Source organism: Oryctolagus cuniculus, chromosome 14 (genome assembly GCF_051225735.1).
Source record: "Oryctolagus cuniculus isolate XC-2025 breed Fujian yellow rabbit chromosome 14, ASM5122573v1, whole genome shotgun sequence".
Lineage (NCBI taxonomy): Eukaryota > Metazoa > Chordata > Mammalia > Lagomorpha > Leporidae > Oryctolagus > Oryctolagus cuniculus.
Window position 1 is genome coordinate 23,013,815 of NC_142880.1, and position 144,179 is coordinate 23,157,993.

At 38.5% G+C, this 144,179-nt stretch overlaps 1 protein-coding gene and 1 pseudogene across 3 annotated transcripts; one reads left to right on the forward strand and one right to left on the reverse strand.

Annotated features, from left to right (window-relative positions):
* Positions 1 to 39,290: 39,290 nt before the first annotated feature.
* Positions 39,291 to 85,418, forward strand: FAM174A (family with sequence similarity 174 member A). 2 transcript variants are annotated; one of them, XM_008261970.5, is made up of 3 exons: positions 39,291 to 39,849; positions 57,308 to 57,442; positions 84,879 to 85,418. In XM_008261970.5, the coding sequence occupies exons 1-3, from the start codon at positions 39,437 to 39,439 to the stop codon at positions 84,880 to 84,882; spliced, it is 552 nt and encodes a 183-aa protein (XP_008260192.3). In that variant the 5' UTR covers positions 39,291 to 39,436; the 3' UTR covers positions 84,883 to 85,418. The 2 variants fall into 2 exon arrangements, with proteins under 2 accessions (XP_008260192.3, XP_002713981.3); XM_002713935.6 differs by lacking the exon at positions 84,879 to 85,418 and having other exon boundaries at positions 57,308 to 57,446.
* A 39,067-nt stretch (positions 85,419 to 124,485) lies between these two features.
* On the reverse strand, positions 124,486 to 130,468 carry LOC127492773 (actin-related protein 3 pseudogene; annotated as a pseudogene). The gene has a single exon (XR_016220557.1). The product of XR_016220557.1 is annotated as an actin-related protein 3 pseudogene (transcript).
* Positions 130,469 to 144,179: the final 13,711 nt, after the last annotated feature.

Below are 144,179 nucleotides of genomic sequence, written 5' to 3' on the forward strand. Positions count from 1 at the left end.
TTTTGTAGACCACATTTATCATACTGTTTGCTTCAAAGCACATTCTTAAATTGCAGTTGCAGGAACAAGGTGAAAACTCACTGGGAGTAAATTAGTTTTAAATATGTCATTTGTTATAAATAAAAAAGGAAGGGGGAATTGTATGAAATTCTTTAAGACTGTTGCTGGAGGAATGGGAAAATATGTGTTGAATACAGGCTATGCAGCAGGTAAACTTTGTATGGTTTCACAATAAATTAAGAAGTTGAAGTGACTCCCAATTGGTAGCAGGAGACACTGGCATTCAAAGTTTAGATAACTCATCCAAAGAACTAATCAGGAGGTACATGTGGAATTACAGAACGCACTGAAGCATTCATATGCCTCTAAAATACAAACACAGGCTCTGCACTCCAAAAAAAGGCCTCCTCAGAAAAATTGTAACTTGCGTATTTGTTTCTTTATTCCAGCCAATTTCTGGAGGGCATATACTTTTATAAGGAAGGCAACAAAAGCTACGTTATGAAACGAAAACACAAAATTAATGAAATTTATAGAGTTACATAAAAATGCACATAGTTTGTGATTGTCTCTAATAACTATATTTAAATAATGCAGTCCCTATATAGCCAAAAAAATAGTACTAGAATGTGAATGTAAAAGCTGGGTAACAAAATGGCATGCATCTGCATTCATTTCAGGAATACTAAAAGTGAAAGAGAAATACCACATTTAATCCATTCTAAAATGCTGACTATCAATACATTTGCACTCAGGCCCATTTCCCTTTTCCCCTGCACTGTTGACCTGGCATACAAATTTCTTTGGGTTCTTGCTGAACTACCTTCCTCAACCTTCCAACCAGATACTGTGGAAGGGGAGGTAAGAAGTAAGAGATCTTTCTCCTCCTCCTGGGACTGTAGAAGGCATCTCTAGCAGTGACATCTCTCCTATCACTCTACGTCAAGCCCGCCTCTCCAACTCTACTGCCTAAACTCTACATAATTCCAGTGTCTGCCGGGCAGCCGGGCTCATATGCACAGGTAACTATGTCTCATTCCTTTCTCTTTTCATCCTCAAAGTAGGAACAGTTTCACTAAGTAGCTAAGCTCTGGGTTGTCTTGCCTACCTCTATTTGCCTTTTTAAGTTCTTTAACAGTTTTCTAAGTGATTCTGCATTTCTTTATTGCTATTAAATTTCCTTGTATCAGTTCTATTTCCAGACTAGAAATTAACTGTTGTACATCTTTTCTGACATCCTAATATCTATGAGTAAGGATTGATATTATCAGTTTTATCAATAAGGTAACATAACTGACTCATCATTGCCTATGCATAGACATCAAAAATGTCATAATATGTATCATATGTAGCTGGATTTTTCTTAGAGAAGATGGTAGAACATTCTTTTAAGAAACACTGTTCTTTTGTTGCAGCAGATATTAAGGGGGAGAAATGTACACTGACTACTCTTCGACAAAAAAAAATTATCTAAGTCAATATCTCATGCACTAGCAATTTTGGAATATCTTAATCAATTTTATTGGTATATATTTTCCTTTTTCATATATTTCTAAGTGTGACATGTGATAAAAATATTTGTACAAACATGTTTAAAAAGCTTTTCAAGACATAAAAATTATTACATGTGGAATGTAAGTATTATATCATAGTTTAGACAATATATTTTTGTTTCTATCTTATGACTCATAAAATAATGGGCCATATTAACATCGATGGCATTTTAAACTGGTTGAAATATAATATATGTGAATGACAAACACTAGGGAGAATTATTTCCAAGTTGGAGATGTGGATTTGTGTGACTTTGTACTTCTTTTAAAAGTTTACTTCCTTACCACTTTTTAATTAAATCATCAAAACATGTTTATAATAATGAAAGGCTGTCTTTTAAAAGAAATGAAACATTAAATCAAATCATGTATACATAATGACTAAAGATAACTATGGCAGAGATAGGAGGTGTTCTGGATTTCTTGCTTAAGTAGAAGACTGCATTTAAACCAGCTTTGCTGATGTTTCTTCTCTGTAACTCTTTTGGATCACTAGCTACTGTGGCCCTTACAGCAACTAGTGTTTCTTTTTCTCACTAATTGATCAACCAGCAATTACTGATATTTACTTTTTGTTTAAAATACTTTGAGATAGTCTTTTATTGGATAGGTGAGTTATATTTAAATTTGAATGTTGTCCAATAGATTGATGCTGGCAAACAGATGAGCCCCAAATCTGAAGTACTCAGCTAATTACCTATAGAAATAAGAAGTTCGCTATAGGACTAGAGGAGACTACATTCAAGGACAGTAAACTCTAAATTAGAGGTGAGGATCCTAACAGCAGGTTGAGACACCCTTGGTACTATCCCTGATTGCCAGGGTGATAGGGAAGGAATAAACCAGGAAGAGGTATGTATGTAGTAATTACAAAATCCCAGCACTATCTCAGTACTTCACATATATTTACTCAATTTGTCTCTTCAACAATCTAGTACTATTATTATTTCCAATTTATACAGAGAATTGAAAGTTAGAAGACAAAGTATCTTGAGTAATGGTCAACAAATGTATTTAATTGCAGAATATAAATCTATACAATTCTTAAAGAGAAGACATCTTCTAGAAGATGGTACAATAGGGAAAAGAAATACTGTTTAGGCTAGGGGAAAACATTTAAAAAAAGTGGAGGAAGTACATTCTCAGGGGAGAATAAGAGAGAAAACTGCAGGGGGAATTCTACAGAAGGAAGAGGGGTGCTGTGGATCAGTGTGGAACGTGTGGATGCATAGCAACAAGCATGGACCCAACACAAAACCCCAGCAGCCGAGAGCCTGAGGAAGCACCAGCGCTAGAGAGCGAGGTGAGATCAGACCATTGGTGATATAGCTGGAGGGAGACCTGGCAGACCACACTGTCTTTGAGTCCGGCCTGGAGCCCTAAGGGGCACAGAGTACCTGCTAACCCAGTGGAAAAAAAAGGGGGGGGGCATGTGTGTGTCTCTCTCTCCATCCCTCTCCCCACAACAGAGGCCGGCAATCCACTGAGAGAGTGGGGCCACTTTGGACAAAAATAGCAGAATAGCAGCTGTGCCAGCTCTTGAACATGTGTCTAGCAACTGGTGGGAACAAGATACCATCTTGACAGCAGTAGCCGTTGCGGCAGCTAGGGTATGCACATGGGTAACAGGTTGGGAGAAGGAGCCATTCTTACATCAGTACCAGCTACAGAGGCTGTCGTGCACACCCAGCAATTAGTGGGGAGAAGGCACCATTGTGAAAGGGATAGAGCCTGCTCTTGTAACATCCGTGTAATTCAAGGATTTTACCAGAGGGAAAAATCTGCACTCCCCAAAGACTTTGAGTCTGGCTGGAAGGATTGACAGGGGCTGGGGACCCATGTAGTACTGTGAGATGCCCCCAATCTCTCAACTAACACAGACTCCAGGGCTCAAACCACCTAGGTCAAGCAATACAGGCAGTTGGCTCTGGGAATGTCTCTGCCTCTCTGTGGAAGAGGCAGGCCAGAGGAGAGGAGTAGATCCTGTGTGCCCCATGATTATAGAAGCCTTGTGTGCTGAGACTGGGAACTCTGCATGGGAGGGTGAAGGGTATAACTGGGTTTCTGGGCAACCACTGTGTATGGCTCCACACACTCAGAGCTTCCTGACAGTCTCGGTGGGTCATTGCAGCGAAAGATAGTCATCATTGTGAAAGAATGTGAAAGCAGAAAATCTCCTAGAAAAAATACAAAGGAAATCCAAAGGAAACAATAGGAATATTTACAGAAAAATAGCAGGGCCGAATTGTTACTTATCAATAGTAACCTTGCATGTATGTGACCTTAAATCTCCATTTAAAAAATACAGCCTGGCTGAATGGGTTTAAAAGACCCACCTATTTGCTGCCTATCTCTCTATATCTAAAATAAGATTTTTAATTCAAAAATAAACAATTAATGAATTGCAATTATATACCTGATTGAGATTTTAGGTATAAAAATTTCAAATTATGGTTCAACATACGCAAATCAATAAATGTGAAACATTACATTAACAATATGAAGAACAAAATCCATATGATTATTTTATACTATCAAATACAGAGAAAGCATTTGATAAAATACAACACCTTTCATGATGAAAACCTTAAGCAAATTGAGTATTGAAGGAACATTCCTCAACACAATCAAGGCAATTTCTGAGAGACCCACAGCTAGCATCTTACTGAATGGGGAAAAGTTGGAAGCATTCTTCTAAGATCCCAAACTAGACAACGAATGCCCACTCTTACCACTGCTACTCATTGTACTCCTAGAAGTTTTAGATGAGCCATTAGGCAAGAAAAAGAAATCAAAAGGATACAAATCGGGAAGGAAAAAGTCAAACTACCCCTATTTGCAGACGACACGATTCTATATACAGGGGATCCAAAGTACTCCACTAAGAGACTATTGAAACTCATAGAAGAGCTTGGTAAAGTAGCAGGAATATAAAGTCCTCTGTCTCTCTCTCTCTCTCACTGTCCACTCTGCCTGTCAAAAATAAAAAAAAAAAAAAAAAAAAAAAAAAAAAAAAGCCGGCGCCGTGGCTCAATAGGCTAATCCTCCACCTTGCGGCGCCGGCACACCGGGTTCTAGTCCCGGTCGGGGCGCCGGATTCTGTCCCGGTTGCCCCTCTTCCAGGCCAGCTCTCTGCTATGGCCAGGGAGTGCAGTGGAGGATGGCCCAGGTGCTTGGGCCCTGCACCCCATGGGAGACCAGGAAAAGCACCTGGATCCTGGCTCCTGCCATCGGATCAGCGCGGTGCGCCGGCTGCAGCGGCGGCCATTGGAGGGTGAACCAACGGCAAAAAGGAAGACCTTTCTCTCTGTCTCTCTCTCTCTCTCACTGTCCACTCTGCCTGTCAAAAATAAAAAAAAAAAAAAAAAAAAAAAAAAAAAAAAAAAAGGAATATAAAGTCAATACACAAAAATCAATAATCTTTCTATACACAGACAATACCATGGCTGAGATACAACTTCTAAGATCAATCCTGTTTACAATAGCTGCAAAAATTAAATATCTTGGCATAAATTGAATCAAGGAGTCAAATATCTCTACAATGAAAATGACGAAATAGTAGAGATGAAATAGAAGACACAAAAAACGGAAAAATCTTCCTTGTTCATGGGTTGGAAGAATTAATATCAAAATGTCCATATTACCAAAGCAATTTACTGACTCAACGTAATCCAAATCAAAATAACGACATTTCACTTAGCATAATATACTACCACAAAGTCATTCATGTTCCCACAAATGTCAGGATTCCCTCCTTTTTTCAGAACTAATTAGTACTCAGTCCTGTACTTTTTATTCATTTATCACTGATAGATACCTGTGAATAAGGCTACAATGAAAGTGAGAGTGCCAAGTTTTTGTTTTTTTTTTCCGGACAGGCAGAGTTAGACAGAGAGACAGAGAAAGGTCTTCCTTCCATCAGTTCCCCCCACAAATGGCTGCTAGGGCTGGCGCGCTGTGCCAATCTGAAGCCAGGAGCCAGGTACTTCCTCCTGGTCTCCCATGACAGTGCAGGGCCCAAGGACTTGGGCCATCCTCCACTGCCTTCCCGGGCCACAGCAGAGAGCTGGACTGAAAGAGGAGCAACCAGGACAGAACCCGGCACCCCAACCAGGACTAGAACCCGGGGTGCCGGCACCACAGGTGGAGGATTAGCCTAGTGAGCCAGGTCGCTGCCCACCAACGGCTTTTCAGGTGCTGATTTTATTTCTTTTGACTATATACCCAGAAGTGGAATTGTTGTATCATATGGTAGTTGTATTTCTAATTTTAGGGGATAGCTTCACTATACTGTTTTACATAATGGTTGTATCAATATATATTCCCCCCCAAAAAAACTAAGGATTGCCTGGGGCCCAGCGCTGTGGTGTAGCAGGTAAAGCCACTGCCTGCAGTGCCAGCGTCCCATATAGGCACCAGTTCAAACCCAAGCTGTTCCACTTCTGATCCAGCTCTCTGCCATGGCCTGGGAAAGCAGTAGAAGATGGCCCAAGTCCTTGGGCCCCAGAACTCACATGGAAGACCCAGAAGAAGCTCCTGGCTTCTGGCTTCGGATCAGCGCAGCTCTTACCATTGCAGCCAACTGGGGAGTGAACCAGCGGATGGAAGACCTCTCTTTTTCTCTCTGCCTCTCCTCTCTCTGTGTAACTCTGACTTTCAAATAAACAAGTAAATCTGAAAACAAACAAACAAACAAACAAACAAAAAAAAACCACGATTGCCTTTTCTCCATATTCTCACCAATACTTACTTTGGCCTTTTAAAAATTTGAGAGGCAGAGAAATATAAAGACAGACATACAAAGACAGATAATGAAGCTCCCATTCACTAGTTTTCTCCCCAGATGCCCTCAGTTGGCCAAGCTATAGCCAGGAGCCTGGAACTCAGTCCAGACTTCCCATGTGGGCAACAGGAATTTAACTCCTTGAGTCATTGCCTGCTGCCTCTCAAGGTACATGTTTGCAGGGAGCTGGAATCAGGATTGCAGTCATGATTTGAACCCAGGCATCCCAGTTGGAATATTAACTGCTAAGTCAAACACCCGCCCCTCTTTCGGCTTTTGACTTTTTTTTAGTCATACTAATAGGTTTTGTATGTCATTATTTTGACTTGCATTTCCCTGATATTAGTGATATTGAGCACCTTTGCATTTCTTGTTGGTCATTTGTATGTCTTCTTTGAAGAAATACCTATTTAAATCCTATGTCCATTTTTAAATAAATGTTTAATTTGTTTTAGTTTATTAATTTTTGCAATGAGTTGTATATGTTTCTTATACATTTTGGATATTAATCCCTTCTTAGATGGAACATATTTTTCCCTATTCCATATGATGGGAGATTTTTTCTTTGTGCAGAAGCTTTTTAGTTTGATATAGCCTCAATCGTTTATTTTGACTTCAGTTAACTGCTTTTAATGTCATATCAAAAAAAATTGCCCAATTTCATTGAAATTCTTCTTCATGTTTTCTTCTGTGATTTCAAGTCTTACACTGAGATCTCTAACCCATCTTCAGTCAACTTTTATGTGTAGTAAAAGGGTCCAATTTCATGGTTCTGAATGTGGATATTCAATATTTTCTACATCATTTATTAAAATGGTTTCCTCTTCCCTATTTTGTACTTTATGTGCCTTACTTGAATACTAGTTGACTGTTTGTGTGTGAGTTAATTTGGGGGTTTCTAGATTCCTTCCCCACTAGTCTATGTGTCTAAATATATGCCAGTACCAGACTATTTTTATGAATACAGTTTTAAATATATTTCAAAATCAGGAAGTGTGATGTCTCCGGATTTGTTCTTGGTCAAGACTGTTATAGCTTTTGGGGACTTTTTTGTGGCAATGTTTGACTTTAGGATTATTTTTGTGTTTATGCGAAAAATGTCATAGTATTTTGTATAATTATTTCAATGATTCAATAAATTGCAAGGAAATTGTAATAACATTAATTATATTCTTTTTAATGGATGCCTGCTGTATATTTCGTGTTTATTTTTTCTTTTTTTAAAGATTTTATTTATTTATTTGAGAGGTAAAATTTCAGACAGGTAGAGGGAGAGACAGAAAGATCTTCCACGCACTGGTTTACTCCCCAAATGGCTGCAATGGCCAGAATTGAACCAATCCGAAGCCAGGAGCCAGGAACATCCTCCAGGTCTCCCATGCAGGTGCAGAGGTCGAAGCATTTGGGCCATCTTCTACCGCTTTCCCAGGCCATAGCAGAGAGCTGGATTGGAAGAGGAGTAACTGGGACATGAACCAGTGTTCATATGGGATGCTGGTGCCACAGGCAGAGGTTTAGCCTACTATGCCACAGCACCAGCTCCAACATCACTAATCCTTCCAATCCATGACCACTGGGTTTTCTTCCATTTTTTTCTTGGTTTTATTATTTTTAGCATACAGATCATTTCACTCCTTGATTAAATTTATGCCTAACTTTTTTGTTGTTTTTAATATTATTAGAAAGTGATTTTTCTTTATTTTTTCAGATTATTCACTTTTCAAGTATAGAAACACAACTGATTTTGTAAATGTCTTTCTTTTAGATTATTCAGCATTTAACATTTATTTTAAACCCACAGAGAGCATGCTCCCAACTTTTGCTTCACTCCCACAATGTTTGCAATAGTGGGAGTGTGGGAGCCAGGAGCCAGGAATTCAATCCAAGTCTCCCACATGGGTGACAGAAACCTAAATTCTTGAGTAAGTATTACTGCCTCTCAGGGTCCACATTATCAGGAAGCTGGAATTATGAGGCAGAGCCAGGAGCCAAGCCCAAGTACTCTGATGTGTGTCGTGGGCTTCCTAGCCAACATACTATCCAATAGACTTAATGTTTATCTCACACAACAAACAGATCTGTATATTTTGATTTGGTATCCCACAATTTTACTGAATTTCTTTATTAGTTCTACCGGCTTTTGTTGGATGGAGGCTCTGGGGTTTTCTACATACAAGATTATGTCATCTGCAAATAGAGACAATTTTATTTCTTCTTCCAGGTGAAGATGAGTTCTCTTTTCTTTTTCTTCTAATTGCTTTGAATAGGACTTCCAAGAATATATTGAATAGAAATGTAAAAATAAATATCCTCATCATATTCCCATATTCCTATTATTAGAGGAAAGACTTTTGGGTTTTCAACATTGAATATGATGTTAGTTATGGACTTCTGATAAATGACATTGAGATACTTGCCTCTATACCTAATTTGTTCAGCATTTATCAGTAAACAATGCTGAATTTTATAAAATTGCATCTATTGAAATATCTTATAATTTTTAATTGTTTTATTCTGTTAATGTGGTATATCACATTTATTGATTTACATATGCTGAATTCGGCTTTCATCGCATGGATGAATGATGAGAAATTTTGACATCATTTATTTAGTAAGCAATTATTTCCCAAAGAAAAAGGGTTGTGTTCCAATGAAGATGGAAAGAAATTGCATAGATTATATATTATTACCTAAAAATTAGTGTAATACTTCTCGGCTTGAGACAAGAATAGTATAAAGTTTTGAGGGTCAGTAATACAGAAGCAGCTTAGTTAAGTGTTTCTGGCTTTGAGCTTCTCATGAGGCTATCGTCTTGCTTTTGGATGGATTATTGCTATGGCTTTTATGGGGCTGAACAAACTGTTTCCAAGCTTACTCATGTGGGTATTATTAAGAAGTATTAGTTTTTTGTTCAATTTGTAGGGCTTTTTCTAGACAGACTGACCTATGGGAAAGAGGAAACAAATTGAATCTCCTGTAACCTAAGTTCAGAAGTGGCATGGCACCTCTTCTGCTTTAGTTGATGGATCACATACACCAACACTCCCACAGGACACAGTAAGCATTCTGAGGCACAGGGTGGGGCACCATTACATCTGAATAACAGAACCTTTGACCTGGGATCCAAAGATTTGAGACTTTAGTAAAGATATTTGTAAAATAAGAAAAAAAAAAAAAAAAACTCTTTCCTTTGCCCTCCTGAAAAGCTGTATTAAAAACAGTGACAATATAAATGTATAAATGATTTCCTTTTTACCTGATACCTTCTAATCTTTGGGAAACATAAAGCAGTAGTGTAGTGTACTTAAGCAGTGAAGAGATGAACTTAATGTCCTCCTTAAATGGGTTCTGCTTTTGTGTATTCTCAGGTTCTTTCAGTAGTTTTCTGGAAAGATCTATTCTTAAGTTGAAGTTAATGCAGTTTACTTAATTGAAGCAGTTGAACAGAAGATCACTGTAACTACACCTTTGAGGTGCCACATTATCAATTCTTGTTGAAGCTTGCATTTATCTTCTGGGGACCTGTAAAATAATTTTGCGGCCGGCGCCGCGGCTCAGTAGGCTAATACTCTGCCTTGCGGCGCCGGCACACCAGGTTCTAGTCCTGGTAGGGCACCGGATTCTGTCCCGGTTGCCCCTCTTCCAGACCAGCTCTCTGCTGTGGCCCGGGAGTGCAGTGGAGGATGGCCCAAGTGCTTGGGCCCTGCACCCCATGGGAGATCAGGAGAAGCACCTGGCTCCTGCCTTCGGATAGGCGTGGTGCGCCCGCTGCGGCGGCCATTGGTGGGTGAACCAATGGCAAAAGGAAGACCTTTGTCTCTGTCTCTCTCTCACTGTCCACTCTGCCTGTCAAAAAATAAATAAATAAATAAATAAAAATAAAAGAAAATAATTTTGCTTTTCAAGGGCTTATGAATCCTGTTTTGATGTTTTCCCAAGAAATTTTATATATGCTTCAAGGTAGAACATCGCAGTAAATTAACTCCAAAGCTAAACGACACACTAGGCTGAGAATTCACACATTGTTTTTTTGTTTGTGTGTTTGTTTTTGTCTGTTTTATTCTACCTGAATTGGGGTAGGAGGAATTTCTTGGCTTAACTATTGTACACAGAGAAAGATTCACATAGTTAGATTTTGCTAAGTTTGCCTCCTTAAATACAATTAAAAAAAAAAACTAATATTTTTCAATGTGTTTCCATGCATAATGAACACATTATATTTTAAAATATGGTCATAATCAAGACAATTAGTGCAAACAAGATGTATAGTTAGGCTATAATGCTCAGAGCAACTACTTACATGGAATAATTGTAATTCAAACACCTGCCAGTCTCTTCTTCATTCATTTTAAGAGATATGTTCATTTTTTCCCCTTTATTGATTTTTCTCTGCTCATTAGAGATCACTTCATCTCCCTTTGAATTGTTTCTCTTACTGACCTGACACTTCTTGTAGGTGCTTCACTTCTTAATAATGGCAATTGCTGGATATTGAACAAATATTACATGACTATGGAACTGAAACTTTTCACACCATTATAGCTCAGTATTGGTAAGTGAAATTTTATACACTTCAAATTAGCTCAAAGAATGGCATTTAGAAATATTGGGCCTGGGGAATGGCAAGGGCAAAATAATAATAAAAATGTCCAAAAATGCAATTACAATTTTGGTATCTTTTAAAATTTGGGTAAAATAATTTTAGTTATCTAGAATTAAACATATTTGATGATGTCACACTCCTACACTTAATGGCTTTCTATGTTCTTTCATTGATATTTTTATAGTAGTAATGTAAAATAAACTTAATCATACACAGTAAATATTTGACCATTGAATAGACAGAAGAAAAACATTAAATTTCTTTGTATATATACATATATATATACATACATTTTAGATATATATTATATATTCATATATGAGATGTGGCACTTGATAATTTGAACTTTCTCGAAGATGGTAATATTTATTTTTTCCAAATTGCAGTTGGGAAGTGGCAGAAAACAGATTATATAGAGCATTTCATTCAGTATTGTCTAACCTATTTCTATAACCTACAGCATTTACTGACTTTTCATGTTCCTATTGGTTGCATTAATATATAATGTAGTCTACAGGTATTATACCTGTAACCAAAAATGGAAATAGATTTCTTTGCACATTTCTTTGTGAAATGTGCACATTTTGGAAAGATAGATAAACAGAGTACAGATGAGGCACAACAAATGATGAGAGAAGTTAAAAGAAAATTCAAACAATTAAAAGGAATATATTACAGCTTTTGTCATATTCATGAAGATTGCCAAAGGGATGTACCCACCTCATAACAGGACATACTAGTAGGAACTGGAAGAAATACTGAACCCACTAGTCACTTTCACTCCTTCCTGATTCCTTTGCCTGTTCCTTTTCTCCTGTTCTTATTTGCTTCCCCTCACCTCTATTCATCACTGGTATGTTTAGATTCGAATCACTGATGATGTGTCTGTCTCACAAAACAAAGTGATAGGCTTTCAGGGCAAAAGTCAACTACTCATTTCACAAGCCTCCTCATTTTCCCCTAGAGGCCCCACTTCTTGCAAATAAAAGCTCTGGTTGAATTCTTTGATTTGCAGCCAGAGTAAGATAATAGAAAGTTTCAATATCTACAGATGAATTTTTTGAGATCCTGGGGAAGCTATATGAGTAGGAATAACCATAGTAACTCCTAAGCAAATCAATATGACAATGGCATATGCAAAAATTCTACCACAGCACTACATGGAAACTTTTCAGATCACTTATACTGCAGAATAGATCTTAAAGTATTTCAGAGGTGGAAAAGTGGTTTATATGCAAAGGATGGAAGGTCAGAAAAGCATCACATTTCTCAAGACTAAGTTATAAAAATGTTTTCCAAAAATTAAAAGTTGCCACTGGGAAAATGTAAATGTGACAGAAACTATTCAAATCATGAAAGGGAACAGATGGAATAAAATGTTCACATTTTAACAAAATTCATAAATAACATAAAGAATACATAAGAGAACCACGGAGTGTGAAGTAAATCAAGATAAATGAGATTTAAAAAGTTTATATGATAAGTGAATGCTAAGACTTAAAAAATAAGTATCTTTTGGCCAGCACCACGGCTCAATAGGCTAATCCTTCACCTGCGGTGCTGGCACACCAGGTTCTAGTTCTAGAATCCGGTCGGTGCGCCGGATTCTGTCTCAGTTGCTCCTCTTCCAGTCCAGCTCTCTGCTGTGGCCCGGGAGTGCAGTGGAGGATGGCCCAGGTCCTTGGGCCCTGCACCCACATGGGAGACCAGGAGAAGCACCTGGCTCCTGGCTTCGGATCAGTGCAGTATGCTGGCCGCAGCGTGCTGGCTGCAGCAGACATTGAGGGGTGAACCAACGGAAAAGGAAGACCTTTCTGTCTCTCTCACTGTCCACTCTTCATGTCAAAAAAATATGTAACTTTTTAAATTAAGTATGTTAAAAAAGAAATGTATTCTGAAGCCAGAGTGCTGTTTAGGACATCTGCCATTCTATGAGTTTGTTGTGTATCCCGCTTCCCATGTTGGATCGTTCTCTCCTTTTTAATTCTATCAGTCAGTATTAGCAGACACTAGTCTTGTTTATGTGATCCCTTTGTGTGGTGGAATGAGAAGGCCATGGCAAGATAGCCACTGGCAACAGAGTCTGCCTGGCAACAGGCTGTGATTGGATGGTTTCAGAAACCACATGACAGCAGAGTGTGCCTGGCAACAGGCTGTGATTGGATGGCTTCAGAAACTGCCTGGCAACAGTGTGTGATTGGTTAGGACATAGACCACCCCTTAACCGGATTGGCTGCCTTGGCTATATAAGCTGTTGTAGCAACTGAAATAAACGAGTCTGTAGGCTGTTTGCCTTAGGCCTACTTTCACCTGACTCCCGGGGTCTGTGTGGTGACTCCGTGCCTCTTGCCCCCACCACGCTCCTCCTCCTCTCAGAAACAAATCCACTGCAACACTTTTGACTCTTAATTCTATCATTATGATCAATTATGAACTGAAACTGATCAATTTGACTAGTGAGATGGCATTGGTACATGCCACCTTGATGGGATTGAATTGGAATCCCCTGGCACGTTTCTAACTCTACCATTAGGGTAAGTCCGATTGAGAATGTGCCAAACTGTACGTCTCCTCCCTCTCTTATTCCCACTCTTATATTTAACAGGGATCACCTTTCAGTTAAATTTAAACACCTAAGAATAATTGTGTGTTAATTAAAGAGTTCAACCAATAGTATTAAGTAGAACAAAAAAATACTAAAAGGAATAAAGCAGTAAGTTGTTCCTTGACAATCAGGACAAGGGCTGATCAAGTCATTGCTTCTCATAGTGTCCATTTCACTTAAGCAGGTTTCCTTTTGGGTGCTTGGTTAGTTGTCACCTAACAGCACTCTGGCCTCAGAATCAGCCCTTAAGGCATTCGGATTCATCTAAAAAGCCCATGAGAGTATTTCAGGCATGGAAAGCCAAGACACTCTGGTCAAAAAAAAAAAAAAAAAAAACCAACTAAACTAAATGAAAGATCTCTGTGAGTGAGATCCCAGTGGAAAGAACGGGCCATTAAAGAAGGAGGTACCTTTCTCTGAAGGGAGGAGGAAATTTCCACTTTGACTATGACCTTGTCTAAATAAGATTGGCTCAAGAGGCTTCCGTAGCCTTGGCAGCTCATGACAAGAGCCTTTGGTGATTACTGACGCCATAAACAAGAGTGTCAATTGTTAAATCAACAACAGGAGTCATGGTGCATTTACTCCCCATCTAGTATCTCTGTCCTTAATGTGTTGTATTATGCAAATTAATGGTATAACTAGTACTCAAACAGTACTCTATACTTTGTGTTTCTGTGTGGGTGCAAACTGTTGAAATATTTACTTAGTATGTACTAAATTGATCTTCTGTATATAAAGATAATTGAAAATGAATCTTGTTGTGAATGGGATGGGAGAGGGAGCAGGAGATGAGATGGTTGTGGGTGGGAGGGAGGTTATGGGGGGAAAAAGCTACTATAATCCAAAAGTAGCATTTTGGAAATTTATATTTATTAAATAAAAGTTAAAAAAAGAATATACCAAAAGGTAAGAAAAGAAAATGTCACTCATAATCCCCATATCCAAAGATATTTTTCCAGTATATTAGGCATATAAAATACACATACCTATATCATAGTTTGAAATATTTTCACACTTTCTGTGCATGTTGTATTGTGGCCTTTTGTCACTAAACAAACCACAGAGTTTATTAAAAAAAATCCTTAATTGTTAAAAAAAGAGAAATGTAAATTCAGTTATAGGTAATTTATATTAGGATAGCTAAAATGAATGAATAAATAAATAATAGGATAACAATTAAAAGCAAACAAAAACATTGTACATTTTATACTTGATGATCTTTAAACACATGTCCCCTCTAATATAGCAGCAAAATATATGAAGAACCTTAGAAAAATTGTTTGTCAGCACCTCCCCCTAAAAAGATCAATGTTAATACACATTAACTGATTCATCTCCAAGCTCAACAGTTTAAGGAAATATTTTAAATGATACCAGGAATTTGGATTCCACCCTCAGTATTTCTGAAATTGTCACACAATGTTATGAGTACATGTTCTTTTAAAATTTATAAAGATTAGTTATAAAATTAATTATCTTTTGTCACAAAGACATGTCAACAAAATTTCCAAATAGTTATACAGGCAAAATTCCCTAACTCAGAGCAATAAAATGTAATTTAATGACTAATACAAAACAGAAAATGAGAAGATATATCCTATAGATAATTTTTCCTAAAAGAAGAAAACAAAATTTAAAAATTAGGGTGATGGTTCATGTCCCAGCTGCCCTCCCTTTTTTGCCTATTAACATTTTTATTTCATTTTTATTTTGAAATATAGATTCTTGAGAGTTGTAAAAAAATGTACAAGGGAGTATTGGGTCATTCATTACAATTGCTCCCAATGGTATAGTATAATACTAAATCCAGGAAATTGCTATCAGTACAGTTGATAGAGCTTATTCAGATTTTACCAATTTCACATGAATTTGTTTGTGTATATATAGTGTATACAGTTCAATGCAGTTTTGTCACATATAGATTTGTGTAATCAAGATGTAGGACTGTTGTACAAATAAGGGTCCTTTAAATCCAAACTTGCTTTCCTCCAACCCTAATGCCTGGCAATCTCTCTAATGCCTGGCAATCTCTCTCTCTCTCTCTCTCTCTCTCTCTCTCTCTCTCTCTCTCTCTTTCTTTTGGTCTAAGTCTAACTTCTTTGAAGTCCAAGGGAACTGCTGCATGTATTAGGGTTTACATCTTTTATTGCATATGATTTCATACTATGGGCATGCTGAAATCTAAGCATTCACTCAATGTACATTTGAGTTGTTTTAAGTTTTCATTTATCAAGGATAAATGTCCTAGAGCATTAAGTTCTGGGCTGTATATTAAATGCATGTTAAGTTATATGAAAAACTGTCGGGAATGTTTTCCAGAGGGGCTCTACAGTCATACACTACCAGCAGTGTATGAGTGATCTAAGTTCTCTGGCATCCTGACAAAAACAACTCAAAATTGTAATTTAAAAAAAATGAGAGAATTCCCATTAGCTGGCTCACTCCCCAAATGCCTATATTAGCCAAGGCTGGGCAGAGGCTGGAGCTAGGAATCAAGAATGCAATCAGGTCTCCGACATGAGTGGCAGGAAGCCAGCACTATTATGTTGCAGGGTCTGCAGTATCAGGAAGCTGGAGTCAAGAGTTGGAGCCAGGAATCAAACTCAGGTACAACATTGTGGGATATGTGTTTCCTAACCAACAACTTAGCTCCTAGGCCAAATGCTTGCCCTATTTTTGAAGCTCTGGTCTGCCTCTGCCTTCTACAGATGGCATTATTACTGCTTGTGGAATCGAAGCCACGTGAAGAAAGGTTTACTCTGACTTCCCATGTGACAATGTACATGGAAATAATCCCTGTTAGAAACATTTGATCACTATTGCAACTAAAACATCCAGGACTGGGGAGTAGTACTTTCTGTTAAGGGAGTTCATATTAGTGTTGGATAATTGATTTCTGTCCCTCTTTTGATACAGCTCTCTGCTAATGGCTTGGGAAAGCAGTGGAAGATGGTCCAAGTCCTGGGGCCCCTGTACCCATATGGGAGACCCCGAAGAAGCTCCTGCCATTGCAGCCAATTGGGGAGTGAACCAGAGGATGTAACTCTACCTTTAAAATAAATAAATAAAATCTTTAAAAATAATATGGTGCTAGAAATGTGCTTGAAATTAATACATGGAAATGTTACATGAAAGTCCTTAGAGTATCTAATCAAAGCAGTGTGCAGTAAAGTGAACTTTTAATTCTTAATATATTTAATCATGAAGAGAAGATATAGAAAATAAATAAATTATACATATGCCTTAAGAAGGTATAGGTAAAGAGAAAGAGATGACATTAAAATGAATTTTAAAAGTAAAACTACTCAAAAAGCTAATATGATTAAAGAAACTAAGAGTCATAATTCTGAAATGGTCAACAAAATAGAGAAATATCTAGTAAGCCTGATAAAAAATTAAAAAAATAAAAATAAAGCATATTAACAATTAGTAAAAATATATAGATAAAAATATTAAACATTAAAGAGATAAAATTATAAATGGAAAATACTTATTCAAGAAATGTGACAAAATAAACAGGTAGGCCTGATTTTAAAATGTGTAAAACTTGAATAAGACAAACTACATAAAATAAATGGAAAAGCTGGATAATTATTCCTATGGTTTCTTAGTCCATGTTATCTAAAATAATTAGAGCATAGATAATAAATTTCTTTCTAATTTATCTTAAAAACCCAACTGAACCCTGATATACATTGATACACATGGTACAAAAATAGAAAACTTTCATTACAAAAGTGCTGCAGATTAATATTTTTCAGGAGAATTTAGTTCTGAAATTAGCCTCTAAGTTGAAAATCTGTTTAATATTGGGAAATACATTTGGAAAACCACTTATAACAACATAATATATTGTTCTCTCTTGTCAAATCCAGTCAATCAATTACTCTTTATATTTACCAGATTACAACAGATTAAAAAATTTGGAAGTAGGCATTGGGTCTAGTAGTTAAGATGCTAGTTAGGATAACTGCATCCTATATTGGAGTGCCTGGTTTTGATTCCCAGCTCCAGTTCTTAACTCCAGCTTCCTGCTAATGTAGATCCTAGCAAACAGCAGTGATAGTTATGGCTCAAGTATGTTGGGCTCCTGACACTCACATCAGAGATCTGGATTGAGTTCCAGGTCCCGGTTTCAGCCCCACTCTTTCCTGACCTGGTGCTGTTGTGGGTATAAGGGGAGTAGACCAGCAGAAAGAAGCTTTTTGTGTGTGCCTTTCTCTCTCTTTCTCTCTCCCTCCCTCCCTCCATCCCTCTCTACCTCTCTCTATCTCTAATTCTATCTCTATCTCTATCTTTGTCATCTCTATCTCTCTATCTTGCTGACAATTAATTAATTTAATTTTTTAATAACTGACATTTAGGGACTCGATTTAAAAACATGTACATTTATAGGAAAAAAGCTATTTTAGATCTTCCACATTAAGAGAAGCTGACAGGAAATGAAGCCACCTTAATAGAGCCTTTTAATTTCCTGTGTTCTGCTCTTTTCAGAGGACACATGCATTGGGTGTAATGATAGGACAAATGACTCATGCTGGTTCACACTTTCTCTGTCTCTGTCCCTCTCCCTCATCCCTCCTCCTCCTTCTCTCTTTCTCTTGCTTCTGCCTTTTTTTCCCCTCTCTTTCTCTCACTGTTTTCATGGGGAAAATATGACATAATTTAAAAACAGATAAGCTTTCCAGTATAAAATACTCAGTGGAATATTAAGATATCTACCTCAATAAAATATTCAAATACAAATATGTCGTGGAAAGTTGGTTATTACAGAAAAGCAAAGTTAGTATAATTTTAAGAAGTAAGAAAAGGTTAATATTGCAACCATTTAGTTAAAGGAAAAAATATGTAAATATCTTTGTGATTGTTAAAAATTTTTAAGTAGAATCAATATTTGGCAAATAAATTTATTTATGATACAACCATATTCCCCAAACTAAAGGAAAACCCAACCCATGTACCATGTACTTACAAATACAACACAAGGACCCATTTCATTAATTAAGAAAAAAAAAGCAGGAAGAAGACATAGATTCCATTATCATCCCTAGACTTTGAAGTTTTAATGGAAGTCTTGATTGAATTAATACATTAATTAAAATATTGAAGTCATGAACAAATTGTCATCATTTCAAAAAGTATAGTAATTGGAAAAATACGATAAAATTTCTACTTTATGGGCCGGCACTGTGGCGTAGCAGGTAAAGCCGCCACCTGCAGTGCCAGCATCCCATATGGGCACCGGTTCCAGTCCCACCTGTTCCACTTCCAATCAAGCTCTCTGCTATGGCCTGGGAAAGCAGTAATAGATGGCCCAAGTCCTTGGGTGCCTGTACCCGTGTGGGAGACCCAGAAGAAGCTCACGGCTCCTGGCTTCAGATCAGCACAGCTCCTGCCATTGCAGTCAACTAAGGGGTGAACCGTTGGATAGAACACCTCTCTCTCTGCCTCTCCTTCTCTCTGCATAACTCTGACTTTCAAATAAATAAATAAATAAATCTTTACAAAAAAATTCTATTTTATGTTATAACAGGAAAAAATACCACTACATGTCAGAGGATATTTTATTAAATTATAGAAAGAGTATCAGTATACTAAAATAAATAGACTTATACTAAATGTGATTGAAAAAATAGAAGATATTTCCATAAATAATAGTAGCAAGAACTTTAAAACACAGAGGGATAAACAAAACAGGAATTATGTAAGATCTGAAAACAAATTTCAGACTTTTTCTAAGTTATATAAAAATTAATATAGTTTACTCTTAGATGAGAAGATTCTATATCATAAAAATATGAAAGACTCAGTAGTGAACATCAACCCAGTTCAATCAACTTGTCTGAGTAGTTTGTTTTAAGGACAACACATTTATTCTAAAGTTTATCTGGATGAGTTAATGATCAAGCGTAGTCAGAAAAAGTTTGAAAAATAGAGTATTAGGAGAAAGTTGGATTTTTTTAAAAAGATGGTAATAATGACCAAACAGACCAAAAGAAGCAAATGAAGAGTCTTATGCACACATGCAAAATTGTAAAAAAGATAGAATTTCACTTCATTAATGAATAATATTGGGATTATCCCAGATTCATATCATAACAAAAAATGAATTATCTATGAGGCTGGAATTGTGATGTAGTGGGTAAATCTACCGCCTTGTGAGACCCACATCCCATATGGGCTCTGATTTGAGTCAAGGCTGCTACCCTTCAATCCAGCTCCCTTCTAATGTGCCTGGGAAAGCAGGGGAGCGTGGCCCAGGTGTTTGGGCCCCTGCACCCACATGGGAGACCCAGAAGAAGCTCCTGGCTCCTGGTTTCGACCAGGTCCAGGCCTGGGGCCATTGTAGTCATTTGGGGAGTGAAGATCTTTCTCTTTCTCCTTCTCTCTCTCTCTCTCTCTCTCTCTCTGTATTTTCCTCTCTCGTAACTCTGCATTTCAAATAAATGATCTTTAAAAAAATGAATTATATGTAAATACTTTAATTCATTTTGCTTAAAAATAACATAAATGGCAATTAAATTTTTATGAAAAACACATAGTAAAGTATTATGTAATTTTTTAACTCATTACAGGGGGAATACTTTTCTAACCATATTATAGACATGAGTTTGTAAAAGAAAGTAGATTTGACATTAAACAAAAATTTTGTATATTAAAAAATCTTATAAATAAAATTAAAAGAAGTAATATATGAGAAAAATATTTTTAAAATATATAACACAAGATTTAATATTCAAGATATTATTAACTCCTACAAGTTCAAGATATACTAACTACTACAAGTTTAAGTGAAACAGATAATTTTATTTATTTACTTGGTTTATTTGAAAGGGAGAAAGAGAGAGAAATTTCCCATCAGCTGGTTTATTCCTCAAATGCCCACAACAGTCAGGACTGTGCCAGGCTGAAGTCTGGAACCCAGAACTCCATCCAGGCTTCCCATTTGTGTGGCAGAGGCTCAATTACTTTAGCCATTATCTGCTGCCTCCCAGGGTACATATTAGCAGGAATCTGGAATCTGGACCAGAGACAGGACTCACACACAGGCACTTGAATCTGGGCACTCTGATATGGGATGAGGGCATCCCAAGGAAACAAATGCCTACAGAAAATTTCAGAAGCAATTCTCACTGGTGGTATAAAGATGAAGGTATCAGAGTGCTATTGCTGCATTGTTTCTAATGATGATGTTGTAAACACAAATATTCATCACTCATATCAGTTATAGAAGTTTCATATTGTGTCATAGACAATGAAAAAAATCTGCTTGATTCATATCCTCTTTAACCCTCTGTATTGCTAGTGTCTTTAATCTTAGTGGGTGTGTAGTACTATATAGTTATTGTTTTAATGATTGATGACTATTGATGTTGACCATATTTTCATATGTTTACTGTCCATTTTGGATACTCTCCTTTGTTAAGAATGCTATTCATATTTGTTGCTCACATTTTTTTTCTGATTCAGTTGCCTGTCTCTATAGAGATATAAGAGGTTTCTATAAATACATTTAGATATTAATGACTGATGAACTTTCTGATACAATTCAAAATTAAAACTCTGGCAAAACCACTACAGGGCATTCACAAGGAAAAGGAGAATACAAGGCTTCAAATTTGCTCGTTTTCATTATTTCTGCTTTATTTTTCTTCAATATTTCATGTTTCTTTTTTACATTAGAAATATCTTTATTATGTTTATGTTAAATCATTGAACCAGCTTCCTTGGTAATTGTTGCTTGTGTTGCTTGCAGGGTAATCTTTCTTTCATAGTTCTGTCCTTTAGATATCTGTTTACATTCTTGTAAACCATAAAGTAGAGAAAAATGTAGGCATGCATTTATTTTGACTTCTCTAAATGGTTTCAAGGATGTAAAATGTCCAAGGCAACAACTATAATATCCAAATATATTTATAGTTATTACATCTCTATAAGAAATACAATCAAATCAGAAAAAAAAAATGAGGAACAAATATGAACAGCCGCCGCTTAACAAAAGAGAGTATTCCAGGCCAGCACTGAGGCATAGTGGATAAAGCTGCCACCTGCAGTGCTGGCATTCCATATGGGTACTGATTGGAGACCCAGCTGCTCCACTTCCAATCCAGCTCTCTGCTGTGGCCTGGGAAAGCAATACAAGATGGCCCAAGTCCTTGTGCTCCTGCACCAGCGTGGGAGACCCAGAAGAGGCTTTTGTCTCCTGGCTTCAGATTGGCTCAGCTCCAGCCATTGCTGCCATTTTGGGAGTAAACCAGTGGAAGGAAGACTCTCTCTCTCTCTCTCTGCCTCTCTTTAATTCTGCCTTTCAAATACATAAATCTTTTTTTTTTTTTTTTTTGACAGGCAGAGTGGACAGTGAGAGAGAGAGACAGAGAGAGAAAGGTCTTCCTTTGCCGCTGGTTCACCCTCCAATGGCCGCCGCTGCAGCCGGCGCACCGCGCTGATCCTGGCAGGAGCCAGGAGCCAGGTGCTTTTCCTGGTCTCCCATGGGGTGCAGGGCCCAAGCACCTGGGCCATCCTCCACTGCACTCCCTGGCCATAGCAGAGAGCTGGCCTGGAAGAGGGGCAACCGGGACAGAATCCGGCGCCCCAACCGGGACTAGAACCCGGTTTGCCGGCGCCGCAAGGTGGAGGATTAGCCTATTGAGCCACGGCGCCGGTCAAATACATAAATCTTTAAAAAAAAAAAAAAAAGACAGTGAAGTTGATCTGTAGACCATTATGCAAGATTAGAATAGTTTTGGTACTTGTGGCTCATTTGTTAGTTGATTATAATCTTTGATCCTGAAATATTTTGCGTAAATATAAAAGATCTTCATATATTTATGAATGTTAAATGCTATCTTCTGCATTTGCATTTTTACTAAGTTTACTGGCTCATGAATTTCATGTGGCAATATGTTCCAATATTTCCTTTTATAATTTAGATTGTTTTTATTTGAAAAAAATCTATTACTTATCATGAAATAAATGTTCATCTGTGGCAGAGTTTTCATTAAAAAGACTAGATTAATTTTACTAATCTGGATTTGACTTAGGTGTATGTGTTATAAAATGTGTAGTTATCTCCTTCCTGTCGCTCCCCCTCTTCGTGGAGGAACGACACAGGACCCTGAGTTGTTCTTTTATCTGCTCGGCCCTCCCCGGGTTTGCTGCTGGTTCTTCCCGGGTTGGCTACTGTCCCTTCCACCTCCGTGGAAGGGCGGTTCCCCCTAGCCACTTTCCCCACTTCCGCAGGGGAGCGGCACACCGCCGGCCGGCTCTCTCGGGGGCTGCACAGGTGTTCCTTCAGATGTTCCCCTTAGATGTTCCTGGTGCATGTTGTCTCTCTCCTCCTTTATAGTCCTCTTCCGCCAATCCGTGCTCTGCTACCCACACGCCGAGTACGCTGCTCTCCTCCAATCAGGAGCAGGTCCTACAGTTTATTGGTTGAACTGGAGGCAGCTGCGTAGAAGCTGTTTTCTCCTCTCCCAGCGCCATATTGTGGAAGAGCAGATGCATAGAATAAGTCTTAATTCCGGTAACTCAGTCCAGTCCGAGTTGCTCCCCACACTTCCCATTAGTTGATTTTATCAAAATCATCTGTTTAATAATCAATCATCCTCAAGGGTTTCTATAGTTTCATTATCTTAGTAAATCTTTGGAATCTATATCTCTTTCCATTGATATTCTTATTTTTCTGTTTGAAATTTAATAATTAATAATTATATATTTTACTTTTTAATATCTAAAAGATATCAATAATCATCATAGATATGTAAGTTAAAAGAATAACACTAAACAGCCAATAAAGTTAAAGACACTAACAATACTTTATTGAAGAGGATTAAAATACTTATATCTGCTATCCCTGAAATGGTGACTGAAATCCTTACAAAGAATCTTTATAGCTGTTATAGGGCACTACTCTTTCCAAAGCTCACTCCATAGATTCCCAAATCTGACTGTAGTTTTTAACAATCTGGGATACTTTACAATATATATGAGATGCACTCCTCAGAGAGTCTCACTTGGTGGATTGGAGTTGTGGCCTTGGCATCAGAGTATTTTTTGGGTAGCCAAGGCTGAAAACATTTTTCACTGTAAGTTTTAATTTACAGAGACAACTAACCTTTTCATACTGTTCTATTCTTCTCACAGTTACAATATTCTACCTGCAGTGGCTCTTAAGCTTCAGAACCACAGGGTGCTTCTAAAAGCACAAATTGCTGAGTACAACTCCATTATTATTTCTCACTCATTGCTTGCATTGGCATCTCATAATTTTCATTGCTCACAAGTCCCCAAGTGATACTGGTACTATTGCCCCTACTCTCAAGGATCGTTCTAGAGTTGATCTCTCACTCTTTCTTTCTCTCTCTCTCTCTATATATAAATATACTATATTTAATAAAATATATAATTATATAAATAATACATATAAATATATTATACCTAATATAAATATATGTTTACATTTATATATAAAATATATATAAATTTAACTCCTAAAAGGTAAATTAATATGGTGTTGATAATTATCTTCCCAATTTTCAGGGAGAATCAGTTAAGAAAATAAGCATAATATGAAAATTCAATTAAACTTTTCATTTAAATGAATTAAAATTTTAGGGAAATGGCTTGATAGCATGGGATATTCATTGAATTAGGGAAAAATAATAGATTGCTGAAAAATTCACATTTGAAGTTATTGTCTGAAATCACAGTAAAATTATTCAAACTTATAATTTTTCTATTAATATTATCTTAATTTTCTTAATGATTAAAATATAAATATGAATGAATCATTTTCCAATAAGACAAAATGAAAGCAGAAATTTAATTTTTTCAGTGATAATAGTGGAGTTTAAGCTATTGCATTTTGGTTTAATTTTTCAGCATTTAATAAGCAATAAATAATCATTTTGATAAAGTTTAATTAGATCATCTTGGAGATGCCTTTCTATTAGATTACATCATAAGTTTAATATAATAATGTTAAATCATAAATTGATTTATGTAACTAACTTCAGCTAATATAGATTTGTATGATTTACCACTATATTGTATAGCTTTACACAGCCAAGGCTAAGAAAATGCTAGTAATATCTGAATATTATAGATGTGACTACTATCACTTAACCAAATTTTTTTAGATTATTTATGCTTTGTGAAACAGATGCTTCAACGTTGCACCCAATATGACTTTCGTTTTCCAAAGAGGAATTCTGCGTGTAAGTTTGCTCTGACCTGGCAGCCCAGCACCTAGGTATGTGCAATGTGGCATTGCACTGCTAATAGTCCTTTTTCACAGCAGGTTTCCCAAAAACCATCACGAAAAAACTTGCATCGTACTGCAACCATTTTATTGAATCTAACCTTGCAAGGATACAGATTTGAAATGGGTTGCATTTTTTTCTTTGTCTTGGCCTTCAGCCATCCTCAATCAAGTCTCTTTCTCTATCCTTCAGGATATTTGGGTCTACATTAGGTCAGGAGTGAGAATCTCTTCAAATAAGTTTGGAGAAGCCTTGACCTCCTTTTGTTCCCAGCTCATCTTAGAAAATTAGTTACTAAACCTCCTTGTCCTCAGATTCCACAGGAAGCCTTTAAAGCACTGAATTTGCTTTTCCTCTTATTTGCTTTCACTGTGAGAGAATATGTAGTTCGCACAAACAGGATGTCCAGTGTATGTTTTAGAACTGCTATATTTATCAGTGTCCTCCAGGGATTCATGTTGAATAGAGATGTTTTTAAACAAAACATAGGAACTATGCAGATGCTAGCACTAGAATTCCCAGTATCTGCCTCCTTTAACTTACTTTTTTCTCTATTCAGTGATGTATCACACAAATACAGCAAGGCACAAGGAAATTTTAGTTAATAGTTACATTTTCTGTAATCTACAGAGCTCTTTCTTGATATTGCAGTGCACTAGGACAGGATGCAAGCCAAGTACAGGGTATGCATCTTCAATAGCAACCTAAGTAATCCAAGAAGCATACTCAGAGGCAGTGCAGAGAGTAAAATTCTGAACCGCTTATGAGCTGTGCCTTGTGTCTACTCTGCTGTGCCTAGGTATGTGGACAAGCCAGCTGTCTCAATGTTTTTTTAGACATAGGTTAATCCATCCTCCCTAACCCCAACCTCACCCAACAGATTTAAAACAATTCCAGGGTATTCCTGAAGGAACAGACAGATTGGTTGCCATCCCTTTTCTCTTCTACAGAATTTAAGGTGTTAACATTTTACAAGTACCCATTATATTCTGTATATTTAAATATACAAAAGTCTGTTTAGTGTTAATTTCTATTATTTAAATATGGGAGTTGATTAATCAGAAGAATTTACATAGTATTTTTCCATCATTTTTATTTCTCAGAGAGTTCTAATACATGCAGAAAAGAAACATTATGAACAGTGTTCTAAATTCAAAATTGGAAATTTACTTTCTAATTAATTCTGTCAACTAACCAAAAATTCTTGAATACCAATAACATGCAGGATATTGTTTTTGATATCAGGGGCAGTTGGAAATTCCTGTCCCCACAGTACTTATACAGAAGTTTTAAACTGCCTACCAGTTAATTCTGTAGCTGACAGATAGATGTAATTTGATCTACAAGAGCTTAATGCATGGTATTTCTTACTTTTTTATTTTTTGCTAATTAAAGTGTGATTTTTAATAAAAATTGATTTCATTTATCTTGAAAAAATGAATTATCTTTTATTTGTGTAAAAATGACTGGAAATAGCAGTTTCTATTTTTTCTTTTTATATTTTCAAAATTTATTTGAGAGTCAAGAGGGAGACAGAAGGAGAGAAAGAATTGTTCACTCACAAAATGCCTCTCCCAGCCTAAGCAGGGAATAGGGAACTCAATTAAGTTCTCCCACATGGGTGGCAGGAAGTCAGTTTGAGCGTCACCCACAGTCTCCCATGGTCTGCATATTGAACTATGTCAGCTATCAGAGTCCCAACGTTAAAGCTAAGATACCACCATACACATCTAAGAAATTATTTTGTCAAGAGATTGGCATAAAGGATACAACAAAGAGAAATACATACTGCATTTTGAGAACCCAAGTAAAAGACAATTTGACAAAACATTCCATGTCTTTTTTTTTCCAGAAACATTTTATTTAAGGTATACAAACTTCATGCATTTCACATAAACAAATTTAGGAACATAGTGATTATTCACACCCTACCCACCCTGTTGCATTCACTCCATCCTTCTTCTTCCTCCTATATCCAATCGTTTTTTTAAATATTTATTTATTTATTTGAAGGCAGAGTTACAGAGAGGCAGAGGCAGAGGGAGAGAGAGACAGAGAGACAGAGAAGTCTTCTATCCACTTCTATCCACTGATTGGCCGCAATGGTTGGAGCTGAGCCCGTCCAAAGCCAAGAGCCAGGAGCTTCTTCTGGGTCTCGCATGCGGGTGCACGGGCCCAAGGACTTGGGTCATCTTCTACTGCTTTCTCAGGCCAGAGCAGAGAACTGGACTGGAAGTGGAGCAGGAGGGTCTCCAAGTGGTGCCCATATGGGATGCTGGCACTGCAGGCAGCAGCTTTACCTGCTACAGCACAGCACCAGCCCCCTCCCCCCCATTCTTATTTTTCACAAAGATCTATTTTTTTTTTTTTTGACAGGCAGAGTGGACAGTGAGAGAGAGACAGAAAGGTTTTCCTTTGCCGTTGGTTCACCCTCCAATGGCCGCCGTGGCCGGCGCACTGCGCTGATCCAATGGCAGGAGCCAGGTACTTCTCCTGGTCTCCCATGGGGTGCAGGGCCCAAGCACTTGGGCCATCCTCCACTGCACTCCCTGGCCACAGCAGAGAGCTGGCCTGGAAGAGGGGCAACTGGGACAGAATCCAGTGCCCCGACTGGGATTAGAACCCGGTGTGCCAGTGCCGCAAGGTGGAGGATTAGCCTAGTGAGCCGGGGCGCCGGCTCAAAGATCTATTTTTGATTAACGTTATACTCAGAAGATTAATCCTACACTAAATAAAGAGTTCAACAAGTAGCATGAGGAAAAAAAATGTTGCTCAACAGTCAAGAAAACGGCTGTTCGAAATCATCACATCTCAAAGTGTCATTGCCACTTCAAAGATTACCTATTAGGTACTCTGTCAATTACCACAGATCAGGGAGAACATATGGTATTTGTTTTTTGAGAATGTATTATTTCACTAAGTATAATGGTTTCCAGTTGCATCCATTTTTTTTTTTTTTGCAAATGACAGGATTTAATTTATTTTTACTGCTATGTAGTATTCCATGGTGTACAGATAATTTCTTTATTCATTCATCAGTTGATGGACATCTGAGTTGTTTACATATCTTAGCTATTATGGATTGAGTTGCAATAACATGGGGGTACAAAAACTCTTTCATATGTTGAATTCATTTCTTTGGGTAAATTCCCTGGGATGTCTGTGTCATATGGCAGTTCCATATGCAGATTTCTGAGGTATCTACATACTGTTTTTCACAATGGCTTTACTAGTTTACATTCCTACCAACAGTGGACTAGGGTACCTTATTCCCCACATCCTCACCAGAATTTGTTGTTTGTTTATTTCTATATGAAAGCCATTCTAACTGGGGTGAGATGAAATCTCATTGTGGTTTTGATTTTCATTTCTCTTATGGCAAGTGATCCTGAGCATTTTTTCATGTGTCTGATGGCCATTTGGATTTCCTCTTTTAAAAATGCCTGTTCAAGGGCTGGCACTGTGGCACAGAGGATTAAAGTCCCAGCCTTCTGTGCTTATGTGTGTTGTTGTCCTCCCATATGTGTGTTGGTTCAAGTCCCTGCTACTCTACTTCCAATCCAGCTCCCCACTGTGTGGGAAAGCAGCAGAGGATAGCCCAAGTCCTTGGGCCCCTGTACTCAAGTGGGAGACCCAAAAGAAGCTCCTTGCTCCCAGCTTCGGATCAACTCAGTTCCTGCCATTCCAAGATGAGGAAATGGTCAATACTTTTCCCAAGGTTGTTAACATTTGATAAATATTTTCATTGAATTACCTGTGTTTGATACACAAACAGCCTAACCCCAAAAGCAAATCTTCAACAAAATACTAGTCAATTAATTCCAACAACACATCAGAAAGATCATTCACCCAGACCAAGTGGGATTTATCCTGGGTATGCAAGGATGGTTCAACATTCACAAATCAACACATGTGATACATCATATTAACAAACTGAGGGTAAATTTATGAATATCTCAATAGATACAGAGAAAGCATTTGATAAAATACAACATTCTTTCATGATGAAAATCTCAAATTGGGTATTGAAGAAACATTCCTCAACACAATCCTACAGAATGGGATAAAGTTGGAAGCATTCCCACTAAGATCTGGAGTCAGACAAGGATGCCCAGTTTCATTACTGCTATTCAAGATAGTCCTGGAAATTGTAGCTAGAGCCATTAGGCAAGAAAAAGAAATCAAGGGAATACAAATTGGGAAGGAAGAAGTCAAACTATCCTTATTTCAGATGACATGATTCTTTATATAAGGGATCTAAAAGACGCCACTAAGAGACTATAAGGAACTCATAGGAGAGTTTGGTAAAGTAGCATGATATAAAATCAACACTCACAAGTCAATAGCCTTTATATACACAGACAATGCCATGGCTGAAAAAGAACTTCTAAGATCAATCCCATCCACAATACCTACAAAAAATTTAAATACCTTGGGATAAATTTAACCAAAGATATCAATATCAAAGATCTCTATGATAAAAATTATGGAACGTTAGTCCGGCACCGTGGCTCACTAGGCTAATTCTCCACCTGCAGCGCCAGCACTCCAGGTTCTAGTCCCGTTTGGGGCGCTGGTTCTGTCCTGGTTGTTCCTCTTCCAGTCCAGCTCTCTGCTGTGGCCCAGGAAGGCAGTGGAGGATGGCCCAAGTGCTTGGGCCCTGCACCCTCATGGAAGACCAGGAGGAAGTACCTGACTCCTGGCTTCGGATTGGCGCAGCGTGCCGGCTGTATCAGCCATTTGTGGGGTGAACCAACGGAAGGAAGACCCTTCTCTCTGTCTCTCTCTCTAACATTGCCTGTCAAAAAAATTTATGGAACATTAAAGATAGAAATAGAAGACCAAAAAAATGGAAAAATCTTTTTCCTGGATTAGAATAATCAGTGTCATCAAAAAGCCCATACTACCAAAAGCAATCTACAGATTTAAGGCAATTCCAATTAAAACACCAATTACATTCTTCTCAGGTGAAGAAAAAGTGATGCTGAAATTCAATTGGAAACACAAGAGACCCTAAATGGCTAAAGCAATCTTATATAACAAGAACAAAGCTGTTGGCATTGCAATGCCATATTCTAAGACATACTACAGGGCAGTTATAATGAAAAACACATGGGTAGACCAACGGAACAGAATAGAAACTCCAGAAATCAGTCCACACCTCTACAACCAAATTATCTTTGATAAAGGAGCTAAAATCAGTACCTGGAGCAAAGACAATCTATTCAACAAATGTTGCTGGGAAAACTAGATCTCCATGTGCAGAAGTATGAAGCAAGGCCTTTTCCTTACACCTTACACAAAAATCCACTCAAAGTGGATCAAAGACCTAAATCCACAACCTGATATATGAGAACATTGGGGAAGTGCTGGAAGACATAGCATATGCAAAGATTTCTTGGAAAAGACCCCAGAAGCACAGGAAATCAAAGCCAAAATTGACAAATATGATTACATCAAGCTCAGAAGCTTCTGTACTGTAAAAGAAACAGCCAACAAAGAGGCAACTGACAAAATAGGAGAAAATATTTGCACACTGTACATTGTATAAAGAATATTCAGGATCTATAAAGAGCTAAAGAAACTCAACAACAAAACAAACAATCCAGTTAAGAAATGAGCAAAGGACTTTAACAGGCAGTTTCCTTTTTTTTTTTTAAAGATTTTTTTCTTAATTTATTTGAAAGATAGTTACAAAGAGTGGTAAAGACATAGAGAAAGGTGTTCCTTCTGTTGTTTCACTCCTCAAATGGCTGCAATAGCTGGAGCTGCACCAATCAGAAGCCAGTTGCTTCTTCCCTGTCTCCAACATGGGTGCAGGGGCCCAATGATTTGGGTCATCATCTACTATTTTCCCAGGCCACAGCAGGGAGCTGGATTGGAAGATGAGCAGATGGGACTAGAACCAGTGCCTATCTGGGATGCTGGTGCTGCAGGCAGAGGATTAACCTACTGTACCATGGCACTGGCCCCAGCCCCAAGGTGTTGTGCCTTGAGGAGTGCACCAGCAGATGGGAGTGCCTCTCAAATTTAAAAAAAGTGAAAAAATATTTTCACAAAAATATTTTAGACAAATAGTACATTTCTGATATAAAATTAACAACAGAATACCAATTATATATACCATATACTGTTAAAATATATGAATAAAATATACATATATCTACAGGCTCACATGGAATATTTGAAATTTTCAGGATGGTAGAATTATTGCTTCTTTACACTTAAAATTTCCAAACATTGATAAAGTAAGTCAATGAATCAGTAATCTTAACAGGAAGATGGCACTTGTATGATCCACTGTCTGAAAAGTATAAAAGGATTTTTTGTTTACTTTTAATTATTTATATATTTTTTAAAGATATAACTTTTTTCAACCTTTGCTAATGCTTACTATAACTCTAATGATATTCATCTTTCATTTAACAATAAGTCTGGGGCTGGTATTGTGGCACTTCAGGTTAAGCTGTCACCTACAACTTTGCATCCCATAGCAGAGTGCCAATTCAAGTCCCAGCTACTCTGCTTCCATTCCAGCTTCCTGCTATTGTGCAGAAGATGGTCCAACTACGTGGGTCCCTGCCATCCATGCCATCCATGCGGGAGACCCAGATGAAGTTCCAGGCTCCTAGCTTCAACCTGGTCCAGCAGCAACCATCACAGCCATTTAGGAATTGAGCCAGCTAATGAAAGATTTCTTTCTTTCTATCTATCTTTCCATCTCTTTTACTCTGCCTTTCAAATAAAAAAACTCTCTTTTTAGAAATCTATTTAGAACCAATATTTGTGCCACTTCAATCTTCTTTAGTCCCAGTTTTTTGATTTTCCTAATTCACAAATTCCAATTCATATCTGACATTTCCTATTTTACAAATGTAGTAGCAGTTAGGCAGCAGGGTCCTATTTGTAAACATCCTACTTCTCACTTAACATGTGAAGATTCATGCCAATCATGTCATATTAAACAAATGAAAAGCAGTATGCAGAATAAGTGTTTGGTCAAGAGTTTAAGACATCTACATTGCACACAGAGTACCTTGGTTCAATCCCCTGCTCCAGCTCCTGATTTCAACTTCCTAATTCATACCCTGGGAAGAAGCAATGATAGCACAAGTAACTGGGTTCATGCTTTTCATGTGGGAGACCTGGACTGACTTCCTGATTCCTAGTTTCTACCTTGCCCAGGTCTTGTCATTAGGGAGGTAAATCAGCAAACAGGAAAGTTTTCTCACTCCCTCACTCGCCGCCTCTCTCCTTTTCTTCCTCCATCCTTCTTAAAAACAAGAAAGCAGTACATGTTCATTTCCTGTAAGTATGTCTCTTCCTTTATGTAACTGCCGTATTTTAAATTGTATTAAAATTTTCCTTGAAAATGTGGCCTTGTAATATTATTTTGAAAAGTATTCTGTTATTGTTACAAAATGCAAGGGAAGAAAAAAGTGGTTTTCATGTTTATACACTGATTTTTCTTATCTACTTGCTAGCCTCTTGTTGTAAATTGAAATTTGTATCTTATAGCATTTCCATTCAGCAAGAGAATACTGTTTGTTACTTCTTATAATATGGTCAGCTTGAGATGAATTTCCTCAGCTTTCACATGTCTGAAAACATTTTTGTTTCACCATATTTTTTTGGAGAATAATTCCACTGAATATAGAATTCAAGATGTATAACATTTTGTTTTCTTTTAGCCCCTTAAAGATGCTACTGCATTATTTTCTAGTGGCCATATTTTCTGACAAAGTATGCCTTCATTTGTATTACTGTTCTGTATGTAACACATCTTTTCTTTCTGGCTGCTTTGAAGATTTTTCCATTTTAGAATTTGATGTCCATGACTTTCCGTGTCACTCTGATATAACTAAATGTGTTCCTTTTTAGTTATTTTGATCATTTGTCTCTGATCTTGATATTTTAAGTCAGTGTTTTTATCCATCAATATCCAAAAATATTTTGTAGTCACATTCTCTCTCTCCCTCTCCCTCGGCCCCCTCCCCCATCTCTCTTTCTCTCCTTCAAAACATATATATCAAAATGGGCTTAAACAGGGTAATTGTATTCCATAGTTTCACATGGACCATCCTGTTTACTTTTGTGGAGTCATTTTCTACCTCTGTTCTTGAGAAAATTATAATTTTTGTTGAGCTCTTTTCTGAATTTCTGTAAACTGATGGGAGACTATTTCTAAACCTGGTTTCCTCTAAAAATCCTGTTAGGCTTGATTTTAAGCTTTGTGAAAGTGAATTTAGAGCAGTACTGTGATTTTGCTCTCAAGCAAACCGTGAGCAACAGTGAGGCTCCCACGTTTCTTTCCCTTCCAGCACCATAGCCCATGCTGATGGCCAATTTGTCTCAGATATCTAATCCTAAAATGCACACTTATTCTTTCTTAGTTATTCTATGTTTACTCCAATGGTACTCTTCTACTCAGAATTTTGAGCTATTGTCTTTTAGATGTCTTTCTGATGCTCCAACTCTTCCTTCAGTTCTGGCTTTTCATACACTTTTCAGTTTTTGCCTCCTGCTTTACAGTCTCTTCACATTATCTTTTCTGGTCCATTGAACTCTTCCCTGTGGACTTTGGTCACCTGATATGGCAGCTTTTTGCTATTTAAAGTATGAGAGTATGAGATTCCTTCCATCAGTTGTGACTATGAATGACCGTTACAGCTGAGCCCCATCCGTTATGAAAAAACAAGGATATGTTGACACGAGGGAATATTTGACCTCTGTTGTCTAGTATGTTAACTGAACATGGAATATCTCTTAATGTTGTTCTTTCTCCTTGCTAACATAAACACAATTTTTTGGATATTAGAATATTTCCAATTGTATGCCAAAACCCCCAGGTTCCCTGGAATCTAGAAGTTGCTCTGTGAGTTGCATGTCCAGGGCATTAGGTAGGGCTTATGGACAAGCCATAGTTCCCATTGCTAGAGATATATACACACATAACTCCTCATTATTAATAGCCCGTCTCAACTGTTAGACTATTGGAGTTCAACATCCAGCTCTGCTACTTCTAATCACATGGGTTTTGGTCAAATTAATTACCCCATGTCACAGTCTCCTCAACTGTAAAAAAGAAATAGTCTCCCATCAATTTACAGAAATTCAGAAAAGAGATCAACAAAAATTATAATTTTCTCAAGAACAGAGGTAGAAAATGACTCCACAAAAGTAAACAGGATGGTCCATGTGAAACTATGGACTAACATTGCCTGTCAAAAAAAATTATGGAACATTAAAGATAGAAATAGAAGACCAAAAAAATTGGAAAAAATCTTTCTCCTGTTTAAGCCCATTTTGATATATATGTTTTGAAGGAGAGAAAGAGAGATGGGGGAGGGGGGCCGAGGGAGAGGGAGAGAGAGAATGTGACATAACTCCTTTTCTCCATCCCTTTCAGCTCTCCCTCACTGCCCAGAAGTCCTAAACACATCCTTATGAAGTCCTGACCCAGGCATCCCTCTAATCCTAGAAGAATGTGGGAGAGATCTGTAAACTTGAACTAAACCTGTGGCTTAGAACAAAGCACAGCCAAAGTCAGCTTGAGTCAGTTGACTCTAGCTTGACCAAAGACACGTGAAAAGGAAACATTGATTGGCTGCATTACACAGAGATTCTTATGGCTGAGAAAATAAACTAGAATCAAACCATGAAAAATGCTTAATTAAGAAAATAAAATCTCATAGTTATTAATAGCCCGTCTCAACTGTTAGACTATTGGAGTTCAACATCCAGTTCTGTTACTTCTAATCACATGGGTTTTGGTCAAATTAATTACCCCATGTCACAGTCTCCTCAACTGTAAAATAGAAACAATTATGAGAGATTTCAAGAATTAACTAAGATAATCACTTCATATTTGACAGCATGATATCTGGCACATTTTAGATATTTAATTAATATTCACAATTGTTATTCAGTCTAATATTGAAGACTTCAGGTTTTATTCAGCAGTCCAGGGCTTAACTGTACAGTTTCCAGAACATCCTATAAATACCAAAATCAGCATCTGCTCAACTACCTTATATAGAGTGGCATAACATTTACATATAACCTAAACACATCCTTCAGGATACTTTAAATCATCTCTAAACCATGGCTTGATTCCTAGGAAAATGTAAATGCTATAGAAATACTTATTATACTACATTGTTTAAGTAGTAAGGACAAAAAAAGTCCATGTTCAGAACAGATACAATTTTTTGCCCCAAATAGTTTCAATCTGTAGCTGGCTGAATCCAAAGATAGAGAAACCGTGAATTAGAAGGGTCAGATATATGCATTTTTAACAAGCTCTATGGTCATTTTCATTTCTAATAAAATTTAAGATTCTCTTTCCTGTTCCTCACAACCTGCATCCAGAAGTTGTCACACCCTGTTCACATCTCTAACATAGTTTCCATGAATTCACACTTTTCTGCTTCCTACATGTGACAACTAATCATTTTTATTTTGCCAGGGCTATATATTAATCTGCTTGGTTCTCAGCACTTTCTATTTTCATATGCACATAAATCCTTACATATTATAGCCTATGTAAACTTTTCAAGTTCAGACATTTTTTGAAATAACAAATAAGAAATAAGTAGATTTTTCCAGCCCTCAACAACAGTGATCTTAAGCAGGCAAAACACGTGGAAATTATTATTATTTTTTTGACAGGCAGAGTGGACAGTGAGAGAGAGAGACAGAGAGAAAGGTCTTCCTTTGCCGTTGGTTCACCCTCCAATGGCCGCTGCGGCCGGCACACCGCGCCTATCTGAAGGCAGGAGCCAGCTACTTCTCCTGGTCTTCCATGGGGTGCAGGGCCCAAGCACTTGGGCCATCCTCCACTGCACTGCCTGGCCACAGCAGAGAGCTGGCCTGGAAGAGGGGCAACCGGGACAAAATCCAGCGCCCCGACAGGGACTAGAACCTGGTGTGCCGGCGCCACAAGGCGGAGGACTAGCCTACTGAGCCGCAGCGCCAGCTCTCGTGGAAATTATTTTGCTCTTTGAAGAATACCTTATTGTTTGCAAGTCATTTTGTCACAACCATATATTCTTGTTCCTCACAGAAATAAAAAACAATTTACCCATGAGAAGATATATTGTGTTTATGCAAGATAATGTGACAATTCTCAGAGTAAAACATATATTACAATATAGGTTGTCAAACTAAGTATAAGTTTTCTAATAATATCAACATATCCATTTCCTCATCACCACTTGGCTTGAAAACAGTTGTATCAAGTACTAGAGATTTTTAGATACACACAGAAGTAGTCTTCAACAAGAAATCTGCATTGAATAACTTAACTATGTACATTCTGAGAGAATATCAATACTCCAATTTGTTAAGCAATACAGTACCTCAGCCATCTTTTATGGAAGTACAGTGACCCTCCAAATCTATCTGCAAGTTCTTCATTGGCAGATTCAACCAACTGTGCATGGAAAATAGTTGGGAAAAAAATCATATCTGTACAGGCTTATCCCATAAAAAATACAGTATAACAACTATTTATTTTTGAACATTTTATTTCAGGATATCCAATTTACAAACCAAAATTTTGAGGCAGTTAATAAAGAGTTCTCCTTTGCCCCTCAACCTACTTCTCCAATTATTAAACTCTATTAGTATACTTGTCACAATCAATGTGCTGATTTACACAGTATTTACATGATATTTAGGTATTATAAGTAATCTAGAGGTGTTTTAAAGTATACAGGAGGAAGTGCTTAATTATATGTAAATACCGTATCATTTTATATAAGAAAAAATACAATCCATGGATTTTGGTGTCTTCACGGGTTCCTGGGACCAATTCCCTGAGGATACCAATGAACATGTGGTTCACGTCCCCACTACCAAAACTCCTGTCTCAGAATTTCTGGAATATTGACTTTAACTTTTCTTTTTTAAAAAAATAAATTGCTTCTTCTGATTCTGATTCAAGTGGTTGGGAATTGCAGTTCCAGAAAGAGACCTTAGCTTGCTCTAACCATTTAGAAACATTAGTTCAACTCTTGAGATTTCACTCAGTCTCTGCATGTCCTAGTTACTGGCAAATGTTGCTGCAGTTGAGAAGTCAGAGGAAATAAATGACCACACTGTTCTTATCTGAGCCTTTCAGAGAAGAATGATGTCATTAATCATAATGAAGAACACAATGGTAAAATCAGATTTTGGAAGAAAGAGAATGTAGGTGTCCTCCCTCCTTCCTTTTTTATTGAGTTGAATGCTGGACTTTCCTGCATGTGGGAGACAGCGGCACTAAATACCAACTGTCCTCCACATACGGTTTGGAATAAGGTTTGGAGTAAGGAAAATGAAGAATAAGAAATGGCACTTTACTACCAGTAAATGGCAGTTGGAAGCTGGCACTAGGGGTGTTTCACAAATGGGCTTCTCACCCTGGAATCTAACATTAAGATTCCTGGTCCCTGCAATTCTACCAGGCAGACGCAACTGCATCTTGTACCTTCTAATGTAACAGACTTCAGAACTCAAACTGAGTTTGGTTAATTTTATCCTCACTTGAGACTAAATTTTTTGTGAAGGCAGAGACCACGTCCCATCAGTTCACCAACTGATGCAGAGCTAAGCAAAGAGCGGGGAATCTAAACAATTTGTTGAATACACAGGTGTTTAAAAACAACAAACAGGCCGGCGCTGTGGCTCACTAGGCTAATCCTCCTCCTTGCGGTGCTGGCACACAGGGTTCTAGTCCTGGTCGGGGCGCCGGATTCTGTCCCAGTTGCTCCTCTTCCAGGCCAGCTCTCTGCTGTGGCCAGGGAGTGCAGTGGAGGATGGCCCAAATACTTGGGCCCTGCACCCCATGGGAGACCAGGATAAGTACCTGGCTCCTGCCATCGGATCAGTGCGGTGCGCCAGCCACAGTGCGGGCCACGGCGGCCATTGGAGGGTGAACCAACGGCAAAGGAAAACCTTTCTCTCTGTCTCTCTCTCTCACTGTCCACTCTGCCTGTCAAACAACAACAACAACAACAACAACAAACATTAACTCTGTCCCTACCCAGATGTTTGTTTGTCAGTACCTGCTCAAGTCGGGGTTACTGTGGATGCCAGCATTAAACCTCAGAGAAGGCTTTATTCCAGACCACTGCAATAGGGGAGAGGGGCCAGAACTCAGTGGGGCAACTCGTTGTAAACGAAGCTGAGATGGCAGGATCATACGCCACCTGTGCTCGCTAAGTGACTCTACCCAAAGGAAAAGTAAAGCTTCTCCTATTTTCTTCACAGGAGAGTGAAGTAGGCAGGCATACAGGTTAAAATTGGTCAGATTTGTGAACTGGAAGACCACGCCCCTGTGTGGCCTTATCCCCCTACCTGGCCACACAGGGGTGCCCACCAGCCAATCAGGTTAATTAAGCACTCCCCTTTGGAGTGGGTTAAAAGGCTAGGGCACAGTGTGCTCTGCCCCAGCTCTTCTTCCCTGGCCTCTTGCCAGGACAGGGCTTGCTGTAGCCCTGCCCCTCCAGGGTGCAAGGCCTTTGGGCCATGTGCTCTAGGCTTCCTGGCCTAGACGCTCATCCACATGGCTGGTTCCTGGTGCTTGGTATGAACCCCTATTCACCTCTCTCCCCTAAATAAAGCTCTCACTCTCTTATGCACCTTTCTTACTAAATAAAAGCTTAAAACGTACCATGCTGCCTCGTTTATCTGTGCCGGTATTTAGAATTCTTCTCTAAATATTAGGCAAGAACCCTCTCGGGCTTATTAATAGCGGGGATTTAGTAATAAGCCCGTAGTGAAATTGTAAGGCACCCCAAATTCCAGTAGCGCATGTGGCACCCCGGATAGCATTTCTAGGGAACTTTAAGGGGCCACATTTCAGGGTAAATTTTAGGGGACCTTTTCCGATTTCAAGAGGATTTTTACAACCTGAAGCCAGCACCTGGGAGAAAGTAGATTCCCATCTCCCCGTCCCCTAAACACACCCAGACACTAGGAGATAGGGACACTGTCTGCCTGCTGGAATACATTGCAGAGAGAGGAGCCTCAGGTTCTTGGCTGTGATAAGAAACTTAAATTTTCGACAGGAAGTGCTCTGAGGAAAGTGGGCCAGGGCCTGGAGGCAGAAACAAGGCCTGTTGAAAGTTTGCAACTAAGCTGACTGTGCGGAACTTCTTAAGCATCTTGCTTACTTAATCTGTTTCTGCAGATCTGCACCAAAGAATTCAAATAATAAGCTTCCTATTTCTCAGCTTCCGCATGCAGAGCTGCTGCAAACGCCACACAATCCTGTCTGTCCGCTTTCTTTGTTACCCACCTTAAACCACTCCTTTTCCTATTCAGCCCGACAGTCAAAGCACCAAAACCAACCTCAAAGTCTGAACCTTCCTGCTTCCACCAGGACGCGTGCGCAGTCGGCCCCGCGCCTCTGACGTCACTGAGCGCGCCCCGCCCTGACAGGATAGCAACCGACAGCGTCTCTAGCAGCAGCGGCCTCTGAGATGCACGAACTTCCGGTTCTCCCAGCAGCTGCCGGCGCCGCCGCCTGTGCCACCTGTCAAGGCCCGGCCTGCCTCGGTCTCCTTCGCGCCCATGGTGCCTCCTGCAGCCCGGGCGGCGGGCCCGGCGGCTCCCGCGTGGTGAGAGGGCGGTCCAGGGACGATGAAGGCCCCGCACTGCTGCTGCTGCGGTCTCGGGCGCCTCCTGGCCCCTGTCCTGGTCCTGCTGCTGCTGCTGCCCGCGCTGAGCGGGCCCCTGGCGGTGCTGCTGCAGGCCGCCGAGGCCGCGCCGGGCCCCAGGCCTCCGGAGCCGCAGCCACGCACGCCGCCGCCGGGCCCCACCCCAGCTCGGCCTGAGGTCGCCGGGCCGCGGGGCCCCGAAGGCGGCAATGGCAGCAGCCCCGGGGCGGGGCTTGTGGCCGACGAGGTCGCGGGGAAGGCCGGGGAAGGCTCCGTGGGAGGCGGCCTCGCCGTGAGCCCCAACCCTGGCGACAAGCCCATGACCCAGCGAGCCCTGACCGTGTTGATGGTGGTGAGCGGCGCGGTGCTGGTGTACTTCGTAGTCAGGACGGTCAGGTGAGGCGAAGCCTCGGTGGGTTCCCCCGGGCTGCCCTAAGGCAGAGTCCCGAGACCAGCGTTGCTGTCTTCCTGCCCCCTGCACTCGGGGCTGCGGCCGAGAATGTGAGGTGGACGCGCATTTCCTTGGGGGAAGTTTGATTCTCCAAGTAGTAGCCGCAGCTTCTCCGCGCCCCACATCTCATCCTCTTGCCCGAGGCCCGCGCCAGTGCCTGCGGTGGAAGTGGGTCCCTTGCGTTTCGGCCACTCGCCCTGGTGATGCTGCACCCCCCCCCCCCACCCTGTTCGTGTCCCTGGGTACCTACCTGGCCGAAATTTTGCCTACAGACTCCTCAAAGGCAGGGTTACTGTTTCGTGGTTGGTTCAAGACGTCTTTGCACGGTGTGGCCACTCAGTACAAAGTTTCTCTTTGGGATAATCATGCAGAAAGGCCTCCTGGCTATGTTATTTGTATAAAACTTAGAAGAGCAGTCCTCCCTTACCATCGCTGTTTCTTAGTGTTGGCCGTTAACCTGCCCTTGAAGTGATTGGGTGGTTAGCTATGCAGCTGGGCTCCGTGGAAGCCTTGGCACACACAACCAAGGCCTCCCTGTGAACCAGAGCCGCTCAAGAGGGGAGCTGAGGACCAGCTGCTGTAAGCGCAGAGGGCACGTTGTAAGGATTGCAATGGTTTGTTGTTTTCCAAAGCGATTCACCTTTCGCCCCATAATTACCTACCTAGTCTCTGATGCCTTTTTTAAACATGTAGTTAAAATCAATTATTTAAACAGTGCTTCCAGTTAAGCAAGTCATTCTTAGGAATGGGAAAGGGACAGCATTTGATTTTTAAACTGCTGATGAAGAAGTGCAGTGTAAACTAGTGGTCTCTGGCACGTGGTCCATCCAGGGAACCCCTGGGTGCTGGGTTCCAGAGGCGTTTATGACATCAAGAGTGTCAAGTTGTTTTCAAAATAAATCGTTCTCTTACGACTTTATAAGATATAAAAAGGTCATTGATACCTGTTTAGAGTCACATTGCCAGTTAAGAGACTTCTTGTTCAGTTTTGGTGTAGTATACAAGAATAATGTCGAGTATCTGAAAAGGCCATTAACATGCTTTTCCCTTTCTCCAAGTTCCTATCTGTATGGAGCTGGGCTTTCTTCACATCTTTCAACCAAACACATTGCAAATTATTTAATACAGAAGTAAATGTGGAAATTACTTTTTTTTCTGTTCCTATTGTATTTCTGTCAGTTTAAGTAGATATTGAACAGATTTATGCCATTTTCATATTATATTACCCTGTATTCAATATTATTTTAGATCAACAAGCATTTAGGTGTTTTCTCTCATATAAATAACATGTTGAATATATATAAAATTCACACAAATAAAAGTTCCTTAGACATCCTGAATAATTTTCGAGAATGTAAAGGAATTCAAAATGCTAGAACTGCTGTCGTGAACAGTATTACTTGAGCAAGATACTATTGGTTCATAAAGACCAACAAATGTAGGCCCACTCACTTTTAATGGGGAAATTGGAAAAAAATGTTTTGGAGCTGTTATAGGCATAGAGCAACTGAGTGTTATATTTGTTACACATATGAGTAAGACGATAATTTGGGGAGACTATGCCCCTCAATTGTTTTTGTTTCTAACTCTTTTTAAATATTTATTTATTTATTTGAAAGGAAGAGTGACAGGGAGAGGCAGAGAAAGAGAGAGAGAGAGATCTTCTGTCTGTTGATTCACTGCCCAAATTCTGGCAACAGCCAAGATTGGCCCAGACCAAAACCAGGAGCCGGGTACTCTATCCAGATCTTCCATGTGGGTGGTAAGAACCCAAATACATGGGCCATCTTCCCCTGCTATCCCAAGTACATTAGAAAGGAGCTAGATCAGAAGTTGAGCAGCAGGGACTCAAATCACCACTCAGAGATGGGATGCTAGTGTATCAAGTGGCAGCCTAACCTGCTGCACCACAATGCATCCCCTGCCTCTGCCTTGTTTATAATATTATATACAAATGTTTGTTGTTGATTTTGTTATTCACTGTTGTGAAACTTGGAAGGACGTAATCTTTTTAATCAGATTCTATTGGGTGACTCTGTAATATGGCATATGAGAACAACCAAATTCTGAACTATGGCTAGTAAAAGCTATTCTTTAACCAGTATCTCACACATCCATGCCATCCAAGTCCTAAATTTAGTTGGCTACCGAACTTCCAAAGCTTGATTGATGCTAACAATGCCTGGGTGATGTTCAGAACTCATAATTTCCCTTCCAGATTATGGTTTTCATTCTCATTTTGGTAAATGCTCGCTTTGGCCCCCACTTCGGAAGTATGTATGACAGCACATCAGCATTAGTTATTTGTGCCAAGGGGACAGAATGAGCCCAAATCATCATTTCCTTAATCAGTGTGAGGTGATACATAGAATATTTTGCTTGTGAAATTTTATCATATTGATATCCAAGAGACATCTAAATTGTTTTGTTTTAATGTAATTCAATCATAATGAATATGCACGAGGAATAACTCCCACTTAGGGTCTAGACTAGAAATAGTCCTAAGAACAGTCAGATTCTCTTTGTGGGCACTGAAAAGTACATGCCTGGAACACAGTGGAGTCAGAGGAGGCTTCCTAAGATAACACTTCATATCTTTCAGAAGAGGCCCACTGTCTATCTTCATACTGTATTCCCAGCACTGAACATTACGTACAACTTATTATGGGCACTGAATAAATGATTTCCTAATGAATGAGCCTTCTTAGATAATTATTCATATGGTTGCATAGTTAGGGGGTGACTGGAAATTTAAGAATTGCAACTTACTGATAGAACAAAGAAGTGTGAAGATCTCAATTCTCAGATTTGATTTATTTCCTTCCTCTCTAGTACACTCTTTCTATAGTATAAGGCTAGAAAAATAGAAATCACTCTAGAGGTTTGTTATTTTTTTAGCATGCACATTATATTATCAGTTTGAGGCATAATTTTGTGAATAATGGACCTTGATTTAAAATTTTTTTTAGCAGTATAATTATTTATTTATTTGAGAAACAGTGTTAGAGAGAGAGGGACAGAGAGTGAGGTCTTCCATCCACTCATTCACTCCCTAAATGGCCACCACAGCTAGAGCTGTGCCAATCCGAAGCCAGGAGCCAGGAGCCAGTTTCCCATGTGGGTGCAGGGCCCAAAGCACTTGGCCCATCTTTGACTGCTTTCCCAGGTCATCAGCAGAGAGCTAGATCAGAAGAGAAGCATCTGGGACACAAACCAGCACCCGTATAGGACGCGTCACAGGCAGAGGCTTAACCTACTATGCCACAGTGTGGGCCCCAAAAGCAGGGTATTCTTTGTTGTGCATGTCATTGCTGCTTTTTTGTTTTTTATTGTGTTCTATATTAAGAGACCAAGGCTTAAATCAGAATCCATTCACTTTTTTAGCTTTACAAATCTTTGTAAGCTTTAACCTGTCCAGTTTTGGAATCCCTCCTGTAGAATGGGGATGAAAAGGTATTTGATATGGTTGAGATAAGCATGACATTTGGGACACAGGTCCAGGCAGTATTTGCTCAGTAGCCCAGTACTGGGTACTTGGCAAAATAAATATTCCTGCTTCCGTGGCACGTACACATTGAAATTACAGAGGAACAGTCACTAAATAATCACATAGATAATAATAAAGAATTACAGGATGCTTTGAAAAAACTTAAATGCAGGCCCTATTAATGTTTAGTATATAGGAAATACACAATATTAATTTCAGTTGAATGGCTACCCAAACCTATAAGCTGTCTTTCAAAGAAACTCGTTTTTTTACTGAAACCTTACCTTTCAGATTTTACACACAATCCCAATTGCTAGCAGTTAGTAATTGCTATTTTGTGTGTCAGATATAGCGTTACATACTTTATGAGCATTTTTAATTTAATGCTTGCAAAAACCTTTAAAGTAAGTAAGGTTATTCTAATTGAAGAAGTTGAAGCTGAACAAGTTTACATAATCTGTGCAATGGCACACATACAGCACCTGTCCAAACTCAGCTCTGTCTGAACCTACTTAAAATGCTCAACCACCATACTGCTGCCAATGACTTCTTAAAGTAACGAATTGAAAGTGATATTGCACATAAAGATGGATAGAAGATTTATGGAGAAAATTAAAATGAGTATTATATACTCAGTACCTGTTGCTATTTAAAACATAAGGCTTCTTGTTGAATGTTAAATCTCCAAATTTTACATTTTAAAAAGTGACTCAACCTTAGCATTTATTGAATATCATGTCTATGCCAAGCAGAAATAATTTAATGTCCTACCTCAGATCACAACATCCCTTCCCAATACAAATATATTTGCATATATATGCACATATATATTAAGATTATTTACCTTATAATCTTATAATCTTAATTATTAAGATTAAAGGCAGAGTTACAGGAAGAGAGAAATATGTATTTTTAATTTGCTACACATAGTCAGTGGGTAGTCATATTTTAAAGCTATTTCTTTTAATCTGAACATATATTTCTACCTTAACTCCTCTTGAAGCAAGCCACTAATGAATTATGAATTTGGGATTGGTAACCATCTCTCCCATCTGGTTGCTTAAGAATATAAGTTTAGGAATTAATTATACTTTTTTTCTCCCTGAAGACATGTTTTAGCACTAGTTTTAAAATTGTGAGACATTGATAGAAATTATACAAAAACAAGAAATACTTTGACTATTTAACCATGCATGTAGTCACTGCCATTAATTCAGTAACTATTACTGAGTACCAATTAGTGCTAGTACTTGGCACTGTTATAAGGATTAGCAGTGCAAAAGATAAGAATGTCCTTGCCTTGCTTGTGTAGAACTTCCATTTTAGTTGTTCATAAAGGGGTCATTCAAAAAGGTAATGTAAAAATAGAATTAAAAGTATGAGCATCTTATTGTAAAAGTTATTTTCATAATACATGCAGAATGCCTAATATGAAAAAACAGTATATGGATTTCAAGACTATTGCACATCACAATAAAATATAATCCCCTTTTTCATGAACTTTTTCAAGTTCCCTCATGTATCCCCCCCCCTTTTTTTTTAATTTATTTGACAAGTAGATATATAGATAGAGAGACAGAGAGAAAAGTCTTCCTTCGGTTGGTTCACCCCTGAAATGACTGCTATGGCCAGTGCTGCACCATTCCAAAGCCAGGAGCCAGGTGCTTCTTCCTGGTCTCCCATGCACATGCAGGAGCCTAAGCACCTGGGCCATCCTCCACTGCCCTCCTGGGCCACAGCAAAGAGCTGGACTGGAAGAGGAGCAATTGGGACTAGAATCCGGCGCCAATATGGGATGCTGGCGCTGCAGGCGGAGGATTAACCAAGTGAGCCATGGCGCTGGCCCCTCATATATCCCCTTGAATGCAGTTTTTACAAGAAGTGTAAATTGTTCTGATTTAAAACATGCATTCAACCAGGCAGTTTATTTTTAGTGCTTAGTTTATTGATAGACTCAGAAGCTTGGAAATACATTTAATAACTATATGTTCTCAAAGAATGGATATTCTTTGCAGAGATGAAACTTGCCTTCCTAAAAATGTTTGCTCATATACACTGAAATATTTTAAATAGTTGTTTGTCATGTGATTGACTGCCAAAATGTCACTATGATTGTGCTATGACAGTGAGATATGTTAGAGATCCGTGTATAGTGAATGTACCAGAGAAGATAAAAAACTAGAGAATAGAGGTTATTTTAAATGCATTTTTTCATTCAGGATTGATCATAGCGCTACACCCAAACTTTTGGTAAATGAAGTTGGCTTAATTAGACTGAGAAAATAAATGTTCAGGTAAGGAAAATAGTACTTATTAGATTTTTCAACAGAAGTAACCTATTTTATGCTTCTCTTAATATTAAACCTCCATTTAGTGCATCTAATATTAGATTAGATAAATAAAGATTAGATCACTCCTTGTATTAGTTACTGTTTTGGTTGAAACAAAAAAAAAGCTTGGCAAACTTAAAGGGGATTCATTGGAATAATTTTGTGGTATCAGAAAAGCTGCAGTGACATTATCTTGCATGGGTTCACAGTAGATTTCTGTCTCCTTGTCCCACAGCTCAAGAGTCCAGGGAAGGAGTTGCTAACTTCTGTAGATTTTTGCTTTCTTGAAATTTAGATCTATGACTCATCATTCCTTTTACTGTACCTTGTATGCCTTCATGAACCCTTTAATCCTCATCACTCATCCCAACTGCCTCATGCTCATATGTGCATACGGGTGCAGGCATTTTCTTCCGTATTGATTTCCTAAAGTTGATATTCCAATTAGTGTGCTTGAATCTCTGCAGACCAGACTATTCTATAGGTTATGATACAGCCTTGAAATTGACAGTCGTGGTATACAGAAGGCCACAAAAATCATACTACTTATGATTTTTGCGGGATAGAAAACATGATTTACATTAATACCAACTTAAAGGAGTTAAGGGTGGAGAAATTTTTCATAGAAAGGATTAGAGGTAGTGAACATGATAGGTTATAGGATAGCATGTATGTGTATTCTTTTTATATTTTTTATTTGTACAATGTGAACAATTTCATGTATTTCATATATACAGATTTAGGAGCATAGTGATACTTCCCACCCTAACCTCCCTCCCACCTATGCTTTCACCCTCCCTTCTCCTTCCATTCTTACTCTCTCTTTAATTTTTACAAAGACATACTTTCAGCTTGTTATTGTTCTAATAGATTTCCATCTTTTCCCAATATGTAAATTAGCTAAAAGCAGCACTGCACTGATTGTCTTCACTTCTTAGAAACCTTGGCCTTTGAGGAGTCCAGTTAGAAAAGAGTTGTATTCTTTAATGTGGGCTGCCTAATCTCTGAGGGAAAATATGATAAAAAAAGGTATCGTGATCTATATGGGGATGGGGAGGTGAGGCAGGCAGGCATTTGTTCTACTGGTTAAGATACCGATGTCCCACATTGGATGGAGTGCTTAGGTTTAACGCCCAGTTCTGGCTCCTAACTCCAGCTAACTGTTAATAAAGATCCCAGGGGACAGCAGTGATGGTTAAGTCATTGGCTTCCTGTCAACTAGGATTTAGGCTTGGATTGAATTTCCCGCTCCTAGCTTCAGCTCTACACCCAGCCCAGCCCTGAGCATTATAGGCTTTTGGGGAGTGAGCAAGCAGATGGGGGGCTTTTTCTCTGTTTGTCTCTCTGTCTCTCTCTCTGTCTCTCTCTCTCTCTCTGTGTCTTCCTCTTGAATAAATATGTAAAAGTTTAAAAATATAGATGAAGCATAAATGGGACTATGTCATGAGTTTGAAAAAAAAAAAAGTAAAAATGAAGCTATGAAAAGTTTGGACTTTTATGTGCTACTGTGGCTTCAGATCAAAAACAGCTAAATGGCCTGAGAAAAGCAGTGGAGGATGACCCAAGTGCTTGGGCCCCTGCTGTCCATATGGGAGACCTAGAAGAAGTTCCTGGATCTTGGCTTCAGCCTGACTCAGCCCCAGCTTCTGCGGCCATTTGGGGATGGACTATCTCTTTCTCTCTTCTCTCTCATTCTGTTTCTCCAACTCTTAACTTTCAAATAAATATTTAAGAAAAAAGAGGCAGGATGGAAGAAAATGCACATGTATGTAATTAAGGCTCAGAGAAAAACTCAAAGAAGCTAAGATGTCAAGTACCCTTAAAAAAAAACTCTTAAGTAATAGAATATCCAATTACAGCTATAATTTTAGCTGTTAAGTAAGAGCATATCCAATTAAAAATGACTTCAGCATATGAACATACTTTGTTGTTTACTAATCAAGACTTTGAGCAATCCAAGTTTGCTCCAATGTCTTTAGGATAGCTATCTCAGCTCTAAGCATGTTCTTAAACAGTTGTACCCCAGACAGGAAAGATGGCCTGAAAGGAGGCCTTTTCTTCTTATATTTTTTATTTTCTTTTTTAAAACCAGGGAAGAACATCTCCCAAAACCACACTATGAGAGACAGCCCCTTCTGTCTCATTTATGAAAACTGCTTCATCTGCTCGCCCCAAGACAGGGCGAGCAGATGAAGGAAGGAAAATTATATTATATTGTTATGATTGATTTACACCAATTATTACTATTTTGTACTCCTTAGAGCTGGGCCCAATTGCTCTGTAAACAACATGATGATTCCGTTAAGCCAGTAAAAGAGGATTGTCTCTAAGCAAAAAGTAGATTCTGTTAACAATAATCAAAACTAAGAGATGGACAAATCAGAACAAGGCAATTATACTTGTTAATGCGAAGTAGTAATGCGAGTAGGTCCTAAGTTATCTTCACAATAGAAGAATGAATTATAAACTGTGAAGGGACTTCAAAAAATTCATGAAAGACATAAAATCCAAACACTTATTTCAGTACAAAAGAATTTAAAGTCCATGCACAGTATGTTTTCCTATGCATTTTTCATGAGCTTTTTGAATACCCTTGTATGATTAACCTTATATAATAATCTGCTTGATGTAATGTGAGATCATTGTGATGGGGTTCACAAGAATACAGTGTTAACTAATTTTATGACCTTGGTTAAAATTACTTTGATTCTTCAGAATAAATTACAGCTTAAAGTTTTAAAAATCAGTCAAGAGACAGAACGCTCCCATCGGCTGGTGTACTCCCCAAATGCCCTCAAAGACCAGGATTGGCCAGGCTGAATCCAGGAAGTAGAAGCTCAATCTGTGTCTCCCACATGAGTAGCAGAAACTTGACTACTTGAGTTATCACCTGATGCTTGCCAGGGTGCATATTTAAAGGATGCTGGAATCAGAAGACAGAGACAGGGCTTGAATGTAGGCATTCGATGTCTACTGTTTAAGTTCCAAGTCTGCATTTCTCCAAACCTTGCTTTTTATGTGTAAAATGTGGTTAGTTACCTTATAGGATTGTTGTGAGGATTATATTAGGTAATGCTTATAAGCTTCTTAGCTCAAAGTTTGTCATATGTGAGTATACTGTAAATAGTAACTATTTTACTGGGATATTTTTCTATCTAGAATTTTAATGTATTTCGGGAGATTTTACTATAATATATTTTTTTTAATATTTTATTTATTTATTTGAGAGCTAGAGTTACAGACAGTGAGAGGGAGAGACAGAGAGAAAGGTCTTCCTTCCATTTGGTTCACTCCCCAGATGGCCGCAATGGCCCGGCCAGAGCGCCGCCGATCTCAAGCCAGGAGCCAGGTGCATCATCCCAGTCTCCCATACGGGTGCAGGGGCCTAAGCACTTGGGCCATCTTCTACTGCTTTCCCAGGCCATAGCAGAGAGCTGGATTAGAAGAGGAGCAACCGGGATGAGTACCGGCACCCATATGGGATGACCGTGCTGCAGGTGGAGGATTAACCTACTGCGTCAGGGCGCCGGCCCCTATAATATATTTTCTAATGCCTCCCCTGCATGTTATAAAATATTATTTCTATTTCTATAGTTTAATTTTCTCACATAAAATAGAAGCTTTAAATATATGTGTATATATGTATGTGAACATGTAAGTATATATTTGAAATATATAAATATACACATTTATATCATATACATATGTGTTTCAAACTTCAGTGGTTGGAGAGTAAGAGAGAAAAAAAGAAATCATCAAGAGACTGAAAATGTTAGTCATGTAGTCCATCTGAACCTAGGTGGAATCAATCTTGGGGGTGTTGTACTATAGATAATACTCTGAGGTTGGCTGAAGGATAAATCCATGCTGAACTTTTAGGAATGGAGAAGGATTACCAAGACTCATATCCCTAGCTTTAGGGCCAAAAAGAGAAGACTAGAAAATCCAGAGAAAGCAGAAAAAGAAGATGATGAAGAAACAGTATTCTATTCACTTTCATGAGGGACCTTTGAAGCCAAGCTATATGACATATAGCTTGGAATTTTTTTCTCCTGGGAAGAAAGAGATGAATCTAAGCAAAAGTACTGATATACGTGCTGAATTATAAGGAGGCAGGTGAGAAAAGGTATCCAGCAAAGAAAGCAACGTTGCAAGATCGAAAGCATAGATAAAGATGCTTTTGTTCTTTTCTTTTTTGATCTTTGAATGTTAGCAGTGGACATTTTACTAGAGATGAGCCATGGCAGGAAAACTTCTGAGGGAATCTTCCGTTTAATGTTGTACTTGGTCAAGGTTGTGATCGTGATGGAGCATGGCAACGGCAGACCAGCAGAAGGGACCCAAGAAAAACGTTGAAAAGAAGCCAAAGGAATTCAAAATGATGGTATTTGGAGAACTTCCAACAAAGGCTTACAGTAGCTCCTGAGGGCACAATTGCTTTACATCAAGGTGGACTAATAATCATAATGACCCTGGGAGATTCAAAAAGAATTTAAGAAACTCATTTTATCCTGTATAGGAAGGCAGATGTGTCTCTAGCATTGGGTATGATTCCATATAGAATGCTAAAACAAAATGCCAGTTTGGCTTTTGAAAAAATAACATCAATTATTTAGAGTAAAAGATAACTATGTATTACATTATGATAATTTTACATCTAAAAGGCAACTCCTAAGCACAGAAGACAAGTTAAATATTAGTGGTTCTAATTTGGGTAGAGCTTGACAATCACCGGGCTGTTCTTAAATCACCCTAAACAAGAATTGTATAAAGGTCCTGGAATGAGTATTTGTTTAATTTTTTAAAATATTTGAGAACTTTGTCCTGAGCCCGAAGGCTATAACTCAACTCCAGAGACCTGCATTATAATTTGAAAGTTGGCTAGCTACCTGAGGTTCCACTCTGGTATGTCTGGGGAGAATGTTTTCAGGCTTCTCTTATTCCACAGGAGATTTACATATAAAATTTTAGATATCTATCTTATACAAAAGGCAAAATATATCGTGAATCCTTATATATTAGTTAATTTACTGGACTGATGTTTTAGGTAGAACCTGTGTGTTGTGGATATGGTGATGAGAAAGAACAGATATAGCTTCTGCTCACATTGAGCTAATGGATGAGTAGGGAAGACAGATAGTAACTTAAACATAAGTATAAAGATGCACCTTTGAGGTAGACTAACAGAGATGTACATGATTGCATCCGAAGCCAATAATAAAGATTTTTCGTGGGGCCGACACTGTGGCGTAGCAGGTAAAGCCACCGCCTGCAGTGCCAACATCCCATATGGATGCCGATTCATTGTCCCGGCTGCTCCACTTCCGATCCAGTTCTCTGCTTTGGCCTGGGAAAGCAGTGGAAGATGGCCCAAGTCCTTGGGCCCCTGCACCCACATAGGAAGACCCGGAGGAAGCTCTTGGCTCCTGGCTTCAGATCGGCACAGCTCTGGCCATTGCGGCCAATTGGGGGGTGAACCAGCAGATGGAAGACCTCTCTGTCTGCCTCTCCTCTCTCTGTAACTGACTTTCAAAAAAGACTTTTCCCCTAGGTAGGTAGGTCAGAGAATGTGTTCCTAAGGAAGTGTTACATGAGCTGAAGATGGAAGATTAGGCTTTAACACAAGGAGATCATGGTGGGATGTAGGAGGGTGTGAGGTAAATGGCTGGGGGAGTATGTTCATTGCAAGTGACTGAGTGTGAGCTGTGTTGTCAGAGTTCAGAAAGAGAGGTAGAATGTGGTGTGAAGAGCAGGATGAGGTTAGAGATGTTAGTATCGTCCTTCTTGTGCTAATCAGATTAGAGAGAGGAAGCCTTGATAGCAGTGGTGTGGTGCAGTATTAAAGACTTCTATCAGTATCAGGAAGTATATACCATAGGATGTTGTGATTGGACAACCAGAGTGATATACTAATCAGGCCTCCTTTCAAGAGCACCTGCAGGAAGCATAGCCAGCCACTGCCTCTGCTTGCTGCACTTGTAAAATCATCACAGCAGCCTTGCCAGGACCACAGTTCCTATCCAGCAACTGAGTGCAGCACAACCTGGTCATCCTGACTGGTAAGGGGTGCCTCTAATGGGCAGCCGCTGCGTGTGGGCTTGCCATTTTCCTGATGGAACTCAGAAGTTCACTGCAGGCTCCTGCTCTTCCTACTCAGTCACCCTTTCTTTTGCAATTCCCTCTCTGTACTTCACAGGCCTTTCCCCTGATAAACATCTTGCATTGTGTGTTTATTTGTGAGAACTGCTGTAAGCAACCGCCACAAACAGAGTGGCTTAAACAACAGAAAATTACTGTCTCACAGTTCTGGAGTCTCAACATGCAAAACCAAAGTCCTGGAAGGGTTGATTACTTCTAAGGACTGTGTGGAAAGGATCCGTTCAGGCCGTCAGCTTGGCTTATAGATGACAGTCTGTATGCTCACAGTATTCTGCCCATAAATGGGTTGGGACCCAATTTACCAAACTCATGTTAGCTTTATTATCGCTGTAAAAGCCCTGTCTCTAAAGAACAGCACTGGCTGATAGTACCTCAACATACAGTTTTTTGAGGACACGGTTAAACCCATAACATACTTTAATTGATGCTTGTTTCTTAATGAACTTGGACTGGCAACTGATGAATCAACTTATGGTACTGGGTAATTAAAAATAGAGAAATGTCTAAAAAAATTTACTATAGGCCATGTAGCCAATTGGATTGGGTTTCCTGATGAAAATTATAAAATACTAAAGTGTAGCTGATTAATTTTTATTTGCTTATATTCAGTGATGATAAATTAGCTTCAAATTTATTTTCAGTCACTAATTGGGTCAGTTCATTTTTGATCACTGTTTCGCTGAAAAACAGTCAAGATAAAAATTGCATCAGTAATTGTACATTTGTTTACTAATATTTACACTGCTTTATCATTATGTCTAACATCACTGGAGAGTGTATATGTGTTTTTCTCAAATTTTGAATGTACTTGTAGGAATTAACATTATATAATATGTATTATAATATTATTCCAGTTAATACATGGCCTACAAACATTCAGTTGAAGTAAAGCAAAAGGGAGAAGAGATATGAATTAAATTGGGTGCATATAGCAAATTACAGCATATTATATTGATCAGTGTTCTCTCTTTCGTATAGTAAAGTGAAATGGAGTTTTATCCTATTGTGTTTATTTTATGTGATATCATTCACTGTTCCATAAAATTTTATCAAGTTTATTTTAGCAGTTTCATGTTGATAGTACAACTTGCACATATCATTGGAGTGGAAATAACCTGAGCATAAAAAAGCATCAAGGAATCTGCATGTGTATAAGAACAGTTATTTGAGTACTAAGGTGAATACCTAGAAGGTATCTGATAAGGATCATTTATCTCTGCGTGCTATGTTTTGAGTGAATGTAATCTAATAAGTAAGCATTTAGCTTTCTCTTTTGCCCTTCCAGGCTTTTATACCTTCTTCTCTGTTTGTAGATAAAGCCGCTATTTTTATTTCAATTAGGAGCCAACACAGTTTGCTTTAACATTTCAATATGCATTTATGATGTCTAGTAAAAAATGCACATATCTATAATTATATGTGTGTAATTATCAGCAGATGAATTTGATCATGAGCTTAACGAACACTTTTTGTTTGGTAAGGAAAGTACCATGTCTGTAAAAATTACATGGATTTTAAAGCCTCCTTTACTCTTTTGTTTAAAAATAATATATACTACATGTCAAAAGATAAAAGTTGAATTTTTATTTAAAATTTCAATACATTTCTAGTGAGTTATATTTTTATACTTGTTCTTATGCTTGTTCACATTTAAACTACATGTCATTAAAACAACCCAGCTATTTTATTTTATTTTAGAAAAATAGAGTGAGGGCCGGCGCCATGGCTCACTAGGCTAATCCTCCGCCTAGCGGCGCCGGCACACCGGGTTCTAGTCCCGGTCAGGGGGCCGGATTCTGTCCCGGTTGCCCCTCTTCCAGGCCAGCCCTCTGCTGTGGCCAGGGAGTGCAGTGGAGGATGGCCCAGGTGCTTGGGCCCTGCACCCCGTGGGAGACCAGGAAAAGCACCTGGCTCCTGGCTCCTGCCATCAGATCAGCGTGGTGCGCCGGCCGCAGCGCGCTGGCCGCAGCACGCCAGTCGCGGCGGCCATTGGAGGGTGAACCAACGGCAAAGGAAGACCTTTCTCTCTGTCTCTCTCTCTCACTGTCCACTCTGCCTGTCAAAAAAAAAAAAAAAAAAAAAAAAAGAAAAAGAAAAAAAAAAGAAAAATAGAGTGAGAAGTTAATTTTTTTGCAAAAAAATTGAAAGCGATATATATGGGGATATTAAAAATCTCCCAGAAAATGCATTTGCAAAATGTGATTATTTTGGTGTAAAAACAATTTGAAATCTATAGTTTTTCAAGATATGCATTTGTGGGGAACAACTCGGACTAGACTAAGTTACTGGAATTAAGACTTATTCTATGCATCTGCTCTCCCACAATATGGCGCTGGGAGAGGAGTAAACAGCTTCTACGCAGCTGCCTCCAGTTCAACCAATAAACAGCAGGACCTGCTCCTGATTGGAGGAGAGCAGCGTACTTGGCGTGTGGGTAGCAGAGTTGGGATTGGTGGAAGAGGACTATAAAGGAGGAGAGAGACAACATGCACCAGGAACATCTAAGGGGAACACCTGAGGAACACCTGTGCAGTCCCCGAGAGAGCCGGCCGGCGGTGTGCTGCTCCCCCGCGGAAGTGGGGAAAGTGGCAGGGGGGCCCACCCCTCCACGGAGGTGGAGGGACGGCAGCCAACCCGGGAAGAACCAGCAGCAAACCCAGGAAGGGCCGAGCAGACAAAAGAACAGCGCAGGGTCCTGTGTCGTTCCTCCACGAAGAGGGGGAGTGACATGCATTTTTCTTTTACTTTTGGAATTGGCCTTTTTCTTTTCTCTTTCTTTCTTTCTTTCTTTCTTTCTTTCTTTCTTTCTTTCTTTCTTTCTTTCTTTCTTTCTTTCTTTCTTTCTTTCTTTCTTTCTTTCTTATTTTTAACCTAGAAACCTTTTATTTATGATATATAAACTTCATGCATTTCAATGCATTTCATATATACAAATTTAGGAACATAATGATTCTTCCCACCTTACCATCCCTCTCACTCTCACTTCCACCCTTCTTTCTCCTCCCTCTCCTATTCTCATTCTTATTTTTTACTAAGATCTATTTTCAATTAACTTTTTTTTTAAAGACTTATTTTATTTATTTGAGAGTAGAGTTACAGAGAGAGGTAGAGATGGAGAGAGAGAGGTCTTCCATCCACTGGTTCACTCCCCCAAATAGCTACTATGGCCGGAGCTGAGCTGATCTAAAGCCAGGAGCCAGTAGCTTCTTCCAGGTCTCCCTTGTGGGTACAGAGACCCAAAGACTTGAGCCATCTTTCACTGCTTTCACAGATACATCATCAGAGAGCTAGATCGGAAGTAGAGCAGCCAGGACTCCAAATGGCACCCATGGGGGATGTAGGCACTGCAGGCCTGGGTTTTAACTTGTTGCACCACAGTACCAGCCCCTTCAATTAACTTTATACACATGAGATTAACCATACACTGAGTAAAGAGTTCAACAAATAGTATGAAGAAAAAAACAAAAATAAAAACCCATGTCTCAACTGTCTAGACAGACTGTTCAAATTCATTGCATCTCAAAGTGTCAATTTCACTTCTATAGAATACCTTTTAAGTACTCTATAGTTAACAGATCAGGGAGGACATATGGTATTTGTCTTTTTGGAGCCCAATTATTTTAATAGTGTATAAGTGTTTGGATTTTCCTTGAGACAATCATTGCGTATGATAATACATATGTTTTTGAGAGAGAGACAGAGAGAAAGGTCTTCCTTTACTGTTGGCTCACCCTCCAGTGGCCGCTGCGGCCGGCACACCGCGCTGATCCGAAGCTAGGAGCCAGGTGCTTCTCCTGGTCTCCATGTGGGTGCAAGGCCCAAGCACTTGGGCCATCCTCCACTGTACTCCCGGGCCACAGCAGAGAGCTGGACTGGAAGAGGGGCAACTGGGACAGAATCTGGTGCCCCAACCAGGACTAGAACCCAGTGTGCCGGCGCCACAAAGCAGAGGATTAGCCTATTGAGCCACGGCACTGGCCAGTATTTGTTATTTTTATAGTCAAGTACTTGTCATGACCATGAAACCATCACTAACTATATCTTTTGATGGGGCAAGGATGTTTTAAGTAAGAGTTTGTCAAGTTTAAGTTCTACGTAATAATATACAGCACTTCTTTTCTTTTTATTTATTTTTTGTATGGATTAATACATGTACACAAGTAGGATATTCATTTAAATTGGATTGCAAACCTTAGCAATATTGTGGGTATGTGCACATGCACATATAAACACATATACCCATACTTACACATCGATACACATCATGCACTATTAAGAAAAGACTAACTTGGGGCAGGTATATGGCTGAGGAGCTAAGAAGCCACTTGGGGCACCTTCTCATACCTGACTGCCTGGTTTCAAGTCTCAAATCTGCTCCCAGTTTCAGCTTCCTGATAATACCCAGGGAGGCAGCAGGAGATGGCTCAATCATTTGGTCCCTATCAACAGCATGGGAGACCTGAATTGAATTTCTAGCGCCTTTCATTTACCTGGGTCAGGCCCAGCCACTGCAGGCGTTGAGTGAACCAGAAGATGGGGGATTTCTCTCTCTGTTTTGTGCTTCTCTCTGCCACTCAAATAAATAAAAAATAAAAGAAATTTTCAAGACCAAGTTATACTTCATGCTGCCTCATTTTTCTATTTCTGTTTTGCATTAACTCTTCCATTGGTTAGATTTCTAACTTTGAATACTGTGACTACAACCACTGTTTTCTCTTTCTTTATCTTTAACTTGATATATTGATAGATCTATAGTTAGTGACTGGTGGAGGTTATGTTAGTTTTTGTCCTGATTTAGTAATATTTTATATATTTCAGTCACCAAAACCAAGTGTTAGTATGTATTGCAAAAATTCCAATAGATCTGTTTGTGAGAAACATTTTCTTATGTGTAGCATTGAGGTTGTTGAATTGGAAGGAAATCAGGCCTTGACTTCAGGGTCATGGTTTTGGATCACTGAGCTGAAAATCACTAAGAACCTCAAACATATTTAAGAATCATCTTAATCAGTAGGACAATGTGCTAAAAAGTGGTTTTACAGTGGTGAATAAAACAGGCATGGTTGTTAACCTAGTGGAATTTAGTGGAAGAGACAGGGAAATGAATGCCCACATAAACATCATATGAATGCAAATGGAGATAAAGTACAAGCTATTTGAGAGCTAGAAAGAAGAGGTGCCAGGACAATTGGCAGAGAAGAAAATATTTCAGAAGACATTGATATCATACAAACATGTAGAAATAGGTTCTGTTTCAAGAATTATAGGTGATTTTAGTTGGTAAGTTTTTTTTATATTCCTGAAATATAACCATTCTGGTTTTAAGTGCCTCCTTTTTCAGGAACACAGGGATAGTTTATTTTTAATTTGCAAATAAGCTAACAATCACTTATATTAAAATATTTATTAACTTGTTCTTTTTTATAGGATGAGGAGAAGAAATCGAAAGACAAGAAGATATGGTGTTTTGGACACTAACATAGAAAACATGGAATTGACACCTTTAGAACAAGATGATGAGGATGAGGATAACACATTGTTTGATGCCAATCATCCTCGAAGGTAAGCGATCAGTAGTTTAGTTACACGAATCAGGAAGAAGAAAAGCATGGCAAATAAATTGAAGAAGTAAAACAGTTTTTATTCTAGCAGATTTTATCCAATTCTCTTTCATGAAGTCCTTTGTACTTACTTATCCAATACCTTATATTCGTGATACTGCACTGACATAAGTAAACAATAGAGTACCATCCCCTGAAGAAATCTCCATTGAAGATCTCACTGCAGCTTTGCTTTTTAACTTCTTCATCCCTGTGATATATATTAACTCATATGTGTGTGCCAGAGTGTGTGTGTGTGAAATGTTTAGCACACTTGACTTTCTTTTTGTATTCTGAAGATTTTGTTGTTGTTGTAGTTTGAGTTATTGTATTTACATGCAGTATTACTCAGCAGAATTATAGGGCTGATAGTTTATATGGTCTGATAATGAAGTTACATTGTTTACAATCAGATCTATGTTCCCTGAGTGTTAAGACCTTTTCTAAGTGGTTTGGAGAAACATAATTACATGGATAGAGAATTAATTCCAATGTAAACAGAGTCAGGGAAAAGAGGCAACAAAGATTCCAGTCAATAAGGAAAGACTTGTTAGGTAAAGGAAAATTAGAGTCCATTATCAAGTATAAATACAAACAATACAGAAATCCTGAGATTACAAACAACAACAATGATATTAAATTAGATATATATGTATATATGTACATATATATATACAAGTAATGTATTATCACTATTGCTAAAGCAATGTACATATACAGAGATATATAGATATATATGTTTATAGAATATATGTTTAATTTTATTTTTAAAATAGTTTCAGTACATATATTTGTATATATATATATGTATAAAGGAGCTTTTATGATTGCTGGTAATTCATTCATTTAATAAAATATAATAATTGTGAAGTGCCAATTATGCAATTATAAGCATTCGAGCCTTGGTAAGCAACCTGAACAAACAGCTGTATCTGTTCCTAAGGGACTCAGTTTCTTAGCGAAAACACACATGAATAAGATGCATAAATTAAAAAATTTATAACATTTGATTTTATGCCCTGGAAAAAAATAATTGTCTATAACTTTTGTATGGTTTTAAGTAAGTGTAATATTACCAGTTGTTGACTGTGTTTTAGGAGTGAACCAGATAAAACTGCTGATTTGAATTTAAGAACATTGTATGTAGCAGACATTTATCTTTCTGTGTTAGAATTACAGGAAGAATAATGTGGAGAACAATTGAAAACTGAGCTTGACTGGGAGAATAGCACATGATGTATCTCATCTTGGGTTCACTGTGAGAATGTGCTTATTTAGCAGGATGGCAGTGGAATCTGATCACTTGTATATTACAATTACTAATTTAAATTTTTGATAAAGATACTGTATTAAGGCATCTCCTATTTATATACATAGAAAAGAAAGAAAAGGAAGTTATTAATCTAGGAACTCAGCATTGTCACCAAAGAAGAATTGAATTTGAACCCCAGTCCATATATTTCTAACATGGCTGATTACAAACAAAGATTGTTTTAGACAGAAGCAACCACCCACATTTTAATAGTTGTGAAAGGTGATACTTTGGGGAATTCAAGCCACTTAGATTATCTAAAACACAATTTGTTGTGTGAACTTATGTATTTATATATGTGAGATTGGGAGGTAGGAGAATCCAAAAAGAATTGGAACAGGTAGGTTCAAAAATGCTAGCAGTTTCCATGAGATATAATTACTTATGACTATCTTTCATTCTGTATCCTGACTCATCACAGGCCTTCCCCCATTACTTATTCTTCTTTTGTGCCCCATGTTTCATAAATTGCGCATTCCATTAGGGATCTAAACACTACTCAGTTACATCAATAATGAAGCATTAAGCATAAGGTGGTATGAGAACATTTGGAGGGTACATAGGACACTTCACCAAGAAAGTGATGTTTAAACTGAGAACTGAAAGATGACTAGAAATTAGCAATGTGAAAGTCAATATAGGGGCAAGGTTTGGAGACAGGAGAGACACAAAGTATTGGGATAAAGAGAATATAGAGAATTCAAAGAACTAAAAGAAATTAAATAGATGCTATATCAATTTTTGTGTGAATAAATCACTTATTTTTGATTTCTGGATACAGAAGATTGATTGATACATAAGGCAGAACAAGGAGTCAGAAGGCGAATCATGTGGTGGTGATGTCGGGAAAATAACAGACTAAGATGTCCCAGCTCATCTCTCCTCATAAAAGCAATGGTATAGCAGCAATCTACCTATTAAAGTAACTATGGGAGGGCCGGTGCCGCGGCTCAATAGGCTAATCTTCCACCTGCGGCGCTGGCACACCGGGTTCTAGTCCCGGTCGGGGTGCCAGATTCTGTCCTGGTTGCTCCTCTTCCAGTCCAGCTCTCTGCTGTGGCCCGGAAGTGTAGTGGAGAATGGCCCAAGTGCTTGGGCCCTGCACCTGACCCGCATGGGAGACCAGGAGAAGCTCCTGGCTCCCGGCTTCGGATCAGCGTGGTGTGCCGGCTGCAGTGCGCCGGCCGCAGCAGCCATTGTGGGGTGAACCATCAGAAAAGGAAGACCTTTCTCTCTGTCTCTTTCTCTCACTGTCCACTCTGCCTGTCAAAAAAAAAAAGGTAACTATGGGAGAACTTCTGAATATGACGAAAAAGCTAAAGCAAAGCAGTGGAACACAAAAAACAAGGATGATGGCATAAAAATGTGTAGGGGGCATGTAACCTGAATCAGCCTCTTACTCCACTGTAGTACAGCTCAGCCTTGAGCAGGATCCTATGGAACACAATCTCCTTGTGAAGGACAAAATGAGAGCAAGAGGACCCTAGAAGACTCTACCACTGAGAATCCCAGCAGCTATCACTGACAGAGCTGCATGTTGTCCATGACACTGCATGCCCTGGAACTTGCCACACCTCACACCCAGGTTCAAGTGAGAGTCCTTTCCCATTAAGGCCAGTCCCTTAAACCCTGAGGAGAGGACTACTTCAAATGCATAGAATTCAATTTACAGCAATAGGAACATTAAAAAAAAAAAAATCAAGGAAACATGACAGTACCAACAGCACACAATATAAGCCCAGCAGCTGATCCCAAAGAATTAGGTCTACAAATATCCTGACATACACGCATGCCTACATGCATATATAAAGATACTTATCAAAGAAACTCAGTGACTACAAGATAAGACAGGTAGACAATGTCAAGAATTCAAGAAAAAAATAATGAACAAAATGAGAAGCTTAAGGAGAAATACAAATCATAAAAAAGGACCGAATTCTGGAGCTGACAAATATACTGAAGGAAATGAAAAGTTGAAAAGAGAACTTGAACTGTAGATTTGATCAAGTCAAAAATAATGGCTAAAATTTCTCAAATTTTGAGCGTGAAATACACATCCAGATTCATGAATCTCAAAGGAATTCAAATAGATTCAAACCAAAGAAGGCTATTAGGAAACACATAACCAAATTTTCAAAGATCAAAGACACGATAAAATTTTAAAGAGAACAAAGAAATACTGATGTGTATAAAAGGGAACCCCCATAAGACTACAGTGCATCTTTCAGCAGAAACTTCATAATGAGGTATTATATTCAAAATATTCAAAAAAAACAGTTGTCCACCCAGAATGCTATACTCAGCAAAATTATCCTTTAAAAATGAAGGAAAGATAATGTATTTCTAGAACAAATAAAGACTGAAGGAGTGTGATTATTAGACATGCCTTAAAAAATTCTGATTATTCAAATTGAAATGAAAGCACCCTAAACATCAAATGGGAAAGTAAAATTTCATTGGTAAGAGTAAATTCATAGACATACATGGAATAATGTAATGCTTTCTTTTTCTGTGTAAATTAGGTAAACCTTAATTTAAAGTTAAAACTTTGTTGATGGATATACAGTATAAAAAGAAACTTTCAAAAACACAAAATTGAGGAGCGATAGAGAGTTAAAATGTAGATTTCTAAAATGTATTTAAAGTTAAATTGTTACCAACATAAAGGAATAGTTATGGCTAGGGGATATTTTATGCAAGTCTCAAACTAACCACAAATAAAAGACAACCTATCATACAATGCACAAAAGATAAAAAGAAAATCACTACCAAAACATCAACTGAACAAGGAAGGTTGGAAGAGGGACAGATAAAACTGAAAAATAGAAAATCTTAACAAAAGAGCAATAGTAAGTCCTGATGTTCAATAATTAAATATAAATAGATTAAATTCCTCCAGCAAAAAGCTGGAGGAAAAAAAATGTCTGAATGAATCTATGAAAAGATACTATCTTTTTATTATATAAAGAGACTTAATGCACTTTATAGATACAATTCTAAGAATATGAATATTTCTTAATTTTTGAGATAACATTTTTAATTTATAGCCTAAGGCTTAATGCTCCACTAAATAAAGAGTTCAACAAGTAAAATATAAAAATAAAAATTAAAAAATTAGGATTTATGCAAGGACTATAAAAATAATCAAATCAAAAGATGTGAATTTCACTGAAATATAGTAAATTTTTTTAGATTCCCTGTAAATAATAACTACCACAAATCAGAGGAAACATGTGATATTTGTCTTTTTTTGGGTCTAGCTTATTTCACTAAGCATAAAGATCTCCAGTTACATTCATTTTGCTGCAGAAGTCAGGATCTGATTTTTTATGACGTACAAATATTTAATTCTGTATATATACCACATTTTATTTATCCATTCATCAGTTGATGGACATCTAGGTTGATTTCATATTTTAGTTATTGTGAATTAATTTGTTGTGTACATAGGATTGCAGTTAACTCTTTCCTATGTTAATTTCATTTCCTTTGAATATAGTCCCAGGAGTCCCAATACTGGGTCATATAGAAGATTTATTTTTGTTTTCTGAGTAATCTCCATAATATCTTCCATAATGGTTGTACCTGTTTACCTTCCCACCAAAAGTGTATTAGGGTACATTTATTTTTTGAATTTGAAGTGACAGTGGTTCTGACAAGTAAGGTGATATCTCCTTGTGGGTTTTATTTCCATTTCCCTGATGGCTAGTGATCCTGAGCGTTTTTTTTTTTTAATATGTCTGAATGAATTTTAAAAATTCAATAAGAGGGGCATGTTTTACCTTAGAGATTAATACGTGTGCATCTTATATATGGAGGAAACTCTGGCTCCTATTCCAGGTTCCGGCCAATGCAGACCTGGGGAGGCAGTGGTGGTAGCTTAAGTATTTGGATTCCTGTCACCCATGCGGAATACCTGGATTGAGCTCCTGACTTCTGGGTTAACCCTCACCATTGTAGGCGTTTTAGGAGTGAACCAGCAGATGAGAACTCTCTTATGTCTTGTCTCTCACTCTGTCTCAATTCAATCAATCAATCAGTCAAAGAGTTCTAAAAACAGGAATAGTTGTTTTGGCACAGCAGCTTAAATCACCACTTGGAACACCAGCATATCCTCAGAGTGCCTGGTTTGCATCCCAGCTCCTCCCTCCCTCTCTCTCTCTTTCTTTCTTTATTTGAAAGAGTTAAACAAAGAGAAGATACCTTCCAGCCACTGCTTCATGTTGTGTAAATGGCCACAACAGCCCAGGCTGGAGCAGGCCAAAGCCAGAGGTCAGGATCTGTCTTGCAGATTTCCCACATGTGCGCAAGGGCCCAAGCATTTGGGCCACCTTTCACTGCTTTCCCAGTTACAATAGCAGGGAGCTGGATCAGAAGTGCAGCAGCTGCATCTCAAACCAGCGTCCATACGGGATAATGGTGTTGCAGGTAGCAGCTTTACATGCTATGCCACAAAGCTATCCCCAATGGCTACACTACTTTCAATCCATTTCCTGCTAGTATGCATTCTTTGCAGTGTCAGTTGATGGCTTAAGTACTTGAGTCCTTGGCACCTACATGGTAGATATGGATGGAATTTCAGCCAAACCCAACCCTGGCTGTTGCAGGCCATTGGGGAACTTAACTAGCAGAATGAAAAGCAACTCTCTCTTTCCACCACTCCTTTCAAATACCATGAAAAAAATAAAAATTTTAAACATTATATATACAAGAAAACAATGTGTATTTATTTATATATATATATGTAATATTCTATAGGAGACTCATTTTATATTCAAAAACATTTGAATGAGGAGAGCAAAGGGATAAAAATGGTATCCCCATGCTTAAATTAACATCAGGAGTGGCTACACTTGTAACAGATGAAATAAGGTCATTATATAATGACAAGTATGTTGATTCAACAGAAAAATATGACTCCAATAACAGAGCAGTGAAATATATAAAATATATGTTGATAAATCTGAAGGGAGCAATTGACAACAACAAAATAATTTAGGGATTTCAGTGTTCAATTACAATAATGAATAGAACATCCAGACAGAACATCGATAAAGAAACAGGACAAAAACTTTTTAGGCTTAACAGAAGTTTCTATTAAACAGCAAAAGAATACCCATAATCAGCTACCTGTCAACACATGAGTGGATCATATGTCAAGTCACAAAACAAGTCTTGATAATTTTAAGGAGACTGACGTTATTTCAAGTACCTTTCTGAACTTAAATAAATAAAGCTAAAAATCATTAAAATCAAGAGAACAGGAAAATTTACAGTGGAGACAAAAATAATACTTTTCAAACCAATCTTTGGTCAAAAAGGAAATCAGAAGTCAGTGTAGATTGATTTACAGGTACTAGGTTATAACTACTTAGGAGTAAGAAGTTCAGGCGTTTAGTTACATGTAGCAGGATGACTATAGATAATGTGCTGTATATTTCTGTATTAAAAACATAAAAGATAGATTTTTAGATAGATCCTTTATAAAAAAATTAAATACTCAGAAAGAAACAACAAATGCTGGATGTTTAGGAGAGAGAACATTTGTACATTGTTTTTTGGGAATGAAAATTGGCAAAGCCATTATGGAAAACAGTATGACAGCTCCCCAGAAAACTAAAAGTAGATCTACCATGTAGCCCCCCAAAATCTTGGGGTGTTTATGCATTCATTCAAATCTTCTATCTTTTAGGACTCCTCTAAAGTTTTTTACATTTAGATTTGCATATTTCTTGAGGTATTTATTTTTAGATTTTTTTATAGGGCCAGTTGGTCTATTATTTAGAGTTGTTTATTGGATGTACAAACACTATCAACTTGCCAAAAATAATTTATAAAATTATTGAATTCAAGAATAAAAAAATTAGAACATAATAAAATTAGGGATATGGTGAGAACAGAACAAAGACAACAGTGGTAGCAACAAATGTCTTACTTCCACACTATGCTAATACACACACACACACACACACTACACTAGTACATACTACACAGTATACATATATACCTAAAGTACAGCCATGTGAATAAAGTTAAAAATACTGTATTGTAGACTTGAAATTTATTAAGAATATAGATCATAAACATTCTCATCAGAGAAAGAAAAGATATTAACTCTGTGAGATAATGGTCTTTATTGTGGTCATTGTTTCCTTTTTTTTTTATTTTTTATTTATTTTTTTTTTTTGATAGGCAGAGTGGACAGTGAGAGAGAGAGACAGAGAGAAAGGTCTTCCTTTGCCGTTGGTTCACCCTCCAATGGCTGCCGCGGCCAGCGCGCTGCGGCCGGCGCACCGCGCTGATCCGATGGCAGGAGCCAGGAGCCAGGTGCTTTTCCTGGTCTCCCATGGGGTGCAGGGCCCAAGCACCTGGGCCATCCTCCACTGCACTCCCTGGCCACAGCAGAGGGCTGGCCTGGAAGAGGGGCAACCGGGACAGAATCCGGCGCCTGAACCAGGACTAGAACCTGGTGTGCCGACGCCGCTAGGCGGAGGATTAGCCTAGTGAGCCGCGGCGCCGGCCCATTGTTTCCTTTTTTTTTTAAGATTTATTTATTTATTTGAAAGTCAGTGCTACAGAGAGAGAGAAGGAGAAGCAGAAAGAGAGAGAGCTCCTCCATCTGCTGGTTCACTCCCCAATTGGCCACAGCAGCTGGAGCTACGCTGATCTGAAGCCAGGAGCCAGGAGCCAGGAGCCTCCTCTGGGTCTCACACACAGGTGCAGGGGCCCAAGGACCTGGGCCATCTGCCACTACCCTCAGAGCTGGATTGTAAGTGGAACAACCAGTACTCGAACCAGCGCCCATATGGGATGCCACCATTGCAGGCAGCGGCTCCACCTGATATGCCACAACGCTGGCCCATGGTCATTGTTTCTTTGTTTCTTTTTTTTTAGATTTATTTTATTTATTTGAAAGAGTTACAGAGAGATAGAGACAGAGAGAGAGGTCTTCCATCTGCTGGTTCACTCCCCAGATGGCCTCAGTGGCCGGAGCTGCACCAATCCGAAGGCAGGAGCTTCTTCTGGGTCTCCAACGTGGGTGCAGGGACCCAAGAACGTGGGCCATCTTCTACTGCTTTCCCAGGCCACAGCAGAGAGCTGGATCAGAAGAAGAGCTGCCGGGACTAGAACTGGCGCCCATATGGGATGCCAGTGCTTCAGGCCAGGGCTTTAACCTGCTGTGCCACCCCTGGTCATTGTTTCTTTCTTTCTTTCTTTCTTTTTTTTTTTTTTTTTTGACAGAGTGGACAGTGAGAGAGAGACAGAGAGAAAAGCCTTCCTTTGCCATTGGCTCTCCCTCCAAAGGCCACCGCGGCCAGCGCGCTGCAGCCAGCACACCGCGCTGATCCGAAGGCAGGAGCCAGGTACTTCTCCTGGTCTCCTATGTGGGTGCAGGGCCCAAGCACTTGGGCCATCCTCCACTGCACTCCCTGGCCACAGCAGAGAGCTGGCCTGGAAGAGGAGCAACCGGGACAGAATCCGGCACCCCAACCGGGACTAGAACCCGGTGTGCTGGTGCCGCAAGGCGGAGGATTAGCCTATTGAGCCATGGCGCCGGCCTGGTCATTGTTTCTTATAGCATATATATATATATATATATATATATATATATAAACATTAAGGAAGTCACCTTAATTTATACATTTTAACATGAAAAAAGAAGATAGATTATGAAACAATTTTAGTCCATACTAATCATCAGTTATTCCTTAGTTTGTGAAAATTCATTTTGAAAATTTCAAGTCAAGAAACAAAGTTTTGGGCATTATTATTATTATTATTATTATTAGAGAGACAGGGACAGAAAGAGTGCTCCTGTCTGCTGATTCCCTCCCCAGATGCCTGAAATGGCCAAAGCAAGGCCTGACTGAGAACTGGAAACCCAATCCAGGTCTTCCCCACAGGTAGCAGGAACTCCTACTTGAACCATCACTGCTGCTCCCTAGGATCTGCACTTGCATTAGCAGGAAGCTGGAAAAGGGAACTGGAGCTGGGACTCAAATTCAAGGACTCCAATGTGGGACACAGATGTTTTAACCAGCACCTAACTGCTGCAGCAAACATCCACCCCCAAAGTTGTATTTTGAAGATACTCTGACTGCCTGGTTTGGAGGAGCCCAAGAAAAGGAGTAGGGTGACAAAGAAGTTTGTGGCTAGGATGACTTGGATTATTCAAGGGTTTTAGAAGGTATTATAAACAGGACATAAGTATTCTGCTTCCAGGATGTATGAGAGAGAAATGGTAGTAATGAGAAGCAAGCTTTAAGAGTAGGATCATAAAGTCATCTTGAAATTTTTAGTAGTCTGATTCAGTTTTCTTAATAAATAAACAGTTGGGGCCAGCATTGTGGAGCTGTGGCTTAAGTCACTGCCTGTGACACAGACATCCCATACAGGCATGTTTCAAATCCCAGCTGTTCCACTTCCAAATCCAACTCCCTGCTAATGTATTTGAGAAAGCAGCAGAAGATGGCCAAAGTCTTTTGGTACCTGCACCCTCATGGGAGACCCAGATGAAGTTCCAGACTTCTGGCCCTGCATTTGCCATTGCAGCCATTTGGGAAGTGAACCAGTGGATCAGTGGATGGAAGATGTTCATTCATATTTCTCTCTCTCTCTCTCCCTCCTTCCCTACCTCCCTCCTTCTTTCTCTCCCTCTCTTTCTCTCTCCTTCCTTTCTGTAACTCTGCCTTTTAAATATTAAATAAGTAAATCTTTTTAAAGAAAGAAAAATAAATAAAGAAAACAGCAAATTATTAACTGTGTTTACTTATTCATTCACCCTTGCAATAAAGGAATGATCTGTTGGCTATTGAAGTACTAAGCACTGGTCTAGGTGCTTGAATATATAGTTACAGCAACCACAGAAGAAAAAAAATCTTCCTTGGTGAAGTTTAGTTTTCAGTGGCAAAAAGTGAGACTGATAGGTTGAAGTTCATATTCAGTTTCATTTTTCCTTATATACCCTTGCATTTGATTTTTTTCTTCTAAGACCCTATATTCACTTTTTTTTTTTTTTTTTTTGACAGGCAGAGTGGACAGGGAGAGAGAGACAGAGAGAAAGGTCTTCCTTTTTGCCGTTGGTTCACCCTCCAATGGCTGCCGCGGCTCTCACACTGTGGCTGGCACGCTGCGGCCGGCACACCGCGCTGATCCGATGGCAGGAGCCAGGTGTTTCTCCTGGTCTCTCATGGGGTGCAGGGCCCAAGCACTTGGGCCATCCTCCACTGCACTCCCGGGCCATAGCAGAGAGCTGGCCTGGAAGAGGGGCAACCGGGACAGAATCCGGCACCCCAACCGGGACTAGAACCCAGTGTGCTGGCACCGCAAGGTGGAGGATTAGCCTAGTGAGCCGTGGTGCCGGCCTCTATATTCACTTTTTTAGAAAATCTTTTGTTTAGAAATAATTTCAAGGCCAGCGCTGTGGCTCACTAGGCTAATCCTCCGCCTGCGGTGCCAGTACCCCGGGTTCTAGTCCTGGTTGGGGCGCTGGATTCTGTCCTGGGTGCTCCTCTTCCAGTCCAGCTCTCTGCTGTGGCCCAGGAAGGCAGTGGATGATGGCCCAAGTGTTTGGGCCCTGCACCCACATGGAAGACCAGGAGGAAGCACCTGACTCCTGGCTTCGGAGCACCGGCCGTAGCAGCCATTTCGGGGGTAAACCAATGGAAGGAAGACCTTTCTCTCTGTCTCTCTCTCACACTAACTCTGCCTGTTAAAAATAAAATAATTTCAAAGCTACAGAAAAATTATAAGGATAAAAACAGCACAAAGAAGACTTTGATTTTTACCCAGATACGATTAGTCTTAACATTATATTTGTTGTTCTACATGTTTTCTCTTTCATAGCATGGTTACAGAAATATTCATCTCCCTGGCTTTAGAGTTACCTGATGTTCTGATGCTTCTTCATAATTAGATTTAGATTATGCATTCATGGCTGAAATACTGCATGTATCACACTGTCTCCTAATGATGCCATAATCTGGATAGGCAGGGTGTCCATCTGTCCTTCACTGGCAGTGGTACTTTTTATGCACCTGTTCAACATTTTTTCCAATTTCTCCAGAATGATACTGGATTTTTTTCCCCTTTACAACTGATAAGGACAAATTTTAAAATCATAGAAATATCCTGCAATTTATCAAAAATTTTCCCAATATTTAGTGATTCTTTTCTGATCTGAGCTTCACTGTGATAGTTAGAAAAAAATTATTTTCTGACTTCAATGTTTACTTCAGTTTTACTAGTCAGCATTGATATTCTCCTTTCTTCTTTGTTTACAATCTATCTATGGACCTATCAACAGTATAGAATCATGATTTTTTTTCCTTGTTTTAATTTGTAAAATTTATTTGAAAAGCAGTGAATTTGATAGAGAAATTAAAAGGCCAACAGATATAGGTATCTTTCATCTCTTGGTTCACTTCCCAAATTCCTGCAAAAACTGGAGGTATACCAGGCTCAAGACAGGAGAGAAGAACCCAGTCTGGCTTTCCCACATGGATAATAGGAATCCAAATACTTGAAAATCAGATATTGACCCCCAGGATGTGTATTAACCAGGAGTTAGACTCAGAAGTGGAGCCAAAAAAACCAAGACTGTGGTTTAACTGCTGTGCCCAGTGCCCACCCTGATTTTCCTCTTTTCCAAGGTTTATAATTTATGCTGTACTTGTTTATTCTAGTGGTCCCAGGTGAGGGTAAGGGAGCCTCTTCCAGGTGGGCCTTTGTGCCTTGCTCCCATTTTTTTAAACACTTCCCTAATTTCTAGTCTAATAACATATTCCAGGCTCATTTTGTAGCCAGGCTATGAAATCAGTCATTTCTCCAAAGAGCCCTGATTCCTTTGAGAGGGCGCTAGATAAGCTCTTTGAGAATGTGTGCCTTTGCTTCTGAACCCGTTTACCAGACTGGTCTGTGAAATGTTTATTTTCATTTACTTACATCAACCCATATGCTTGCATATGCACACACACTCCAGATATTGAAGTAGGCAGGCATATAGGTTAAAATTGATTAGGTTTGTGAGCTGGAAGACCACACCTTCACCACGCCCCTGTGTGATCTCATGTCCCTACCTGGCCACACCTGGGTGCCCACCAGCCAATTAGGCTAATTAGCCACTCACCTTGGAAAGTAAGTTAAAAGCTTGGGACATGGTGTGTCCCGGCCCTTCTTTTCTTCCCTGGCCTCTTGCCAGGAGGGGGCTTGCTGTAGCCCTGCACCTCCAGGGCGCATGGCCTTTGGGCCACCCACCCTAGGCTTCCCAACCTAGATGCTCCTCCACGTGGCTGGTTCCTGGTGCTTGGTATGAACCCAGATTTCTCTCTCTTTTAAATAAAGCTCTCATTCTCCTATGTATCTTTCTCACTAAATAAAAGCCTAAAACATACCATGCTGCCTCATTTATCTGTACTGCTATTTAGAATTCATCTCTAAATATTAGGCAAGAACCCTCTTGGGCTTATTAATATTGGGGACTTATTAATAAGCATATGGTGAAATTGTATGGCACCCCAAATTCCGGTAGCATATGTGGCACCCCAGATGGCACTTCTGGGGAACTTTAAGGGCCACATTTTTGTGTAGATTTCATTATCATTTCACACTTCCCATTACAGTCTGTACCCACTGGGTTCTTTTCTGCCTTTTCCCTTGCATACTTTATTCTCCCTATATCATGAGATCCCCGGCTTCCAACAGCATTAGCACTTTTACTTATGTGCTCAATGCAATAATGAAATAAATAGCTTTTGAACTGCTTGCTTATTAAATGGTTGCTTTGATTAATCAACTTTCTAAAAAGAGTTTGTGAAAGTTTGCAATTTTCTCTCACAACTCATATCTAAGATGAAGGTATATAATCAGATTCTGTGTTTAAGTTATTCCTCGTTCAGAGTTTTCATAACAGTTTTTTATATAGTTTAATTCATTTCAGCTTTAGGTTTCTCCTCATTTTTAATCTTTTTTAAAATATGAAAAATGCTGTCTTTCAGAAGTTAATTATACCATATGTAAAACTTAATCTCTCTCTCTCTCACTCATTCAGAAAAATACCACTGTATCTTGTTTCCCCTTTACCCCATTCTCCCCATCTTACTCTTTGCAGATAATTAACTTCATCATTTTTGATTATCCTTCAGTAGTTATTGTGGCGAAAGTTTCACAGAAAATGCATTTCTTGTTTCTCTCATTTCTGATGAGAGATGGCATATATGTGAGCTCTTACATGCTTTTCTTGTGCTTAATATCTCCTTTAATTCAAGCCATATATGTTAATACAGCTATTTTTTGGTATTTATGTATGTATGTATGTATGTATTTAAACCATTGCCTAGTACTCCATGGTTGATATGTGCCATAGTTTAATGAAGGTACATTTTTAAATTATTTTGCAATTATAAATAATATCACAATGAATAACCTCGTGCTGTGTATTTCTGTGTAGTTGGAAGTGTATTTGGGGGCATATTCTTAGGAGTGGTGTTATGGACTAAAATGGTGTGAAGTAAGTTTCTAACCATGAGGAATTAAAGGTGTTTGAGAGATCCCTATGAATAAAGCAAAAGTTAATGGGTTCATTCTTTCACTAAAAGCAATGATTAACTATCTGCCATATGTCCCATGTGCTAATCTTTGGGTATACAGGGAACAAGAATGGACAAAATGCCAGCCTCATTTAGCTAAAAATCTGGTAGATATCCATAGGTTCTTGCAGCACAACTATTGTCCCTGAGACAATAGAGTTGGGGATCACCATCTTTGTTTTTCAACCTTACCAACATCAGGGGTAATGTTCTTCTCTAGGTTACACTTTTCTCTTTTAAAATAATCAATAAAGATGTAGATTTCAGCACACAAAGAAGCAAAGACCCATTATACAGTTTTTCACTTTCATTCTATTCTGTAAACAAGTAATTAAAATCATTTAGATCACACTCCCAATGATTCTAATCCTCTGCTGTGATTATTTGCAGAATCTAAGCAAACATAGATCCATTTTTTGTCTTTCACTTTGGAGAAAGTGGCCCCATTTCTTTTCTACTACTGGCACGAAATTTCAAAGAGGGTAGGTGTAGGTGTGTTGATTTCTGTCCTTTGGCTTGGAAACTATTTTATTACAGTGATCACACCATTATTCCATTTGAAGCTGATTCAGAGGGCAAGACTAATATTTTAATGCTGATGTTAGAAATTAAAATGCATTATATGAACAATGTATTTGATATTTTGAACTTATTTCTCATTTAGTTATTTACTTTTTAATCTTTTATTTATATTTTTGAAAGCAGTTACAGAAAGGGAAGAAGACACAGATTGGGGAAGAGAGAGAGCGAGAGAGAAAGAGAAAGAGAGAGCTCTTCCATCTTCAGATGGCTGCAATGGCCGGGTCTGGGTCAGGCTGAAGCCAGGAGGCAGGAGCTTCATCCTGGTCTCTCATGTAGGTGCAGGGTCCGAAGTATTCGGGCTATCTTCTGTTGCTTTCCCAGGAGCATTAGCAGGGTGTTGGTGTAGAATTTGAGTAGCCAGGACTTGTACAGATGTCTAGATGGGATGCAGGTGAGGCAGGCAGCTGTTTAACCATCTCTACCACAATGGCAGCCCCTCATTTCTCACTTTTATAACAAATGTCACTTTTTTCTATTAATAAATAGAATAAAAATTATAATTACATAGAAGTTGCATAATAGGAGCTTTTTAGGTGCTGAAAGAAGAATTTGATCAAGGGTTTCTCAGAACAGATATCTAAATATCTATGGTCTAATCCCTAGAACCTCTAAATCCATTCAGCTGCATGACAAAGGAGGAATTAAGATTGCAGGTAGAATTAAGATTGCTAATCAGCTGATTTTAAAACCTAAAAATATCCTGATTATATACAAATCAACTTTTAAGGTTTTTTAACTTTTTTATGTATTTATTTGAAAGATAGAGACAGACATATAGACTTATCCCCAAGTTGTTTTGATTGCTGTAATAGGTTTATTTTCATTCCTAATATCAATAGGGCTAGGCCCTATATTAATTATAGTTTTAGCTGCCAGTTTCATTTTAGGTACCCATGGTTAGTTAGCACAACTTCCCTCTTATTTCTATTTGAGTTTTTGTCAGGAATATTGTTGTATTTTGTCAATTCCTTTTTTTGCATGTACTGAAAAGATTGTTTTTCCCTGGTTGTCAGTTAATATGGTGAATGTCATTGATTGATTCTTGAATGTTAAAACAAGGTAACTTTCTTGAGATAAATTATAGTTTGTTGTGATATCCTTTGTATACAGTTTTGAGTTGAATTTACTTTTGATTTCTTAAGGTCTTTTTCATCTATAGTTGTACATATATGAATTGATAGATAATTGTCTAAATTTTATTTGTAGTGTTTTTGTCACATTTTGATTTTGATTAAATGTTTTGGGAAGTGATCCCTTTGCACATGTTTTTAAATGTGTATATAACACTGGTATTATTTTTTCCTTGAATATTTGAAAAATTGATGTGTGCTCTCTTATTTTAAAAAAGATTTATTTATTTATTTGAAAGGCAAAGTTACAGAGAGGCAGAGGCAAAGAGAGAAAGTGAGAGGTACAGTCTGGTTCACTCCCCAAATGGTTGCTATGGCTGGAGCTTCTTCTTGCTATGACAAGATCTTCTTACTGGTCTCCCACGTGCGTGCAGGAGCCCGAGGACTTGGGCCATCTGCTACTACTTTCCCAGGCCATAGCAGAGAGCTGGATTGGAAGTGGAGCAGCCAAGACTTGAACTAGTGCCCATATGGGATGCCAGCACTGCAGTTAGTGGCTTTACCCACTATGCCACAGTGCTGGCCCCAAGATAATTTAAATATATATATATATATATATATATATATATATGTGTGTATATATATATATATATATGTGTGTATATATATATATATAAAATGAAGTACTTACATACTTAAAACTCTATATAAGTATGTATATGTTTGTGCATATATATGAATATATTTGTTATGTACTTGTTAAATACTTGAAAAATATTAGGGTTGCCAAAATGCTTTTTATTAATAAAAGCTGTAATGTTAGTTGTGCCTGACATATTTAAAGTATTCAGAAGCAGTATTTACTGTTGCTGTTTATTTTATTTCTTTCTTTTTATCTCTAACTTTTTTCCCGTTTTAGTATTTCTCCAACTATTGCTTATTGCTCCTTTTTGGATTATGTTGACTCTTAAAACCAAGCATTCTTATAGCTACATTAATCTTTAGAAAGATACAGAGCAAAGTAGTAGGAGGTTTGAGAAATGTGGCCTCTTCTTTGCTATTGCTTCTGTTATAAATAACTCTTCCTTCCTTGTCCAAGATTGCTACAAATATCCTGCAAGGGTTGCAAGAGGTTTTACAATCGTTTTTACAGCAAAGCCCCTGGTGACTATAGTTGCATATGTTATATGTTCCTGTACTGATTATATTAGCCAAATATTTTGTCAACCAAAGCAAGTTAAAGTCAGCCATCAGAAAATATCAGGAAACAGAACTGTTGCAGTTTGGAACTTATAAATAAACTTAAATGATGAGTCTTTTCCTGGCTTTGATGTTCCTGATTAGCTTTTTTCTGCGAAGTATTATAAATTTTATGGAAGTATTTTAAAACATTGTCAACCCACTCGAACTCCAAAATGATTTAATAAATAAACCGCTTTAACAGTGTACCTGGTTAAGTTAGACATACTAATCTATCATAACTGTAGTGAAGATGATTTAAAGTACTTTTTCTTAAAGGAATGTGACTTTTCCCAACTCTATGAAAATTTCCTAAATACGTGATTAAGACAGCTCTCCACAAACTGATAATTAACCTTGATTAATGAAATATATACAATACACAAAGGTACTTCAAGCTTTTATGAAAAATTCATATTGTCAAAAGCTATGCATGCATTTCAGAATATTTTACAGTGATATATACTTTTCTTTTTGTTCTATTTTCTACAAACTTTTGATATGCCAGTATGTGTGTATATGTATGTATACTGTTAAACTGAATTCTGAAGGATGAAAACATATGCCATTCCACAGATCTCTAAGCATGAAATGTTACTTTTAAACTCATGATACCATTTTTCTCTTAAGGTTAGTATTTTATGTTGAAATTAGTTGGCCGGTGCCGTGGCTCAATACGTTAATCCTCCGCCTGTGGTGCTGGCACACCGGGTTCTAGTCCCGGTCGGGGTGCCAGAATCTGTCTCAGTTGCTCCTCTTCCAGTCCAGCTATCTGCTGTGGCCCGGGAGTGCAGTGGAGGATGGCCCAAGTGCTTGGGCCCTGCACCTGATGGGAGACCAGGAAAAGCACCTGGCTTCAGATCAGCACCAGCCGCAGCGTGCTGGCTGCAGTAGCCATTGAGGGGTGAACCAACGGAAAAGGAAGACCTTTCTCTCTCTCTCTCTCTCTCTCTCACTGTCCACTCTGCCTGTCAAAAAAAAAAAAAAAAAAAAAAAGAAAGAAAGAAATTAAGCTATATCCCACTTATCTTAACTTTTTAAATTTCACTTTACTTTTATTCTATTTACTTCTCTCCTGTTATAACTCTTCACCCAAATTAGACTCATGTTGTATAAAAGTTAACAAAGACTCTATTCTGCAGATGAGATGAGATTATATTTCAATAACTCAAAAGCAGGGTAGAAAGTACTATCTCAATAAATGGTGCAAATTTTCCTAGGAGTGTTAATTTCTGGTCTGAGTAGAATGAGGACAGAACTATAAGGATACAGTAGGAGAAATTGTAATATCTGTCCTTTGTTAAATACCTACGTTAATATAGCATGCATTGGGCACACTGTTGACTTATTTCTGTGCACTATGAAATCATCAAAACAGTCTTGCAAAGTACTTCTACTGCTTTCATTTGGCAGATAGGAACACTAAGGTTCAGAGAGTTCAAGTAGCTTCACTCCTGCTATGTTCTCAATGCATTTGTTTAACATTTATTTCCTTTATGTTTGTAAAGAAAAAAAAAGAATTTAAATTCCATACATTCCTGACTTGCTATTCTACTCTTACTAGTTTTCAGATGCAGATCCCCAAAATGGAGAATATAAGTAATAAGATTTTTCTTCCATTCCAATCTTAGTACAGAATCTTATTAGTCTCCAAGATAAATATTATGTTTTTTGATCATCTCACACTGGTTCTGTCTTCATTGTTTAAATGTTTCCAAAAATAGTTCCTCTTCATTTTCTAAATTCTATCTATAAAATTACAGGAAGCAAAGTCATTTCCAAAGAGGCAAATGAATTTCCTTGCTTTCAATTTCATAAAACTAGTTTTGGGTAGTCGCCTGTTTCTGACTAGTATTTTTAATGTGTCCTTAGCTACATTAGAATATTAGCAGTTATTCTTAGTCATGAGGATATGTGATGATTTTTTTTTTTGCTATTTCTTTGTATAAGATTGAACCATATGAAACTGGTTTAACCTAAATTTCTTAAAGAAAATTTGTTATTTCCTATAGAAGGATGTATTGAATAGGGCCAACACCACATTAATACCTCATGGTTCAGGATCCTCTCTTATGTGGCTCTCTTCATTCGGCCCGTCATCCTAGGTTTGTTCATTCTTATGCTGTATTACAGTCAGGTGTTTGCTTTCAGTGGAAGTTAAGAGAGTCAGATTTGCTCTCCTGCATATCTTTCTTAAGAATAAGTAAACTTTCCCCAGAAGCCCTCAAATTTTGTATGTTTATTTTTTAAATGTCATTGGCCAGGATTAGCTCTTGGGATCTCCTGTAAAGTGAAAGCTGGAATAGAAAATAGACATATCATGATTAGTTCAGAATTATTATTTGAGACAAAATGGATATAGACAGGTTATCCTCCATTACCCCAATAGCTAGTGTGTTTAGCCTTGATGTCAGTACAGTCAAATGGGAAAAATTTGAAGGTATGTAGAAAAAATCTTGAGCCACTTAATGTGTAATTTCTCTTGAATGTGATATTACCATCCTAGTATTGTATATTAAAGGCAGTTTGTATGTACGGTTACCAAAACGTTTTACTCCAAAGAATTATAAAACTGAAAACAAATCTCTACTTCTTTACTGTTATGGAATTTTCAGTTGCCTTGGACAGAAAAATTGATTAGGAATCAGATATAGCACATGGCTGACCAAAAATTACCTTCACTTTTCTCTAAGTGAAATGTTGGAGACAAATGTGACCAACCTCAAAAGCACAAGTTTAAAACTGATCTTTATAACATAAAAGAACAGTGGAAACAACACCTTTTTCCATTATGTTATTTCTACTGAACAGTAAAATTATTATTTTATAATGATATATACTAGAGGACATTTTAAATACCTTGGTAAAAACTTCTAAAAGCTGGTACTTCTGTCACTTCAAGACTGCTCTAGCAATTTCTATCAAGTATGTAAGGAACCCTAAATATGCTTTTCAGACTCTTCTATTCTGCTTTGTTAAATTTAATATTGCATTAAATGTGTTCATTGCATTTTGTGCTCCGTGTTACTTGGCCATAAAGTATTTTCTGGTCATTAACATCATGAGCATATCAGAATCAGAAAGCAAATCTGATATAAGTGTTTAACCAGAAGCCCTAACAAGATTGTATTCAAATAGTTACCTATTTAAAGCAGTTATAATTTCTAAAATACTGTGTTAACTGGTGGCTGTAACATATTATTAGAATAAACACGAAGGTTATTCAAAGTAGATAGAATACAGGAATGTGTTAACATGATAACTCCTGATTTGGAAAGAAATTTGTAATATCTTAGGATTCCAGTGTTGTGTTACTAGGAGTATAGTTTCTACTTTATTTATCCTCTTAAAAGAAACTTTGTTGCATTTTTCATTATTTAAACATGTAACTGATGATTGATCATAATGATAGGATTAAATGTCAAAGGGATCACATAAACAAAACTAGAGCAAATAATAACTGATAGAATTAAAAAGGAGAGAATGATTTAACATAGGAAGCAGGATACACACAGACTCATAGAATGGCAGATGCCCTAAACAGCACTCTGGCCTCAGAATCAGCCCTTAAGGCATTCAGATCCAGCTTAAAAGCCCTTGAGAGTTTCTCAGGGATGGAAAGCCAAGACACACTGTGGAAAAAAAAATGACCTAAATGAAAGATCTCTGTGAGTGAGATCCCAGTAGATAAAACAGCCCATCAAAGAAGGAGGTACCTTTCTCTGAAGGGAGGAGAGAACTTCCACTTTAACTTTGGCTTTGCCTAAATAAGATTGGAGTTGGTGAACTCAAGAGGCTTCCATAGCCTTGGCAGCTCATGACAAGAGCCTCGGGTGATTACTGACTTCATAAATAAGAGTGTAAATTGTTAAATCAACAACGGGAGTCACTGTGCACTTACTCCCCATGTAGGATCTCTGTCCTTAATGTGTTGCACTATACGAATTAACGGTAAAACTACTACGCAAACAGTACTCTCTACTATGTGTGTCTGTGTGGGTGCAGCCTGTTGAAATCTTTACTTAGTATATACTAAGTTAATCTTCTGTATATAAAGATAATTGAAAATGAATCTATGTGAATGGGATGGGAGAGGGAGTCGGAGATGGGATGGTTGCGGGTGGGAGGAAGGTTATGGGGGCAAAGCCGCTATAATTCAAAAGTAATGCTTTGGAAATTTATATTTATTAAATAGAAGTTAAAAAAAAAACAGATAACACAAAAATGTTCACACAGGCTTTTTCTTTCTTTTTTTTTTTTTAATGTTTTACTTTTCTGTGGATGTAGAGCCTTGAAAGAAAGTTTTCCTGGTTCGATGAATATATCAACATCACAATGTGTTAATCTGATAGCTGCTAAGCATTCATGGCTCTCAAGCATTTGAAATGTGGCTGGTATGACTGTATATCTGAATGTTTAGTTTTTCTTTAATTTTAACTAATTGAAATTTTAATTTAACTTGTCAAAGGTAGCCAGTGCCAATTGTGGTGATCAGCACAGATTTAGAACAAAAATGTTTTTATTGACCTGGTTTAAAGTAATACTGTCATCTGAAAACTATTATAGAGATAGAATTGCAAGTTTCTGTTCATATACTAGTTGACCCATCTAATTAAATGGCTATAAACTGGTTCAGGATTTATATTGCACTCTGATTGTTTGATTGCAGATTGTAGTGATATGAATGGTTGAGGAAAGTGGGTCATAACCAGCCATATAATTGCCTACATGGTTAGCTTACAGGACGACACTGGAGCCAGGACCTCAAATGTAAAAATAGGAAACGTCCTAAACACAATTATTAGGGCATTAACCTTTTCCACATGCCCAGATAGTGGTGGTTTTTTATCTAAAATTGAAAGACAGTGTATCTTACATATTTAAAAGGACCTGGGAAACAAAAGAGTATAATATTTGCATATTTATTTAAATGAACAAATTGCACATTTATATTAAATGAAAAAATAATAACAATTCATTGCCCACAAATGTTTTTTCCATTCAAACTTAAGTTGCATATACAGTCATGCACTGCTTAACAATGGAGAAACAGTCTGAGAAGAACATTTTTAGGCAGCTTCATGATTGTGAGAACAACCTAGAGTACACTCACACAAACCAAGATTGCTACGACATCACTAACCATAGACTCTTACTTGTTTATGCAGTCTGTTATGCCCAAAATATAGGCATGAGGTACATAACTCTATACCCATTTTGATATTTTATCTTTCTGAATTAGCTTCTAAGCTATCCTTAAAATAATGCATTCTTTTTAAATGTATCATTTTATTATGTGTAAAGAGAGTTATTATTGAAGCATGAAAGCAAAGTTTCCATGGAATTTATGAATACATGTATACATATATAAATATATATGCCTCCCTTTATATACTTCTCGTGTATATATGTGATATATATATATATATTCCCTTATATATTCCTTTGTCTCAAAGAAAAAAATGATTTGAGACAAGTGCAGGGTGGGTGAAGTCTTTTACAGTAAGTAGTAGTAAACCCAGCATTACTCAGGATCAAGGGGTTCTCTCACATCATGAGATGTCTGTAGTGGTTGGCTCCAAATAGTAACTCAGTGCCTTTTGATGACAGAGTCCACATCTATGTAATTTTTGCAGAATTTACCTTACATTTGTCTTAATCTGGTTACATGGCTGCTATAATGTCAGCTATCACATTTTCTTTTAGGCAACAAGAGTGTAAGAGGCAAGAAACCACATCACATCTGCCCTTTTATCACAGTATCAAACTTTCTCAGAACTGTCCCCTCCAAAGAGAATTATGCTTCCCTTACCAAAAAAAACAAAAAAGTTATTTTTCTTAGCAAACAGGAAAAAGAGAATGAATATATAGTGTATAGTATATTGATTTTAGTATGTCACTATTTATTCAAAATATTTTTGAAGGTTAAATTTGTCAATGGATGAGAGAGAAATATCTGGGATTGGGGTTCCCTGAATGAAGGTGTGGATTCTCAGAGATTATTTTTCCTAAGGATCAGTTTTTCAGAGAACTGGAAAGTATCCAAGACAACAGCACTAGAAGATACAGCATAGAGCATACCCATAGTATATCTTATATATTTATTTGTTTGTTTGTTTTTGGAAAAATTAGGAATTGGAATCCATTGACATTACCAGAATAGTTATTTTTGTACTGTCAGAATTCTGAGAAATGATGGAAAACTGAGCATCTAACCTCTGGTTTGATTTTTAAATTTTAATTGTTAAACACTCCCTGACTGAGAAATACATCAGTAAAATAACAAGTACTTCAATAAGACCATAGACTCAGGTATTGCTCGAGCTTCTGTCACTGATGGACTGAATGATCTTAGAAGAGGTTCCTGAATCTGATTCTTATCCTTACCAAATCATCTTAGTGGTATATTTGGACAGCAAGCTGTTTCCTGGCTTTTGTGCTCTGTAAGCATAGCCTATTTTCATTTGTTTCATTTTATTTGTAATAAGCCTTTTCTTTCAGAATAGTTTTAAATTTACAAAACAAAACTTGTAAAGTAGTACAGAAAGTTCTCATATACACCCAACCCAGCTTCTTCCACTATTGACATCTTTGATTAGGTCAAAGTGGAATATTATTAATAGAAAATGAATACTGTCATTTGCAGCAAAATAGATGAACTGAAGTTCATCATCTTAACTGAAATAAGATGGTCACAGAAAGACAAATAGCACATGGTCTCCCTCATATGAAGAAAAAAACACCAAAAAACTGCATCAGTACAGACTGGTGATTACTAGAAGCTGAGATGAGTAAGAGGAATAGAGACAGTTTGGATAAAAAGAAATAGAAAAAGCTAAATGTGCTTCATTAATTGTGAGAAATGGAAGATGTTAATAACTACCATAAAAAGACAACCCTCAGTCTTCTTCTGGAAACTATTTGTTCCCCTCCCCTTTTATAAAACAAAAGACTTTAGAACATCCAGAGAATAACTGACCAACATGCTGCTGGAATTCAGGCTTCCCTTCGAGACAAGACATTTTGTGCTCTGAGTAATTTTCAAGCTTTAATCGCAGTTATCCTATAGGGCATCAAGGGATTATATTTTTATTTTTCTGTTTATTTACTTACTTTTGGTCACCACCATCCTCCCCAGAACCAAGCAACATTGCTAACAGTTGATAAAAGCTGAATATATATTTGGTGATTAAGTGAATGAGTGGGTTTTTTTTTTAATGTTTTAAACTATTTAGGTAGAACACATAGCCCAACATGCATACTATTTATTTATTTATTTTTAAAGATTTATTTATTTACTTGAAAAAACAGAGTTACAGAGAGGCAGGGAGAGGGAGAGAGAGAAAATCATTCATCAAATACTCACAATAGCCTGAGCTGGGTCTGGCTGAAGCCCAGAGCCTGGAACTCCATCTGGATCTCCCATGTGGGTGCAGGAGCCCAAACACTTGGGCCATCTTCTGCTGCCTCTCAGGCACATGAGTAGGGAGCTGGATCAGCAGTGGAGTAGTCAGGACTCCTCAAAGATGCTCATATGGAATGCCAAGGGTGTAGGCAGTGGCTTAACGTATTGCTACATGGTCTGGGCCCTCTATATGCTTACCTATTTTAAATACTTTGGAAGCAGTTGAGGCATTAAATTTTGTGGCTATTCATGCTTACTTTCACATAAGACTGTGTATTTGAAGTAGATACCACATTTTCCTTATCCAGTCATCAGCTGATAGACATCTGGGTTGTTTCTGTATGACAGCTATTGTGAATTAAGCTGCAGTAAACGTGGGGGTACAAACAACTCTTTCATATGCTGATTTTATTTTGTTTGGGTAAATTCCCAGGAGTGGGATGGCTGGGTCATATAGATCTATTTTCAAATTTCTGAGGAATCCCCATACTGTAATCCACAATGGTTTTATTAGTTTACATTCCATCTCCTACAGTGTATTTGGTACTTTCCCCCCACATCTTCACCAGCATTTATTAATATTTTTAATTTTAGGGGTATTTTCTTATCATTAGGGACTTTTTTTTTTCCTGGCAAGAATATGTGATATTGATGCTATTGTTCCATGATACCCATTTGCTTCACTGATAATCAAATTATAGTTTATGATTCTCTTTCTTTTTTAAAAAAATTTATTTACTTTGAAAGTCAGACTTACACACAGAGAAGGAGAGGCAGAGAGAGAGAGGCCTTCCATCCAATGGTTCACTCCCCAATTGGCCGCAATGGCCGGAGCTGTGCTGATCTGAAGGCAGGAGCCAGGAGCTTCTTCTGAGTTTCCCACACGGGTGCAAGGGCCCAAGGGCTTTAGCCATCTTCTACTGCCTTCCCAGGTCATAGCAGGGAGCTGGATCGGAAGAAGAGCAGCCAGGACATGAACCAGTGCCTATATGGGATGCCGGCACTGCAGTTGGTGGCTTTACCCTCTACGTCACAGCACTGGCCCCACAATTGTCTTTCATATCCTTCTTTATATACAGTAACTTTGGCGAGGTGATGGTTATTAGTGTAGTCATTTTGAAGTTATAAACACAATTAAACTTGTTCCTTTTAATGCCTACCACAATTCATGATTCGTTTGAAGTGATGGTAATACAGGTAACAAAGAGCTTTTATCAACTATATGCTCATACAGGTGATGGCAACTATGCTAGAACAAATCACCTGTCTGATAGAAATGGTAAGATACCATCCATCTCACGTTCAGAGAAGTTAAAATATGAAATATGTGTGTCTTATAAAATTTAAAATGCAGTGCTCTTCAGACAGAATATATTTGCAGTACTCCATCTTTGCTGGACATAGCAAATATAGAGCTTATCCTGTTTGGATTGGGGGCCTCTACCTTTGTCCTTGCTATTTTTACCAAAGTGCCTCCTGTCGTACCCCTGCTTCTGTCTCCAAGACTTTGCATCTACCAGTCTACCTTCTGAACTTCTATATCACCTTTTGAAGTAGTAGGAACTTTTGGCTTTTCCCACATTAATGCTCGACATTTTTTCAAACTGATGTGGGATTCCTAAGAAGGAACAACTGAGTTAGGGAGAGCAACACAGGTGATTTCACTGAGGAAGTTTTATTTGATTTGCAAGTATTTAGAAAAATATATAGGTATAGGGGGGTCAGATTTGTGGCATAGCAGGTAAAGCTACCAGCTGCAATGCCAGCATCCTATTTGGGTGCCATTTCTTGTCCTGGCTGCTCTACCTCTAATCCAGCTCCCTGCTAATCCTGGAAGAAGGCCCAAACACTTGGGCCCCTGACACCCATGTAGGAGACCAGGATGGAATTCCTGGCTTCTGGCTTCAATGTGGCCCAACCCTAGCCATTGTAGTCATTTGCAGAGTGAATCATTGGATGAAAATGCACTCTCTCTGTCTCTCTCCCCCACCTTCTCTGTGTCTGTCTCCCTCTCTGTAACTTTATATAAATAAGTCTTTATGAAAAATTCAGTTAATAATAGAAGATGTAAAAGATATAAAAGAACATTACTGATTTTCAGATATCTCCAATGAAGTTCTAAATGTTTATTGATAATTATAAAGTAAGATTTATCAAATTAGAAAAATCTGCACACCTTTGGCTATCCTTTTAGTTTGACTAAATGATTTTGATTGTCATAGTTCTTAGTAGCAGAAGTTTATTGGAAGCCTAGACTTAGGTTAAATAACAGTAAAAAAATTTGTATAATTAGATTTAAGTTTGATAACAACGTGCATCATGAAAATACAGCTTCATATTTTCATAAACTATCAAGAAGAGGAAAAAGGGGACAAATTTGCTTTATTTTTTTTAATTTTTATTTATTTATTTGAAAGAGTTACACAGAGAGAGGAGAAGTAGAGAGAGGTCTTCCATCCGATGGTTCACTCCCCAGCTGGCCTCAACGGCCGGAGCTGTGCTGACCTGAAGCCAGGAGCCAGGAGCTTCTTCTGGGCCATCCTCCACTGCCTTCCCAGGCCATAGCAGAGAGTTAGATGGGAAGTGCAGCAGCTGGGACTAGAACCAGTGCCCACATGGGATGCTGACACTTTAGGCCAGGGCGTTACCCGCTGTGCCACAGTGCCAGCCCCCAAATTTGCTGTATGACATGTGTTTATTGAGAGGTTTGTCTTTTGCATAAATAATTATTTTTTATCATATTATAAATATACAAACTCTTTCTGATTCATAGAATATACTTTCAGGCCTGCAATTTAATTAATCCTGGTAGCTACAGGTTAGAAGCAGGATCAGTTAAAGAGTTGCATTTATGAAAATTGTAGAAATAACTATACATTCTATTCTTAGGTCAATTAAAGTAATTTAGAAATATTGTGTGAGGGTATAACTTCATTATGAATGTGACATAATTGTTAATTACCCATTATAGATATATGTAAGTATTCTTCAAAAAGTTTGAGTTACAATTCAAGAGATTGTAGTATCTGAATAGTATCTGAAATAATTAGTGCAGACAAAATAATCATGTATTTTACTGGTTCCAATTCTTTTAGATTAAGTACTTTAATTATATTCTTCTTTATCTTCCAAGCCTTTCTAGGTTAAAATGTACTTAAATGTGCTCCCATGGAGTATTTATAATATTGTTTTTTCTCTTACAGATAAGAATGTGCCTTTGGTTGAAACAACTTCATCTTTATACAGTGAAGAGCAGAGTTTCTACGTTTAAGGAATAAGAAGCCACTTTAATCATTGGGGGGGGTATTTAAGTTATACACATTATGAAAATTTTTAATTTTTTGTTCAGTGACTATTGAATCATTTTGTTATATCTTTGTATAGAAGTGCTGTATTAATTGGTTCAGAGTTGTTGGAGATAAACTGTACTATAATAGTTTATCTTTTTGAAAATTACTTTTACATGGAGTATTTACTGATCAGTTTTTGTTTCTTGCTTACCATATTATAAACTGTTCTGTGTACTAATCACTTAATGCTAATTATTTTTGCTGATGTATTTTAAAGAACTATAAAATCCGAGAACCATCTGGTATGTAAAAATAATTAAATTTTCCTTTGCTGAGATATATTTCCCATTTTGAGGGGAGAAAGCCAAATGTATTATTTTGTTTGGGTTTTTTAAAATATTAATAAATGTTATTGTGTGCAAAACAATAAATATAATTTAAAATTCTGTTAAACTGGTCCCATGGGTTTACAAAACAAATCTAAACATAATAGCATTATACATTAAAATACAAATTTTACATGACTTCTAGAAAAATCTGGCAATACTATTACATTTAACAATTTCCGTTTAAAAGTGAGATATCTGCTTTGATTAGATACTTCCAAAATCTTTGACTTTCACAATCATTTTATTTGTTTATAGTATAGGTGAACACAGAATTTACGGCCAAAGTAGTAAGGTTCAGAGTTTCAATAATGTTAGGAAATAAGAGTGAGGGTCAAAGTAAGTGCATCATGTTCAGAGTCAGATCAGTATGTAAAAACTAACATTATTTCTGAACAAATGATTTAACCTCATTGAGCTTCAAATTTTCACAAAATGAAAGTTAGAAGAAAATTTACTGGAAAAGTATGGATCACAAACTCAGTTGCTTACACCACCAGGGAGATAGTTTTAACATGTGTGTCAGTCAGGGTAGGTTAGCATACATAGTACAGTCATCAGCTTTCTATTACTTTAAAATACCTGAGAGAAGCTACCTGGGACTATGGTTTATTTCAGCTTACAGTTGGAGGTGCATGGTCCAAGGTTGGGAATCTGATGAAGCGAGAGGAAGCTGGAGGGATGATCATATAGCAAGCCAAGAAGGAGAGAGAGGGAGCGAATAGACCCAACTCAACTTTTATAACTCTTTCCAAGGGCATGCCCTCATGACCTAAAGACCTCCCACTGGGCCCACCTGCCAGACATTGTAATTAGACCAAGTCCAGCATTAATCTAAAAGCCATTAATGTGCCAGCGCCGCGGCTCAATAGGCTGATCCTCCATCTGTGGCGCCGGCACACTGGGTTCTAGTCCTGGTCAGGGTGCCAGATTCTGTCCCGGTTGTTCCTCTTCCAGTCCAGCTCTCTGCTGTGGCCCGGGAGTGCAGTGGAGGATGGCCCAAGTGCTTGGGCCCTGCACCCGCATGGGAGACCAGGAGAAGCACCTGGCTCCTGGCTTTGGATCAGCGCAGTGTGCCAGCCACAGCGCACCAGCCGCAGCAGTCATTGGGGGTGAACCAACAGAAAAGGAAGACCTTTCTCTCTCTCTCTCTCTCTCTCTCTCTCACTGTCCACTCTTCCTGTCAAAAAATAAAGATTGAAAAAAACCATTAATGTAAGACTTTGGGGACAAATCCCCTAATATATGGATCTTTGAGGGATACCCAAACTATTATCAAGACCATACCATTCCATCCCAAAGATGGGCCTCCAAAAGTACACACCCAGCCCACAATGCAAAAATGCATTCAGTCAATCCTCATAGTTCCAATCTTTTTTTTTTTTTTTTAAGAAAGATTTTCAGGTGGCTTTGAATTGAAAGGTCTTGTATGGGCTGATTCCTCTAGCATTTTTTTTTAATTTTTATTTATTTATTTGACAGAGTTAGACAGGAAGAGATACAGAGAGAAAGGTCTTCCTTCCGTTGGTTCACCCCTAAATGGCCACTATGGCCGGAGATGCACCGATCCGAAGCCAGGAGCCAGGTGCTTCCTCCTGGTCTCCCATGCAGGTGCAGGGCCCAAGCACTTGGGCCATCCTCCACTGCCTTCCTGGGCCACAGCAGAGAGCTGGACTGGAAAAGGAGCAACCAGGACTAGAACCCATTGCCCATATGGGATGCTGGTGCTGCAGGAGGATTAACCAAGTGAGCTATGGCGCCGGCCCCAATAAGTTCCAGTCTTAATTCCAGCATTTTTCAAAAGCCTAAGCCTAATCTGAGACTCAGGACAACCTCCCTTCAATGTGAGCCTCTATACAATCAAAAGCAAGTTATGTCCTACTAAGCTACAATGGTGAGACAAGCACAGAGGATGTGTATATCCATTCCAAAAGTGGAAGACTGCAAAAGAGAATTAAGAAGACCAAAATGAGATGATGAATCATCAGGGCAAACATTAATTTCAGTGTACCATGTTCAGCATCCTGGGCACACATGGGGACTCTGACCCCACATTTCTGCTTGGCTCTGCACTATTACAGCCATTTGTCGATGGTTCTGCCCCTGTGACATGTCTCTATTGTTCCTCACAACCCTCACAATTACTTCATTCTCTGCCAGTATGGCTCTTCTCTGAGGCTGCATGTTGATGGTGACTGTCCCAGACTTTCCCGTCACACACTACTTTCAGTTTTCTCAGTGGGTGTCTCATGTTGCTCCTACCTCAGGGAAATCTAGTGCAGCTTCACTTCCCAGGCTCCGGGAGGCACTGCACTATCAGGGGCTCCACCGCTGCAGTACAACTCTTTCTGCCATGGTTCCACACTCATTGCTTAACATCATTCTAAACTTTCTCTACCATGATCCTCCGAAGTCTTCTAACCTTTTCAGAGAAACTACTCCCAAAGGTTCCACCACATCTTTAGGTATAATTAGCAATAATGACCCTTTCTTCTCGGTACCAATTTTCTGCGTAAGTCAGATCTTCTTCCTTCTTCCTTCTTCCTTCTTCCTTCTTCCTTCTTCCTTCTTCCTTCTTCCTTCTTCCTTCTTCCCTCCTCCTCCTCCTCCTCCTCCTCCTCCTCCTTCTTCTTCTTTCTTCTTCTTTCTTCTTGATTTAATTTATTTGAGAGGTAGAGTTACAGACAGTGAGAGGGAGAGACAGAGAATGGTTTTCCGTCTATTGGTTCACTCCCCAAATGGCCACAACGGCTGAAGATGCGCCAACCCGAAGCCAGAAGCCGGGTGCATCCTCCCGGTCTCCCACGTGGGTGCAGGGGCCCAAAGACTTGGGCCATCTTCTACTGCTTTCCAGGCCACAGCAGAGAGCTGGATTGGAAGAGGAATAGCCAGGAGTAAAACTAGTGCCCATATGGGATGCCGATGCTGCAGGTGGAGGATTAACCTACTGTGCCATGGCACCAGCCCCTATAAGTCAGATTTTCAACACTTTAACTAACATGCCTGAGAGGAGATACTTAGGAAGGAAACGGTATATTTTGGCTTGAAGTTTGGAGGTTCATATTGCAAGATCAATCAGCTCCACTGGTTAAATATTACACAGGGCCAGAGGATAATGGAGAGATGATCACATGGCAAATGAGAAATCAAGAAAAGAGCAACCAGGTCCAACTCAGATTTTACAGCCAACCGTCCTATGAAACCTGCCTCCTAGGGCATACCCCAATGACTACCTCCTAGATGCCATAATTAGATCAAGTATTCACCTCTACTCTATTAGCAATCTATCCACCATTAACATAAGCATTTTGGGATACATGGGCATTTGTTTATTTTTTTAAAGATTTATTTATTTACTCAAAAGAGAGGAGAGGCAGAGAGAGAGAAAGAGAGAGAGAGAGAGAGAGGCCTTCCATCCAATGGTTCACTCCCCAATTGGCCGCAATGGCCGGAGCTGCGCTGATACGAAGGTAGGAGTCAGGAGCTTCTTCTGGGTCTCCCACATGGGTGCAGGGGCCCAAGGACTTGGACCATCTTCTACTGCTTTCCCAGGCCATTGCAGAGGCCTGGATCAGAAGTAGAGCAGCCGGGTCTCGAACCGGCGCCCATATGGGATGCCGGCGCTTCAGGCCAGGGTATTAACCCACTGCCCTGGATACATGGGCAATTGTAAACCATAACACAGAGTTAACATATCACCCTCATATCATGGAGGTTAAAATAAAGATTTGCTTCTTAGTTCTCACTCCTGCTGCACGTGCTCTGTGGGCTGTGATTCTTCTTTACCTTTTTACCACAACTGCTGGAGAAACCTCTACCTCCACTGTCGCCTCCTGATGAAGTGTCCAGACAAAATGAACTTCATGCTGCTCATAGGCTCCTGCCTCAAGGTGTAAGTTTCAATTCCATGAATATTTTTTGGCCAAAACAAAGCTTAAAGTCTCAGCAAGATAAGATGAGATAATACTCTAACACAGAAATAAATTAGGTAACTTGGCCGTTCAAAATGCCAGCTTAGTTTTTCGTGTGTGATGACTAGCTTTCCAGAGTGAATCAAATCACCCTGCTGATAGTACATATATGCAAAATATGTAATCACAGACTAAATTAGAGAACATTTCTTCTTTTAAAAGGATAAGCCTCTCCTTAGCTCCTAGTAATAGTTACTTTGAGGACATACTTTCCCAGAGATGTTAACTCTTAGCTTTTATTTTCAAGAGAAATCAAGAGTCCAGATTTCTTATATAAAATGTTTTTATTTTTTATTTTTTTAAATTTATTTATTTTTTACTTGAGAATCACAGTTACACATAGAAAGGAGAGGCAGAGAGAGAGAGAAAGAGAGAAAGATCTTCCATCCGATGGTTCACTCCCCAGTTGGCTGCAACAGCTGGAACTGCGCCAATCTGAAGCCAGGAGCCAGGAGCTTCCTCCGGGTCTCCCACAGGGGTGCAGGGGCCCAAGGACTTGGGCTATCTTCTACTGCTATCCCAGGCCATAGTAGAGAGCTTGATCAGAAGTGGAGCAGCTGGGACTAGAACCGGCGCACATATGGGATGCAGGCGCTTCAGGCCAGGGCATTAACCCACTGCGCCACAGCAACAGCCCCTAAAATGCTTTTATTTTTTAACATTAACTACTCAGAAAAGGCTAGCTTTCAATGGGATATGAAAATTCTGGCATATTTTTTTAAAAATGCCTTTATTTCGTTATTTTTAAATAAATATACCTGAACTACAAATCTACAGTTACAATCATCATAAGTCACACTTCGATTAAAGTGTCAAGTATTACACCTATCTCCTACAAGCTTGATTTGTTGAATTGGAGTTTCATTAGATATGTAACAAGCAATCTGATTAAAGGATAAGGATTTTCACATAAAAAGCTGTATGTACATTTTAAAATAACTGACAATATCTTAGGTGATATAAAAATACATTACTATTATCATTTTACATTTTTGTAACTCTCATTTCTTGTTTTATTGGTGAAAGCCTAATCTAGGAATTGGAAATCAATGAAGCTAGTATATTTGAACCCAAAATCGCAAGGAGAATAAATGGAGAAAAAGGATCGGTATGAGAGTAATTTATACGTTTTATAGTTGAACTGAAAACTGATGACCAACCACTATGTTGGGCTAGACCATCAAGTAGTTTTCATCAAGGTTTTATAATTTTCATTGCAGAGATATTTCACTTCTTTGATTAAATTTATTGCTAAATATTTGATTTTTTTCTTGCTATTATAAATGGGATTTCTTTATTAATTTCTGTTTCAGTGAATTCATTATTGATGTATAAAATGTTTGCTGCATTTTTGTATGTTTATTTTGTAATATGCATCTTACTGAATTGGTTTATTAGTTCAAACAACTTTTTGCTGGAGTGTTTATGTACAGCATCATGTCATTTATAAACATGTATTCTTTGACTTCCTCATTTCCAATTTCGATGCCCATTATTTCTTTTTTTTTTATTTAATGAGCATAAATTTCCAAAGTACAGCTTATGGATTACAATAGCTTCCTCCCCCCGTAACTTCCCTCCCACTCACAACGCTCCCCTCTCCCACTCCCTCTCCCCTTCCCTTCACATCAAGATTAATTTTCAATTATCTTTATATACAGAAGATCAATTTAGCATATATTAAGTAAAGATTTCCACATTTTGCTCCCACACAGAAACACAAAGTGTAAAATACTATTTGAGTACTAGTTATAGCATTAATTAAACACCTAAGAGTAATTGTGTATTAATTACAGAGTTCAACCAATAGTTTTAAGTAGAATATAAAATGCAACTTTGGTATTGTTGTGGCTTCCCCCCCAACCTCCCTCCCTCCCGTGGCTCTTCCCCTCTCCCACTCCCTCTCCCATCCCGCCTTCATCACGTTTCATTTTCAATTACCTTCATATAATGAAGATCAACTTAGTATACTAAGCAGGGATTTCAACAGGCTGCACTCACACAACTGAACCAGGTATAGGGTATTGTTCGACTAGTAGTGTTGTTTTTGAGTTTCATAGTAGAACACATTAAGGACAGAGATCCTACGTGGGGAGCATGTACCCAGTGACTCCCGTTGTTGATTTAACAAGTGGCACTCTTATTTATGACGTCAGCAATCACCCAAGACTCTTGCTATGAGCTGTCTAGGCTATGGAAGCCCCTTGAGTTCACCAACTCTGAATTTGTTTAGTCAAGGCCGTATCACAGTGGAGGTTCCTTCCTCCCTTCAGAGAAAAGCGCCTCTCTCCTTGATGGCCTGATCCTTCTGCTGGGGTGTTGTTCACCAGGATCCTTCATTTAGATTGTTTTTTGCCACCATGTCATGGCTTTCCATGCCTGCGAGACTCTCATGGACCTTTTAGTCAGATCCGACTGTCCCAAGGGTTGATTCTGAGGCAGGAGTGCTGTTTTGGGCATTTGCCATTCTATGAGTCTGCTGTGTGTTCTGCTTCCCCCGCAGGATCATTCTCTCCCTTTTGATTCTATCTTTCATTATTTGCTTACACTGGTCTTATTTGTGTAATCTCTTCGACACTTACCCTATCTTTTTGATCAGTTGTGTATTTATACTTATCACTTTACCAAGTGTGCTGGCATTGGTACCTGCCTCCTTGGTAAGGTTGAGTTGAAATTCCCTGACACATTTCTAGTTCCACTATTGGAGGTAGGTCTGAGTGAGTATGTGCCATCCTATATATCTCCTCCCACTCTTATTCCCACTCCTATGTTTCACAGAGATCAATTTTCTAATTTTTAAACGCTTAAGAATGGTTGTGCATTGATTGCAAAGTTCAACCAGTGGTCTTGTGTAGAGCAAACCGAGCAACAACAACAACAACAACAAAAATACTAAAGGAACAAAATAGTAAGTTGTTCCTCAACAGTCTAGACAAGGGCTGCTCATGTCATTGTCTCTCATAGTGTCCATTTCACTTCAATGGGTATCATTTTAGGTGCTCATTTAGTTGCCATCGATCAGGGAGAACATGTGATATTTGTCCCTTTTGGACTGGGTTATTTCACTCAGCATGATGTTTTCCAGCTTCCTCCATTTTGTTGTAAATGCCCGGATTTCATTGTTTTTTACTGCTGTATAGTGTTCCATAGAGTACATATCCCATAGTTTCTTTATCCAGTCTCGATGCCCATTATTTCTTTCTCCTCCCTAATTCCTCTTGCTAATATTTCTGATACTATATTGAATAAGAATAGTGAAAGTGAACATCCTTGTCTTGTTCCAGATCTGAGTGGAACTGCTTTCAGCTTTTCTCCATTCAGTATGATATTGACTTTTGATATAGCCTTTATGATATTGAAATATGTTCCTTCTATACCTAATGTGTGGAGGGCTTTTATCATGAGATAAGTGTTGAATCTTACCAAATGCTTTGTATGCAACTACTGAGTTCACCATATGGTTTTTGTTCTTCATTTTGTTCACATGATTTATGATATTTATTGATTTATGAATACTGAACCACCCTTGTATCTCTGAGATAAATCCCACTTGACCATGATGTATGATTTTCGGATGTGATATTGGATTTAATTTGCTAGTATTTTGTTGAGAAATTTTACATCTATGATCAACAAAAATATAGGTCTATAGTATTCATGTTATGTTTTTGTTTAGTTGTGGTAATCAGAGTGATTCTGGCCTCCTACAAGCAGTTTGGTGGAGTTTCATCCTGTCCAGTATTTGAAATAGTTTGAAAGTATTGGAGTTTGTTCCTCCTTAAATATTTTGTAAAATTCAGTACTAAAGCCATCATGATCTCAATTTTTCTTTGATTAGAGACTTTTTAACACTCATTTAATCTTGTTGCTTATTATGGATCTGTTTAGATTTTCTATATCATCTTGATGCAATCATGATTAGTAATATTTATTCAGTAATTTATCCAAGAAATCATCAAGGACACACAAAAAAAATGGAAGGATATTTCTTGTTCCTGGATTGGAAGAATTAACAGAATTGAAATGTTTATACCATTTAAAGCAATCTACAGATTCAGTGCAATCTTTATCAAAATACCAATGGCATTCTTTACACAGTTAGAAAAATAATCCTAAAATTTGTATGAATTCACAAAAGACCCCAAATAGCCAAAAGAATCCTAAGCAAAAAACATCAAGCTGCAGACATCACAAGACCTGACTTCAAAGCATACTACAATCCTAAATTAATTAAAGCAACATAATACTGGCGTGAAAACTATGAATTTGCTGGAATAAAAGGTGAGGAAACATTTCAAGACATTGGTGTAAGTGATGACTTCAGATAAGACACCCAAAGCACAGGCACAAAAAAGCAAAACTAACCAAATGACATTGAATCAAACTCAGAAGCTTCTTAAACTTATTTTCTTTTCTTTAAAAAAGATTATTTATTTATTTGAAAAGCAGAGTTAAAAGGAGAGAGAGAGAGAGAGAGAAAGAAGAAGAAGGAGGAGGAGGAGGAGAAGAAGAGAAAGATTAATTTCATCTACTGGTTCACTCTCCAAATGGCTACAATGGCCAGTGCTGAGCCAGGCCCAAGTCAGGAGTCTAGAATTACATCTGGATCTCCCAGGTGTGTGGCAAGGGCCCAAATACTTGGGCCATTTTCTTCCGCTTTCTGAGGCACATTAGCAGGACGCTGGATCAGAAGTGGAGCAGCTGGGACTCAAACAGGTGCTCATATTGGATGCTGGCATCACAGGCAGCTAGTTAGCTCACTGTGCCATAATGCTGCCCCTACCCTGTCCTCTTTTTTTTTTTAGTTTTTTTTTTTTTATTTTAAAAACAGAGTTACAAAGAGAGAGAAAGAGGGTCACAGAGAGAGAGAGAGAGAGAGAGAGAGAAATTCAAATGCTTCCACATATCAAAGGGAAAAATCAATAGAGTGAAGGGATACCTAAAAATTTAATAACCAAAAAAGAAATAATTCCAGTTAAAAAAATAGGCAAAGGATTTCAATAGACACCTCTCAAAAGAACTTGGGATGGAAATTGCGAAGTATTGGCAAGGAAATTAGAGCCCACCTCAGCCTGAGAGAACAGAAGGAGGGAAACTAACTGTTTGCTTGCACTTTGTCAGATTCCAGCTGCTATGGGAGTTTAGTTGTTTTTACAAGAACATAACTTGTTATACACGTTTACATATCCTCTCTTCCTCTTCTTATTTTTTTTAACTTTTCTTGGTATTTTAGTTTGAATTGTGTCCATTTTCATTTATTCAGTACATTTTTATCATTCTTAACATTCTTTTTCAAAAAATTATCTAACTACTGCTATTAAGTAAAGCAATGAAAGAAAAGTAGTTTGTATGTCATGTTGAAGCATAAAAAAGAGCTTACAAGAAAATCAAATCTAGAGTGAAATTATCCACACCATACACTTGGGCAATGGGAGCACTTATTTCACTAGTTATCCAATCATTTTCAAGAATGTTTTCCATATACAGCTTTAACTTCTGTGACTTAAAAGAACCAAGCAACATGTATTCTCAGTACGGATGTTATGCATGATTTACTAAGTTAGGTGTTGATTGACATGTCCTCTCATTTCACTTTACTTGTTCTCTACATCAGGGGCTGAACATTTCAAATCCCCAGTCTCCACATATTTTATCTTACTGTAGCAACACCATGTTACAACGTAGGAGGCACAGGTGAAGATATTTGGGACCAGTGTCTTGGAACAGCAGGTTAAGACACTGCTTGCAACACTGGTTCAAGTCTTGGCTGCTCTACTTCTGACCCAGCTTCCAGCTAATGCATCTGGGAAGGCAGCCCAAGCTCAACATCTCTGAGAGTTATTTTCCTTAATCTTTCACTGTCTCTTTTGGGGCAACGTAGGCCCCCCTCTATTATTGTTACCTAAAATGTATCTAGTTTCATTGCATCCTCTGCTTATCCATTCCTCCAACTGAAGAAAGTTTTAACACAGAGTGGAGTTTAGGCTGATTTTATCTGATACTTTACCACCACAGCAGACGGTGTCATTGGCTTTAAGCTCTCAACATCAGCTTGTATTTCCTTGTTTTATGTGTTTTTCTCACTGAATCTATTTATGCAGAGTCCAACTTCTCTCCCTAAAATAGAACATATCCATTTTTTTAATAACTGGATAGATTATGTCTCCCAACCAACCTCGTAAAGAAATGTATCTTTGAACCTTCTTTCACATTTTTATTAGCATGTAACACTTGTGCATTTTTATAGGGTACAGTGCATAATTTCAACACATGTATGTAGCATAAACAGGTTGAATTAGTTAATTAGCATACATTATCATTTCCATTATTTTATTCTATATGATTTTGGGGGAGTCTAACAACTCTTCCAATTCTTCCTACAGCAGTGTATAGCAGAATATTGTAAAATGTGCTTGCCTAGTTTTTTATCCTTAATTTTAAAACATATATTTGAGAGGCAAGGAGCCAAAGAGAAAAAAAAACAGAGAGGGAGAGAGAGACGGAGAGATAGAGAAAACTCCCACCCACTGGTTCATTCTCCAAATGTCCACAATTGTCGGTGTTAGGCTGGAGCTGAATTCAGGATCTAGGCACTCACTGCAACTCTCCCACATGAGTGGTAGGAACCCAATGACCTGAGTGATCACCATTGCCTCCAGAGTCTACATCAGTAGGAAATAGGAATCGGAAGACAAAAGTGGACATCAATCCCTAACACACTGACAAGGAATGTGGATGGCTTAACTGCTAGGAACTACATTTTATCTAGCACTAAGGAAGATTCTTATGGACCAATGGCTTCTCACAGATACATCAACTAAAGTTTAGGTAGGCTAGTACCCATTGCAGTCAGGGAGGTCAGGCACTCTAAAGATTTGCCTATTTCCAAGCAACAGGCAAGTGAACTTTGATGAGCTGTCCTTGGCTTTGTCATGTCTGCAATGTACCACACCCAGAGCTATAGATTTCACAAATCCTAAAATATAAGGTGAAATTAATAGGCACAATCTTTAAGAAAAGACAGCTCTGGATCACAAATACAAATAGTTATTTATCCCTCAAAATATGGCTATCTGAGCTACAAATATAAGCACTCAAATTATTTGTCTTTCCCAATGGACTTTACTTTTTTTTTTAAAGATGTATTTGTTTTATTTGAAAGGCAGAGTTACAGAAATAAAGGGGGAGATCTTTCATCTGTTAGTGGCTGAAATGGCTGAGGCTGGACCAGGTCAAAGCCAGAAGCTTCATCCAGGACTCCCATGTTGGTGGCAGGTGCCCAAGTACCACAGGTACTTGCATCACCTTCCACTGCTTTCCCTGGTGCATTAGTAGGGAGCTGGATTGGAAGTGGAGCAGTTAGGACTCGAATTGACACTCATGAGTCACAGGTGTCACAGGCAGCAACTTAACTCAATATTCCACAATGCTGGCCCCTATAATGGATTTTAATATTTCATTTTCTTTTTTAAAAGATGTATTTATTTATTTGAAAGGCAGAGTTACAGAAAGAGAGGAGGGACAAAGAGAGAGACAGAGATAATTTTCCATCAGCTGGTTAACTTCCCAAATGGCTGCAATGCCCAGGGTTGGGCCAGGCTGAAGCCAGGAGCCAGGAACCTCATCCAGGTCTCCCACATGGGTGCAGGGGCCCAAGCACTTGTTCCATCTTCTGCTGCTTTCCCAGGAACATTTTCAGGGAGCTGGGTTGGAAGTGGAGCAGGTTGGACTCAAACCAGCACCCATGGAATTCAAATTCTGCAAGAGTTTTATTTTTTCAATTCTGTAAAGTAAAACATGCATGGATAGATAAGGATAGATTGATCAAGTTCACTTCTTTCATCCATAGGGGTCTATTGCTGCTGTCCACACACTAAACATAATTCCTAGCAAAAGCCTCTACATTGGATATATGTTCACGTTTCATCTACCTTTAACTCCTTGATGATATACATAGTATAAAATTATACCTGAGAAACTGAAGGCCAAAAAAACTATTTGTAAGACTGAAAGGAATATTCATAAAAGTATTAAAGAACAAGACAAATTCTGTAGGAAATATGATGGTTCCTAGCCTATGGAAAGTTATACACACGTATATGTGTGTTAAGGCGACACTCAAGTTGTCACATTGTGTTAGCATGAGGAGAAGCCAAAGCATCTTCAATAGTCAGAAGACTCCATGAGTGCTCTGTGGTGACCCCCGTTCGAGAATCTCTCCCCGTTCAAGGGTAAATCACTCTGTGACTTAGGAGCAGAGCTTCAGGAACAAGCAGACTCTGTACTGAGTTGCGGCTCCACCATTTTCCAATTTGACTTTTATCCATATTTCTTTTTCTGCAGTCTTTGTCACCCAAGATTAATAGCTAGAGCTAATTGAATACTACTGGGTAAAGTGCCTTAGGTTTGTTAAACTCATTCAATCCTTATGACAGCTCTTTGAGGGAAGGACTATTATCAATTTGGCAAAGAAAGATACTGAGGTTCAGACAAACTAAAGAATTATCCCCAAATCAAACAGCTGGAAAGTAGCAAAATGACCTATTATACATGAGTTCAGGAAATTCGCTTTTTCAAACGTAATCTCAGTTTAATTTCAAAGAAGTGATGAGGTTATAAAGGTACAAGAAATTAGAAGGAAAAAATACAACTGGGAAGACAAGGGAATTACAGCACAAAGTAGAAAAGGAAGAAAGTAAAATCACACCATGATTTCATCATCCCAATTCTGCACTGTGCCATAAACATGCCGCCGCAAATTTCAGTCAAGAGAGCTGCAAAGCTATTCAGTTATTGATAGTACAGAGAGCAGAGGGAAATTTGTACTCGGGATTCTCAAGGAGTAATGTAGCAGGTTCCTCAGGAGCAGAGTACTGAGCATTTTCTTCAGTATCTTTGCAAAGAACTAAGCAGGCAATACTACACACGTTCTTCTGATAATAGATTGTGAAATCACACTGCCATGTAATTCAGTAAAAACTTTCAGAGGCATGCCAAATAATCCTGTTTGCTTGCAACCATCTAATGGTTTTACATCAGCTGAATGATAAATTTCAATGCCATCGAAGCTAGTATTCCCTAAAATGTAGTCTATGGGACAACTTGTAAGAAGAATCACCATCTTGCCTTGGCTTCTCTGACATGTTGCTTTTGGTTTGATTGTTTTGCCTTTCTTTCCTTCCCCTGTGATTTGTAGCTTTGTTTTCTTACAGGTTTCTCTTAGGTACTTTTTGCATCACCCAGGGATCTCTCCCTTGGTGTAACTGTTGGTTTCTTCAGTTACCATATTTCTGCAGGTTTGAATGAAAAACGGATTGCACCCAATGCAGTTAAACAGGCAAAGAAGAGTTCAAGTCAAGGCTGTTGTGAAAGTAGTGAGAGGCCAGAACTCAAACTACATTCAGCTCCACTGAAACAAAGGAGAGGAGGGGGCTTCTAAGCACTGGGTGTGTTACCACCAAAGTATTGGAAAGTTAGTGGGAAGTCATCAGACAGTCTTTGCCAACTGGCTTTATACAGAGGGGGGAAAACACCCCTTTTTACACCTTTAGGAGAAGAAATAGTTTTGCCACTTGGTCCCAGGAGGATATGCAACTACTCTGTCCCAGGAACTGTGAGACACAGATGTACCTCTCTTAATGTTTATGGACACTTCAAAACAAAGGCTTCCAGCTCCAAAGGGAAAAGCACTCCTGGGTTATAAAAATGGCAAGATGCTTTCTGAAAAATTTACACCTCAAAGAAGCAAAGAGAATTTTCAATTATATATTTTCTAAAGTAAATGCCAAAAAGTAAAAAGAAGGTAAATGACTTTAGTTAGAATGTAGGCTGTCTTGATTAGCACATTATTCACAATTGCGGAATTCCTTAACTTTGTCTCTGATATATATGACCTATATATTCAACTTTCTTGTGTGGGTGTGCTCACTATATTTTTGTGTCCCAGACTCAGTGAAAGTCACCAGCATTCATTCAAGTACACAACCCAGAGGTTAGCAGTCATGGAATCTTCCCTCTGCACCACCAGCATGCCCATCACAAAGCAACACCTTGTTCTTGTATATACACTCAGGCACAGAGAATGTTTGGTAATACCCAATCTATTTATTTTGCAAACTAACATTATTCAACAAATGCTCTATGGGCTATACCATTAGCATCTCAACTTGCCATTTTTTAGATGATGAAACAAAATAAAATGTTCTAAGAGGAAAATCCTTACTGTTCCACTGGGTACTCTCTGAGCCTATCTTCAAACTGAATTGGGATCTTCCATCCAGGACATTTCCTAATCAGGTGCTTTACTTTCTGATGGTGGATGCTAACTTTATCTCCATCTCAGCAGTTGAAGCCTTCTTTAATTATATGCAATATTTGCACTGCAGGATTATATCAGGTATATTTATCTAATGCTCACTAGCAGGGAATGTTTGTGAAGACCAGCAGCAGAAATCACTGTCCACCAGCTCCTCTGGATTCTGAGTTTAATCCTTGGATTAATGCAGACTTCTACAGCTCTACAACTCAAAAACATTGTTTTTCATCTTATAGACTTGCTTTTAACTGTCTGGCATTATGCCATTGTTAAGAAGAGATGGTATAAAACATAGCAGTAGAAGATGAGGTTATATTTAACTTGTTATTAATGAGTAAGCTGTACACACATTACACTGTATCTTTTTTGTAAGGATCTGTGAGAAATATTTTCTTCAAGTTATCAAAATATTTGGGTTTCCATTGAGCAGCTGGTTTGAATTTTATAGAATTCTGTACTGAACAAAGTTCAAGGCTTTATGGTATCCTTTTGTATATTTGCTTCATTGCTGGAGTATCAATTTGGTTATATGGCAACATGTAACCAAAAACCAAAATGGTAGATTATTTTTCTTTTTTAAGATTTATGTATTTATTTAAAAGAGTAACAGAGAACAAAGGAGAGAGAGAGAGAGAGAGAGAGAGAGAAAGAGAAATGGATCTTCCATTTGCTGGTTCGCTCTCCAAATGGCTGCAATGATTGGGGCTGTGCCAGGGGGAAGTCAGGAGCCAGGAACTTCTGGATCTCCCACAATGGGTTCAGGGGCCCAAACACTTGGGCCATCTTCCATTGCTTTCCCAGATGCATTAGCAAAGAGCTGGGTTGGAAGTTGAGCAGCCAGGACTCGAACAAGTGCCCATATAGGATGCCAGTGCTGTAAGCTGGGGCTTTATTCACTACGCCACAATGCTGGCCCCAATTCTTTTTCTTAATACATTGAAGTCACAGAGTAGATGTGTGATGTAACAGTTAAGACACTCACATCACATATCAGAGTACCTAGAGTCAAGTCCTGCGTCTGCCTCTGATTCCAGCTTTCTGCTAATGCAGATTCTAGGATGCAAAAGATGTTGGCTCAAGTAGTTGAGCATTAGGGTCCCTGCCACCCACATCATAGAAATGGATTGTGTTCCTGGTTTCTGACTTCAGCCTGGCTAAGTTCTGGCTATCATGGGTATTTGGGGGAGTGATGCAGTGGTTGGGAGTTTTCTCTCTCTCTCTCTCTCTCTCTCAAGAAAAAAACTAATAATTAAAAAATATTGTTGCTGAAAACTTAGCCTCTGTCCTTGGTGCCAAATCAAAATAACAAGAACAAGGTTTTGGAGTGAAAGAGAACATTTAGAGCCTTGCACTGTGGCATAGCAGGTAAGGCCATCTCCTGCAGTGCCAGCATCTATATGGGCACATGTTCGAGTCCTGGCTGCTACACTTCTGATTCAGCTCTCTACTATGGCCTGGGAAAGCAGTAGAAGATGGCCCAAGAGCTTGAGCCCCTGCACCCACGTGGGAGACCCAGAAGAAGCTCTGGCTCCTGGCTTCAGATCAGCGCAGCTCTGGCTGTTGTGGCCAATTGGTGAGTGAGCCACTGGATGGAAGACCTCTCTCTCTCTCTCTCTCTCTTTCTATCTCTCTCTCTGCCTCTCCTTCTCTCTCTGTGTAAATCTGACTTTCAAATAAATAAATACATCTTTAAAAAAAGACAACATCTAATCTGTAGAGAGATGAGAGGGTAGCAGACTTCTGGGTCTCAAGGACTACCAGTCTACAAAAGGAATGTTTTGGATAGCAGTGCTAATGTGGCAAAATCGTGAAGGAATTGCAGGCCTGTGGTGTCAGGCGCTGAGGCTTGTTACTAGATTGATGGCAATACATTGCTTCTCGGTTTTGTCATAGTGGCCAACAGGTAGTGAGATTAGAACCAACCTGACCAGGTTCTCTTGCTCTGCAAAAGAAGTTGAGATAAGGAACATGGCAATGTGAGCTTTAGAACATGGGCCAGCAGTTCAGCCCTGAGGCATCAACTCCCTGACTTTACATTTACCATACATGGTTCAAATTGTTTATGTTATTTTATATCTGGTTATAATACTCTCCATTATATTGAAATAAGGACAATTATGGTTGCTACTGCTTTTTATATATCTCAGAGAATTCAAGTTAAAGTCATTAAAAAAATTGTGCTGTATTCTCTTTTGACCTCAAGATGAAAGTTAGAGCTCTACCCCTCATTCTTTTGTTTGCAAAAGGAGGACAGAAAAGACATGGAAAAATGATTGGTCCCTTGAACAGGTTTCCCAAGCACCTATTATTTATATATATATATATATATATTATATATATATATATATTGCTATTTGTCACTTAGCACTCTCTACACACTCTTATCTACAGGGTGTAATACAATCACCTCTTTCCAATAGAGATGTCCCAAATCCTCCCCTAGTCCAAATAATATAACCTGAATGATGTGTAATCTCACCAATAGGACTGTATATAGTTTCTGATTGTCTGTAACTTTATTACTAAAAAATAAATTATCTAGCCCTAAAACATATACAGTGTTGGAGAACAAATAGAGTAGCTGTTGCAAAAACCTCTATTTGGTAGAAAAGAGGATTAAGAAAACACAGAGAATCATACATCTCAGCCGTTCTCAAATCCTGCAGATCAGAAATGATAAGAAGTCACTGAAATACTGAAGCTCCCGGTCAGCAGTCATTCACTCCCTCATATAAACTTCTCTATCCTCTGGTTCTACTTCTTTGAGTTAAGAGGCAGAATTGGTATGACCAACTTATTCAGGGATTGTTACAGGAGTCTTCAGTCCATCCTGTGTGTGCAATCACCACAGTTTTGTAAGAACAGTAGTAGGCTATCACTATCCAGTCAGTATCCTGTAGATGTGACTAGAGCTCAAGATCTTATCCGGTCTAGGCTTTTAACCCTGAATATTCCCTTACTGATCGGCCTTGACACTCTTCACACTCACCCTCCTGTAACCGAAAGACTATTAACTTAGGATAATTGAAAATAATATATGTAGGAGGAGCCCAGGCCCCTGTTCTTAGTTTTGCCCTCGGATTGCTCACAGGTACCTGGATGCCTACCAGTGTATCCCTTGTTTCCTTGCTATCTTTGCAACAATTCTTAGTTTAGATTATTAAAAGTGATTTTTTTTTTAAATTTCTAAGGCACTGAATTATAGGATTCTCTGGCAATATAGATGTCAGGCTGTAGGCAGAGAATGCTTTTCTAGCCAAAGTGACATTTCTCCCATCTGTGCTTACAGACTATTTACTTTTCACTTGGGTTCAACTTGCTCTTACAGGATTTTCCAGAAGGCATCCATAAGAGCCCAGGTTAGCATCTGATTAGCTCTTACGCTAACACTATGGCTTTGGACAGCATGTAGTTTCTTTCAAACAGTAATCAAGTGACAATTTAATCCAAAGTTTTCCATTGTATGTAAAAGTGTGACCAGCTTTCTAGTGTCTAGTATCTTTTTTTTTTTTTTTTTGACAGAGTTAGACAATGAGAGAGACAGAGAGAAAGGTCTTCCCTCCATTGGTTCACCCCCAAAATGGCTGCTACAGCTGGTGCGCTGCGCCGATCCGAAGCCAGGAGCCAGGTGCTTCTTCCTGGTCTGCCATGCGGGTGCAGGGGCCCAAGCACTTGGGCCATCCTCCACTGCCCTCCCAGGCCACAGCAGAGAGCTGGACCGGAAGAGGAGCAACCAGAACAGAACCCACTGCCCTGACCGGGACTAGAACCCGGAGCCCATATGGGATGCCTGCGCTGCAGGCAGAGGATTAACCTAGTGAACCACAGTGCCGGCCCATTTGTCTAGTTTCTTAAACTTGCACTTTCATCCTCTATGCTTTCCAAATTAAGACAATTCCAGGTCTTAATTCCTACTACTTGAAACAACCTGTCACTAGTAGCAATCACTGAATCAATTGAGGTATTAGGTGCAACAGTACTTTTGAGCTAATTTATTTATTTTATTTTTTTAAAGATTTGTTTATTTATTTGAAAGACAGAGTTAAGAATTAAAGACAGGTAGAGAAAGAGAGTGAGAGAGAGAGAGAGACAGAGACAGAGACAGAGACAGAGACAGAGAGAGGTCCTCCATCCACTGGTTCACTCCCCAAATGGCTGCAACGGCTGGAGCTGAGCTGATCCAAAGCCCAGAGCCAAGAGCTTCTTCCAGGTCTGCCACGTGGGTGCAGGGGCCCAAGGACTTGAGCCACCTTCCACTGCTTTTCCAGGCCATAGCAGAGAGCTGGATCAGAAGTGGGGTAGCCGACGTGAACTGGTGCCCATATGGGATGCTGGGAATGCAGGCAGCAGCTTTACCTGATATGCCACAGCACCGGCCCCTTGAGCTAATTTAAGTAGGAAGTGTTAGCTCATAAAATTCCCCAAATGGCTAGAGAAAAAAAAATTTCAAAGGGAAAAATTGAGATATATTTTCACTTAAATGACATTAGGAACTGGTAACATAAAATGCTACAATGGTCCCCGAAAAACAGACTTCTATGATTATATATACTAGAAGAGGAGATCTCCTTGCCTAGAAGAACAGTGCCCACCCCATCCCTATCCCCAACCAACTACATAATGCTTTTGAAGAATTTATCAAGCCCAATATCTCTTCCTTAGCTCACAGCTCTCCTGTAAAAATTAATCCTTTAAGTTAATGGACCGATACAGGGGTGAGAGACCCTGAATCATTAACAGTTGAATTTCTCAGAGCTTCTGCAGGAACTCAAAGGCATGATTGAAGAAACTAATACCTAATCTGCACTTAGGCCCAGACAGACTGGAACTTACTTTTCTATTCCGAAAGAAACACACTGGCCCCTTTCACTGACCAATCAAAGGATGCCCTTGCATACTGCAGAACAAACAGAGGCCCAACCATGGTCAGCTTATGCCCTGTTCATTCTCAGATTTGAAATAAAATCCACAGCCCTTAACACCTCTGAGAGTTGTGTTGATGTGATATTAAGATTCTAGAGATTACATGCCATCTATAGAAATCCAATGTTCCTGTTGAGACTTTGCCAGTGAACACTGTAATCTTAGTAAAAAGAAGACCTATGACCTTGCAAAAATATTTAAGATTCCCACCTCTCATCACAGGCCTGGAGGGCTAAATGAATAAAATAGCTTAGTGAAAAACTGATTTAATTTCTAAAATGCTATATGTAATTAAAATAAATAGCATTGTTGATGCTAAAGCTGTAATTCAAATCTTAATTGCAATGATTTTGAATCTTTAGTCTTCTACAGTTCTGTTTCTTCTCTGGAATTCTCTAAGAAATATTTGTAAATACGAGTTTCTGACAAAAGATCAGTGGATCCAATTAAAATGTTCAGAACTCTGATGAAACCAACAAGTTCACGAAACTACAAATAGAGCTCACACAAAAGATGCAATTACACTAGATCAATGAATTGGTGCCTTCCATGAATTTCTAGGTCTTTTACTTAGACATTGTTCATTCTATACTTAAATGTTTTATCTTCTAGGCTTAAAGATTTTCCCGAGATTGCTTAGGTATGTGACATTTTGAGAACATATGTGATTTTAAACAAAAATGAAAACATATACATTTTCTCCTAATGAATTCCTCCAAAATAAAATATATACATGATTGGGACTGGTACTGTGGTACTGTGGTAGGTTAAGCTTCTGCCTGCAGTGCCAGCATTCCATATAGGAGCCAGTTCTTGTCTGGCTGCTCCTCTTCCAATCCAGATCCTTGCTATTAGCCTGGGAAGGCAGTGGAAGATGGCCCGAGTATTTGGGACCCTGTACCTACGTGGGAGACCCAGAAGAAGCTCCTGGCCCCTGGCTTTGGATAGACCCCGCTCTGGCTATTTTAGCCATTTGGAAGTGACAGAATGGATGGACAATCTCTCTATCTTCCTCTCCCTCTCTCTGTCTGCAACTGCTTCTCAAATAAATAAATAATTAAATCTTTTAAAATATGATTATATTTTTGTTTCTTATGGCAATGTGATTATTTGCATAAATTAAGAATATGTTTTCATAATAGTATGCAATTTGGACCATTGGCATATCTAAAAATAGACACAAAGTGTCTGATTTCTAGTGCCCCTAGTCTTGCATTATTAATAAAATCATCACTTCTTACTAGATCCTTAAAGCACACACATACACGCACACAAACACACATTTAAAAGGCATAGTCACAGGGAGAGACAAAGAGAGATCTTTGAATCACTTGTTTACTCCTCAAATGTCCACAGCAGCTGAGACTGAGTCAGGAGGCTAGAACTGTATCCAGGTCTCACACAAAGGTGTCAGGGACCCAATAAGTTGGGCTATCATCTGCTGCCTTCCCAGGCACACTAGCAGAAATCAGAACTGGAGTTAGAAGGACTTAAACTGTGAATCTGATGGAGGGTGCAAGCATTGAGAATATCAGCTTAAACTGCTATGCCATAACACCTGCACCCTTAGTAGTTCTTGAAACTTCGTTAGGTACTATAATTAAAAAAAAAAAAATCTAAGCTCACCTTAGCTAAACTTCCTAACCATGGACGTTTTCTGAATGTGAGATTAGTATATGGGTAACCAATTTTTCTTGCTGTACTTATGCACAGTCAACTATAATAGGCCTGCTGTTAGATTGAGACTGCTCATTGTTTTTAAGATACAAACTTGATGTGTTGTGTTCTCCTTGGTTTTGGTCTTTTTGCTTCTTTCTTGTTAGAATTCTATAGAAGCATAGATCCCAACAAGATAATGCTGGGCTAGCATTTGGAGATGATGGCTCTCACCCTCAGAACAAATAAATTTAACAATAGACTACAGGTAAACTTAGTCTAATAATTCCTACTTCTAAAACCCCTTTGTTGCTCAAATGTGGATTAAAGGTTTTATGACACTAACTCTTGGTTGTCAATCATTTCCCCCACAACGTGGCCCAGATCCGACCAACAATCAGGATAAGAATATTCTGGTACAGAAAGACAAGCAGAACCAGGTTACAGGAAGATGGACAAATCATGTTTTCAGAAAAAAAATGCAAGATGGGAACATAGGAGCTAAGATGGAGTCACTGGTATTAATGCTAATCTAAAATATGTTTAGACAAGGTGTTATAACGAAAAGGTTCTTAGGAGTGATTACCTGACTAAGTAGTTCAAAAAGGCTCTGTCAGAGCTACAGCCTTTATAAAGGGCCATAATTTCAAAAGGGGGATGCTAATCAGATAGGATACTTGGTATCTTCATGCCTTATGTTAGAATCTATGAATAGCACCCACACTGGGGTTGCTAGAGCTGAGAAAGCTCTTTGACTTCTTTGGTTTTTTTTTTTTTTATCTTTTATTTAATGAATATAAATTTCCAAAGTACGACTCATGGGTTACAATGGCTTTCCCCCCCATACCGTCCCTACCACCCACCACCCTCCCCTTTCCCACTCCCTCTCCCCTTCCATTCACATCAAGATTCATTTTCGATTATCTTAGTATACAGAAGATCAGCTTAGTATACCTTAAGTAAGGATTTCAACAGTTTGTTCCCACACAGAAACATAAAGTGAAAAATAATAGATGATTTTTTTTAAATGATGATGAAATCAGATCAGACCTATTGTCATGTTTAATCCCAGTGAGAGTCAAGTTGGGAGTTGATAATTTCTTTTTTTTTTTTTTTTACAGAAGATCAGTTTAGTGTACATTAAGTAAAGATTTCAATCGTTTGCACCCCCATAGAAACACAAAGTGAAATATACTGTTTGAGTACTCGTTATAGCATTAAGCCTCAGTGTACAGCACATTAAGGACAGAGATCCTACATGAGGAGTAAGTGCACAGTGACTCCTGTTGTTGACTTTACAAATTGACACTCCTGTTTATGGCATCAGTAATCTCCCTATGCACCAGTCATGAGTTTCCAAGGCTATGGAAGCCCCTTGAGTTCTCCGACTCTTATCTTGTTTAGACAAGGTCATAGTCAAAGTGGAGGTTCTCTCCTCCCTTCAGAGAAAGGCACCTCCCTCTTTGAAGACCTGTTCTTTCCACTGGGATCTCACTCACAGAGATCTTTTTGCCAGAGTGTCTTGGCTTTCCATGCCTGAAATACTCTCATGGGCTTTTCAGCCAGATCCGAATGCCTTTAGGGCTGATTCTGAGGCCAGAGTGCTATTTAGGACATCCGCCATTCTATGAGTCTGCCGAGTATCTCACTTCCCATGTTGGATCACTCTCCCCTTTATTTATTCTATCGGTTAGTGTTAGCAGATACTAGACTTGTTTATGTGCTCCTTTGACTCTTAGTCCTTTCATTATGATCAATTGTGAACTGAAATTGATCACTTGGAATAGTGAGATGGCATTGGCACATGCCACCTTGATGGGATTGAATTGGAATCCCCTGGTATGTTTCCAACTCTACCAATTGGGGCAAGTCAGCCCGAGCATGTCCCAAATTATACATCTCTTCCCTCTCTTATTCCCACTTTTATGTTTAACAGGGATCACATTTCAGTTAATCTTCAACACTTAAGAATAACTGTGTGATAATTACAGAATTAAACCAGTCATATTAAGTAGAACAGACAAAAAAAAATACTATGAGGGATAATGTATTAAGTTGTCCATTAGCAGTCAGGGCTATGCTGATCAAGTCACCATTTCTCATAGTGTCCATTTCACTTCTTTGACTTCTTTGTACATACCATGCAAGGAATAGTATTGAGAGTACTGACTCAAAATTAGGGGAAAATGACATCCCCATGACATATTTTTCAAAGAATCTGGACATTGTCACCAAGGCTGAAAAACTTTCCTGAGAACAATAGCAGAAACCTGTGATGTACTGCAGGAGGCAAACTGGTTCACTCTTGGTCAGCCCACCTCCCTGTGGTACTGCCACTCCTGGTATAGCACGAAGGTTACTGGCTCACTTCCAGTCATTTGGGAAAATACCACGCCACACTATGTGATGAGCTAAATGCTACTCTGAAACCTATAAACCCAGCCAGCTTTCTTCCAGATCACCTCTGGGGAGCCCATGCAAGAGTGGTGCTTGGAGTTTATTGAACAGTATATTTCAGCTCGCAGCACCTGAACAATGTTCCCTTAGAGACTCCAGAACTGGACTTCTTGTAGAAGGAAACAACTTCCTGGATTAGGAAAACTGAAAAGCTGACTATGTAGTAGCCATGTGCCAGGGAACTTTCAGAGCAAAATCATTTCCACCTTACATCTCATCCCAAAAAGCTGAATTCAAAACCCTCACTAATGTCCTATGTCTTGGAAAAAGTACAACAGTAAACATATACACTAACTCTAGGCATGCGTTTTCTGTATTATGTGCCTATAAAGCTATTTGGAAGGAATAGAATTGTTCTTGTTATATACTGAAGTTTTTCAAGTGGGGAGGCAGCCCTGCGAAGCCAAATGGTATCAGACATCCTCACAGCCACTCAAGAGGGACATTAGTGCCTTCATAAAAGGAGGATGTTGCATGGGAAAATTTTCTTAGCTTTCCAAGGTGTGCACACCCAGATGAGTATTATGCCTTACCCCATATGGAGCCTTGATCAATGGCTCTATCCCTGAATTGGGACTGAAAGTGCCTGCTGACAAAACTGCCAATCTTTCTAGTTTGCATTTTAGGTATAGAAACATTAATAACTGTTGCTTTTATTGTTTCTGTGAAATGATGATGCACCTGCAAGATAAATTATTCAAAAACTTTCCTGTCGTCCAGTATTGAAAATTATCTACTATCACATACCAGGGCGTGGGATTTTCCCAAGTGCCTGGAAGTGAGCCAGTAACGTTTGTGCTGTACCAGGAGTGGCAGTACCAGGGATGTGGGCTGCCAGAGAGGAACCGGTTTGCCTCCTGCCATACATCACAAGTTTCTGCTATGTTCTCAGGCATGTTTGATCACCCTTGATGACAATGTCCAGATTCTTTGAAAAATATGTCGTGGGGAGTGTCATTTTCCCCTGATTTTGGTTAATATTCCATTTCAGCAGAAAGTAGCTAGAATGACCACTGCCCCTATTCACTTTAGGACTGATGAGTTATATTGAAAAGATACTTCATGTTCTTGAAATTTCTTTTTAGAGTGAGATATGGTTTAAACAGATATAAATAATTCTGAGAAGAAACTGAGCCCCTAACACAATGCCTTTGTAGACAATCAGACCCTAACATCTCTTCCTTAGCTTGCAGTTCCTCTGTAAAGCCAATCATTGAATCAGGGTAGATGGAGGAAGCAGGTGCTTATAGCAAAGCAAAAAAGCAAAGTGTTAGGCAACTAATGCTTAATTGAAAATGTTTCTAGAATACTTAAGAGATGGAAATAAGAAAATATTTCATTGTATTCAAGAACAGGTGGTATCTCAGTGTGTTAGGGGAGAACAGTGGGAGCCTCCTCTAAAAAGATGGTTGCCTCACATTTCTATTTGTATTGTAGATAATGCAACTGAGCTTTATTCCTTGGGCACTAATACCACATTTTTTGGTTAGGCACTGTTATGTGCTCATTCTTCTGCACATAAAAGTAGAAAGGCTGCCAGGATCTCAACCCATATGGGGCTTATACTCTAGTTGGGAGAAAGACAATAAACCAGTACTGAAACATAGGTAACTTGATTACTGATTATGATGATTGCTTTGAATGAACTATGTAGTAGCTCTGATAAAAAAACATTGGTGGGTGTGGGCACAGTATTCAAGAAATGCTTTTCAAAGAGGATACGTTTAAAATGAGACCTGCAGGAACCAGAAGAGGTAGATATGTGAAAATTCACTAAATTAGCATTCCAGGGATTTGCTATCTCGAAGTTCCCTAGATGGGAAAACATTTTAACTATAATAGAAACTGAGAGTAAATTAGGGTGCCTGGGGTTTAGTGAGCTGATGAGAATAGTTAGTACAAATCTAGGAAGGCAGTGTGTGCCAGATTATGCAGATTCAAAAAGGTCTGTCAAGTAGTACAGGTTCCATACCTGATGCAATGGTAAGCTATGAAATGACTGAAAGCAGGGGTGATGGGGCCAGTGCTGAAGCATCGTAAATTATACCTCCTCCTGAGGTGCCAGTTCAAGTCCCAGCTGCTTCACTTCTGATCCAGCTCTCTGCTAATGGCCTGAAAAAGCAGTAGAAGATGGCCCAAGTGCTTGGGCACCTGCATCCATGTGGGAAAGCTGGAAGAAGCTCCTGGCTCCTGGCTTCAGATCAGCCGAGCTCCAGCTGTTGTGGCCATTTAGGGAGTGAACCAGAAGATGGAAAAACTCTCTCTCTCTCTCTCTCTCTCTGTTTCTCCCTCTCTCTGTAACTCTTCCTCTCAAATAAATAAAAATAAACCCTTTTTTTAAAAAAAGAAATTTAATTTATTATTTATTATCATATAAAATATTTTATAATTATATATATTTATATTATAGAATAATATATAATATAATATATTCATATATAATATAAATATAATAAATATAATATATTATAATATAATTATATATCATATATTATTTATTATTAATTTATTTTAGAAAAGAATCTTTCTGGGTTTTATATATAGGCTAGACTGGTGGGAAAATTGGTTAGGAGACATTTGAAATAAATGGGAAAGAAGTGGTAGAAGACAAAATGGCAAGCCGGCGCCGTGGCTCAATAGGCTAAACCTCCACCTTGCGGCGCCGGCACACCGGGTTCTAGTCCCGGTCGGGGCGCCGGATTCTGTCCCGGTTGCCCCTCTTCCAGGCCAGCTCTCTGCTATGGCCAGGGAGTACAGTGGAGGATGGCCCAGGTGCTTGGGCCCTGCACCCCATGGGAGACCAGGAAAAGCACCTGGCTCCTGGCTCCTGCCATCGGATCAGCGCGGCGCGCCGGCTGCAGCGGCGGCCATTGGAGGGTGAACCAACGGCAAAGGAAGACCTTTCTCTCTGTCTCTCTCTCACTGTCCACTCTGCCTGTCAAAAATAAAAAAATAAAAAAATAAAAAAAATAAAAAAATAAAAAAAAAGACAAAATGGCTCAAAGTGAATAATGCTACATAAAATGCCTCAAACCAACTTGATCAGTATAGGGTATTTATTTCCTCAAATATGATAAACCAATAATCAAATCCTCCACATGGCATGCTCTACAGTAGATTGAGTCAGTGATTCACAGTAAATTAATTTCATGCAACTTTACCCTTTACCCTGATGTGGAACTTTTCTACAGCTGTAGCTAGCACCTTCCTTTTTTTTTTTTTTTTTTTTTTTTTTTTTTTTTTTTTTTTTGACAGGCAGAGTGGACAGTGAGAGAGAGAGACAGAGAGAAAGGTCTTCCTTTTCCTTTGGTCCACCCTCCAATGGCCGCTGATCCAAAGCCAGGAGCCAGGTGCTTCTCCTGGTCTCCCATGTGAGTGCAGGGCCCAAGAATGGGCCATCCTCCACTGCCTTCCCGGGCCATAGCAGAGAGCTGGACTGGAAGAGGAGCAACCGGGACAGAATCCGGCACCCCGACCGGTACTAGAACCCGGTGTGCCGGCGCTGCAGGCAGAGGATAACCTATTGAGCTGCAGCACTTGTTGCCCCTTCTGTTTGTAAAACAGATGTCACAGTTACTGGAGGCACTTTCAGACATTCAGCCAAGAAGAGGGCCTACTAAACCACTGTTTCCATGTAAGCATGAAGAATCTTTTTCCAGAAGTCACTTAGCTTATTTTCTTTGACAAAAATACTGTCATAGTCTCATGGTTATACCTCCTTCCAGCAAGGGCATTGGGAAAGCAGGCTATTTCTGGGGCTGAGATATCTGGTCATGATGAACAGTATTGTGTGGATATAAGACAAACAAATGGAGTTCTCTTTTAATTGGAATAGAATCAACTGTTTTGCTGTCAAAAATTTATTTATGCCAAGGTGGGTAAAACTAGGTTAAGGTTTTACCAAGTATGTTCAAGGATCTTCAAGACATAGAGCGTGTGGGAGCATTTGCAAGTGATGATTTAAAAGACTGATGCTGAAATACAAGCTGGGCAATAAGAGACATGAAGACACGATAGTCCTGAGGGACAGTGAGAAAGTTGGGAGGTCCACAAATGGGAAACCTAGAAGAGGTTAAAATGTACAAGTGATGGGAATATTACTGAAAGTAATTTTCTGGATGCAAAATGATTTGTGGTTTTGGGATATTTGAATTTGAAGTTGTGAGAAGAGCATTTATTACACATGAGATGATATATGCATGTTTTTTTTTTTTTGAAAAGCCATCCCTGACAGAACAGGATCTGTAGCATCCTTTTTATTTTTATTTATTTATTTATTTTATATTTGGCAAGTAGAATTATAGACGGTGAGAGAGAGACAGAGAGAAAGGTCTTCCTTCTATTGGTTCACTCCCCAAATAGCCGTCACAGCTGGCACTGCACTGATCCGAAGCCAGGAGCCAGGTGCTTCTTCCTGGTCTCCCATGCGGGTGCAGGGGTCCAAGTACTTGGGCCATCCTTCACTGCCCTCCCGGGCCTCAGCAGAGAGCTGGAGTGGAAGAGGAGCAACCGGGACTAGAACCCAGTGCCCATATGGGATGCCCGCGCCACAGGCAGAGGATTAACCAAGTGAGCCATGGCGCCGGCCCATGGTCCTTAAAATTTATAGGAAAATGCTTATTATGGAAAAACTATGCAATATGTAAATTTTTCCCACCAAAATACTTTTGTCTTCAATTTCCTTTTCCATTAACTTGTTGAAGTACCTCTTTTTTTTTAACTTTTATTTAGCAAATATAAATTTCCAAAGTACAGCTTATGGATTATAATGGCTTTTTCCCCCCCATAACTTCCCTCCCACCCACAACCCTCCCATCTCCCGATCCCTCTCCCATTCCATTTGCTTCAAGATTCATTTTCAATTATCTTTATATACAGAAGATCAATTTAGTATATATTAAGTAAAGATTTCAACAGTTTGCACCCACACAGAACATAAAGTGTATGAAGTACCCTTTTTAATGTGTTTATTTGCATTACTTTGATGATTAATGACATTGAAAATATTCTGCCACACCTCTTGACCATTTGTATAACTTCTTTGAAGAAATGTATATTTAAGTCCTTTGTTGAATTTTATGTGGGTTATCAGTCTTTTTTTTTTTTTCTATACCAGAAAACAGAATCAAGTATTGAAAACTCGGTGGAGAATTTGGAAACTTTGTACATGGTTGGTGGGAATCTAAAATGCGTTAGCTACCAAGAAAAACTGTAGGGAGGTTCTTAGAAAATTAAAAAATGCAACTACTATGTCAACTAAAATTCCACTTCTGGATATTCATCCGAAAGAATTGAAATTAGGATCTTGAAAAGATATTAGCACTGCCAAGTTCCTACTCATACCAGCCAGCATGTGGAAACATCTAAAGTGTCCATCAATGAATGAGTGGACAAAAAAGTAGTAAATACATACAATAAAACAGAATTCAGCTTTAAAGGAAATTCTTCAATATAAAAAATATAGGTGAACCTCGAGGATACTATTCAAAGTGAAATAAGTCAGTCAGAGAAGAACAATTACTGAATGATTACACCCACATAAGGTACCTTATATAGACAAAATCATAGACAACAAGGAATAGAAGGGTTAGAAGGGTAGTTTCTGGGGGGCTGAAGGGAGGTGGAAGTGGCAGTTATTAGTCAATGGTACTCAATGGTCATAAAATTTAATTTATGCCATTTATTAAGTTCCAGAGACTTTTTGTACAACATTGTGCCTATAGATGAAAATACCATATCATACACCTGTTAAAATGTTAGCTGTCAAGTGTTGTTATGAAAATAAAGTAAAATAAAATTAATAAAACACTGATTATTAAGACAGTATACTTCTTGTAATAATTCTAATTCTTTGAACATCTATCATTATACAATGTGATTTTTAAAAACAGGTTTTTAAAGACCCAAGATTTTATTTATTTTTCTTACAGGTTACAAAAATTCAACTTAGAGACAGGTTTCAGCTATTAGAAAGTTGGGACACCTAATGAGATGCAGTTCATTGTATTTGGAGGGTATCTCAGTTGATAACAGTATAAGTAAATATTTCATGGGAATTATTATAAACAAAATGATATAAAGCACACATGTGTTGGTTAAATTAAAACGTTTATCTTAGGAGGGCACAAACAGAAAGAATATGGAAAGAAATCACTCTGAACTTAACTGACCTTGGTTTATCATCGATATACTGACATTGAAAAATGCCTGTCATCATACAAAGACCTTGAAAACTAAAAAAATTAGAAATAGAATTATATTCAATGTGGCAGGTATCATGAAGGGACATTTAATAACTTGTGTTCCTTAGTGATAATTTGCAGTTTGCTTTCCATTCCTTTGTTTTCGTTCCAAAGCCACAAAACTTTGGTTCTTACCATGCTTCCTTGCAGAGCGAATGCTTATGTACATTAGCTGAAGCAACATGAAAAGCAGCCAAAGCTTTTGTTAAAGTCAGACTCTACATTGGAGCTGTGCCTACCATCAAAGTTGGCTGACTATCATGATTTAGGTTTATGTTTCCTCAGCAGGTCTTGTTCTCTGCAAAAATATCTACTGGCTCAGCATCAAGGTTCATCAACATCACTGCCCCCTACTTAGATTCTCGCTCGTCTTCTCTTTCATCTTTTCCTCAGTAAAACTCAAAGCTATTATTACCTTCAAGGCTTAGGGATAATTCAGTCTCATGGGTAAGCCAACTCCTGGATGAATCTGCTAAATTTTATGCCAAAGTACATTAATTATTTGTGAATTTTGGGTTTTCTAAATACATCATTTTGAAAAAAAAAAGTCATGTCTACTCCCATTTTTCCTAAACTAAAAAAGTGAAAGACTTAGTAAAAAAGACTAAAAGAAGAATAAAAATCTAAAATCCAAGAACACTCAAAAGTTTTCATAAAATAAATAAATTTAATTAGAATGTAAAATATTTATATCAAATAAAGTAAAGTTTTCTGAATACAACATTGTCATTATTCATATATATTTATATATAGGTATACCCACTTTTGCTTTTAGAAACTTCAATTCTATTCAACAATGATTTAAAGATCACTTACTACACGGAGAGCATTAAGCTGATACATTAGGAAATAACAATGATAGTTTTGTGCCCAGCCATCCGAAAGCTTAGATTATATATAGTGCTTTAAAAAAAAAACTATTCCAATATTTTACTTTTAGTTGTATAATCTCTATAGATTTTGTTTCAAATATTTTTAAAACATATCACAACATAAATTTCAATATTAGTATTTTCTAAACATACACATGGTCAAAAATGTCTTCCAATGATTCAAAATGCTTTTTTTAAAAAAAGATTTATTTATTTTATTTGAAAGTGTTACCAAGGGTGAGAGGCAAAGATTGAGAGAGAGAGAGGTGGGGGGACTTCCATCCACTGGTTCATTCCTCAAATGGCTGAAGACAAGAGCCAGGAGCTTCATCTGAGTCTCCTACGTGGGGTCAGGGGCCCAAAGACTTGGGCTATCTTCCACTGTTTTTCTAGGTGCACCAGCAGGGAACTGGATCAGAAGTGGAGGAGCTTGGACTGGAACCTGCACCATAGTGGATGCTGGCGCTGCAGGTAGTGACCTTACCTACTTTATCACAGCACCAGCCTCGATGTTTTGATGATTCTCTCCTCTTTTCTTTCTTGATATTTTTCTCTATCTTTCTAACTTAATTAATTATTTCCTTTAGATTTCTATGAACAATATGTGTTTATTCTGGCAAGTTTTCTCTCTACTAATTTTTTGATCAGTTTTGTTCATTTTAATGTATTCACTGAATTTTCCATATGCCACCAATTTAGTATATCTTACACGCATCTTTGATTTGCTGGTCAGGTCATTAAAGGAACCATAAGAAGTTAATAAATAATTTACCATTTTGCTTGAAAGAGCCCAAGTGATCCTGCCCTTGGGGCATAGAGGAAGATCCATCTGTTTGTCAAAAATAGGCCAGATGAAGCAGCAGGTTCAGAATCTCAGAGCTGAGTCCTAGAATGATGTAAATAAGCATAGGTATTGTTTTTGTGCCAGAAACAGCAGAGTGAGCAGATCACAAGCTCAATGATATCTTAATTACATGTTTTTAAGTTCCTTGCCAGTTACCACCAACTGTATTTTCATTGTGAAATTTTGATACTACTTTTAGAAATTCAAATTTGTATTCTGTTTTCTGAAATAAAAAATATTGATTTTAAAGGAACTACAAATTAAGAGCAGACATTTCAAAATAACCTGATATCCTATCATTGTGACATGTTGTGTATGCAAGCACACACAATAAAGCATATAAACACATAAGTATACATGTATGAATTACACTATAAATGCCCGTTTTTAAATTTTACCAATAGTCTTTATCAATACCAATATAAACATCTATTTTTAAATTTTTACTGAGTATCCAGTATTTTTTGTGAAATAATGTAATGTACTAATGAAACACTTATTATTAAAGATTTATTTCACTCTCTTTTCAATCATCAGTTTTATAAAGGATATTAAGGTAAGTGCCATTGTGCATAAATGTCATCATAGATCTTACTTTGAGGATAAATTACTTGAAGTCGTGAGGTTAACCATTTCTACAACTATATAGACACTTTGTGGGATGATAAAACAATATTAAAGTGTTTCAAAAATACAGAAATAAGACATATTTGGGAAATCATAGAGGAAATGAAGCCCATGACCCAGCAGATGCTGGGCTCAGAAATAGAAGCTATTGCAGTGGAGGATGGCCCAGGTCCTTGGGCCCTGCACCCCCATGGGAGACCAGGAGAAACACCTGGCTTCTGGCTTTGGATGGGCATGGCGCGCTGGCTGCAACACACCAGCCGTAGCAGCCACTTGGGAGGTGAACCAACGGAAAAAGGAAGATCTGTCTCTCTCTCTCTCTCTCACTAACTCTGCCTTCCAAAAAAAAAACAAAAACAAAAACAAAAACAAAAAAACCCAACAAAACCAGAAGCTAAGTCTACAGTTTCAATCTTTGCATCAGAACAGAGAAAACTTAGAGATACTGCTTGGATCCCATACACAGGATAGACACATGAATATACTTGGCAAAGTTTTAGCTACTCATAGGGAAAACAAGCTATGTTACATGATACAGAGAATAAAAAGACAGTAGTGAAATCTAGGATCCAGCCAGGCCATATGCTGGTTTGGAGAATTATTATCATGTAGTGTTCTGAACACTTTGAATGACCTACTTCTGGGCTATGAATCCTGGGGGCTGGGCAGATACAACCTGCACAGGGAGGCGTGATCTTATAAGACATTCCACTACAGCATAAGTTTTGAAACTGCAATTGTTAACTCACAGGACAAGAAGTTTCTCTTTCCTACTAACAGTAGCAGATGAAAATGTTTGGTGCTGTCTTTGATACATAAAATTCTTCAATGATATGGACTTATGGATGGTTCTTCCAATTTAGTTATTTGGTTCTTCCAATTTAGTTATTGGATTCAAGAGTTGTTTTATTTTATTTTATTTTTGACAGGCAGAGTGGACAGTGAGAGAGAGAGACAGAGAGAAAGGTCTTCCTTTTTGCTGTTGGTTCACCCTCCAATGGCCGGCGCACCCGGTGTGCTGTGGCCGGCACACCGCGCCTATCTGAAGGCAGGAGCCAGGTACTTATCCTGGTCTCCCATAGGGTGTAGGGCCCAAGGACTTGGGCCATCCTCCACTGCACTCCCTGGCCACAGCAGAGAGCTGGCCTGGAAGAGGGGCAACTGGGACAGAATCCAGCGCCCCGACCGGGACTAGAACCTGGTGTGCCGCCGCTGCAAGGCGGAGGATTAGCCTAGTGAGCCGCGGTGCCGGCCAAGAGTTGTTCTTATAACCATCTTGAAGGCCTGTGAAAAATGGAAACAGCAAGGGAAATCATGGATGGGAAATCTGGAACCCATATTTGGAATTTTGGGATGTTGACTTTACCCAAAATCTGTTAGTGAACATTCAGGAGCCTTGGACTCAAGTTACGGAATAGAACATATTGATTAAGCTAATATAAAAATTAACCAACTAAAATACTGGAGTTAACATAATAATTGATATAGTAAATTGTAATAGAAAAGCTTTATGGTCACCTTGGCATAGCCAAAATATAATTCATATACTGAAATCTAAAACATAAAAAATCATTCAAAATTTTAGAATAGACTGGCAGAAAAAAATTCAAGAGGTATATCATAGAAGTAGCATAGGAGGAATTTAAAAAGATAGAATACAAAGTTATTATGGCTAAAAACAGCCCAGGAACTAAATTAAATAAATCTAACTGGGAGGGTCAGAGTCAGATGGAAGTGAAGTAGCACTCTCCGATAACCATCTCTGCATAGAAATATCAATATCAATGCCTATTGATACACAAGACTACCTTCACAAGCGCTAATAAGAAAAGACATACTAAAGAAAGCAAGGATAAAGAGCTATTCACAATATGGTTCTCCAACTCCAAGCAGTGCGTCTTGGAAAGATGCCACATACGTATGAGAAGGAAAAGGAATTGAGTCCAGGCTTTACACTTGAGCCCAGTACCAGGCCCACCACAGTGAAACCCAGTCCTAGAAAGTGCTTCGTGACCCCTGACCCCAGGCCAGTGTCTGCAAACAGTTTGTGGACCAATGTCAGTCTAGAAGCCAAGGCAATGCCTCTACCACCCTCTCCTCCAGCCTTCAATAGTTGAAGTTTGCTGGGGGAGGTGGGGAAGGAGCTAGGACATAGAAATAAGCATAGTACCTTGTCTTGTAAATTAATTCCCTGCCAATACAATTCAATACCAAGAGGATCTCAACAACTCCTCTCACCAGGCTAAAGGCCCTTCACATCCTCTTTGGTGGAAGGCAGAGACTCAGCCCCAGGGAGATAAACTTGTATGCCCTTATTAGACATTTCTCAAGTCCATCCTGAATAATCTACCACTGAAGATTTTTGAAACAAACTTGGGCTTGGGTGTCCTTTATAAAGTGTAGAAATAGCAACAACATAGGAACCATGCCCTTGTGGCAAACCTGGCCTTGGGGTATCCTTTAGTGCATCCTAGTGGTAATGAAAACAGGCCCAGAAAAAGTACCTGCAATTTTAGAACTTCTGTAAGGACAGCCACAAACAAAACCAGAATACAAAGTATGGGACAAATATTTAATCTGTGCAGATGTTATAGTATGCCAACAAGTGTCAAGAGTTTTCAGAAAAACATGGCTTCACCTAATGGACAAAAAAAAAGGCTTTAAAAATTACCCATAAAGCAGCTTGGGACACCTACCTTCCATAGTGGAGTGCTAGCTCCAGTTCTGACTACTTTGCTTCCAATCCAGCCTGTTTTCAATGTGCCTGGGAAGCAGTGTTTGATGGTCCAAGTATTTGATTCCTGCCACCCAGGAGGAAGACCTGGTTGGAGTTCATGGATCCTGGCTTCCTCCTGGCACGTTAGACCGAGTGGACCTAACAGACGTATGCAGAGCATTCCATTCAGCAATACACTGTATTCTCAAAAGCACTTGAATCATTTCTCACAGTAGACCATGTGTCGACCACAAAGCAAGTCCCAAAACCTACAAAAGGTTGAAATAATATTAAATATCTTTTCCAACCACATGGACTGGCTGGAAATCAATAACAAGGAAAACATTGAAAATTTTATAACACTATGCAAGTACATGGAAATTAAACAATTCACTCCTGAATGAACCAGTAAAGACCTTCAGAGGGGACTTTCTTTCCTCTTCTCTGCCCATCCTTCTCCGCCCTCTCTCTACTGTCTTGCTTTCCTTGCTCCCTCTTCTTCCTTGCTGTCTCTCAAATGAAAACAAAGAATAAAGGGAAAAATTGTTAAAAGAAATTAAACTAAAACTTTCTTAAAATAAATGATAATAGAAACACAACATATCAAACTTATGGATACACAAAAGCAATATTAAAGGGGAAGATTATAATAATCAATGCCACATCAAAAAATTGCAACATTATCAAATAAACATATCAGTTTACTTCAAGGAATTAGGAATACAAGAACAGTTCCAATCCCAAATTAATAGAGCAAATTAAATAACAAATAACAGAGTAGAAATAAATACAATAGATAAAAAGAAAACTATCAATGACACAAACATCCAATTCTTTAAAAACATAAATAAAAGTAACAAACTCATTTCCAAATGATTAAAAAAAGAAAAATCAATAAATCAAACAAAATCAGAGATAAAAGGAGACATTTCAACTGACATCATATAAATTCATAGGATCATTAGAAACCATTATGAATAACTATGTACTAACCTTTTAGTAACCTTGAAGAAATGGATAAATTCCTGGACATATGTAGAATACCCAGACTGAACCATGAAGACATACATAACAAGAACAGATCAATAATGTGAAGTGAAATTGAATCAGTAATGAAAATCTCCCAGCAGGGCCGGCGCCGCGGCTCACTAGGCTAATCCTCCGCCTAGTGGCGCCGGCACACCGGGTTCTAGTCCCGGTCAGGGTGCCGGATTCTGTCCCGGTTGCCCCTCTTCCAGGCCAGCCCTCTGCTGTGGCCAGGGAGTGCAGTGGAGGATGGCCCAGGTGCTTGGGCCCTGCACCCCATGGGAGACCAGGAAAAGCACCTGGCTCCTGGCTCCTGCCATCGGATCAGCACAGTGCGCTGGCTGCGGCGGCCATTGGAGGGTGAACCAACGGCAAAGGAAGACCTTTCTCTCTGTCTCTCTCTCACTGTCCACTCTGCCTGTCAAAAAAAAAAAAAAAAAAAAAAAAAGAAAAAGAAAAAAAGAAAATCTCCCAGCAAAGGAGAACTCAGATTGGATAGATTCACTGCTGAATTCTAAAAAAAAAAAAAAAAAAAAGTTTTAAAAAGAATTATTTTTTTCTCAAACAACTAGTGAACAGAATCCTATACCATATTATAAAGACAATTCACCAAGAATAGGCAGTATTCAACTCCAGGATTCAAGAAAGTCCAACATACACAAACCAATAAATTTGGTATACCACATCAATAAAAACAAAGGACACAAATCATATGATTATCTCATTAGATGTAGGGAAAGCATAAAATTCAATGTTTTTTAATCATAAAATATGAATAAATTAGGTACAGATGGATCTTATCTCTACATAATAAAAGTCATTTATAACCAGATTGTAGGTAACATCACATTGAATGAGGAAAAATAACCTTTCATCAGTAATCAAATAAGATAAGGATGATAAGGATGCCCACTTTTCCCACTATGATTCAACATAATACTAGAAGTCCCAATCACAGCAAGTAGGAAAGACAAAGAAATAAAGGGCATTTGGATTTGAGAGTAGGAAGTAATGTTGTCTGTTTTCAGATTATGTCATCTTATCTATAGAAAACTACAGTGATTCCACCAAAACACTGTTAGAGATAATAAATTCTGTCAAGATGCAGGAGTCAGAATTAATATGTAAAAATCAGCAGCATTTCTAGATGCCAATAATAAGTTATATGCAAAAGAAATCAAAAAAGCAATTTCATTTCCACTAATCACAAAACATTATTTCTGACAATACAAATTTTAGATTTATTTATTTATTTGAAAGTCAGAATTACAATGAGAGAAGGAGAGACTGAGAGTGGAGGTCTTCCATCCTCTGGTTCACTCTCCCTATGACCACAACGACCAGGGCTGGACTAGGCTGAAGACAGGAGCCGGGAGCTTCATCCTGTTCTCCCACATGAGTATAGGGGCTTAAACAGTTTGGCCATCTTCTACCACTTTCCCAGGTGCACTCTCCAGGAGCTGGATTGGAAGTGGAGCAATCAGGACTTGAACTGATGTCCATACAAATGCCTATTCTGCAGATTACAGCTTAAACTGCTACATCACAGCATCGGCCCCATAAGAATAAATTTAAACAAGAAAGTAAAAGATATCCACAAGGAAAATTATAAATTATTGATGAAAGAAATTAAAAAGAACACAACAAATAGCAAGATAACCTGTTCCTTAATTGGTAAAATCAATATTGCTAAAATGTCTGTATTAGCCAAGCTGATGTACAAATTCAATGTAATGCCTGTGAATATACCAATGAGATTCTTTATAGTACTAGAAAGAACAATCCGAAAATTCAAGGGGGAATAAACCATATCCTAAATAGACAAAGCAATCTTAATCAAGAAGGACTCAGTGAGAGGTACCACAATATCTGACTCTGAAATAGACTGCCTGATATTGGCATAAACACAGACACAGAGGTCAATGGAACAGAGTGTAGTCCCATGCTTTTACAACCAACTGATCTTTAATAGAATCCTAGGACATGCATTAAAGAAACATAGTCTCTTCAGTAAATGATGCTTAAAAACTTGAATATCTGCAAGCAGAAGAATAAACTTAGACTCCTGTTTCTCACAATAATACAAATAAAACCGTGTAAGTCCAGAAACAAAAGCAAATAAAAAAATAATCAAACTGAATGAAGCCTAGTTAAAACATTTCTGTACAAAAACAATAAACAGTCTACGTAAGAGTATACAGAGTTACAAAATATTGGCAAACTACATCTGAAAAGAGGTTAACATTCAGAATACATTGGAAACTCAAAGAACTCGATAACAAAAAAAAAAAAAACCAGTCCAATTAAAGACTGGAATATTGAAACTACGTAGGCATTCCTCAGGAGTAGAAATAGGGGACTGGTGTTGTGGCACAATAGGTAAGGGGTTTCCTATGATGTTGGCACCTCGTATGGATGCTGATTTGTGTTCCAGCTGCTCCACTTTCAATCCAGTGTCTTGCTAATGCTCCTGGGAAACATTGGTCCCAATCCTTGGATACCTGTACCCATGTGGGAAACCCAGATGGAGTTCAAGGCTCCTGGCATTGGCTTAGCAGAAGAGTGAACCAGTGAATTGAAGTAGAAATGATGAAAAAAAAATAAATGTTATACCAAATTATTGAATACAAAGATATACGAACATAGAAGATGGGTCTGGTGTTGTGGTGTAGTGAATAGAACTACTGCCTGTGACACCAACATATCATATGGGTGCTGGTTTGTGTCCCAGCAGCTCCATTTCCAATCCAGCCCCCTAAAAATGGTGTGGGAAAAGCAAAGAAAGATATTCCATGTGTTTGGGCCCCTGATACCCATGTGGGAGACCTGGCTGAAGCTCCTGGCTCCTGGCTTTGGCCTGGCTCAGTCCTGGCCATTGTGACCATCTTGGAAGTGAACAAGCAAATGGAAGAGCTCTCTTTCTGTCTCTCAATCTCTCTTTGTAACTCTTCCTTTCAAATAGATAAATAAATCTAAAAGAAAAGAAAAAGAATGAAAAGATAGAAGAGTGACCATTGGGGGAGAATGTGAAATATATTTCTGTGCTGGCTTTGAAGTTTGTCCCAAACAATTTGTTCAATATTTAATAAGGCTAATCAAATACATTATAAATAGAATGTATAACTTAACAATGAGAAGTGGTCTTAGGAAGAATTTACAAATTCAACGAAAGATAAATGGGAAAAAATGAAGTAAATGGGTCATCCGCTATAAACATCTCTATAAAGTAAGCCTACTTTTGTATAAATACATAAAAAGAGATAAACTTAACTATTTATAAGGTACTCTGAGATGGAAATTATTAAAAAAAAACTATTCTCATTAAAAAGGCCATGCCAATTTTTTTCTTTTTTTTCTTTTTTAAAAACTTTTATTTAATAAGTATAAATTTCCAAAGTACAGCTTTTGGATTACAGTGGCTTTTTCCCCCCCAACTTCCCTCCCATCTGCAACCTTCCCACCTCCCGCCCCCTCTCCCATCCCATTCACATCAAGATTCATTTTCAATTATCTTTATATACAGAAGATCAGTTTAGTATATATTAAGTAAAGAGTTCAACAGCTTGCTGTCGCTCCCCCTCTTCGTGGAGGAACGACACAGGACCCTGCGCTGTTCTTTTGTCTGCTCGGCCCTCCCCGGGTTTGCTGCTGGTTCTTCCCGGGTTGGCTACCGTCCCTTCCACCTCCGTGGAAGGGCGGTTCCCCCTGGCCACTTTCCCCACTTCCGCGGGGGAGCGGCACACCGCCGGCCGGCTCTCTCGGGGCCTGCACAGGTGTTCCCTCAGATATTCCCCTTAGATGTTCCTGGTGCATGTTGTCTCTCTCCTCCTTTATAGTCCTTTTCCACCAATCCCAACTCTGCTACCCACAACGCCGAGCACGCTGCTCTCCTCCAATCAGGAGCAGGTCCTGCAGTTCATTGGTTGAACTGGAGGCAGCTGTGTAGAAGCTGTTTCTCCCTTCTCAGCGCCATATTGTGGAAGAGCAGATGCATAGAATAAGTCTTAATTCCAGTAACTCAGTCCAGTCCGGGTTGCTCCCCACACTTGCACCTACACAGAAACACAAAGTGTAAAGTACTGTTTGAGTACTAGTTACAGCATTAATTCACATAGTTCAACACATTAAGGACAGAGATCCTACATGGGGAGTAAGTTCACAGTGACTCTTGTTGTTGACTTAACAATTGACACTGTTGTTTATGTTGTCAGTAATCACCCTAGGCTCTTGTCATGAGTTGCCAAGGCTATGGAAGCCTTTTGAATTTGCCAACTCCGATCTTATTTAGACCGGGTCATAGTCAAAGTGGAAATTCTCTCCTCCCTTTAGAGAAAGGTACCTCCTTTCCTTTCTTTCCACTGGGATCTCATTTGCAGAGATCTTTATTTAGTTGTGTTTTGTTTTGTTTTGTTTTGTTTTGTTTTTGTTTTTTTGCCAGAGTGTCTTGGCTTTTCAGGCCATGCCCATTTTGAAACAATACAAAGAGACTAAAAATAAAAGGATAGGCAAATGTATAAAGAGTCACAAAGAAGGGAGATGTTGTGGAGTAGTGGCTAAAGCCACTCCCTGTGATGCTATTTCCTGTCCTTGCTGCTCCACTTCCAACCCAGCTCCCTGCTAAAGTGTCTCAGAAAAGCATCAGCAGATGGCAAAAGTGTTTGGGCCCTTGCCATCCACAGCGGAGGCCTGGATGAAGGTGCTGGCTGTTGTGGCCATCTGGGGAATGAACCCACAGATGGAACATTCTCTTTCTTTCCTCTCTCTGTCACTCTGTAACTCTGACTTTCTAAATAAGTAAATAAATAAATCTTTAAAAACATTCACAAAAGTAGCCTTATATAAAGATTACAAATTAGGGCAGAAATAAATAAGTAGGCCATAAATGAATTTACTTACAGTTAAAAGGAAGATAATATCTATCATAAACTTATAAGTACATAAAAGTATAGCCTAGAAAAAAAATGAAGCAAAACTTGAGACAATTATGGGAAAAGAAAAACTAACACCTATAGCAGTTTTTCAGGTATCTATTTATAAAAATGAAAGATAGAAAATAGCATTTTCCCTCTTGACCAGTATGATTGTAGATTCCTGAAATGCCTCTAACTACAAAACAATTAAACCATAGACTTGGCACTCCTTTTGAGACAGCACTGGTCACATAAGAGGTCTCCAAACATAAAGACCGCCTCAAACAATTAAAAACAAACAAACAAACAAACAAAAAAAACAGAACAGGAACTATTGCTGGATGTACAGGCAGCAAGTAAGTCAAGGCAACTTGGGTATTAGTAACATAATCTTTATGGCAATACTCAACTTCAGCCCACTTCGAAGTGGAGGAGCTGAGGCTTCTTGTTGAGACTGCTCACTTGCAAAAGGTTAAAGAGAGCTCCTAGGAGAATAGTTCTTCCCACCTACCAGAAGAAGCTGGCTTGTCTCTGCAGGAAACTTCCAATTGTTAGCCCACAGGACTCTTACGCATTAAAACAAAACAATTAATTCACAATCAAATATAACAAAACACAGGGGTTGCCAAGGCGATAAGACTAACAGTCAGCAAAAATAAGAGATATTATATTTAGACCACTAGGAACTGAACTAGTAGATTAGAGGATTTAGGAGACTTTACATGAAATATTTAAAAGGAAGAAAAGACAGTCCAAAGACAGGCAAGACATAAATGATTAATTAAAATGTAAGGCAAATTTTGAAGAAAGACAGAAGATAAGGGATACAATTTTCAGTTAGAAAATCAGCAACATATTAATTGCAGAATATATGTACCTACACCTAGAAAATATATCTGAAAAAATTACTGGCTATGAAGCAACATTTTGGAAGTATAACTAACAAGATTTGCTTATGAATAGAAGACAGTTTGTAAAATAAAGAAAGAGGTCAAGAATAACTCCAAATTGGTTGGCATTAGCGATTGGAAAGATGGAATTGCATTTGAGTGAGATAGAATCAGTTTGGAGGAAGATTACTCCATTTCCGCATTTGCTTTTTAAATTAAATCATTTAGGAGACAAAGTCAGAGAGAGAGAGAGAGAGAGAGAGAGCACCCACTTTCTGTGGACTCCCTGAATGCCCACAAGCCTGGTGATGGACCCAGACAAAAGCTGGGAGTGGGAGACAGGAGCGCAGCCCAGGTCTTCCATGTGAGTGTTCTGTATTGGCAGGAAGCTGGAGGCAAGAGCCACAGCCAGGAATTGAAACCAGGCACTCTGATGTGCGATGTGCACACCTTGAGCGTTAGGTTAAGTGCCTACTCTCATTTCAAGACATGTTAAGTTTGATATATCAATTATTCATGGCTAATATGAAGTAAATCGTTGAAAATGTGGATATGTCTGAAATACTGATTGGACAGATACGTTTAGGAGTCGTCAGAATATAGGTGGTTTTCAAAACATGAGTCGCAGCAAGATTACAAAGCTTAAGCTTCTGATAGGTGGAAAACAGCAAAGGTTCAAATATCAAGTCTCAGGACACTGCAAAACTAAAGAGTAAAGTCAGCTGGAGGAAGTGGAATCTGAAACTTAGCAGGATGTGTTTGTATATAAACAGGAAGGGTAATCTTGCAGTGAGAAAATCCGAGTTGGAGTTTAGGCTTTTTGCTTTTTTATTGTTGCTGTTGTTCGTTTGTTTTGTTTTTTACTTGTCCTGCAGTCTTGTCTTTCCTTTTAAAGAAAAAAAAAAAAAAAACAGAATTCAAGTAATCAGAAGGTATTAGCAGGCATCAGTTAATCCAAGATATAGCTTCTTAGTTCCAAAAGCGCTTGAAGAGAAAACCACTGGTGACCGGGGCAGGGAGGAGGAGAGGGAAGTGGTTTGCGATACCTGGAATCCCCATGAGAGAATACCTCAAGTCTCACCAGGCTATTTTTAAAATGCATCCTTTACTTGGTCACTTTTCTCCTCAGGTACTACAGGATTTCTTTAACATTTTTTCCTCAAAGTACAAAAAATATGAAATACATTCAGGCTCTTGCATTATAGAAACACTATAGAGCTATCTACATGCCAATAAATACCACCAAATTTTGGGCAATTCAATAATATATAAGATATCGGGACAAAATCCATTTCTTTTGGTTACACATAAGATTCAAATATTTAATCTAAACAAAATACTGAATCATTTTGGCTCTTTTCTTCCTGTGCATGTTGATATACATAATCATGCTTCATCTTACTATTTCAAGTCAGGTTTAAAACCACAAAATCAACCATCTAGACAAAACAGGTAATGAGAAAGTTTCTCTCTTCTCCACCCTGTAACCCCAAGAACTATGAAGCTGATTTTGCAACATGACTCCAGACACTGGATTGTGATGACACATGCCTGGTCCAATTTTTTGTAATTCTTTTTGGTGTGGCATATTGGGTAGAAGTCAGGCAGGGAAGCAAGTATTGATCCTCCAAACCAGTGTATCTTGCATGAAGTGTGTAATGACTTGTATGTTAACAGATTTGGCTTCGATCTACCGCCATTCAATTCCACCATTCAATTCCTAACATCTACAGTTCTTTTCAAAAGCAAAGGACATCCAATGTCCCTGAACATGGTGGACCCTTCAGAATGGACAACATTCTTGTCAAAAATATGTTTCACTTAAATAGGACTATTCTGAATTACTTCATCTACAAATTCTGAGAGGCTGTATGAAGTCTGGATTATCAAACTCTGCACGAAAAAAGGTTTCAAGTCCCAAGAATTTCTCATAATCAACATCAATGGACAACTCTCTTTTAGAGAAAGCATTGATTCCAGTATACTGCTGAATCCACTTTGGTCATCTATGTCATACTTATTCCACGCCTTTCCTAAATCTGGACAGACATAACTATAGCACTCCTTTACCACCTTAGCAGTTTCCAGGGATTGTTCTGGAGAGATTCCTACTTCTCGGTCTCAGCAGTTGCTGAATAAAATATGTTACATCTTGTTCAGTGATCACATATCCTTCAGCCACAGTAATCACTTATGTGACACCATCTTCACTGTCCACTACTACAGTAAGTTAATGTCTGTTTTCTGATTTGTCCTGAGGTCCAGGATGCAGCCAAGGCAAGAACAGCCTGCGAAGCAATGTAGAATCCAGGAACGTTGAAAGACTCAAACATTATTTTAGCAGTATATTTTCTGGAGTATTCAGTGGAAGTTCAATCAAAAGAAAATAATGATCTTCAGGTTCTGCCCTTACATATTTAAACCTCATGTATTCCTTCAAGTCTCAATCTTCAACCATACCATGGTGAGCTGGCCATTTTGTTGTGTTATGTAGGTTTTTGTATCCCTTCAATACCGATAAAGAAGTCTAGGTCCTTAATACCCTCCTTTGATCTTTCTGGCCCAGTTTTGCTGTCTCCTTAAAAGCAACACAGGGAGGAGTGATAAACCATGGTTCAGTATTTTCATCACAGGCTAGATGTGTACACCCCATGCTACAGTCCAGCACATAGGCTGGAAGTCGTTCCTCCAACCTGCCTGTCTGCTGATCTGCTTGGTGCTGGCTGGGGCCAGGAATTGGTGGCAGATGGGAGCTCTTTGACTATCCACAGCCAGGCTGCCCTTGCTGTGTGTGTGTGTGTGTGTGTGTGTATGGAAGTGGGTAAGTCAAAGAGGTAGCAAGAAAGGCACAGGGCCCCAGGTGTTTTCTAACAGGGTGGTTGACCCAGGAAAGTTACTGTCACTAATAGAGCTAACTCTTTAGGTCTGATCTAGATATCACCTTCCCAAAGAAGTCTTTCTTGTGAATTTTTACCAATCAACCAGCCCCCTTACTCTATCACATCTTATTTTCTTTGCTGGACTTAATGTAATCGCTTATATATGTGCTTGTTTTAATTGTATGTTTCCTTGCTTCTCAAAGCAGCCCCATAAATGTCTTCTTTATGTTGGAAAGCCTTTGCCTGCTTCATTATTTTGTTTTCAACTTTAATGCGGGGTCTGGAACACAGAACAGTGTCCATATGCCATGAAGAAATAAATGAATGAATTCCCCAAGAGTGAGAAACATGGAATTCAAAACTTGCATGTATCCTAAAGCACGTTCTACTGGTTGAGCAAATTAATTTGTATTCTTAGGGGTAGTTAAATGTTCAGTATGTTGTTTAAAATATGCCTCAGTTTTCTGAACAAATTTATATTTCTCAAGGTGTACTTTGTGACTATGTGTATCCTTTATCCTGCTTAGCATGGGTACTTGTACCCATTGGGCATTTTAAGGCATTGATCAAAAACTTGTATTCCATCTACATGGAAGAACCAGCAATTCTAAAGATGTTATTGAAGGGATTCTTCCATCCTATAATACAATGGTGCTTTGTAGACAAACATGGCACTTCATGGTCTCCCCTCTACATTCTGAAATTTCATAAATAGATAGGTTTGGATTATTTTTTTACCCTTGAGGTCTTTCAACGTGCTTTAGAATTGAAATTAGTCCAGGCAGCCCATGGAAATTATTCAGAGCTTTGAATTATCACTATTCCTGTCCTTTTTGCCACATATATACAGGATTATTGAGAATTTTATTTCATTTGGCATATAACTATAGCAAAGGATTTCTTTCTGTCATCTTGTCTTTCTATCCCAGACTCTGTAAATACATGAGAAAAGAACAGTAGTATTGGGATTTTATGAAATCATTGATATAAATACACATATTTTAGAGTTATAAGAACTTAAAGGAATTTTGCCAAACTAATCAGAAAATACTAAATTATAAAAAGAAAATTCCGCATGAAATCAAAGGATTCTCAAAAAGACATGATGCAGTTTCTTAGCTAACATTGTAAATGGAATATTTGCAGCTTCCTAAGCAACCATTCAACCACATAAATTATTTAAAGACCACCATCTTGACTTTTATAGCTAAATAAACTCTGGATCCTCATGCTCCCCTTCATGTCATTGCCAAGATTTATGACCTCTTCATTCCAGAATAAAACACCATTTTAATTTTCCCACGAATTGAAGGATCTCTTATTATATTATTTACTAAAAACAAATTCAGCAAGATGAAATATCTTTAAGAACTTTCTTCCAGAATTCTTTTGCACAATGTATAATGCAGTCATTGTGTTTAAAAATGTACCTCTTATGTGATACAAATATTGATTTTTCTTATTTTTACATTATTTATTAAGTTGGTTAACTTATCATAAAGATCTTTATTATAGACATTGTAATTCATACGAGTCTACAATTTCCATTGAAAATATGCTACAAAAGCATGTATTTAATTCATCATTCTTTATTGTAATGGATTTGTAGGAACCAGTAGGTAATATACAATGAATTTTGAATTTTCCTATATAATTATGTAATAAAATATTATATAACTTAGACATCAAAGTTTATAAGCTTATGTTTTTAAAAGGAAATATTATGACAAGTAAATAAAACTCATCATGTTTATTAAAAAACTGATAACTGTATTTTAGAAATTAGATATTTCCAGAATTTTGGAAATACAATGATTCACACTGACTAGGCATTTAACTTCTTGTGATTTACTGTTAAATGTGAATTTTTCTTACCTTGCTTTTTTTCTTTGAGTTTCACTATTGATTCATCTATGTGTATGTATCAGTTTTTCCTTCCAGTGCTGTGCCTTGTGATTCTGTATCCAAAAATGGCAAGAAGGAGCTCTTCAAAGCTCAACTTGCTCTTCTGACAATTTTCTCCAGGAGGCTTCCTTGTATTCCTGCACAGCAGAGCTCCTGGCTCATGTTACGTTTCTCTGTTGTAGCATTGGAACATGTCCAAGAGTGTTGGTTTATTTGATCAAGGTTTATGGAAGTCAAGATCTGGATTTTTGAGTTTAGGGGCACTCATTACTACTGGAGTTTCCAAACATTTCAGGGCCTAAAAAATAAATCCCATGTTCTTACTGACATGCCTAAGTCAAATTTATCAGACAGAGAAGACGTTTTCCTTATATGATTTAATTTTATCATTTCACCTTTTTTCTCTTAACATGAAAAATCTCAGCCACTATTAGAAGCAGTACACTTACTTACATGCTTTGGCCTACAATATGAATATAACTGTCACAAAATTTATATCTATATATCTTTCTATTCATAGATATATTAGACAGATAAAGAGATAATTATAGATATAATTATCTATATGTAGATAGAGATGGATATAGAGAAACTAATCAATACTTTTACTAATAACTCTACTGAGAGAGATTTAAGATTTCTTTGAAGTTCTTTTGATCCTTAAAAAGACTCTTTCACAAATGATATATAGTAAGAGAAGTGCTTAAAAGTCATATGGCATTTTTCCCTTTGTGCTGTTAGTACTAATTTGATATATAGTTAAATTTAAATCATTCCAACTCCACTCTCCCTCCTTCCCACATTTCCCTTGGCATTCTTTCCTGGACTCACCTTCCAATATCCAGCTTGTTTGGTCCTGATTAATCTCCCATGACTCTGCTAAGTGTTATTAGGGACATACTGTAGCCATCCTGGCTAAGTTAAATAAATATGAATATTTTTAATAGATTTATTGATTTATTTGAAAATGAGAGAGAGAGATAGAGATCTTCCACCTGCTGGTATACTCCCAAAATGGCTTGCAACAGTCAGAGCTGGTACAGGCTGAAATCAGGAGCCCAAAGCTTCAACTGGGCCTCCTGCATGGGGGACAGGGTCTCAAACACTTGGGCCATCCTTTGCTGCTTTTCCAGTTGCATTAGCAGGGAGCTGGATTGGAAGTGGAGCAGCTGGGACATTAGCCAGCTCCCATATGGGATGCTGGTGTCACAGGTGGTAGCATTAACTGCTATGCCTCAATACCAGCCCCAATATGAATATTTTTTTTACCTGAATTGATCCCTTACTCATATTTATAATTATTTGTATCCATCAGTGTGATTGATATTTTTTCATAATTCATAAGATTGCCTCCTAAATTTTCTTCTTTCTGGCTCTAGTCAACTTCATATTGATAGCAGTTACCTTGCCTTATTTTATTAAGGTAAAGCCAGAGGTGTGATAAGTATTTAGAATCTCAATACTTGGGAATTAGATATTCTTTTCTATGAATTAATTCTCTCTATCCTGAATATTTAGAGATTTTAATGGGATTAGCCATCTTAATGTCAAAGATATAAGTTAGTTTAAATCTCCTGGGTCACCCAAAAATCTCTTTCTTCATGACAGCAGGCACACGTGCAGTAACTTGCTTTGTACTTTAGGGGGAGGTCCTGGAGTTCCCCTGGTCACTGGAGAACTAAAATATTCAAACAGCGGGTATGTGAGCTTCTAGACTTTATCTCTTACTTCTTGGCAAACAGGTGTCTTTTCTAGGCTTTACCAGGTAACTTACAAAAAGCTTTTGTTGCTATCTGACTGCTTTATGCTTCAATTTTGTAACTCTATCCCGAGAGGATCTTAATTTTAGTATAATGTACAGTCTTGAGCATCTTAGATTAGGGCTTCCCAGAAGATGATTCTTAGGCAAGAATTTAAGCATAATAACTTGGGAAGTCAGCAACCATTGTTACGGATTTAGGAAGTGACTCAAAGAACTAGCAGCTAAGACACATTTGAAGGTGAAGCTCCTTGAGCTGAAAACTGGGAAGGAATTGTGGAAACAAAAAACAAGATGAGTGTCTCTTTCATCTTTCCACAAACAGAAATTTGGCATCCTAATCAATTGCTAATCATATTCAGATCCATCTGATGGGGACAATGTCACAATAGTAATTATACTTACATGTTTTTAATCATCAATGTTTAAGAAGAAAAATGGATATCATACTGAAATTTCTCCACCATACTTATAAGCACATACAGAAATAAAAATTTGGAAATTAATACATAATGTGAAATTTCTTCACTTAGATTTATTTGCTTGTTTTATAGCAAAAATCTTGCTCCATTTACTTTCAGAGTGTTTTACACTGCATTGACAAAAATACTTTTGATCAACAGTTTTATAATATGTCATATGAATTTAATTTAATTATTGATATTCAGTTATTTCCAAACACCTTATATTTGCATAGTCAACACTTTGTGGGACTGTAGTCACCTAATATCTGTGCTAAAATTAAGGTTAGGAAATGTGTGTATGCGGGAGTGTGTACTTTAAAACATAAGGTTGCTTATTTTATAATATGTCTTTTTAGGTTAATTCTTTCACTATTCATAAAACATGACAGGTCAACTAAATTGGATTAGGTAGGATAAAAGGCTCAAAGGATAGCATTGAACAGATTTGCAGCAATATCACCACATTTGGCAGCATGGCTTAATGAAAGAGCTTTAAAAGCCATTCAGATATTGTTTTAAATCCCAGTGACATTACTTAAACTCTGAGCCTCCATTTATTAAGCTGCAAAATTGAAAAGCTTTTGTCTACACTTCTAGGTTGTTGTAGGATGAAATGAGATTATATAGACTTTTATGCTTAACTAACTCTTCACTCACCTTCACCTCCCTGCAAGGTGTATTCTATAAGCCATTCCTTCCTGTCCTTTTACTGAGTGAGAAGATTCTGAAGAAGGAATGGATGAAAGCACAAACTATAAACATTTAGCAGAAAAACTATCAGAGATAATATTAAAACCAATTTAATAAAATGGAAAAATTACTGAAATGCATGTGAGGGCCGGCGCCGCAGCTCACTAGGCTGGCTAATACTCCACCTTGCGGCGCCGGCACACCGGGTTCTAGTCCCGGTCGGGGTGCTGGGTTCTGTGCCGGTTGCCCCTCTTCCAGGCCAGCTCTCTGCTGTGGCCTGGGAGTGCAGTAGAGGATGGCCCAAGTCCTTGGGCCCTGCACCCCATGGGAGACCAGGATAAGTACCTGGCTCCTGCCATCGGATCAGCGGGGTGCACCGGCCGCAGCGCGCCGGCCGTGGCGGCCATTGGAGGGTGAACCAACGGCAAAGGAAGACCTGTCTCTCTTTCTCTCTCTCTCATTAAAGAAAAGAAAAAAGAAATGCATGTGACACAACGAAAATTATCAAAACTATCTGCCTTAGTGTTAAAAAATGCTCATACAAATTAAAAACAAGTGAATAAAAACTAGGAAAATGAGAAAATGATGTGAAAAAATTGTTTATTATGAATAAAACATTTAGGGGTATATTAAACATCACTAAAGGGAAATTTAAATAGACACATCTCATTTACTAATTACTAATGACTATCTCTTGGATAAACACTCTAGGCCCATGCAATCACAAGGGCCCTTCTATGTAGAAAGCAGAAGAATTAGAATTAAGAGATAGGCTGACACATCATTACATATGAATGTGAGTGTGAATGTGAGTGTGCATGTGTGAGAGAGAGAGAGAGAGAGAAACCTCGAGATGCTGCCCTGCTGGGTTTGAAGGTGTCCACTAGCCAAGGCATACACGTGATCTTCAGAAATTGTGAAAGGCATAAATTCTCCCCTGGAGTCTCTACAAGGTATGAAAATCTGCCAACACCTTGCTTCTGGCCGTGAACTCGGTTTTGGATTGCTGACTGTCAGAGGTCAAGATAATATGTCTGTGTGCTGTTTGTTGTAATTTGTTATGGCAGCAGTAGGAATCCAATGTAGAAATGTTCATAATTCAGCCCTTTAGGACTAAAGTTAAGAGGTGATGTAGAGTGTCTGCGAGTGTAGCCAATAAGGAATACTCAGAGTACTCAAGGATTGCAGTGATTTGCTGGTAAATGGTGTTCTTGGAGTCTGGAGTTAACAATCTGTCTGTCTGCGTGATTGGCAGTCCCCGGACAGACACTTCAAGCTCCAGGTCTCTCTTGCCTTATTCTTCTTTTCAGAACAACAGAACAAATCCAAAGCAAATCAAGGAAACTTGGGAGGGTAATTAAATTTTAATTTTCTTTCCTGACAAGAATCAACAATTTTCGTTTTAATTTCACAGTTTTGCTCTGAAGGAGTTTACCGTGAGGTCTTGGTCCAAAAAGGACTTCTCAAGATGTCATTCTGCTACTCCTTATTTTCTCTCCATCTGCATCTAACATGGCAAATAGGCTCACTGTACAAGTCAAAACAAGATCTTTTTTCCTGACAGTGTTGAAGCTCAATCTTCACTTTAAAATCAAGCTGTCCTTTCTGCTTCACAACTAGCATAACTTATGATAATCATTGGAAATTTTAGGAGTCAGATGTGCCCTGGTAGTGGTGGATACGTGAAACTAAGAGAGATGGTGTTTGTCTCTCCCACAGAGTCTAACTTCACTATGACAACAGGAGCAATCAGACAATCAGAGGCTCATGAATAGCAAGAATATGTTCTATGGAATGTTTACAGAACATTTCAAAGATAGGCAAATAGAGAAATTACACCAAGCTATCAATAAAATTAATCGATGGATTAATTAATGGGATTGACAGCAACTAGGAACACTCTTGCTCACTCTCTTTCTCTCCCTACCACTCTTCCTCTCCCTCTTCCTCCCTATTAAATAGGAGGAAAAAATTCACATTTCCATGATTAATTAATACTATCTAGAAGAAATTTATAAAACATTGTTAGAGGCTGGTGCCGCGGCTCACTAGGCTAATCCTCTGCCTGTGGCACCAGCACCCTGAGTTCTAGTCTCGGTTGGGGCTCCGGTTCTGTCCTGGTTGCTCCTCTTCCAGTCCAGCTCTCTGTTGTGGCCCAGGAGTGCAGTGAAGGATGGCCCAAGTGCTTGGGCCCTGCACCCACATGGGAGACCAGGAGAAGCACCTGGCTCCTGGCTTCAGATTGGCACAGCATGCTGGCCGTAGCAGCCATTTGTGGGGTAAACCAATGGAAGGAAGACCTTTCTCTCTCTCTCTCTCTCTCTCTAACTCTGCCTGTCAAAAAAAAACATTGTTAGAAATGTTAAATCTATATTAATTTTAAACAAATTCCATTTTACTCATATACAACATTTGAGCATATGAATTCAAACTAAGCTAACAAATATAACTTGGAAGAATTTTTAAGCCCTGTACTTTAATAAATGCACATGAGTACTTCAAATTCATGGAAAACTGAAATTAAAATATAATGGATTCTGGATGGGTGGCTAAGATGCTGATTAAGTTGCCTGCATCTTGTATCAGAGAGCCTGGGTTAGAGGCTCTGGCTCTAACTTCAGCTTCCTGCCAGTGCAGATCCTGAGAGACAGCAGATGATTTTGCAAGTGGCTGGGTCCCTGCCACCCACGTGGAAGTCTTGGATTTCATTCCTGGCTCCCGGCTTACAGGCATTTGGGGAGTGAGCCAGCAACTGAGAGCACTGTGTCTCTTTCTCTCCCTCCTCCATCCTCTTTTTCTCCCTTCCTCTTCAGTAGAGCAAAAACATAATGCATTTTCCCCTGACCTTTGTGAACTCACCTCATAGATGGTATATATAACCATGTCATGAATTTTTCTAAGCTTATTATTATCATTATTGTCAGTATGTACGAGCTGTTTCTAGAGAATTTCTAGTAGTTCATCTTAAATGTCTTTTAAGATATACTTTTAAAATTATTTATCTTTTTATTCATTAACTTTTGTTGCCTGCCAGAACAATGCTAATTCAATTCAGGTAAATGTCCAGCCAGTTCCTTGAAAATTGTGTTAGTTATGTGTCATGCAAGATAATTTCATTTCAGGATTAAAATGCACAGTTATATTAATGATATAAGTATATGCACAGAGAAAGTCCTTTCAAATAACCTCAAAGGACTTCTCAAATGTTGCCTAACACTTTGAAATGAAACATGGAGAAACGATTTAAAAAGCAAATGTTAATAAACATGAAAGGAGTTGGGAGTAAACTCTCCCTAAAAAAAATGCAAGTGTGATCCCAGGCAGAAGAAATATGAAAGTCACTTTCAAAGATTCAGTATTACCTTATCACCCTGGTGAAAGCAGGCAGCCCGATTGTCCCATAAGCCAGCAACCTTTGCTTCTCTGTGTGGCAGCTAAAGGCAGCGGTTGCATAATTGAGAGTGTAGCGCCAGGGAAATGACGCTCATAGTGAGTAGCAAATTGATTGCTAAAGCTGAGACACTATTGAGAAACTATTCAGTGTGGTGCTGGTGGCCTTTTCGTTGTGTCTCCTTTGTACTTTTTCCCTGCACATATAATCCTGTCCAGTGACTGCATGCATCTGGGTCTGCTTTATGTAGGTTCTGAGGGATACTGAATACCTGACTTTATCATAACATATGATAAGCTATAAATGTATAGGCTCAGACACTCTTAGATTTTCATGTTTTGTTTTTCTGATCTGTCATCATACTCATTCTGCCTTTAGGCTCTGTGTCAAGGCCATTATCACCTCTCTCAACATCCTTCAGTACCTCTAACTTTTTTTTAACTTTTATTTAATGAATATAAATTTCCAAAGTACGATTTATGGATTACAATGGCTTCCCCCCCATACCGTCCCTCCCACCCACAGCCCTCCCCTTTCCCACTCCTTCTCCCCTTCCATTCACATCAAGAGTCATTTTCGATTATCTTAATATACAGAAGATCAGCTTGGTATACATTAAGTAAGGATTTCAACAGTTTGCTCCCACACAAACATAAAGTGAAAAATAATAGATGATTTTTTTTAAATGATGATGAAATCAGATCAGACCTATTGTCATGTTTAATCCCAGTGAGAGTCAAGTTGGGAGTTGATAATTTCTTTTTTTTTTTCTTTTTTTTTTTTACAGAGGATCAGTTTAGTATGCATTAAGTAAAGATTTCAACAGTTTGCACCCACATAGAAACACAAAGTGAAATATATTGTTTGAGTACTCGTTATAGTATTAAATCTCAATGCACAGCACATTAAGGACAGAGATCCTACATGAGGAGTAAGTGCACAGTGACTCCTGTTGTTGACTTTACCAATTGACACTCCTGTCTATGGCATCAGTAATCTCCCTATGCTCCAGTCATGAGTTTCCAAGGCTATGGAAGCCCTCTGAGTTCTCCGATTCTTATCTTGTTTAGACAAGGTCATAGTCAAAGTGGAGGTTCTCTCCTCCCTTCAGAGAAAGGTACCTCCTTCTTTGAAGACCTGTTCTTTCCACTGGGATCTCACTCACAGAGATCTTTTGCCAGAGTGTCTTGGCTTTCCATGCCTGAAATACTCTCATGGGCTTTTCAGCCAGATCCGAATGCCTTTAGGGCTGATTCTGAGGCCAGAGTGCTATTTAGGACATCTGCCATTCTATGAGTCTGCTGAGTATCTCACTTCCCATGTTGGATCACTCTCCCCTTTATTTATTCTATCGGTTAGTGTTAGCAGGTACTAGACTTGTCTATGTGCTCCCTTTGACTCTTAGTCCTTTCATTATGATCAATTGTGAACTGAAATCGATCACTTGGACTAGTGAGATGGCATTGGTACATGCCACCTTGATGGGATTGAATTGGAATCCCCTGGTATGTTTCTAACTCTACCATTTGGGGCAAGTCAGCTTGAGCATGTCCCAAATTATACATCTCTTCCCTCTCTTATTCCCACTCTTATGTTTAACAGGGATCACATTTCAGTTAATTTTCAACACTTAAGAATAACTGTGTATTAATTACAGAATTAAACCAGTTATATTAAGTAGAACAGACAAAAAAACTACTAAAGGGATAATGTATTAAGTTGTTCATTAACATTCAGGGCTATTCTGATCAAGTCACTGTTTCCCATAGTGTCCATTTCACTTCAGGAGGTTTCCTTTTTGGTGTTCAGTCAGTTGTCACCGATCAGGGAGAACATATGGTATTTGTCCCTTTGGGACTGGCTTATTTCACTCAGCATGATGTGTTCCAGATTCCTCCATTTTGTTGCAAATGACTGGATTTCGTTGTTTCTTACTGCAGTATAGTATTCTAAAGAGTACATATCCCATAATTTCTTTATCCAGTCTACCGTTGATGGGCATTTAGGTTGATTCCAGGTCTTAGCTATTGTGAATTGAGCTGCAATAAACATTAGGCTGCAGACCGCTTTTTTGTTTGCCAATTTAAATTCCTTTGGGTAAATTCCAAGGAGTGGGATGGCTGGGTCGAACGGTAGGGTTATCTTCAGGTTTCTGAGGAATCTCCAGACTGACTTCCATAGTGGCTTGACCAGTTTGCATTCCCACCAACAGTGGGTTAGTGTCCCTTTTTCCCCACATCCTCGCCAGCATCTGTTGTTGGTAGATTTCTGTATGTGAGCCATTCTAACCGGGGTTAGGTGAAACCTCATTGTGGTTTTAATTTGCATTTCCCTGATTGCTAGCGACCTTGAACATTTTTTCATGTGCCTGTTGGCCATTTGGATTTCCTCTTTTGAAAAATGTCTATTGAGGTCCTTGGCCCATCTCTTAAGTGGGTTGTTGGTTTTGGGCTGGCGCTGTAGCGCAGCTGGTTAAGCTGCTGTCTGCGATGTCAGCATCCCATGTGAGCGCAGGTTAAAGTCCTGGCTGTTCCGCTTGTGACCCAGCTCCCTGCTAATGCACCTGTGTGCTTGGGCCCCTGCACCCAGTACCTCTAACTTGAACAGAAGAAAACACTTCTGTTCCTGTTTGGACACTTTCCTTGGACTTTGTACCCTCAACAATAGCTGCACAATATCTCAATTACAGCTGTTTTACAATGGACTATGAGTATGATAGCATCTGTTTCTATTCTGAATTCTAAGCTTTGTGAGGAAAATGATAGCACTTGATTTCTGATTTCAAGCCCAATGCTGAGCATGAAAAAGTGTGCACAGATAGTTATATTAAGCAGGATGAACGGAATGTTTACCCTCAACACCACTTTCTTCATGGTCTTATCAAAACTACATTATGAGCCCAGTGTTGCGGCACAGCAAGTTAATACACTGCCTGCAGTGCTGGCATCCTATATGAACATAGATTCCAGCCTCATCTGCTTGGCTTCCAACCCAATTTCCTGCTAATGCATCTGGGAAAGCAGAAGAAGATAGCACAAGTGCTTGGGCTCCCGAAATCCATGTGGGAGAGATGAAGCTCCTGGCATAGGACTGGTTCAGCCCTGGCTGTTGCAAGTCATTTGGGGAGTGTACCAGCAGATGGAAGACCTCTCTCTCTCTCTTTCTCCCTCTCTCTCTCTATCACTCTCCTGCTCACTCCATAACTCTGTCTTTAAAATAAAACTTTTAAAAAAAAAACTTTATGATGCTGAGATATGGTTAGTATTTCAAAATTACCTCTTCTTCCTGATTGGAAGGGTAGATACTAGATTCTGAGATCGAAACCAAGAATCTCAGTGATAAATCTGAGAGTAAAGGTGCTGCCATTAAAATAGAGCCCTTTAGCGTTGTCCAACCATTTTATAATGTCAGGAGAAATAAACATGTAGCCAAGGTTTCAAATGAAAATAAGGAATTAGGATGGACTCTAGTAACATAGGAATTTGTTGCATAATTTGTTGAAAGGAATCTTGAGAGCTTCAGTCTCAGGAATAGTGGGAAGCTCACCCACTCAGGCTGAAGCTTAAAAAGAGCACAGTCAAGATTTAGCCACAGTAAAATTTTTCTAGAATGCAACCACTGGGACCACCAGTGCTAGACACCTGCAGCAAAATATGCATATTCCATCTCTCCCTTGGTCTCTGCAAAGCAATCACTAACTTACTTGTTCCTGTGGATCTTTCCTCAAAATTAAAGTATAACTATAATTGTCAAGGTGCAGAGAGCAAAAGCAGCAGTAGAAAATTGGGATAGCATCAAATTAAAAATCTGCACTGGAAAAGAAATAATTAACAAATGAAGAAACAGCCAACAGAATGGGAGAGGATATTTTCAAGTTGTACATCTGACCGGGGGTTAAGAAACAACTCGATAGCAACAAAACAAATAACTCAATTTACAAAATGGACATAAAATCTTAATAAACATTTTCCAAAGAAGACATACAAATGCCCAACAGGTATATTTTTTAAAAATTGCTCAACATGATCAATAAAATGAAATTCAAAGCTGCAATGGGATATCAGCATATTATATCTATCTATTTTCAAAAGCTCATGGAATTGAAAAATGAATTAATTTTGGTGCAAATACTTTTGAAATCTGTGCAAGTGAAGAATCTTCAAAAAGTTCATGGAAAATGCAAACCATGAACAAATTTTGCATGTATTTCACACACATATGCATGCAAACTGAAAGATGACTGTATGAGATGATGAATACATTAACATTGATAGTGGTAGTCATTTTACAATACACACACATAATATTGAGTTAAAATTCAAAAAAACCAGCAAGGATATTGCTGAAAAAATAAATTAGAACTCTCATATGATTCAGAAAACCTACTTATTACCTGGTTTATATCCTAAGGAAATGAACTAAATCTGTTAAAGATTTATATGCACTCTCATATTCATTTGCAGCACTATTCATAACAGTCAAGAAGTGGCAACAGCCTCAGTGTTTGTTGACTGGTAAATGGATAAAGAAAACATGGTACATACACACAATGGAATACTAGTCAGTCACAAAAAGGATGAATTGTTTCCACTTGTGTCCATGTAGAAGTCCTTACATTAAGTGAAAATAGCCTGGCAAATAAAGCAAGTAGAATCTAAAAATTGTATCTCATAGCAGTTGAGAATAAAATGATTGTCACCAGAGAATGAGGAAAAGGTTGACTGATAGTAGTGAGCTATAGTTAGATGAGAGACAGAAGTTCTGGTTCTATCGCACAGTAGGTTGACTATAAGTAACAGTAATGTACTCTGTGTGTGTGTGTGTGTGTGTGTGTATAAAAGCTGAAAGTAGAATTTTGTTTTCACCTAAAAGAGATGGAAAATGAGGAGATAGTTATGTATACTATGAATTGTTTACATATTGAGACATCACACAGTACCCCTCAACATTTATAATAAGAAATAATAGGAGGAGGATTTTAACTTAGTGATTAAGATGTGCGGGTCCCACAAAGGAGTGCCTGCAGTTAGATTAGTGCATCTGGCTTTTGATTCCTGTTTCCCTCTAATGCAGACCTGGGGAGGTAGCTGTGATGGCTCAAATAACTGGGTTTCCACCACCCACATGGTAGACCTGGATTGCATTCTTGGCTCCAGGTCCTCGTGTGGTGTTTATGTTTCTCTCTATCTCTGCCTGATAAATATATACATAACCTTTTTTAAAAAAAGTAATTGAATCAATTAATTTTAAAATATCACATTGCATGCCTTAATTGTAAATGATTTTTATTTGTCAATTATACTTCAACAAACCTGGGGAAAAATTTGAGTGTTTGGATGGACCAGATCTGAGAAATACAAAATAATTTTTTCTGCCAGTTGGTTGGAAGACAAAATAGATGCCAACTTTAATTTAAAAGGTGAAAACAATGTGAGAAAGGAATTAGTACGTGAGACTACAAAATCGCCAACGGTTCACTGTGTTAAGACTCCCTGGGGCTCTGATGGAAGCCAAATCTTGCTAAAATATACCTTCTTTCTGGGGACATTATTATTTTGACCTTTTTTACATCCAAATCACAAAATAAGGAGAATAGAAAGAAAAATGTGATTAACTGATGGATTTTTTACCCCAAAGAATGTTTTTTCTTCGTCTCTCCAAATAAATAGAATATACATTATTATGCTCGGAGTTTTATTTAGGAATTTTATCATAAAATGTTGCTAACACTTTTTGCATCCAACATCCCTACATTAAATGTCCAACACACCTACATATGCTAATTCTTTATAGGATATAAGATTAATTAATAATAATTTTTAAAACTACTCAGGTTATGTTGGAAAATCATTTGGTGTACTATTAGGAATTAAGTTAAACTGATCCAAAATGCAACTTTTTAAAAAATAACTTTAAGGATGCTTGTCAGGAAAGGATGGTTTAACTGGAAAAAGATAAAGATGTGACTATTTTGGAAGAAAGAAGAAAAAATGATTTTCCATATTCAACAGAAAGAAATTCTATACAATCAGGAAGTAAAGGAGATAAAAAAAAAGACATGTGCATGTGAGAGATCATTTAAAGTGTAACATGCTTGACCCAAGAAATAAAACTGCATAAAAGGCATTTGGGGAGAAGTAGGACACATCAGTATACAGCAGGAAGGAAAAGTTGCTGCTTTAGCCACTAGGAGTCACAGTAGACTTGGAACTATTATTTGGTGGGAGAGAGAGAAGCGCAGGTGAGAAAATAATTCATCCTGGGAAGTACAGTATAATCACAATCCACAGG

Excerpts from the sequence above, each read along its gene's own strand:
- FAM174A (XM_008261970.5), top strand. The coding sequence starts at position 39,437 with ATGAAGGCCCCGCACTGCTGCTGCTGCGGTCTCGGGCGCCTCCTGGCC. Across the intron at positions 39,850-57,307 it reads TTCGTAGTCAGGACGGTCAG|GATGAGGAGAAGAAATCGAA; the intron begins GTGAGGCGAAGC and ends TCTTTTTTATAG.